General features: G+C 38.1%; 8 protein-coding genes and 3 non-coding genes across 17 annotated transcripts; 5 read left to right on the plus strand and 6 right to left on the minus strand.

The window, feature by feature from the left end:
• The first annotated feature begins 5,352 nt into the window (after positions 1 to 5,352).
• On the plus strand, positions 5,353 to 17,080 carry LOC131325269 (serine/threonine-protein kinase Nek3-like). 2 transcript variants are annotated; one of them, XM_058357425.1, is made up of 17 exons: positions 5,373 to 5,629; positions 5,731 to 5,834; positions 7,311 to 7,430; positions 7,577 to 7,643; positions 8,139 to 8,204; positions 9,503 to 9,549; positions 9,676 to 9,721; positions 9,850 to 9,930; positions 10,041 to 10,083; positions 10,163 to 10,212; positions 10,305 to 10,386; positions 10,972 to 11,021; positions 11,402 to 11,475; positions 11,711 to 11,762; positions 13,882 to 14,274; positions 15,660 to 15,965; positions 16,288 to 17,080. In XM_058357425.1, exons 3-17 carry the CDS (start codon positions 7,345 to 7,347, stop codon positions 16,648 to 16,650), a joined length of 1,806 nt encoding a protein of 601 aa, XP_058213408.1. In that variant the 5' UTR covers positions 5,373 to 5,629; positions 5,731 to 5,834; positions 7,311 to 7,344; the 3' UTR covers positions 16,651 to 17,080. The 2 variants fall into 2 exon arrangements, with proteins under 2 accessions (XP_058213407.1, XP_058213408.1); XM_058357424.1 differs by lacking the exon at positions 5,731 to 5,834 and having other exon boundaries at positions 5,353 to 5,629.
• A 24,334-nt stretch (positions 17,081 to 41,414) lies between these two features.
• Positions 41,415 to 42,833, plus strand: LOC131325270 (probable ribose-5-phosphate isomerase 3, chloroplastic). Its single transcript, XM_058357426.1, has one exon. It carries the CDS (start codon positions 41,617 to 41,619, stop codon positions 42,469 to 42,471), a length of 855 nt encoding a protein of 284 aa, XP_058213409.1. The 5' UTR covers positions 41,415 to 41,616; the 3' UTR covers positions 42,472 to 42,833.
• Positions 42,834 to 47,801: 4,968 nt separating this feature from the next.
• Positions 47,802 to 50,467, plus strand: LOC131325271 (hydroxycinnamoyltransferase-like). The gene is made up of 2 exons (XM_058357427.1): positions 47,802 to 48,319; positions 49,405 to 50,467. The coding sequence occupies exons 1-2, from the start codon at positions 47,861 to 47,863 to the stop codon at positions 50,371 to 50,373; spliced, it is 1,428 nt and encodes a 475-aa protein (XP_058213410.1). The 5' UTR covers positions 47,802 to 47,860; the 3' UTR covers positions 50,374 to 50,467.
• Positions 50,468 to 51,304: 837 nt separating this feature from the next.
• On the minus strand, positions 51,305 to 73,198 carry LOC131325273 (perakine reductase-like). 3 transcript variants are annotated; one of them, XM_058357434.1, is made up of 7 exons: positions 72,915 to 73,198; positions 72,539 to 72,709; positions 71,745 to 71,948; positions 53,066 to 53,238; positions 52,707 to 52,803; positions 52,398 to 52,548; positions 51,305 to 51,676 (listed from the first exon to the last, which is right to left on the minus strand). In XM_058357434.1, the coding sequence occupies exons 1-7, from the start codon at positions 72,969 to 72,971 to the stop codon at positions 51,489 to 51,491; spliced, it is 1,041 nt and encodes a 346-aa protein (XP_058213417.1). In that variant the 5' UTR covers positions 72,972 to 73,198; the 3' UTR covers positions 51,305 to 51,488. The 3 variants fall into 3 exon arrangements, with proteins under 3 accessions (XP_058213417.1, XP_058213416.1, XP_058213419.1); XM_058357433.1 differs by lacking the exons at positions 71,745 to 71,948; positions 72,539 to 72,709 and adding exons at positions 53,844 to 54,047; positions 54,724 to 54,894 and having other exon boundaries at positions 72,915 to 73,113; XM_058357436.1 differs by lacking the exons at positions 71,745 to 71,948; positions 72,539 to 72,709; positions 72,915 to 73,198 and adding exons at positions 53,844 to 54,047; positions 54,724 to 54,894; positions 55,786 to 56,005.
• Positions 55,205 to 55,419, minus strand: LOC131328191 (small nucleolar RNA U3). Its single transcript, XR_009200464.1, has one exon. It is a non-coding gene; the product is annotated as a small nucleolar RNA U3 (small nucleolar RNA).
• A 275-nt stretch (positions 73,199 to 73,473) lies between the features above and the next one.
• LOC131327822 (hydroxycinnamoyltransferase-like) lies at positions 73,474 to 77,677 on the plus strand. The gene is made up of 5 exons (XM_058360952.1): positions 73,474 to 73,545; positions 74,103 to 74,381; positions 75,730 to 76,067; positions 77,137 to 77,392; positions 77,477 to 77,677. The coding sequence occupies exons 1-5, from the start codon at positions 73,474 to 73,476 to the stop codon at positions 77,675 to 77,677; spliced, it is 1,146 nt and encodes a 381-aa protein (XP_058216935.1).
• Positions 77,678 to 78,647: 970 nt separating this feature from the next.
• Positions 78,648 to 95,418, minus strand: LOC131325272 (perakine reductase-like). Of its 4 annotated transcripts, XM_058357432.1 has the most exons (8): positions 83,837 to 83,875; positions 83,746 to 83,804; positions 82,099 to 82,269; positions 81,194 to 81,397; positions 80,364 to 80,536; positions 80,065 to 80,161; positions 79,756 to 79,906; positions 78,648 to 79,018 (listed from the first exon to the last, which is right to left on the minus strand). In XM_058357432.1, the coding sequence occupies exons 2-8, from the start codon at positions 83,797 to 83,799 to the stop codon at positions 78,831 to 78,833; spliced, it is 1,038 nt and encodes a 345-aa protein (XP_058213415.1). In that variant the 5' UTR covers positions 83,800 to 83,804; positions 83,837 to 83,875; the 3' UTR covers positions 78,648 to 78,830. The 4 variants fall into 4 exon arrangements, with proteins under 4 accessions (XP_058213415.1, XP_058213412.1, XP_058213414.1 ...); XM_058357429.1 differs by lacking the exons at positions 83,746 to 83,804; positions 83,837 to 83,875 and adding an exon at positions 95,143 to 95,301; XM_058357431.1 differs by having other exon boundaries at positions 83,746 to 83,915.
• LOC131328190 (small nucleolar RNA U3) lies at positions 83,176 to 83,390 on the minus strand. Its single transcript, XR_009200463.1, has one exon. It is a non-coding gene; the product is annotated as a small nucleolar RNA U3 (small nucleolar RNA).
• A 6,236-nt stretch (positions 95,419 to 101,654) lies between the features above and the next one.
• Positions 101,655 to 103,043, plus strand: LOC131325274 (uncharacterized). The gene is made up of 3 exons (XM_058357437.1): positions 101,655 to 102,193; positions 102,282 to 102,507; positions 102,596 to 103,043. Exons 1-3 carry the CDS (start codon positions 101,720 to 101,722, stop codon positions 102,799 to 102,801), a joined length of 906 nt encoding a protein of 301 aa, XP_058213420.1. The 5' UTR covers positions 101,655 to 101,719; the 3' UTR covers positions 102,802 to 103,043.
• Positions 103,044 to 103,977: 934 nt separating this feature from the next.
• Positions 103,978 to 108,557, minus strand: LOC131325275 (perakine reductase-like). The gene is made up of 7 exons (XM_058357438.1): positions 108,317 to 108,557; positions 107,256 to 107,426; positions 106,429 to 106,632; positions 105,644 to 105,816; positions 105,285 to 105,381; positions 104,976 to 105,126; positions 103,978 to 104,297 (listed from the first exon to the last, which is right to left on the minus strand). The coding sequence occupies exons 1-7, from the start codon at positions 108,368 to 108,370 to the stop codon at positions 104,110 to 104,112; spliced, it is 1,038 nt and encodes a 345-aa protein (XP_058213421.1). The 5' UTR covers positions 108,371 to 108,557; the 3' UTR covers positions 103,978 to 104,109.
• On the minus strand, positions 107,737 to 107,951 carry LOC131328192 (small nucleolar RNA U3). Its single transcript, XR_009200465.1, has one exon. It is a non-coding gene; the product is annotated as a small nucleolar RNA U3 (small nucleolar RNA).
• Positions 108,558 to 116,189: the final 7,632 nt, after the last annotated feature.

Here is a 116,189-nt window from a genome sequence, read left to right on the forward strand (position 1 = left end):
GAGATTATGATTAGAATGTATTTTATATTTAGTAGAGTATTTGGATGATATGTGCAGAATGCATTTTGCAGTAGGAGTAGTGTTTGGCAGATATGGAATGAAAATGAATTATGGATTAATTTTTTACTAAATTGCCCCCGGTTATTAATAATGGTGTATAATGTATATAAATAATGTTTGGGCTCAATTTATTTAAAATTTAATTCTGAAATTCTGCCCCCGGTCATGGTTCATGAACTAGTGTCCCCCGTTTTTATTTTTAATTATATTTTTATTATTTCAATTATTGTTTGTTGTTACTTTTCCAAAACCATGGCAAAAATAGGAATTATCCAAAAAGAGAGAGGGTAGCCTTGTCTTTTTGGCATGGCTGAATTCAAAAATGTGAAAATGGAAATCCAAAAAGCTCCTATTTCCAGATTTTCTGTTTTGTTGTAGAAACAAAAAATTGCAAAATCCATTTTACCCAAAATCCATTTTCCCTCTTCCTCCCAAACACCCAAAATCCAAAAATGGGAATTGAAAAATGTAAAACCATGCCTCCCAAACACCCCATAGTATTCAACTTATGCATACTTAAAATAAAGGCTATATAAAATATACCCGGAAAACCATTCGGTGATAAAATGAACACATCGCCATTGGGAAAGAAAAATATATATTGTATAAAAGGGAGCGTTTTAAAAAAAAAAAGAGGTTCATGCGTATAAACAAAGTAACATTCATGGCCATTTGAACATATTTTCATGTTGAGTTTGTAGCCGTTTAAACATTACAGTACTTTTTGAAAGATAGCAGTACGTATAATATTCTCCTAATGAATATACTAGCTCTCTTCTCACTTTCTAGGCAATGCATACCTATTTAAATGTTGTCTTTTAAGATCAAAACATATCAAAATTGTAATTGACTATTCCGCAAATTATATTTGTTGAGTAGTTCAGTTGGGCAGAGTATGCGGTTTGTTGAGACTATATTACGTTTTGATGTGCCTAAAAGAGAGGATGGGGGTGCTGCTCTTGCAAAGCGAGTGCAGAGTACCGATTAGGCCATTCATCTTGGTAATCGACGGCTCAGATCTTAATCGAGCAATGAACGTTGCAGATTTGTATGCGGTTAGATTGAGCCGTCTGTGCCGAGATAAACAGCCGAATCAGCCACTCGACACCCACTTTGCAAGAGGATTGCTCGGCAGCATCTCTTATCCGCCTAAAAGCACGAGCATCCGCTAGTATGCAACCAACCACCATGGGTATCAAACTCCTATATTTATGTTTTTAAGTTGACCGTCACATAGTATTGGAGTCGTGTGCGATTTCTCTTGATTAAAAATTTTCCTCTCCTATTTGCTGAATCAGTACTCCCCACAAACAAATTAGGAGTATAAAAATTCTCCAAACTCACCAAATACCTGCCAGACCCACGATCACCCGCCGATTGCAACGACGGCCACAAATTTCTGGGCATAAAAAAAACAGAACTACTGTCAGATAATTAGTAGTATTATATAGTTGCTGCTTAATTAATTACTCCACTATATATATCATTCATCACTTGTGGAGAATGGAGATTCCAAGAAACCACAAGCCTTATCCTACTGATGATGATCAAGCTTTATGTGTTTGGAGTATTTAGATAGACTAATTGGCAACACGTTTTTTTGGGGATATTGCGTTTACTCTTTGATTGATTGTTTGGCAACGATATTGCAGTGGGAGGAGCTGCAGGGACACCCAAACTAAGGTGTTGGTGGGGCATAAGATCGAAGATGTTACCAAAATCAAATCAAAACCGAGCCTTAAGTCTCAATGGATCAAATATGGGTCGGTTATATAATATGAATATATTTGTCTTCTGCATATTGAGCTTTTTAATCTGTCAAGAGTAGTGTGTTTCATAATATCTAGTAAATCTATAGCCCTTTGAACACGCACACACCCACCCCCCCTCCCCCGTGTCCGCATCTTTGATCTACCTTCCCTCTTAATTGTACCTTAACCATATCATAACTACCCTTAAGGGCCTTAACCATATCATAACTATCCTTAACCATATCATAACTACCGCATTAACTGATCAACGATATAGACAATGTCCAAACTAGTAATATATAAATCTATTACCCGTATCTTTTATCTTATCTTCTATCGGTGCTATCCCTGTCATTTTACGAAACCTACTGTTTGAACCTAGATGGCAAACTGGTTGTAATAAGAAGATTTTATTTTTCTTTTAAGAAAAAATAAGTGGTAGGAGAATTACAATAAAAAAAAAAAATACCATAATTGAACACTATAACAACAATGTGAGGTTCACAACTACTAAATCTAGAAGCGACAACAGGGCTTTCGTCTAGGGCGGGTTCATTTAATTTTTTGTGCACAAAAATTGAATCAAACACTTTTACTGAATATAGCATACATAAAATCATGTACTTTAAATTAATTAAATTTCTCTTGATTTCAATTATCCTAAATCCTACTTTCTCCCTATCTTGCAAAAAATTGCTAACCGTCCTACTACAGCTCTCAAGCAGCCTTGTATAAAATGAATAAAGTGTATGATGTTCTCTTTACCTTATTCATTACATAAGCGATGATTCGTAGGACCCTTCCCTGTTTACATTCTAAGAATGGTAAATTATCAAATTAGTATCGTATGAAATAAAATCCAATCCTAAATATCTAAATAAAAAACGATTGGTAGGAGTTTTAGAACACATAACACATTAGATGTAAAAAAAAACCAAATAATACATTCTTTGTTTACCAAAAAAAAAACAAAGAATATAGTCCAAGTTGAGGGGGTCAATCGAAACAAGCTCAATACGAAACGACCTAGAAATAACTCCGTACGAGAAAGGAAGACACAAATTTTTAAAGACTCTTATATCAAGACAGTAATAATCAATTATTGTAGGAATGGAGGGATATGTTTTTGGAGTTTTGCAGATTCACCCACGATAGGATGTTTCCTACATTTCATTTCATTGCCGACCCAAATAAAGGGATAGAATAAGAGAATATACTTTCCCCATCCCAAATTTCTAGCCTACTTTTACTATTCTAAACATCCTCAAACTATTATTCTTTTGAGTGTATAATATTTTTTTATAAGCAATACAGATGTTATTTGATACTAGTTCTTAATTATTTCTATTAAGCAACGTTTTTAAAATCACAGTATAAATGAAAAAATATAAGTAATGAAAAAATGATTTGCATGCTGAAAAATAGATAAGAAATTTGAGACGGAGCAGTCACGGAGGGAGTAATTTCTACTAGTAATACTCCCTCCGTCTCATTTTGGCTGTCCATTTTCGTTCTTCGTGCTGTTCTTTCAACGCTTATATCTCTCAATCTATAATGTTTTTCATAATTTTGAAAACTTTGTATTGTAAATCTAATCGAGAACTATCAAATAAAATTCACATTAAAAGATATAAGCGTTGAAAGAACGACACGAAAAACGAAAATAAACAACCAAAATGAGACAGAAGGAATATCAAAGCGGTCTTATGATTACTACTTATTTAGTACTCCCTCCGTCCCTTTTTTTGTGTCTAGTATTCCATTTTGGGCTGTCCCTTAATAAATGTCCATTTTGCAAAGTTAGGGGGGTAAAAGTTGGTGTATTGTCTATTTTGTCCCTAAAAGTAGATTTTATTTTGAAAAGTTAGTGAGTAAAAGTGTAATGATGATGGGTAAGTAGGAAAAGTGGAGGAAAAAGTTGATGTGAAAGATGTAATGATAATGTCTTTTTAATAAATTGGAGTTACGAAGCAGGACACTTAAAAAGGGATGGAGGGAGTACTACAATAATAAATACTCCACTTGCAGTATCACGAAAAGTTGCCAAGTAATTAATTACAGTATCACGAAAAGTTGGGAGTGCGGTTGAATATGCCACGTGATTTTTTTTTTGGTCAATACCGTACGAGTCCTGCTACATACACAGCAGATCTGTGCACAGATTGTGCACAGATTTCGTTGTGGGGCCCACCACGGGTCCCACACAAATCATCCGAGCCGTTCATTAAATGTAAAACATTTTTTCAAGGGTCCCCGTAAAAAATAAGCTCAATCCAATACCAATAGGTGCTTCATCCAACCATTTAACTTTTCATTCAGATTTTCGGATAATGAAAAGTTATATGGTTGGATCGAGCACCTATAGGTATTGGATTGAGCTTATTTTTTACGGAGACATTTGAAAAAACGTTTTACATTTAATGAACGACTCGGATGATTTGTCTGGAATCCGTGGTGGGCTCCACAATAAAATCTGTGCACAATCTGTGCACAAATCTGCTGTGTGTGTAGACTTTCTGATACCGTATATATCAGTGGAGGGTTAGCTGAAAAATTAATTCGTTGTTTAAAAATTGTTCATAGTTTTAAACCCCAAAAAGCTCTGACAAAACAACCTCGGCCTCCCTTGTAGAAGCACCAAAAGATAGCCGCGAGCTTAGGAGCGCTTTTGGATGTACGGGGTTCGTGATTGAGCAGTAAAGAAAGGGAGTTGGGGGGGTTGAGATAAGGCCCACCATGTTCCCCTTTTGGTCGGTCTTCCCCATTCAATGACTCTCTCAACCCATAAAATAGCACAAGGCTTTGTCTCGTGCACTGCAGTGGTACAGTCGGAGTGTTTGCAATTATTAGTACCGTAATTTTAACGGTCGAGATTAAAAAAAAAATTTTTGATTTTTTTTTAAATTTGAATTATTGAATGTAAAGAAAAACGATTGTGATACAACTACAAGAACTCTCTGCAATTAAAGTGCATACTGCAAAGAAAAATAATTGTAATACAACTGCATGAACTCTCTACAATTAAACTACAAATTGCAATTAGACTGGAGAGAAGCTGGATCCATAAAATAATACACTCTACAGTAATTATTTATTCGCTCTAGGCCCCTCCACGAAAACCGCCAAAATTTGCTCTGACACTCCCTCCACACACACTCTCTCTCTCCCTCTCTCTCTCTCTCTCACACACACACACAAAAACACACACATTGGTCTCCACAATGCACACTGCACAGTCTTTAACCTCACCGTTAAGGGATTTTTTTTAAAAATAGGATCTGTTTCTGCTAAACTAAAATTATTAAACGGTCTAAATCTTATGTTTTTACGGTCCATATAGTTCAGCGAAAACGCATTTTTAAGACCTATTACTACCTCTAAGACGGATAACCGCCCGAGTGTGTTTGTTTTGTTTGATTTCGAGTTTGGATTTGCTTCTTAAAAGTTGTTTGAGATCTATTTGTGAAGCTCGAACAGATTGTTGAAGCTCATTAACTTTTCAAATCAAAATCCAACACGCTACTACTTGACTCCTCAAAGCTGGTTTGAGATTCTTTCGAGCCAAACCTAAACATATTTTAAACCTCGTTACTGCCACTACTTTCTCTCTCTAGATTTGTCTGGTTCTGTTCAGTAGATAAACACTACACATTCTCTCTCTCTCTCTCTTCATAACAATGGCGGAAGTGCTGCTGCTTCGTCTTCTACACCTCGGACTGTACAGCCCCGTCGTATCCGCGCCAATGTCAAACCCCCTCGCGCTGCGCTTTCTCTCCCTCCGATGCGCCTCGTGATCTCGTCCTTCCACGTTCTACTAGGTGATTTTCCTTTTCTTTTTCCCTTTCTCAGCCTTTGCTTTCTCTCTCTTCCTGAATCTGTTGAATCTGTTTTGAACATTTCTTTTGACTTCTCTTTTCAGTCCTCTTTTACTCCTGTTTTTTACAAGCGGCCTAGTGTTTCGGCCGCATTTCTCGCCTAGTTTTGAACCTGCATTTGCCGTTTTCCTCAGAGATTCACACTCGCGTATGTGATTTAACGATGTTTTCAGTCCGCTATCTTGCTTAACTTGTTGATTTATCAAGTATTGCATAATTTCGGTCTTATATGTTTGTTGCATTTTGCGTTGAAATTTGTGGCCTGTAACCGCTTCTTTAGCAAGATATTTTGCTTCTCTCTCTCTCTCGCTCTCTCTTGCTTCATGAAATTTTTTCTGTAATTACTTGTTGATACTTGCACATACCATGGGTTTCGGACCTGCATTTGCCGTTTTCAGGTTTTACTCGGAGATTCATTCACTCGTATGTGGTTTTAAGAACCGACCCCGGGTTATGTAGTGCACTCGGTAAGTGCGGCATAAGACCGTTCTTTTCCGCAATCAAGGGTTCAAACGCTGGTTCAGATTCGTTGGAGCACTCTTACCGGTAAGAGTTAACAAACACGTCTGAACTATTGATTGCTGACAGCTCGTACCGGGTGCACTACAGGACCGCATTTTCCTTTACGATATTGTTCGTCCGTTGTCTCCCCTAACTAGTTGGTTTATCGAGTATTGCGTAATTTTGGTTAAATGCACTTATTCTACCAAAGAGACGCATCTTGCTATCTCTATTTCACTGTAATTTGTTCTGATTTAACAGTATGTTTTCACTTCTTTGAAATTTGTGGCCTGTAACTGCTTCTTTAGCTAGATATTTTGCCTCTCTCTCTTACTTTATGATATTTTGGCTGTATTTACCTCTCTTGAAAATTAGTTTGAATTCAACTCAAAATAATCTTCTGTTCTTGTACTCATGGTTGATTAATCTGATTTAATTATTGTGCTTGTTTTGGTGCTCATCCTTGAGCAATGTGGTAGAGATAAGTCTGTCTGTTTTTGTATCTCTCTCTCTCTCTCTCAATATATTGGCTGTAGGTGCTGTGCCCAGCCAATGCCTTGTGCTATGAAATTTCAGCACAAAAACTTGAAGCAGTAGAGAGGAGATGACAATAAGATGTAAAATGAATAAATAATCTGTTGTATAGCTGAAGGGTTTTCATATAAAACTCAAGTGCTTTGTAAGAGAATTTGGGCCAGAATGGCATGGCTTCAAATTTGGGTTTACGAGTAGGGTGTTGTTCCCTTCTGAGTACAGTATCTTTATCCGCTTACATTTGCATGTCGTTAATTGTATTTCTGTGGGTTTGAGTAGAAACTAGTGTGCTTAAACAGTTAAAAACTTCTGTCTGTTTCCTTACAATGTTTTGGTTGGGTTTTGAATCGTTCTTGGCTCAGAGGTTTGATCTAGTATTATCATGTTCAATTTGGTTGCCCACTTTCTTCTATCTCGGAATTCCTTGTACTTTGTGCAAGAAGCTGTTTCGTTAAAAGAGATATGTATTTGGCTGTGTGTTCTCACAAATAACATGGTTTTCGTTTGTTACATTGTTATGGATCGATCACTGTTTTGGGTTTTTAGTTTGCCTGTAACTTATGGTTTTTGGAAATATGTGACTGGGCAGAATAACCTGTCAAAGGAAACTTATCAGTCACTGAATGGAGCAGTACGAAATACTAGAGCAGATTGGGAAAGGGGCTTTTGGCTCGGCCCTTCTCGTGAGGCATAAGCATGAAAAAAAGAAGTGAGGACAACATTGACGCATTCTTCATTTCATATCTTTTGTTTGTCATAGCATGTATGCAGATATTAACGATGAGAAGAAAGATAGTTTCTTGTTTTTTTATCTAATTTTTTCGGTTTGGTCATGTCCCTTTTCCAAAACTCAAGGTATGTGTTGAAAAAGATCCGTCTAGCTCGCCAAACTGATAGGAGCCGGAGATCTGCACACCAGGAGGTTGGTATATTTGTGTATTATCTCTGCTTCTGTTTCTGTATTAACAGCATTATCTTTGGAAATGAAATCAATAAAAAACTACTGGTATTTGGAAATGAGCTCTTACTTTTCCATTTCAGCAGGTAAGGATACCTTTTTTTTAAAATATCTTTGGGAGAATTCTTTAGCCAATTCTATTATGGTCCGTTGATGATAATTAAGATGTGCATTCTGCTAAAAATGTCTGCTATACAACTGGGGAAAATTTGAACTTACTCTTAAATGGGAAGCTAAAATCACTGACTTATAGGCATTGGGACACTTCCAGTGTTCCTACCATAAAATAAAGAAAGCTGCAATATGTTTGGAGAGCTTTATAAATATCAAATGCAGAGTATTTTTATTGTAAACACAAAACCAATCACACTTCCATTAATTAGCATGGAGGATATTTTACTAAAGCTGAGTTCTGCTAGATACTAAGTGTTTAAACTGATTTTCCCCTGCATTGCACAGATGGAGCTTATTTCCAAAATGAAGAATCCGTTTATCGTGGAGTACAAAGATTCTTGGGTAGAAAAGGTTTGCAGATATCCTGTACTATTTTTGGTGCTAAATTGACTCATCATCTTCTCGCATGCTTTGTTTTCTGATGGTCTGACCTGAACGTTAGTTTTTTCTTTTTCTATCCTTCCTATCATGCTGGTAATACTTTACTATTCCGAATTCGACACCCTGACGCCCAAATTTCTAAAAAATAGAGCACACGACATGTTGGGACGCATTACAAGAGTATATTTTATCTGGACGTTTGTCATTATACTACGTAAAAAAAAGTTTTTCAGGAGAAAAGTGTTTTAATCTTTCACATGTATAACCATAGCCTACCAATTATCAGTCATGCAAAAACAAGATTTTCTGATGTTCGGAATCCTCCTAAAGTAGTTAGCACTTAGCAGAACTGAACAAGCGAGTCATCGGTCTGGGGAAAGAAAAGGACTGCCATGGTGTCCCGTAAGTATTCAGACTCTTCAGAGATCGGTCTAGCATGCTCTAGAATGTCCTCATGGTGTCCAAATGGACTCTGTAGTAAGAGAAAGGACACTTCTAATTAGAGTGTTTGACATTTGTCCTAAGAATGCCCAGGATTGTCAATGTCTGACAAGTGTCCGACGCTAGGACGTTACTCCAGTGTGGTGTCTGTGCTTCATTGCTTCACTCTTTACTCACTTCATCTTCCGCTATTATCATCATAAGCCATCACTCCTTAAATGCTCATCACTTGCAATTAGATAATTTCCTGTCTCACATCATGTTTGTTTGTTTACTCTATTGCTTCTAATGGTTCTTTGTATCCACCTAATGGTTTCACCTGTTGATAAGGGTTATACTAGCACATTAATAGATGGAGCTTTCCTTTACTAAGTTAAATAATAAGACTTCTGAAGTACAAACCTTTAGTGGTAATTGTGATGTTTGTGTGTAGACTGTAGACGGCACTTTGCTGCATAAGTTTTCACTCCATCAACGGAGAAATGTATTTAATATATTTACAGTAGCCCATCCCCATTCCCTGGCTTGTCTTAGATCCCATTCTGGCTGGAACCCATTGGAATTTCCTAGATCTCAGCTCTGGTTTGTTAAGAAAGTAGCTTCTTACCTGGTGATTCCTTGGGGTTGTTTTCAATAAAATCTGGCTATAATGTTTGTGTAACAACTAGACAAATTTGGAGATTATTTTTACCAGCTATGGCGGGCTTCGCCAAGAATTTATATAATATATATGATCTGGTAGCCACATGACCAAGAATAACTCTTTGTTTTTACTCACGAGTTTACACCCTTTGTTTGGATAACAATTTATCTGCCTTTTATCTCAGGGCTGTTATGTATGCATCATTATTGGTTATTGTGAAGGAGGAGACATGTAAGTAGTTTTCTCGTTAAAATTGCAACCTTGGCTCAATCCATTTGCTTAGACTGAAACTTTACATCTAGTCAATTTGGTGTCAGCCTTCAATTTTTTTTTCTTCATTTTACCTGACTTTTACAGGGCAGAGGCTATAAAGAAAGCAAATGGAATTCTATTCTCCGAAGAGGTTGTAGCAGTTCATCATCTTAAAAGCATCTATTATCACATGTATTTTGTTTGTTTTTCTAAAGCTGCGTAGTTTTGTATGCCCATGATTTTCTTGTTTACTGATGCAAATAATTTAACTGTTTATAGAAGCTGTGTAAATGGCTTGTTCAACTCCTAATGGCTCTAGACTACCTGCACAAGAACCATATTCTTCACCGCGATGTTAAGGTAAGCTGGCACTAGGCAATTGGTGTCCATCTCCACATGTAATGGATTTATGAGTTGGCTTTCAAAATTTCTGAAACTGTATTTTGTTGATGCCTTGTTCAATTTCTCAGTGTTCAAACATTTTCTTGACAAAAGATCAAGACATACGTCTTGGTAAGTGAAATTTTTGTTTCTTTCATTCTCTTAAGTGACGTAAGTGTTTGCTGAATGCTAATGACCAATCCTGTTGCAGGTGATTTCGGACTCGCAAAGATGTTGACTTCGGACGATCTAGCCTCCTCTGTAAGTCATGTGGATAATAACATTAGTGGTTAGGTTTCAGTTTCCTCCTGTATTTGCTTTTCATTGGTCAAGGTTGCTCTTTCATAACCCAGGTTGTAGGAACTCCAAGCTATATGTGCCCTGAGCTTCTTGCCGACATACCTTATGGTTCTAAGTCAGACATTTGGTCCTTGGGTAAGTATTATAGATTTATAGTATATACAGAAGTATGATATAAAGCATACAGGGTTATTTGTGAGGATTAGTGTAAACTGAAACTTTGCGGTTGCATTCAGTTGTGTTGGAAATGAGTTTTTGAGACAAACTATGTACAGTTTTGCATTTTTTGTGTTTAGTCAACCTATTTTTTTTTTTGGTCTTTAGTCAACTTTTTTTTTTTTTTCAATTGTACCAAACTTTTTTAACTTTCTCGGTACATCTGGTCTAGACACACTTGAAAAGTAAAAACAATAACAAATTCCTATAAAATGTTTACTAGAAATGCAAAAAGTATCCAAACTTTTTTCGTTCCTAGTGGATATGTTTAGAATGTGTTTTAAATTTATTTACTTTTTAGATAAAGCTACACTAGATATACCCAATAAGTGACAAAAAAATTGGTGAAATTCTTAAAAAGTTCAGTAAAAATAAAATACAAATCACGAAGCAGTCAAACATACTTCAAACTGGTTTTTTTGAGAAGACAATTGAACGCAGCCGCATGTTTTGTAGTTCACTAGGTGAATTTGTACTTATCACATCTTATAATCGTGTCATCAGGATGCTGTATATATGAAATGACTGCTCATAGACCTGCCTTTAAAGCATTTGTAAGTTGCATTAACTCTGTCTCCCTTCATTATTTGGTAACTGGATGCTTTATTTTTGGAGTTTCTTGTGAATGTGCCGATGTCTAATAAAGAGGCGGCTAGGGGTGGGGACATTGATTTGTTGGGTCTGAAAGTTTCGTAGGTTAGCTACCAAGAGCGAGAATAAATAAATAAAAAATTAGAAATTTGGTCCAGGAACAGTTGGCAGATCTGATAGGTTTTCCCCCCTCCACCCTTTTATAAAAAAGGCAGATCTTATAGTTACCCTAGTCAGATGGCTATAGAGTGTGCATTACTTTGGTTGCTGGTGCATTTTCTTTTTTTGCTTGACTTCAAGCAACTTGAATTTATTATGCTTACTGTTTTGGGTTTTGGAGCAGGACATGCAAGCACTGATCAACAAAATAAATAGGTCTATTGTGGCACCTCTCCCAACAAAATATTCTGGAGCATTGTGAGTCATTTTCCTAGTTGTATATCTTGTTTATCATTACTGAGGACTTGGTTACTTTCTAGCTGACATGATTATGACAACTTATATTGAAAGAAGCGTAAGATAACAGAACTTGAAAACTCCTAATTTTGATCTTATGAAATTCATAAATTTCCTTGTGGGAAAATTGTGTTTTTAACGTATTGTGCCTTCAATCAGGGTGTTAATCTAATCTTTGCATATTTCTGTTTGCCAGCCGGGGTCTCGTCAAAACTATGCTGCGGAAAAACCCAGAACTTCGGCCGAATGTACTTCCTCATCTTTATGTTCACTGTACATAGGAGAAACATCATTGCATCAATATAAGCATGTAGAATGAATTTCCTTGGCCTTGGATAGTTTAAGCTATTCAGGGAAATAGCTATAACAGCTTCTCTGCATTTTTCCTCCCAGCTGTGCTAGTTATAGCTGAGCTAATATAATGCCATTCATTCTCATTTGCATAATCTTGTCCTAGTAGGATCCTTGATCCATCTTGACTCTCTTGTAATGGTTTTGATAGTTTCCACAAAATTTGACAATTGTCAATGCATCAACATTCAGATTGCCCATTCTGCAGTTGGATGTTCTTCCAAAATGCCAAGGGAAGAGAAAATTATTGATTTGAAAAGGGCATGGTTTTGTTTTGCCCTTCAAAAGTTCCCTGGTAAAAAGCACGCTTGATCATTTTCTTCTTGTTGTTTAGCATAGAGGTAGAAAGCATATAAATACAATTGTTTCTCAATAGAAGCAAATAGCAATATTTTTGTAATGCAAAAATGGTTTGTTCTACAAATTGGAAAGCATGTCCGTGTTTGGTATCATCTTGCTGTAATGGTTGCATTCATTGGCCCTCATGAAGGGTACAGTGTGGTGGTATGGTCTGAGTAAGGGTGATTGACCAATCCTATCATCACCATGAGGTGAGGTAGACAAAAAATGCGAAGCCAGGCCCTCGGAACTCTTGGGACTAAGAGTCGTAAGAATGGGCCAAAGCTTTCTGAAATCGGTATGCATGTTGGAGGTGATACTGGTAAATTGGTAATGGCATATATTGGCGTTTATGGCTGCGAGGCAACTCTGTGGTAGTCTGGTAATCGACCCATAACTTAGGGCTGACATTCGTGTTGGTCCATTGACGATAGGGTTGTAAATGAGCTGAACCGAGCTTTGTTGAGCTCAAGCTTAGCTCGTTTACCAAAAGAGCCAAAAACTTGAGCTCAAGCTCGGCTCGAGTCTTAACGAGCCGAGCTTAGTCATTTACTAAACAAGCCTCTTTAATCGAGCCTAGCCTCCCTTAATGAGCCGAGCTTTTGTCATGAGTGGAGGTCCACTCAGCTCGGTTACTAAACAAGCTGAAAACAAACGAGCCAAGCCAAGCTCGTGAGCTGCTCGGTTCGTTTACAGCCCTAGGTGAAGATAAAGAAAATTACAAAAATTTGTAATTTTCTATCTCACTTTATTCACTAACTATTTGTTTCTTATTTTTCATTTGTTTTTGGTTTTAAATGTTAGATCTTAATTCCACTTCCAAATATGAGTTTCTCCATTCAAAATTTTTCTTTCCAGTCATTAGAAATCTATCCAAATAATGCCTTGTAAAGTTAGAAGGGGCTTTGTGGTTCCAAAAGTTTAACATCTATTTAATTTTGGAGTACTTGACAAACATGCACTATTTGTATAGCAATTGGTTAGTGCTCAAAAGTGCCAGCAAATGGTTGAGGCAGTCACCACCTTCAATTGTCTTTTTGGTAGAGTTTCTTTTTTGATAGGGTACCACCATAGCTGTTGCTCGACTAAGATCAGTCCACCATCTGCCACCAATTGACAAGGCTAGAGCTGCTGACACTGCCTCCTTTGCTATTGCTGTCGACCCCTCGGTCATATTGCCTACATTTCACCACCACCATTGTGGTACCCCACTATCAAGGCTAACTCTAGATGATTGTTTAGACTCTGCCACTAGCTATCATTGTCATTCTGGCTCAAGCGCTAGTGGTACTGTTGCCAAGCCCATAACCACACATTTTGGAAACCGAAATACTATCAATGGGAGGGGTAATTTGCTATCCAAACTTGCACCATTAGTAGAAATTTACATGTTTGTTTTTGAAGTTATGCTTTCTGGCAAAGAAGTAACAATAAAAGCGGTAAAATGCTGTTGTGGGTTCTCGAATGATTTTTTGGAGACGTAACCAAATGGTCCAAATGTTTATGAAGTAAATAAATAAGAGCTAGTGTATTGGTGATATGACATTTATTTTCCCTGTGCATAGGCAACTCCAACATTGTAGGGACCCAGCTTGGGCCTGTAGGGGTATTTTTTGGATCTATGCTGTAGATATTATCTATTTTGGAAAGAGAACTAATTCAAACTTCGGATTGCAGGCAGCAGAGCTTCTAAGGCACCCAATCCTCCAGCCTTACGTTCTTAAGGTTAACCTCAAACTTAATAGCGTGAGGCGCAGTAGCTTATCAACCCACTGGCCTGAAACTGAGTACATAAAGAAAACTAGATTTGCGAATCCAGAAGATGTTCCTGTTTCAACGTACAAAGAAAAACGGCATTCACTCAGCAATGACAGGACTTTAAATCCCAGTATTTCTGTTACTGAGGATTATATGGCAGAATTGTCTGTTGGAAGTACTCATGAAGACTTGACCTTTGGCAGAAAAGTTATATCAAAAGCTTCAAACGTTGCGAAGACTCTAAGATTGACTCCTTCAAAAGCTTCTGCCACAGTGAAGAAGCAATCAGAGCTTTCAAAGAATCGTGAATCTGTAAGTCGTTGGAACTAATATAGACATTACTTGTTTTTGCATGCACATGCACTTATTTGCATGTGTCCAAATATCAGTGTGTTTCCTTTCCTGTTTGGCTGTTTCTACGAAGATTCAAAGTGACACGTCTATTAACACTCTGCCATTCTTGCTCATTTTCCCATTGTGGTAGAAGTCGGTTAATTTCTAGCTAAACGAAAAAAGAGTAAGTAAATGATCGATTACAATTTTCCTGTTAGACGCTTGTTCTTTGAAATTGACTTTATAGGACATGAAAACAGGACAGAAAATTGGCTTTCTGTTTGGTTGTCATTAAAAGGGTTTAGTGGTAGACGTAACATTGACAAATTGAAGTTCATTACTCCTACAAGTTCAAATGTAAGTTGATTAGATTCTTCTTTTAAGTTAGATGTGATTATAATTTAAAGAGTCTGTGTCATATGATGAGAAGATGATATATTTATCTTCACATTTATGTTATTTTAGTACAAGTAAAACCTCCAAGTTTTTTCCAACCAAAAGATGCATCCTAATGAAGCTCGATATCTAGTTTTAGTGTAACAAGAAAATATAGGTAAAACTATGCAAAAATTTATATTAGTTTCTGTAGATGGAAACTTGAGAGCATAGAGGGGCTAGAAAGAACACAGTAAAATCCACTAAAGTTTTGGAAGAAAAATCTGGACTCCTTATTTCCAGATGTCTCAAGTGTTTCAACTAAACTGTATATAAAAATTCTTGTCTGTTTGACAAACTGTCATTTGGTTGCACTGAAGAAAATTTTGAAATGTACATCCTTCAAATGGTTTCAAAGGATAGTCATTAATTGTGCACGCTGATTGCTCTCTCTGAGCTAGCAGTCAAGTGGATCCAAATGAAACACAACAATCCCCAACACGTGCATGACCACATAACTAGAACTGCGGAAGATCCCGAATACAAAACTTCCAAATGAAACAATCTAGCTGGTTGTAGTGTTTCATTAGTGCATGACCACTAACACTTTACGGATCCATCTTTTCCCCCTCAAACTTACTAAAGTTCCAAACCTAAGATAAAACCAATAAACCATGCTGTCTTCTTGTAGACTTGACTACCTATTAGTAACATCCTTCTGTGTGGACATGGGCTTTGTCCACTTAGACTGAAGAACATTAAAAAGGTTTATAATCTAGTATCATAAATTTGCACGCACTCATGGGTATGCATCCACACGTGTATGTTTAGGTATCTGATAACTGTATGTCTTCCTTTAAACCAGCTTAAGCTTTGCACAGTCATCATTTAATCGTTTTAGATTTGCTGTCAAACTTCTGGAGCCTTGAAACTGCAATTCTCCACATTATACGGTTGTTTTCTCATTTGTAATATGCTTGCACTTACAGTTTCCAGCTTCACAAGCACCAACTAGAAAACCTGCTCATTCAAACCGTAGAGTATCTTTGCCATTGCCAACAAGAACTGCTTCACATGGATCTCCTTGGAAGCCCGATGTTGGTGTCCTTGACTGCGTTAAGTCTCCAGATGTTTCTGTCAATGCTCCTCGAATTGACAGGATGGCTGAGTTTCCACTAGCCTCCTATGAAGAACCCTTTACTCCCGTCCGTAGAACTTCATCAACCTCTGCCCAAGGTTCCTCTTCCTCGCCACAAGGTGATTGTACAATCATGAAGGACAAATGCACAGTGCAGGTATGGCCATGGCCCCCCCAAAACTTTTCCACAATTGCTTTTTATGAGTATGTATGGCGTGTCCCACAACAATTACATTTTATATACTACCGTCAGTTCTTATTGATTTGATGTATCGATGCCATTTGTTGTTTTCTCAGTGATATAAATCGTAGGGGTAGATTTTCCATTAATATGATACTGTCAATCACTAGAATGAGTGATGTAGGTTTATTGGTTTTCTTACTATTCTTTTGTTACACTTACATAAGGTACTCTTATCATCATTTTTCTCGCCACACTAACCTTGCCATCTACTTAATATTTCTGGTTGTGCCTGCAGGTATGTGATAGAAAGTTTGGCCGCCCAAGTTTTGGGAATGACTGGCAAGGCAGAATTGACTTGGATGGAGAGGGTGGAAGTGATCAATCCTCTGAGCAAAATGCGACGGCCGGGGCATCGAGTCGGACCTCATCAGATGCAAGGCGACGTCGTTTTGACCCATCCTCTTACCAGCAGCGAGCTGAAGCTTTAGAAGGGTTGCTTGAATTTAGTGCAAGACTTTTGCAAGATGAAAGGTACGACGAACTTGGGGTGTTATTGAAGCCGTTCGGACCTGGAAAGGTTTCTCCTAGAGAAACTGCTATCTGGTTGACAAAGAGCATCAAGGAAAACACAGTCAAGCCCGAAGAGCAATGCCAATGAATGGCGGATGCATGTGCTGTAACTCTTCCTGTGCTGACACGTCTGCTGTAATTCTTCCCGCGATCAACTTTAATCGTGTATTCAGCGTGTGAAGGCTGTAGGTAGAGGTTGACGTAGTAGATCATAGCTTTACAATGTCCCTCGTCGCAGTTTCATTTCTTGCATTCAGAACAGCAATTTTTGAGATTTCAACTAATCCCAATTCCGCGTAGTAGGATATGAACCGGAGATTATAATCGTTAAATGTAGGATTAGATAGCTGTATGGCCGGAAATGTTGCGAAACCTCTTCTTCTTTCATCCTAATTTCTTCTGTAGCTTTTGATCGTGTAGTTGTAAGAACTGTAAACGAGCTGCCTGACTCAGGAATCTGTCCTTTTGAGATGAACCATCTCGAGATTTTCTATCTATGCAGCTTCATGTTTGCGAAATCTTTCCTGAATTCGCTAGGGTCCTTTGCCACCAGGGATTAACTAACGTGCATGTAAGCTAGTCTAGACACCGAGCTATCAAAACAAATATGAATACAAAGAAAATAGTTGAGACAATGAGACTAATGTGCATGTAAGCTAGTCTGGATACTGAGCTATCAAAACAAATACTATAAGTACAAAGAAAATAGTTGAGACAAAGAGACGAATGTCACGAAACACGCAGGGGTGAGCAGATTTGGACCCTTAGATTTCATAGCGAGGCATCATGCGCAGGTGGTTAGGTTATGGAGAGGTGTTTCTTTTTGGGTTTATTTTTTTGGTTTCTTGGCTGCCTACTTGCCATCTGCGGATTGGTGGTTTTTCCCTTTTTGGGTCTTGGTGCCTATGAGGGCTCCTCATGCTCTGTTGTGATGTCTTGTACTTTGAAATTGTTTTAACATTTGTAATTTGTTTCCAAAAGATTACTAAAATTCTTGTCATTCAAAAAAATAAAAAAAAAATCTCTTAGCGAGGCACACATGACAGCCAATGATAAAATTGGTTCTTAGTGAAATTATGCCAACGAATTTTTTTTTATTTTAAAAACTACTCTAACTATTTTACGTATGTTCCCAGAATGAGGGACGAATAAAACATACCTGTTCAGCTGTTCTTGCTTGACCTTGCGTTAGCTTTATTTATTTTTCATACCTTACAAGAATTTACACTGGCTATATCCAAAGACAAAAGAAAGAATATTGCTTGGTGCAGTCCACAATTTAGTATGTAAATATATTATTATTACCGGCAAGATATTTTAGAAAATCTAATTCATTGATCGTCGAGATGAATGACCGAGATTTAATTGCAGAGGCTTCTCTTCAGTTTAATTGTAGAGAAATCGGATCCAACTTTGATCCTGGAAAATGCCAACTGGGACGGAATTATCTGCAACTTTGCAGTAGCTGTCAACCTCTCATATTCGCCAATATGTGAATTAGACGGGTTAGTACAAACTCTCAACCGAACTTCAATGGGTACAACTCGGATGTCCGGCTAAATTCCTCTCATACCTGGATCCCGCGTCCCTGCAGTGAGGGAATCTCACTGCCAATTGCAGTCCCTCAAAACGACGTCGTTTTGAGGACGTTTTGGGGCCAATTTGAGAATCGCAAGGTAAACAACACGTGAGCCCCTCTGGCTCTGACCCAGCCCCAGCCCCAGCCCCACCCAGCCTATTCTCTCTCTCTCTCTCGCTCTCTCCAATGAGAGGGAAAGTTAGCAAAAGCACAAAAAAAATTAAATATTTCAAATTTTAATTCGTTTGAATTGGTGGAAAGATTTTAATTTTCTAATCATTTTTTTTTCTAAATGGTCATAATTAAATTTTGACTCTATGATTCTGTTGATTAGCCCTAAGAAAGTTGTAGAACTAAATATCTCTTAGGGCTAACCAACGAGAATCCCAAAGCCAAAAATTAATTACAATCCTTTAGGATAAAATGATAAGAAAAATAGTATCTTTGCACTAATTCAAACCGTTTGAAAATTGGAACATTTAATTTTTTGACATACAGTTTATATATTAAAAAATATGATTAAAAAATTAAGTGCTCTAATTTTCAATCCGTTTGAACTGATACAAAGATCCTATTTCTCTGATCATTTTATTCTAAAGGGTCATAATTAATTTTTGGCTTTAGGGCTCTCGTTGGTTAGCCCTAAGAGATATTTGGTTGTACGATTTTCTTAGGGCTAATCAACGAAAGTTCTAGAGTCAAAATTTAATTATGAGCCTTTAGAATTAAATGATCAAAAAAATAAAATCTTCCCACCCATTCAAACGGATTGAAATTTGGAACACTTATGTTTTTTTTAAGGAGAATGGAGTGGGGCTAGGACAGAGCCAGAGGGGCTCACGTGTTGTTTACCTTGGGATTCTCAAATTGGCCCCAAAGCACCCTCAAAACGACGTCGTTTTGAGGGGCTGCAATTGGCTGTGAGATTCCCTCACTGCAGGGACGCGAGATCCGTAGATGAAGCACGATCTTCGAGTAATATGGTTTATGTTTTATTTTAGGATTTTTTCTATTCGAACCATGGTTGTATGAACTAATGATTTCATTTATTGATATTCTTTCCATTTAATCGATTGTGTTTGTCTTTCTAGATTTCAAGCACTTCTTACCACGGTTTTATTAGCTTCGTCACGGTTTTATTAGCTTTGTGATAATTGGGTGAGATGAGCCGTGCTCCATAAAACGCGCCGTGCTATTAGACGATCCGTGCCATAGAGACGGATCGTACTAATAAGACGGTCCGTGCTAGGCGGCAATATCTCATGCCATTCGATGATTCACAATTATCTTTAGGTGACACTATGTGGACCTGCGAACCCTACGGTGTCCAATTTGATTCGAATAGCTAGTGGATCGAGTGGATTCGAAACCCTAGGTCTTTCTCTTATAACTCTCTTCCCTTTTTAATTGCTTTAAATTAATTTAGTTTGCATAATTTTAGAAAAACAAACAATAAGTCTTTTTCTGATTTAATTTCCTGAGAACGATACTCGGAGTACTTACCGCTATCTTTTTTAGTAAATACTCTGAGTATCGTTATCAAAAATTACTAAGGCTAAGTTACAGTTATTTTAATTGATTTCTAAATTAATTCGGAAAAAGTTTTGATTATTTGATTTCCTGAAATTAAGCAAACTAAATTAATAGTATAAAACAATTAAAAGTAAATAGAGTTTATGAAAACAAAGACCTAGGATTTCAAATCCACCCAATCCCTCGTGATGAAATTTATGTTAATATCAAGGGCTAACTATTCGAATCAAACTGGACACCGTAGGGTTTGCGGGGTTATAGGGTGTCACATAAAGATAATCATGTTTCATTGAATGGAATGAGGTATCGCCGCCTAGCACGAACCATACAACCCGTCTCATACAACCCGTCTCTATGACACGAATCGTCTAATAACATGACGCGTTTTACGGAGCATAACCTATCTTACTCAATTATCACGAACTAGTAAAACCGTTGAATGATGTGCTTGAAATCTAGAAAGACAAACACAATAGATTGAATGGAAAAAATTATCAATAGATAAAATCCTCAATTCATACCACCATTATTCGAATAAAAAAAATTCTAAAATAAAACATAAACTACCTACATTATTTGGAGATCGTGCTTTACCTACAACCTAGGAGAGGGGTTTAGCCACCACCGTGGTTGACTGACGAAGAATGGGTTTTGCACCGCTCTCGGTCTCGGCTGGCTTTTGTTCTCTAATGCGTGCTTGAACTCCATATGCGTGTTATGCCGCCCTCCTTTTATAAGCTGATGTAGCCGACAATCCCTAGGTTGTAGCATATTAACGTCGTCCCAAGTTTGAGAAACACTTAGGTTCAGTTTGGATGACCGGAATATTCAGTGGGAATAGGAATGTGATTCCTAGGAATTTTGTTCAGTGGGAATAAGAATATGATTATTAGGAATGAAATTCCTAAGAATACAATATCCTGAAGTAATTCCATTCTAATGTTTGAATTAGAAATTTATCAAAGTCAATATTTCCTTTTTTTTTTATTTTATTGATTGAGCTAGGAATCTAAGATTCTCATGGGTAAGGGAGGAATCAGATTCCTACTCAATCTGGTAATGTGATTTTTGGTCGGATGTGTCGTCAGGACGTTACAAGAGATTATTACCACTAGGTACAGAAAACCACATCTTAATTCCCATTCAGGTAAGATGAAATACTTAATTACCACTAGGTCTACTTTTTACAAAATACATTTGCCATTAATGGAAGTGCCACCCTAGGACACCCGAGGGTTTTAGGGTGCCCGAGGATTTTTAGATTTAGGATACCTTAGCTAGGGTTTAAGTTTAGGCACTTTCATACATAGGGTTTAGGTTTAGGCACTTTCATAGGGGTTTTATGGTGCACTTTTCTATCATAGGGTTTATAGTGATTTAAGCACTTTCATAGGGTACTTTAGAGTTTAAGTATTTTCATAGGATACTCTATATATGGTTTAGGCACTTTTATAAGGTACCCTAGGGTTTGGGCACTTTCATAAAATACCCTAGGGTTTAGACACTTTCAGGGTTTATGGATTTAGGTACTTTCATGGGGTTTTGATGTTTCATTAATTGGGGGTGACCCGGTGGGAAATACTTTTTATTTTCTGTACCTAGTGATAAAAAGCCTGAATCACAATCATATCTCTCCCAAAGAATCCTGAGAGTGTGACATCGCATTCCTATTCTTGTTCCTTTCAAACGTCAAGATCATTGAAGTATGGTATCACATTTCCATTCCTCCTCGAGATTCCTGCCATCCAAACTGAGTCAGTACAACGCAGGTAGTGGAATATCAATTTGGAAGTGTTGTGAAGCATTCCTCCCACCTTCAATCACTTGCAAAAGCCCTTATAAAATAGGATTACTTTAACTTCCGTTAAAAGGGTGTAAGATATTCGAGAAAGGTGTATTGATATTTGTGAAAGTACATTAATATTCGTCAGAAAATATCATTAACATGGGCCCCATCCTTGGTCAAAATATTAGGCCCACTTTTAGAATACCAAGTGCACGTCTAAGAGCATTCGCATCAGCCTCTTTAAATTTTGGACCAAATTATACCTTAAAAATTCACTTTATTACTATAGCTACTCACTTTTAAAATGTCTACTGCATCAGACTCTTTACTCTCACTTTCTACTAAATTAAATATTCATACTTTTATATTTCCTTCATTTATTCCCACATTTCTCTATTCAATTAATAGTTAAAAGGGTGAATAGTGACTATTTAAAACAAAAGAGTCACTGTAGCAAAGTTATTTATTTGCAAAGTAAAAAGGAAGGAAGAGAGGTTGGTGCAGGGCAATTTTTTTTTTTTTTTTATCCATTTTCTCATTTTTGCCCTTTACTTTAATTTAGAGAATTGTTTAAAAAGTTAAGTGCGGATGCTCTAATTAGTAATTGCTTTGAGGCCCCCGATTCATACATTATACTGTATGAATTGTATTGTTCAGCGACCCGTTTCACTTCCAATACGTGCACACAGTAGGAACTAGGAACATTTCTATGGCCCAATCCTTGTAGCTCAAGCCATGATTAGGAATGTGTTCTAATATAGAGAAAGAGTTGTTTCCGGTTGATCTGGACAAGGGGCTGTCTGGACAGCCCCGTGTGGGCTCCCTTCGCGAGTTTTTTTGGAAAATTCGAACCGTGCATCTTGTAGGGCTCGCAAAATAATGTATTTACGCAAAAAAATCAGCTTGTCCGGATATCGATAGATATGTCAAAAAATGAGTTTTTACACGGAAAAATGGACGACTGTGATCTGTCAACTATTTTTAAAGTTAAATTGTTCACGGTCGTCCATTTTTGTGTGTAAAAACTCAACTTTTGACATACCTATCGATATCCGGATAAACTAATTTTTTGTGTAGATACATTATTTTGCAGGACCTACAAGATGCACGGTTCGGATTTTCAAAAAAATGCACAAAGGGGGCCCACACAGGGGCTGTCTGGACAGCCCCCTTGTCCGGATCAACCGGACAAAACTTATTCTCTCTAATATATTCTCCAAAATACCTATAACATAAAAATCAAGCATTAAGCTCCGAGTAATAATATAAACGGACTTAGCAAGGATAAATTAGGATGCGCTTAAATGAACATTTATGCACCTATTAGTACATAACTAATTAGGAGTCTAATTATTACTTAATACAAACAAAAATTTGAAATGCAATTCCGGACATAACTTCATCTACATATGGTTGTTCGATACATTTGGATCTACATATATATTCAATGGTTCCGGGCACAATTGTGTCGAGAATGTGTGTTCGTAGACTTATTTATTGAATGATCCTTTCTTATGCAAACCCCCCTCATAATTCCCGCTTTGAACTTTGTAGCTATAGAAAGCTTCAAACAGAGGATGCGGCTTGAGATGACGTTACTATTTTCTTTCTTCCTTTGAAATTGATTTTGCACTGCGCAGTTGACCGATTTCCGGCCCATGCTGCGTTCATTTTACGATAGGAACTGTCCATATTGTAGAACTCGTCAAAAAATTCAAGCCCATGGCTAATGTCATGTCAATCTGATATTGATTAATACTTAGTCGGAGTGCATTTATTTGTTCTGAAATTTGATTTGGTCACGCTGGATCAAACCTATTAAACCCATTTTGATTAAAAAAAGGAATTTATTTTTTCACTTTTTTTTTATTACAGTATATCAACACTCTCTTTTTTGTCTTTTAGCAAAAAAATAAATGCATTTTCAATACTAAAAAAAAAGAAAGAGGAGTGGATATAAAAAAAGAAAGTGTGAATATCAATTCCCTTAAAAAAATCAATAACTTTGATTAGATAATAATAAGTATTCCATTACTGTAATTTTTGAGACGATTGAAATTTTTGACAAGCTTTACGACGTGAACGGTTTTGTTTCGGAAAGCGGCATTAGCTGACAATCGGCCAACTGCACGTGCACTCGACAAGCCTGTCCCTTTTTTTTTTAAATTTATAGCCGCGAAGAGGAGGCAGAATCGGGTTCGACTACCGACTTAAAGACTAAGTTTTATTCACCAATTTTTTTTAGGGATAACTTAAACAACATTTGCCGCCAATTTGGAATCCCATCTCGATGACCAAAACTGTTGATTAGTATATATATAGTTAAATGAGTGAGAAGATTACGCAAAATTTCAACTCAATCTGATATTGGTAAATTCAATTATTCTCAATAAAGTCCTAGACTCAAGGATTGAATTTTTCTTGTCAAGCACTTACTGATACGAATTGAGCTGAATTTCTGAATGGCCTTCTATCGAAAATAATTTTCACAAAATCACCTGTTCGATCTGATCATCAGTGAAACGGAAACTAGGCATCACTGAAGTTTGTAAAGTTACTCACACAATAAGGATGGATGAACGAATTTACACTCTTGATTAAGCGCTGCTTAAATTTCAGTCCCTTTAGAAAATAATTTTTTTTTTACTTTTACCTAAATATTTTGGGAAATAACCACATTTTAGCAAAATAAGTCGTTCATATATTTTGCTAAAAAATGATTATTTTCCAAAATATTTGGATAAAACTAAAAAAAAATTACTTTTTTGATTCCTCTCATCGAGACGAATCAATAATCCACAAAAATTTGACGCAAAACTGACAAATGCAAAAAAAATTCAAACGGGATAAATACGGCAATCAAGGAAAATTTAGAAGAATGAGTAGGGTTAAATTTTGTCATGGTAAAAAATGCTGCAATCAAGGAAAAGTGATGCAATCTGTGATGTAACTTAATTGGTTTTTTTATTTGAACAGCGAAGAAAAAGCTTTTGTTAATAACTAGAGAACATTAATTACAAAAAATAAGCAAACGGGATAAATACGGCATCACAAGGTGAGAATAATTTCCCAGCTATATATGTTGGCACCTATCTACAAGACAATTAGATGTAACTTAATTGTGAATTAGTATGAAATACAAAGTCTAATCTATTGACATTTTCAAACCTACAAAAAGGAATGAAAGGTTCAAAAACGTACAGTTTTATTTTATTTTATTTTTGTCTAAGACACTAACTTAGTTTATAATCACATAAACTTCGACCTGTTCATTTTATATCAGAAAGGATAACGGAGCATGAATTCTAAATTAAAGTTGGATTTTTCGTAAACGTCCTAACCGATATCGGATTGAACTAATTTTTGGTAAGGACCATAAAAAAAGTATTTTAAACAAAATAAACGACTCTGATCATTTTTTTGAGCCCATAACAGGTCCAAAACAGATATGTGCGTGCTGGTACAGATTTGATATCTGTACAAATAGCACCGCTCTATATCTATATATTCCTTAACCGCAAACCAAATGATCAAAATTAAACTTCACCCTCTCAGTCTCTCCCACACACACGACTTCCTCCAATTTCATGGCTTCTTCAGCTGTCCTTGTGCTTCTGCTAATTACAAGTGCTAAAGGAGATTTCCTGTCACCTTTTTTCTCTCCTTTCATGGGTATATGAATATAAACTCTCTCTCTCTCTCTCTCATGAACATGAACATGATAAATGATACTCCAACCATCCCGATATTGCTTGTCCACTATATGGGGAACTCAAGTTTTTAAGAGAAAATACAATTAATGTATGTCTCTTTAGAAAGTTGGATTAGTTCTTCAACCTCGCCCCTCGGTATCCTAGCTAGGTTAGCTTGAGCGCACTAATCTATACAACTCCTCCTATAGCATTCTCACACGCTTACGCGTGAGGGTTAGTTGGCCCCAAGAATTGCTGGCAAGAAGAATTGAACTTGAATTCTTAGGAGGAAACAAATTCCTAAGTTACAGGCTAAGACACACTAGGCCGGCCAACCCCTTGTACTCTATACCTAAAACTACTTTAAATCATATATGATGATTAGTTTGTGAAAATTTACACACTTTTTTTCTTTTGGCTTTTTTCAAGAGTACATGCATTTTCGGACATTCAAAAATAATATATTGGACAAACAATACGGGACGGAGGGAGAACGTGTTCGTGTTCGTGTTTTTTTTTTTTTTTGAGGCTTTTAATTTATGCGATATATCGATTCACAGATATATGCAATGAAGTGTATTAGTGTACTGTGGAAAAGGAAACTGCACGACGGATTCAGGGTCCCTATTCGGCTTCAGTTGTGAGTGTGATAATGGTTGGAAGCGCACCACTTTTGACAATGAAACTGATTTTGAGTTTCTTCCTTGCATAATTCCTAATTGTAAGCGCCGGCCCGCCCCCCCCCCCCCCCCCCCTCTCTCTCTCTCTCTCTCTCTCTCTCTCTCAGGTAATTGGTTCTTCAAAATTTCCATTTCCTGTTTGGCATATATGCTTAAAAAGTTACTCCCCTCTGTCCCAAATAGTATTGTTATGCCTATTTTCTTTTTGGAACCTCTCAAATAATTATTTATATTTCACAATTTACAGTAATTCTTTAGGATTTCAAAATATTTATTTAAGAAAATTAATTGAGATCTATCAAACAAGACCTATATTTAATATGAAAATATTATAAATTAAAAGATATAAATAATTTTTGAAATGTCCCAAAACGAAAACAGACACAACAAGTTGGGACAGAGGGATTAGTTTTTCCATTTTTTTTTCAAAACAACCAAATAAGTAGCGTGTTTGTTGTCTTTTCTACTTTTTTTTTTTAACAGCAAAGAAAATTTCATTCACCATAAATGATAATAAAATGTGAAAGTTGATTTTAGACATCACATACATCGTAGTCTTTTTAAACGTTTGGTAAATAAGAGAAGTTTTGAAACCCACAAAAATCTAGTTCGTCACATGAATAAATATATTTTAGTTTTGTAATGTGTTGGAGTGGAATTCCTTGATTATTAATTTTTTTTTTCCTTCTCAAATCAGAGAATTTTGCAAGGGATTTAAATTTCTTATCTGATGAACTATGTAATACAAATCGTAAACAATTTTCTCACAAAAGATACCCAACATATTTCAATCAAAACAACAAATAATCCAACAATTCAGAGACCTATTCATCCGCGGTTATACTAAAATAGGTATCACTACACAAAATATTATTCAGTTCACAGAACGACAACTTGAAACTAATGTATTTTTGTCAAACTTCAAGCTTTTTTTCGCATATTACTAGATATCAATGAGTGTTTTATTCATGAAAAAATATTTGAATTTCTTGACAGATCGAAACGCATTATTTTTAAGTTTTCATTCTTTGGAGTGGGCAGTTTTAAGACAACTTATTTTTCGTTACTAAAAAATTTTAAAAAATATATTATGTATCAATTTTAAAAACCATCCAAAAAAGAGAAACTAATTGAAAAAAAAAGACAAAAATAATGTTCATTTTTTTATGTGAACATAATGTTCAGTTTATTTTTTTTGATTTCTCGCGATGAATCCAAAGTTTGGCGCAATTTAAGTCAACAAAAAGAAAAAGAAAAAGGACGAATAACAAATTAAAGAATTAATTAAGGCCAAAGTACTATCTCTAAAAATATGCTTCCATGTATTGTCTTGATTTGCAGGTTCTCTTAACTACTCTTGCATGCCGGCCGCTCCACCAGCTCCAGCCATGGCGCCCATGCCCTTAAATCCCTCATTAATCTTCGATCGTAATTAATTAATTTATTATCTTGACATTAGCCCTTAATTAATTAGTGGGTAGTGATTTCTACGATATTCTTTTTTACCATTCGCACTCCCTTTCTTATATCTTATTCATGTGAGCTTACATTATTACCTTTCATAAGTTCATTATTTTTCACACATGAAGGGCAATATGGTAAATTCACACCATTAAATATGAAAAAAGGCGTGTGAATGGTAAAAAAGCAAGTGCTAAAATCAAGGATCCGGCTTCTCTGTACAGTCCAATATGGACCATTCATATTGACAATTAATGGTTCAGATCTGTTGAATATTGTACCGGTAAAAATATATTATTACCGGTACAAAGATTCAAAACAAATATGAACTATTGAAAACGCTAACCGACGGTTGCGATCACTTGACTGGACTTCTGCAGATAAGCCAGATTCAAAATCAATTCCCTAAAGAATTTCTTCAATTAATGTCATTAGATCAAGATCATTGAGTTTTGTTCTTTCTCTATATCTATGTAGCTTGCTATTCGATCTATTGTGGAGAAGGTACTTGCACAAACAGCTCAAGATATTCTTATACATGCCAATGTGATAGCGGTTCCTACAATCTTCTCAGCATTCCAGTATTTCCCTGTTATAGTAACTGTAAGACTCGAAACTTTGAAATTTTAATCTTTTTTATTTTTTATTTTTATAACTCAGAGGTGTTCTGATCAGCATGCGCTTTCATTAATCCTTGGGTACTATGACAATTAGAGGCGAAGTGTTCAGTTCACTAATCCTCATTCGATGATTTTAGCTGTTTATTTCATAGATCTCGATGTACGGAGTATTAATTATCAATAAAAAAAATATGACAAATAGCTATCGCGGTTTTAGTTTGGATAAATTGACAGACAATGATTCCTTTGGTTAATGTTTGATCAATATGATGTACTACACGGATGATTAATTACACACCGAGACCTTTGAAATAAACTACTAAATCGGATATTCAGATGACACCATACCATTAACCAACTGGGGCTAGCTTAGTTAGTCAGGACTCTTGTATTTCACTAGGAGGTCATGAGTTCAAATCTCCCCACCTGCTACTTTAGACATCATTATTTGAATAAAATTTAACAGCAAGACCCGCATTTAATCATCATTAAAGATAGAAATTTTTATTTATTTCAGAATAGAATCATCAATGATTTAAAGTGGATAGACAAAAATAAAATAAAATATTCTTTTTTTCTTATGAGATTGATCCCTTAGAAGACTTTTTCTTTCTTTCTTTGGTGGAAAAATGACGGCCCATGACATGTTTGGATAATTAATACCCTTCAAGAACATTAAGTATTAACAAATGTTCTCTGCATATTATTGGCAGGTATTAATTATCAAAATACGTCTTTGGCCCTTCTTTGTTTCTACCCTATAATGGACTTATTGGTTGAGTTGTTGGGCTTGGTTATCTTGTGTACTCTCACAATTGATGTAGTGTCTTGAGTTTGTACTTTGTACTTCATATTGGTGTAAAAATGATCTCTTCTATCTATTTACAATAAAAAAATGACACCATATTACGTCACATGAGCTATCGTATGATTCGTATAACATGAGAAGATCGGTACTCAGATTTTTCATGCATAAAATTATAGCCGGCTCAATTATCTCTCTCTTTTTTCTTATGTTGGTAAATAGTTAACAACTAATTAAATTACATTTTCTGTTTAGTTCACTAATCCTCATATGACGGTTCCAGCAGTTTATTTCATAGGTCTCAATGTATTAATTATCAAGAAAAAAATATGACAATTAGCTATCACGGTGTTTTTTTTTTCTCGGCAAAAGAAACTTTTTATAAAAACTCGAAAGGGTACATCGAGGGTAGAACAAGGCAAACGAAAACAGTGAATAGCGCATCCAACAAAAAGTTAGACAGCCACTACACCTCAACAAAAACTACAATTTGAGCTTACGAATACTGTCAAGAAACAATTTAAACTCCTTCACCGAATAAATCTTGATTCCGAACTTGGTCTTCATCCACAATTAGCTATCGCGGTGTTAATTTGGATAAATTGGCGGTCAATGATTCCTTAATTAGTTAAATAACAATGTTTGATGAATATGATGCATTACATTGGCGATTAACACACCGAGACCTACGAAATAAACTACTTGATCGAATCTTCAAATGACACCATATATATTATGTCCTAGTTTGCGTCACATGAGCTATTGTATCACATGAGATGATCTGTACTCGGATTTTTCATGCATAATATTATAGCCAGCTCAATTATCTTTTTCTTTTTTCTTATGTTGGTATGTATTTAACTACTAATTCAATTAAATTTTCTGATGTTCAAAAAAACAATCCTAATTCAATTACTTTCCATTCTCCTTTTAAGGTTCACTTGGATCTGACTGCCAAAAGCTTGGGATTGGCGGTTCAACTTCCACGCCTTCAACGCCGGGCAGTCAAGGTATATGACTTATTTTTTAATTATTTATTTTTTGCTTTACGAGATAGATCGTTATCTCATAATACATCACTTTTAATTCAAAAAATATACTTATTTTAGTTAGTGGAACCCACTCTCAATATCGTATGAAAATATTTGAAAACCCTAGATCGCTTTGGTATAAAAATTTATTGTTTGTAATAATCAACCACCAATAAATAACTTAACCAAACAAGGAATGGAAAGCCAATAAACATGAGAACACAATGATATATGTGAAAAATTTCTAAATGAGTAAAAATCATGGAAAAAAAAATAATCAAACACTATGAAAATGATTGTGTAGTTACAAGCAATATTACACTATGATTTGAATCCTCACAATCGTCCTAAAATTTACTTTTTGAATTCGTTTACCACGCCAAATATTTGATTGCTGCTGTCTTGAATCTCAAGCCTTTGAATATCCTTCAAGAAACCCACAGCAAGATGACTCAAGCAGAGTTTGCGAGGAGTTTCATAATCACATCATGGGTTGTCTTTTAGATTTGGTCGTATATACCTATGCATCTGATTGTATACAAATAAATGCATATTTCACCCCTTAATTTTTATATTACAAGGTTCCACCCAAAAAAGTTCTAAAAATTATATTATTAATCTTGTGTTAAAAAAAAAAAAAACGAAAACAAGCAATTTCAACATTTCCAAAACTTAACAAAGGTAACATAGGAATATACCACATATATCTATTATGATCCCCCACTCTTATCCACCTCTATCCTATCAACTACCAAACAAATCAAGTATAAAATAGAATTGGAAGATGGTGCTGTGTAGTGGTGTGCGCAGCACTGTGCTGCGCATCTCCGAATCGTTGGATGCACCATCCGACGGCTCGGATCTTATCTCGGCAACAAACGGCTCTCGATCGTTGGTTGCCGAGATGAGATCCAAGCCGTTGGATGAACGATCCGAAAAACCAAACAAACATCTTCTAAGCTCATCACGCTTTTTAACTAATCCCCTTCATACCATATCCATCTCTTATCCCCCTTCTTTTTTATCCCAAAATCTTATCTATCCGACAAACGGATCCTTAAAGATTTGCTGAGAGTTCCATTGAGAATGAGCAAATATAATTTTAATTATGTGTTATCACTATATTTGCTCTTTCAATAAAGAAAGAGGTTGCTACTATTTTTTTTCCTCAATTTAGATTTCTATGTTTCTTCATATTTCATCTAGATTACATTTAGCTGTGGGCCACTTATATATTTGAGTCTACTTAATAAAAAAAGTTTAAGGACCATAAGACCATCCACAATGGAATAACCAAAACTATAGAGTTGCTAAAATTAGCAATGTTTTTTAAAAAAAAGTGCTCACAGTAACATAACTAAACTTAACAACCTCTTAGATAATCAAAACTAGCAACCTATTGCCAATTATAAAACCTTCTCTCTCTCTCTCTCTCTCTCTCTCTCTCTCTCTCTCTCTCTCTCTCTTTTAAAAGAAGTTTTTGTTTTTTTGCAAAAATAGTAAAATTGTTTTTTTATTAAAAAATATATTTTTTAAAATTGTCTTTTTTTTCAAAAACTGTTTTTTAATTTTTTTTCAAAAAGTGTTTTTTTAAAAATAAAAGTTTCTAAAAAATTATTTTCTATTTCTAATAACCTATTTTTATTAGTTTGAAAATTATTTTACAAGTGTACCAAAAAAACTATTTAAAAAAAAATGAAATATATGGTGACAATTTTTAGATTTTTATTAGTTGAAAATGTGATGTGGCAAATTTTGATTATGCCATTGTGGACATCTGCATTACTATTAGTTTTTTTTTTTTGTTTTTGTTTTTGTTTTTTTATAGGCAACTTATGTTTTATTAAGAATACTTGACAAATGGTACATCAATCAAATAAGGGGTGGAAAGAGGGAAAGAAGAATCCAACCAAGGGTTCAATGTAAAAAAGAAAAAGATGGCCCCCAACAACCCGAGGGCCAGGCCCCAAAATATATAGCCTAGAAATCACAAGGGCCTGATCCAAAAGAACCAAAACAAATCCTAAACCCAACTTATTCCAAACACCGGCCCATAAGTTAGTTATATTATCTCACAAAATATGAAATTTTCTATTGGTTGCGGAATTATAAGGTTCAGTAATAAAAATAAATATTTTTACTATAATAACAATAGCTTACAGTGATTGCTGCCAACCCTAGTAAACCCCCGGCTCCATCCTTGAATAATGGTACTATGTTACATTTGATTTGATTTCTTTGCAAGAGTACAACTTTACAAAATCTTTTTAAAATTGAGACAGTGATGGCTGCCACCCCTAGTCAACCTCCGGCTCCATCCTTGAATAATGGTACTATGTTACGCTTTTTGATTTTATGTATGTGCATAATGATTTTAGTAAAGTTACGAAGCTAAAATCTAACGTTTTGTCTTTTTACATTAATGTTGTTGCTATATAGTATTTCAGAATCTCTATAAAAACATGTAACACCCCCTCTTACAAGTTTGGTTTGGGCTTGTACTTATTTTAAGACTTCTGACTTGTGAAGACTGGAGAGGCCACATTCCGTGAATAAATAGATACAAATAGGGTGCAAATTCTAACATCACCACATCCCACTTGCTTATTTCGCTCCTTGCTGGCGGAGGTCCATTGTAATCCTTGCAAATGCTGTTCAAAAAAAAAAAAAAAAACCTTGTGAAATTGTGTCTTTCAAAATTGGTTCAACAACTTTATTATCCTTCTTCATTATTTCCTCTTTCCATTTCCTATTTCTAGGCAACGTAAAATAGCCTCTATTTCCTATCACTTCTTTGGCTGTCCCTATTGACCAGACATCACATGCCTTTCGCCCGCTCTTTGTTTGAGGTCAAATCTTTTGTACCAAATAGTACTTGCATCTTTCTTTGTTTCTGTGAAATTTCTGCTATGAGATTGCACAGAAGTTTTTTCCCGTCAAAATATTTTTGTGCAATCCTGTCCATGATTTTCAAAAGGCGAAACAAACACGACAAAGACAGTTTCGTTATAAGTTACTTCTGTCTTATGTTTGACTTATGTCCATGTTTTTATACTTTTTTACAAAGTCACGGAAGAAGGATATGGTGGTAGCGGTGGCGGATCAAACCATGGAGGCAGTTGGAACAAAGGTAGATGCAGTGGAGGATAGGGGTGATGGGTTCGATTTGGGTTTTATATTTAACATAAATGAAAGATTAGTAATTTAGTAGTGAGTGTGATCGGTTCAATTCTGCTTTTATAATTTCACAATAAATTTTGATTTGTTATTATTTTATCATATAGTATATCATAGTTTTATGTTTAATTTATGGGGAATTCAACACATTCATGATAAATTCTATCTATAAATTGACATAAAAAGATTTTGTTGATTTTTGATTGATTTGTCATAAATATATCATATTTGTGATAAATTTATCACATTTTTCATTATTGGGTAATTTATTATATTAAGTCATAGTTTTTGTTACATTTAGGATGAGTTCCACACATTTATGATAAATTGCATTCGTGTAATGATGCAACAATTAATAGTTTCGACTAATTTATGATATAGTTGGCATAAATTTATTATATTCGTGATATATTATCATACTTCTGATAAAGTTATTTTACTTATGATGATAAATTGGTAAATTTACCCTAATTAATTTTCAAATGTAATTTGATGATTTTGACTGATTCAATTTTTGAATTTAATATAATCATTATTATGACTTTCTGATAATGTTTGTTACTGTTTAGTATCAAAATTATTGTTTTGGCATGATTTTTGATAGATTTAGTACATATTTGTATTTGTTTAGGGGATAAAATATTAGGGAACTTAAATAGGGGTTCTGTATCCTACATTGATACTTAAGTCCTAATCCTTGTAGGTTTGAAAACTTATGTTTTCATCTTGAAATTTAAATAATACCCATTTAGCCCTTAATATTTTTTTACATTTTAATATAGCCGTTGCGCGGACCAAATTAAATAAGGGATATTGACTTTATCATGTACAAAGTGAATATTTCTTATTTAATTTGGTCTGCGCAGCGACACTCTTGAAATCTTCTGGAATCATGACAAAATTGTGACAAATATAGGAATCATGACAAAATCATCCAGAATCACGACAAAATCATCCGGGATGTATATAAAACTAACATAAAAAGTTAGTTTAAGGTTCTAAAATTGTAACGCCCCGATTTTTGAAAATAAAATCGGAGGTTTTAAATATTGATTTCTAAAAATTTATTGAATTAAAATTCAAAATCCAAACCGGATAATACCCTAAAGTTTCGTCTATTACAAATTATCGAAGAAATACTGAAAATAGTCTTTGTGGTAATAAACTAAACAAAATAACAGAGCCATTCTCTAAGTTTGATACGGATCCCAAGCATATTCTGGCTCAGCTCCCACCTCTAGGTTCTCTTCAGCATAAAACTGTTCACCTTCGGGATTTGGTGTTTCTTCTTGATTATCTGCAAAATCTGGCACGGAAGCCAGGCAATCCGTACCTGAGTGAACGAGTTCACCCCGAAGTATAATCCAACCCAACTACCCTTCTTACTTTACAGTTAGCAAGCAGCATGAATAATAATAGTGCGAAAAAGTAATACAGAGTTTGTTCCACATAAATCAGTTCATTACTATCCATTAACTTGACGTGAAATCTAAGATCTCCTCCGCGGGATCTTTCCTCCCTCAACCGCTAGCCATGCTCGGTCCCATGAGGTCACTTCCCTTTGCTGTCGCAGATGCATCTAAGTTATGTATCGAGTATGCATCCCAATAACTACAACAAGGGGAAAGCTTATCATGCCTGAATCACAACTAGGGTTCGCCTATCTTATATACCACTTCACCATCATCACTGGACGCACGCCAGTTTATCAAATCATCACTGGACACACGCCAGCACTGGACACACGCCAGCACTGGACACACGCCAGTTTATCAACTCATCACTGGACACACGCCAGTTTATCAAATCACCACTGGACACACGCCAGTTTCAATCTCATCACAAATCTCAACATCACACCTGCAGGCAATCTAGAAATAAAACTTTTCAATTCATCCATTACTTAGTACCGTCTAATGAATTCTATTCGCATACCACCTCATGTCTCTAGAGTCCAATCTAACACTTAAATCAAGTATCGATGCAATATACAGCAAATCAATAATAATTAAAACAATTAATAAACAACGTAACCAGGCAACTTATTATGAACGGGCCGTTGCCCTTAATCTTGTATAGTCACAATGTCAACAATAAAGTAAGAGTTTTAAAAGGAATTTAAAAGGAAAATTTTCTAGACTTTTATAAATTAATTCTAAGATAATAGATTAATTAAAAACTAATTAAATACATTAATTGGATAAAAATATTAAAACATTTATCATGACTTTAATATGAGTCCTAAAGGTCCTACGCAACTAGTCGAGTGTCAAAAGTTGGGTCCGGAAGGTCACGGGATTAATTTAAATAAAGACGTTTAAATAAAGTGACCGAAAGTGAAGTAAATAGATAATAAATAATTTGCAAATTAAAATATGCTACTGTTAACAAGATTTCATCTTCAGAATATAGAGAGTCTAAATAAAATTGTTCGGGCATTTATAATAAGGTTATAAGGTCGTAAAGGATTTTTTAATCGGAAACGCTATAAAAATAACAATAAATAGTAAATTAAATAAACAAAATATTAATTTAACAAGATATCATATCTGAGGTGTGAGGAATCCAGGAAAAATAGTTTGGGTGTTAAAAATATTATTTGAAAGGTCGCAATTATTTTTCGTTTGTAAACTTTGATAGATAATGAACAAATAATTTAATAAATAGATAATTAAATAAAAAAAATATGATCTTAACAAGTTATGATCTTTGGAGTGTGAAAAGTCTAGAAAAAATAGTTCGGGAGTCGAAAATAGTGTTCGGGATGTCGAAAGGTCGATTCGAACCAAAACTGTACCCACCGCAAGGTCTGACCGGGTTGACCTTGCGGCCCGCAAGGTCAGAGACCTGGTTCTTGTGGCTGGAACAACCCGAAGGTTGCGGCCGCAAACTCCATGTCAGATTTCATTTTTTTGATTGTTTCGCTACGGTTTTGATGCATGGGATCACGAGGGCTATTGGGTTAAGTATAAAAACACTTAATATACTTAGAGGAGTGTTTGGAAGGGATTATACTACCTTGGTTCGGGCCGAATTGATTTTAAAACGAATTTTGAAACTTTGGAGAAGACAACTTCGGTTTTGGCGATCGGGGGACCTTGGGCTCGAATTGAATGATGTTTGGGGGTGCTTAGGGTTGAGGAAAGTGTTTGGAGTGGTCAATTCGGGTCTCGGTATGTCGTGGCTATAAAATCTACTTTTCTGTCTCTTTCTTTCTCTCTCTAGAACTCCATGGATTGGAGTTCGGTTTTTCTCCGATTCCTCTCTCTTTCAGGACTGGTGGGGCGTGGGAAATTTCGTGGTATGCTCTAGGGTCGGAATAATGAGGTATATATAAAGGAAAATTTTTAAAGAAGGGTGATAAAATTGTATTTTAATGGGATTCAAACTCTTGGCCGAATATGGACGAAAAATAGGGTTAGGGAGGAAGTAGATGTTGAGTAGGAGAGGGAGAGATGGAAGGAATTTTGGAATAATGCATGCATGCAAATAAAAGAAATTAAAATAGGATAATTATAATAGGATAATTATAATAGGAAAAATTCTTATTTGCATTTATCTTAAAAAAATTAATTTCCTTATTAATAACACTAATTAAATGTTATTATTATTAATTAAAATTTCCGGGCTGTTACAAAAATTCGTTACTATATAGGAAAAGAAATTCAGGATGTTAAACTAACTTTTTAAGGTACAAAAATTCTTTACTATATAGGTGAAGAAATTCGGGGATGTATATAGTAAAGAATTTTAGGACCTTAAACTACCTTTTTATTTTAGTTTTATATCCCGGATGATTTTGTCATGATTCAGGTGACTTTGCCATAATTCCTGTATTTGTCATGATTTCTGTATTTGTTATGATTAATGGCGTTTTAGGTATTACGGAGCATTTAAATTTCAGGATGTCGACTTAAGTATTCAAACCTAGTAGAATGAGCACCTAAATAAGTCTATGAAACATAATGTCTATTTAATTTCTTCTAAAATATTGGAGACAGAAGATCAAGAAATACAAAAATTTGAAAGATAAAAGTGATTGGTTAGTTTGGGGTTCATTTGATTCTCAGGTCTAAAAGATTATGTTTATTTTCATCTAGGATGAATTCCTAAGGAAGTCTTAGAACAAAAAGTTACTCGAACTTAAAATTCATTCGGATCAAGAAAAAGCAAACTTAAAATTCAATTAAATCATAACCCTAAAATCAGCCTCTACTTAAGTCTTCACTACTGACATAGCACACACTCTCTCTCTCTTCTCCTAATTGTTTTAAAGCTACCGCACTGCTGCCAGGAAAGTTCCACTGGATAGCTATCATCTGCGTCCTCATGATATCGAGTGCCATGGTTCTGTGGAAATAGAATGTTCATCACATCCTGATGTCAATCACCTGGGGCTTACTTTTCTTATTCTCCACACGGGATATATTTTTCCATTTAAGTATCTGATTTTCTTTGGTTTGTATATAGTTATATGATCATCATTTGTCACGTATTGATCTATCGGTATTGTTTGAAAATTAATCGAACACCAGATTCTATTTACAAGTTGCTAGTAGATATACCTATATAGCAAGAGAATGTTTAGGGGTGCACACCGTTCAGATTGGTTCGGCTCTCTAGAACCATTCATAGAAAAATGAGAAGCAAAACCTAACCGGGGTGTTTGGGAGCCTCATTTTTAGGTTTTTATTTTTAATTTTTGGCCTTTTGAATTATGGTAATAATGTATTTTGAACCTTAAATGAGTGTTTGAAGAAATGTGCAGAATGCATTTCCAAACAAGAGTAGTACGTGTTTGGGAGATAATGATGAAAATGAATTACGGGTTGATTTTTTACCATGTTGCCCTTGGTTGTTATTATGATATAATATCTATCTTATAAAACAGGAGGGTCTTTAGGAATATTCCTAATAACATATTCTTTCTCAACGGTTCAGATTAATCCAAAACACAAATTTTATCTATTCATACAAACAAATTTAACGGTTCAGATTTCTCCACCCTTCACATACAAATCAATGGCATTTTCGTAAATAGTTTAAATTATTTGGACAAAAGTTAAATTTGTTTGTATGAATAGATAAAATTTGTGTTTTAGATTAATTTGAACCGTTGAGAAAGAATATGTTGTTAGGAATATTCCTAAAGACCCTCCTGTTTTATAAGATAGATGAATAGTCACCAAACATTTTCATGAATAGCCACCGATTATTTAGGCAATATTTTATTTAAATCTAATACCCATATTTTAGTTATGAACATAAATACTATAAAATATAAATAAGATTGATGTGGCATGTGAGCCACATAAATAAATTTCAACATTCTCCCACTTGGCTCACATAACAAATCAACCAAAAAACAGCTGGGTAAAGATACTAAGTATTGTTTATGGCCATACAACAACTGCCCAAATAACGGTCTATAGTAGAAAGATTGAGCACGAATCATGATGGTTATGCTATTTAAGCAAGCATTTCCTTCCATGTATTACAATGGACAAATCTCTCAACACTTTATGTGGTATCACCTGTAAATCATGACTAACTAATAGTCACTTAGGGTCTGCTTTATTTTATCCCAACGGATAACTGTATATGTACTTCATACCTTATGTGCACATGTACGTCTTTATTCTCTAAGAACACTTATAGTGTGACAAAACATTAATTGAGCATCAATATGAGAGAAAACAAATATGAAATGAGTTAAAAATCATGTATTCACTACATGACAAACTTTTTGCCGGCAACAACTAGCTCAATACTTTATACTCAATGATCAAGAATTGTGTTTATGAACTATATCTCTCCCATAATGAGGTACTTTACATCGATATTTTTTATTTGGCTCTCTTCTTTATCTTAGAGAACAAAATTGTAGCCAAAGTAAACTTAATTATGGTCTCAACATAACATCAACAACTTGAGACCCATATTGCATGCTAGGCTAGTTTCATAGCTCCCGCTAATTCTGCCATTCATAATAAACATCATTTTGAATTGGATGTTAATACCGTGGCAAGAGATTTATAGCTTAACCTCAGTCATTGTTAACAGGAGATTTATAGCTTAACCTCAGTCAATAACTCTTGATTAGCATGCATGTACATATAATTCTTGGTTCTTTATAGGTACCTCACAAACTTTATTTGTAGCTTTCTATACCATGTTTACTTGAATATTGATCCAATAAATCCTTAACCAATATCCATATAGTCTAGAAAAAAATATTTGCTCCCACTAATTTTAAAGAACACACATTTGTCTCTACTTATAAATAAAAGGCTGTCTTTTAGCAAATTTCTTTTGAATGCTATCCGAAACCATATTGGATCTTCGTATAAACGTGTTAACGGCATAAATGGAACTCCAAATATTCTTACTTTGAACATTAAACATAAGGGATTAATTCTCCCACTAGTAATGTTCAAACTTTTATCTAGCGCGTGAACTTAATCATGTGGTATGATGCTTTTATCCACATTGCGCAAAATCATGATCCATGCATCCTTGACTAGAGTACTTCTTAGGCAATCAATAAAATTCCACAACTGGTAGTGGGAATACAAGAAGCAACTTCAATAAACAACATGAATGGCTACAATAACCAAGACTCTCAAAATGTTGTAAATTCTAACCTTCCTATGGATAGAGGTGCATCACGCATGAATTTACGTAATACTTTAAAACTTAAATCACAGCGTTGATGTAGTATATGGCAACCTGAGCATTTCCCCTCTTTATGTATTCAAAAACACATTTGCTAAATACATTCATCACTCAAAGACTATAATGAAGAGATTTATTTGAAAAACTTTCCTTGATTTGGTAGAAATTATTCTGACTTTTCTTGATTTGGATATCAAAAACCCTCTCCATCTAGGATTCACAACAACATAATATAGCAATTTCTGAATGCAACATCTCTTTCCCTTGCAAAATTCGGAAAGCATAATCATGAATTTGTAGTAGTTTGACTCCTTTTGTTGAGAAAGGGATACTCATTTGTTGAGAAGGGGGATACTTATTGAGTTTAATTGACATTGAAAAGTTTTAATACACGTGCCTTTTTGTGATCACACTTGAAGTCTTATTGAATTTTGAAGTGTTCTTTGTAGCAAATTGATAGTTCTTTATAGCTAGCTTAAATATATAGTTGGGAGAGTGTCATAAGCACAGGTAATTCTCTTTCGTGCCACTAAGAAGAAAATCACACACTAATGAATTGATTTAGTGTTTGAGCCACTAGTTAGCAAGTGCCGTAGGCACGGACAAATCCAACCGGGATGCGTAGTGCCGTAGACACGGGCAAGCACTAGTGTGTATTAATAGTTTTGAACAATTTTTGTTAAACTTGTTCCAACGCCTGAGATTAGTAAATGTACAAATTACTATTACAAGAAAAAAAGAAGAAAAACATACAAATTACAATTACAATGTTGCGAACGTATTAAAAAATTACACAATCACAAGTACAAACGTACAAATTACAAATACGAATTACAAACTTATATTATTATTATAATAAAAAAGGCACTTAAACGGAGGATTTTCTGGGTATTATCAGGCTCCTTCGGGGATGTTTTGGGCTTAAGAAAAAATGGGTGCTAAATGTGAAAGTAGAAAAACGAAAAAGGAACCTTTCTCTTCTTTTTGACTTCTGTTTTAGAAAGTGAAAAGCAGAAAACACGTTTTGCAAAATACCATTTTCTCTCGAGCAACCAAACACTCAAAATGGGATAATTAGAATGGGAAAATGCCCCATCCAAACACCATCTGCAGAACCTGTTTGATCCAAACCACATTATCGAATCGATTTTGGTTTGGTTTCGATTCTATCCTACTGGCATCCTAACACACTCTCACAAACACCAACACCCTTTTTCTCTTCAAAATACAACCTACCGATACTCTTCCACACGCTTTGAGACCTGAGGCACGGTGATTAAGGACTAGATTTCACGTGCGGGGGCATTGCCTCTCTCAATTTCATGCATGCTAAATCTATGATGTGTGGACAAAATTAACGGTGTTGATCATAGTAGTGGGATTGTAAAAAAAAAAATTCAGGCGGGAATTGTTTTTATCCAATCCATTAGAAGGAATTGGAGAGGAGCTGGGCATTGTTTGTATCCCGTCTAGTTTCTTCCAATTAGTTCCATCCAATTTCGACTATTTGTAGGCTCTTCTCAGGTCCACAACAATAATCAGAATTGTCAACTTTTAAGAAATTGTCAAAACATTAACTATGTCAAAAAATACATTTGAAGATCAATGCATTTCGATATTATATTAAACGATATTCGATTAACGTAATTTTTGGCATGGTCAATATTTTTGACGAGTTTTAAAAAATGAACGGTTTCGATCATTGTTATGAGATCGGAAAAGACCCACAAATGGTCCAAAACTGGACCGGACTGATTGGACGGGATCCTATCTACTACAACTACCAAACCCTTTCCCGTTTCAACTTCAAGTATACTCACCCCCGCCAAACCCAACCATCTCACCAACAAAACATCGGACCAGAAATTGGAAGGGGGATTTTAAGATAGGAATTTGGATAGGACTATGAAGAGTTGCTGGGCTGTGCCTAAAAAAACAGGAGAGAGAAAGTGAGCCACCAACGCACGCCCACCTCCCATTCCTCTCTCTCTCTCCACCTCTGCATAGTGCATAGAATGGCCGTCTTATCCCTCCGCTCTCCTCCTTCTCTCTCCTCCTCCTCCCTCCACCCCACCAACAATGCCACATCCCCCACCCGCCTCACCCTGCGCGCCCCCACCCGTCCCCACAGATCAATCAAGGCCCTCTCCTCCCCAACCCCAGCAGCCCTAACCCAAGACGACCTCAAAAGACTGGCGGCCGATAAGGCCGTCGAGTACGTGCGCAGCGGAATGGTCCTCGGCCTCGGCACGGGCTCCACCGCCGCCTTCGTCGTCGCCAAGCTCGGCGCCCTCCTTAAATCCGGTGAATTGACCGACATCGTCGGCGTGCCCACCTCGAAGCGCACCCAGGAGCAGGCCGCCTCCCTCGGCATCCCCCTCTCCGTCCTTGACGACCACCCGAAGCTCGACCTCGCCATCGACGGCGCCGACGAGGTCGACCCCAACCTCGACCTCGTCAAGGGCCGCGGCGGCGCCCTCCTCAGAGAGAAGATGGTCGAGGCCGCCTCGGAGAAGTTCGTCGTCGTCGTCGATGACTCCAAATTGGTCACTGGTCTAGGGGGAAGTGGCTTGGCGATGCCGGTGGAGGTGGTGCAGTTCTGCTGGAAGTATAATTTGGTTAGGTTGCAGGGACTGTTTGATGAGTTAGGGTGTGAGGCTAAGCTGAGATTGGATGGGGGAAAACCCTACGTGACCGATAACATGAATTATATTGTGGATTTGTATTTCAAGACTCCGATTAGGGATTCGGAGGCGGCCGGGAGGGAGATTTCGGCCTTTGAAGGGGTGGTGGAGCATGGGTTGTTCCTCGGGATGACGACCGCGGTCATCATTGCCGGGAAGGATGGAGTGAGTGTCAAGGCCAAGTGATGGGTTTTTCTCGTGCGTTGGATTTGGTGAGAAACTGGACCTTTCACTCTGTCTCCTAATTTTTTGTTCTAATACCAATATAAACTGTATAAATTGTTTGGTGATAATTATGGCCTTCTCCGTTGTAACACTATGGGATTGGTCACCTTAATTCTTGCAATGTTGTATTTCAATGACGGTTTTCTTTGTGGGATGTAATTTAGTGTAACATGGAAAATTTCTCTGAGAGAAATCGGCGAAGAAAAGAACGACGGCCATTTTAAATTTGTGACTTGCATTATGGCATAATGTCATTGTACTATTGTAGTATCAATTTTTGGATAATGGAAACTGTATGGCTTCTGTGCTTTTTACCGGCCTTAGAACATTGTGCTGTGAAGATTTCTCCTCTCGCAAAAACTTTGACCGTGCGATGAAACTTTTTGATGTTGCATTTTGCTGTATGTATGAAGTTTTCCTTGCACAGTGGCTTGCAGTTGACTAGAAGTGAAACTTGATCGCCTGCAAGGAGTTAAGAGCAATGCAACAGTTTTAACTATTGATGTCTTCTGTTGATATCATCCTTTAGCACCTGCAACTTGTTTAAGGCATTTCACGTTCTTTTTTATCTGTACTTGTTGATTTTCCATTGATGCCGGGTATACAGTTAGTGTTGCATTTGGCAGCTTTGCAATGTTTGAGAAATATTCTCGGCTGAGTTTTTTATTATGTTGCTTTGTGGAGTACATTTCATATTGCCTTGTTTAGCCGAATAGATTTTTTTTGTTAGTTGATTTGGATGTAGAATAGCTAATTGTATAATTCGTAAGTTATAACGGAAGAAAACTTAATGTGGAGTGTAAGAGGTAGGAGAAACAAACAGTTTAGAAGGCTTTCCATCAAGACTCCAAGTCGCTAACTAGAGGCTTAAGTTGCATCTCTGCTCTCTCTTGCATTTGCTATGAGTCTATGACCAGTAATCTTGTGAGTTCTGTCTCCCCTGTGGAAGCAACTGCAGAACAGAAGTTTGGTTCTACTCTGTAATGCAAGTCTGATGGTAGATGTCAAAGTTTGGACCTAACCAGTTTCACGAGGATGGAAGGATTATGATAGGAAGCACAGAAATGAGGGGAAGATTTTAATCTCTCTGCTCTGAACTATCAATACGGTGTGTAGCATATGGAATTCTTGAACTTGTGAGGATTAATTTGATGGATTATGATTGTCTTTCTGTTCTAAATAGTGAAACTTGCAATGCTCGAAGGTGTTAAATATGTGTACAAACTTATAATTACTATCCTTACTGACTCTAGAGGTGTATGTAGTAGCTAGATTAGCTTGGAATTTCCAGTCACACCTTATTGCAAGCCCAGATGATTAATCAAACTGGGGTTCGGTCTCCTGTAGCTGCTGCTTTGAGTATATCATTGTAAGTCTAATTTCCTGGCGATTCAATCCGATGTTTCAACTTGTAAACTTGGATTCTGTTACCCGTGTTCAGTCTTTAGACGTGCTCTTGGATTAGATAACCCATACCTCAGCTACTATAGTACTAAATAACACTAAGGTTATCTCTGTTGAGAATTTGGTATGATGATAAGCAATTGTATTGTCAACAATACTTCTCCAGTGTTATGCCCTGCTCTAATCTTTCCTTTAATTATCTGGAAAACCAAAGCACGATACAACTTCCGGAAGTTCTGACTTCCTGGTGAAGCTGCAAAACGGTTACATGTTGATATGGAATTGTTTCTCAACGCTCTTGTGTGGGGTGCCTGAATACAATTTGTTGTCCAATTATCTTGCGACCAAGCAGATGGCTACTAACCATGGTGTTGGGGTTTCGGAATTCGAATTCCTTGTCATCCACAACCACTCTCTTAAGAGAGCTTGAAATTCAGCATGTCAAAAGGCCGAGTGCACATGTGCAGAGAGGCATGCTAGCCTCCGAAGAGTTTAGTGAAATAATGACTGTGCACTTGCTTGCTTGCGATTAAGACAATTCGGAATGCATTACACCAGATAGTACATCAAGCAAACGAATGTCGTCTGCTTTATAGTGTGGAAACAATACATGGTGAGAGGAATGGAAATGAAGTTTTTCTAATTCCAGAGCAAGGTAGTACTTCAAATGGAGAGGATGCATGATAGGTCTCTGGCTTTGATGTGTTAATTTCCACTGCAGTTGGTTATTAGGGCACAACGGTATATCGGTTTTTTTTTTTTAAGGTGAAAACAATGCTCCTTGTTTTTCCTCTTCTGAAACCCTAGTCCACCTTCCATCTCTCTCTAAGAAGAGAATGCTAATTCCACTGCAGTTGAATAGGTATAATTCAAGAAACATATAAGCCAAATATGCAACGTCTTACAGATCCACAACTCCACATGGTGTACTGTGCACTGCGTATTAATCCAGTAAAATACCAAACTCCAAAGAATCTTCCCTGCATTCTAGCTGCATGATGTCTAACCATGCACACTGTTCTCTGGACTGGGGTGTTGGAGTCACTTCGTTTGTATCGGTCGGTTCTTTATGGAAGCCTCGTCAATAGTGTGGACTACCGTAATAGCTGTTAAACGTCATTTTGCATGCAGTTCTCAGACATCTGACAAACGAATCAATATATCACTGAATGTACCTTTCATTTGATTTTGGCTTTGTTATTTGTGTTCAATTGTGTGCAATTTGTCTTGTTTGGACAAATTATCTCTGGATATATCTTTTGTGGGAGAGTTATGTTGGGGCTTTTGGTTTGTAAACCCTGTTGTGGGTTGGCTCCTGGCCATCCCTTCTTTTTTGTTTCCTTTTTTGGGTCGAAGATGACATATGATTGTCCTGTGCTTACGTGCCAACCTTGTTGGGTTGTCTGCTTTCAGGTTGTGATGTCGTTATATTCTTGTTTCCTTTAATCTTTGTAATCATTTTTTCAAAGATTAATAAAACTTCTTTGCCGTTCAAAAAACAATGTATGTGGTAACTAACTGATACTACAAAATTCTTTTGAGTAACTAACTGAGACTACAAAATTTGGATAAGCTGTTCATTCGCTCTCATATTATCAAAATTGCAGCAATCCATAGCCAACACATAAAATGGTACCCAAACATTGCACTCACAGTTAACTCAAATCTCATAACTGAAACCTTGAAACTAGTTAAAATGAGATTTTTTTGAAGAGACAAAAAAGGAATTTATTAATCGTCGAAAACAAATTATAAAGATTGTTTCCAATAATTAAAGGGACCGTAAGCGTGAGGCATCACAACAACGGAGCAAAAGAGCAAACCACAAAGGTAATAACAACAACCCACCACCCAAGATTAGCAATAAGCCAACCAAGAATGGAAAACACCCAACCACCCACAAAAAATAAAATACCAAATCGAAAAGCCCAAGAACAAAGGATCAATAATCAAGGCCGTTTCATCATCTTCGGCTTCCATAATCATATTTTTCTTATGATTTCCTCATCATCTCCCCAATAATCAACACCCATGATCTTAATGATCCTAGTAAAATTGACCAAGCGAATCCTGTTACGAGTTAAAATGAGAAGCCATTAATGAGGGAGAAACAAAATTCATTCTTAGTGTCAATTCAGTTTTGGGCCTTTGTGAGTCTTTTTTGAGCCCCCAACAATAATCGAAATCGTTCTTTTTGTATAGCTCGCCAATTATGATAGGTATATGAGCAAAGGAGATTTGTACAATGAAAATGGCAAAAAATAATTTGAATCATGAAATTATCCAATTTAAATCTGTTTTGTTCATTCGTCTTCCAATTTTTTGATCAAGTTAATTTGTTACGTGAATGAGTTAATGACCCATTCAACGAACTCAACAAAATTATTATTTTTGATCATTATTGTAGGTCCACGGGGAGCTCACAAAAGCCCAAAACTGGACCTGGACACTAAAAAAACTGAACATGAGCTCTTCTATTAATTGAGAAATTCTTAGTCGAAAATCGGGTACCACGTGATACACGACGCGCACATCCGGGCCGTCTAAAAATGCAACGGACGGTTGCATCATCTGGACCGTCGGTTGCATCGTTAGATGGTCTGAATGTGCGCATTGGGTACCACGTCAACCGTACCCTGTTTGCACCCAAGAATTTCTTCCATTAATGAGATCAAGCGGGTGGAGTTATCTTGACATGTGCCGTTGTTAATGAAGTCAACAAACAACTTCCCCGTGCTTCTATTTCTCCCTCAGTCCCCCATCTGCCATCCATAATTAATCTCTAGCTCTACATACTGGAATTTTTTTTGGGTAATAGTACCACACACGTGGTAACGGTCCGGATTTGGGCTATTGGATTGCTGCTTGGACGGTCCAGATCATCGACGGATACCGCCACACGCAAGGATGGGATCGGAGGGGTCTAGTGGCGGCGACCGCCACGACAAAAATTTTAGAAAATGCAATTATTATATGTAAAAAAAAAAAAATTATGCCCAACTTATATAGTCTCGCCACCACTTGATTTTTTTAGTATACATTTCGCCACTGTTAGGATAAAATTCTGGTTCTGTCCTTGGCCACACGGTATCCGTTCGGCACCCAAAAACTTCTCCTACATACATAATTTTTTACTTTTTCAATTTCTCTCGTCGAAAGGAACCAATAATATATATGTAAAAAAAAAAATTATGCCCAACTTATATAGTCTCGCCACCACTTGATTTTTTTAGTATACATTTCGCCACTGTTAGGGTAAAATCTTGGTTCCGTCCTTGGCCACACGGTATCCGTTCGGCACCAAAAAACTTCTCCTACATACATAATTTTTTACTTTTTCGATTTCTCTCGTCGAAAGAAACCGATAATATATTAAATTTTGGTGCAAAACTAACAAACGAGAATTTTTTTTACGAATAAGAATAAAATCAAAAAGTCGTGGTGGATCCAGAACGTTTTTCTTGGGATATGTTTGGTTCGGTGGAATGAAACTGATAATGGAATGGAATTGAGATTGGAATAAAATTGGGGGAAATGAGATTGGAATATCCATTCTCATTCCGAATCTTCATTTGCAAAGGAATGCTATGGCAATAGTAATTCTTGGAACGACAATAACAATTTTTCAAATAGCTATAGTAATTTTTGGTGGGGCAATAGTGAATCTTGGAGTAGCATTAGTAATTTTGGTGTTGTAAATAAATGGAATGACAATTCCTTTATTTTTGTAATGGAATGATAGTTTTTTTACTTAGGTGGATATTGATTCCATTTAAGAATGGTGAATCAAACATTGGAATAAGTACGGTATTAGAATAACCATTCCATTTCAACTTTGATTTCATCGAACCAAATACAGTAAAATCCCGCAGCATACATATACACGATGATAATCATCATTCATCACAGTCACCTCTCTCTCTCTCTCTCTCTCTCTAGAGTGTCAATGGCAGAGAAGAACAGCCTTGTGAATGTTCATTCAAAGCTAACGGTGGTGTCAAGCAGGCCAATAGGGCCGGGTAAGACCCACCAACTCTCTCCACTGGACCACGCCATGGGTCGCCACAGCATCCACATAGTGTTTTACTACCGCACCAACCCCTTCCTTGACTGCTCCGACCTGGCCAGTCTCCGGGTCTCGCTCTCGGAGCTCCTCTGCTCCTACCCGCCGGTCACGGGTCGGTTGGCAGCCCAACAACCGGCGGAGGATAGTCACGGTGGCGGTGGCGGTGACAACTACTGGGTGGTGAAGTGCAACGACGCTGGTGTTAGAATGTTGAGGGCAAAGGTGGGGGCCACGCTTGATGAGTGGCTCGGATTTGGTAGTGGGTCCGATGAGAGAGATCTGACGGTGTGGGAGGAAATGCCTGATGATCCAAGTATATGGTCGCCGTTTTGCATCCAGGTATGTACTCAAACAAATTTTTTACAACCACAATCACTTACGTAAAAAAGTTTTGCACGTGCATTAACATTTATATTGGTCTTCCTGACCTCCGCTCACTAGCCGGAAATAATATGCCAATAATTCTAAACAAGTTCCGATATCAATACCAAAGTGGATTCATGGAAGTAGTTTTTGAGTTTAGTGTTTTAGATACAGTCTCATATATAGACTTACAGAAATAACTTGTTCCTTTTGTACCCTCAAAGTTTCGAGAGAACCTCGGACTCTATCCCTTTAATTTTAGGGAATTTTCGATAGGGCGAATGGAAGCCAATCAGGTCCTTTATTAGGATGATTTGATTCGAAGATCTCACCAGCGGGTTGCTATCGATCTTCTTGCTTTGAAGGAATTAGAATTAGAATGCTCAAAGCAATTAAGCTTACGCTCTGAATACATTAGCATGAGATAAAATCATAGGATTTTGATCATGCTTTGTTGGCCTTCGAGATCGAAGTAATGATTAACAAGGACAATCAGCGGTTTCATAGCCAAACGGCCAAGCACATGCCGTGTGGGCATGTCAATGACGTGCCAAGGCAGCCGGCAAGGTTGGCCATGACACCCCGGGGAGCGAGAGCAGATCACCCTCTATAGTAGCATGATAAGCACCCCGGAGACTCGGCTTGTTGTCTCGAGAGTAGGGCTGTAAACGAGTCGAAATCGAGCTCGGCTTGTTTACTAAACGAGCCAAAAATTCAAGCTTGGCTCAAGCCTTAACGAGCCGAGCCGAGTCATTTACTAAACAAGCCTCTTTAATCGAGCCGGGCCACCTTTAACGAGCCGAGCTCGGCTTGGCCGAAAACTCGAGCTCGGGCTCGACTCGTTTACTAAATGAGCCGAGCCAAGCTCGCAAGCTACTCGGTTTGTTTACAACCCTACTCGAGTGACAAAATCCTGATTCTGCCTTTCATGTGTTTTTGTTGTGAACTCTTATCATATGTACGCGTAGCTATGACTACGCGATATTTTCAAAAAAAACTAGTTGCTGAAGGTAGGAGGACGGTACGTAGAATGACCCATACAGTATCTGTGAACTCTGCAGATAAGTGATTTTGAAGGAGGAGGGCTAGCAATAGGACTAAGCTGCAGCCACATGCATGCAGACCAAACTTCTGCAACACTGCTAGTCAAGTCATGGGCTGAGCTCCAACGAGGCGAACCCATTTCGCAACCTCCAGTCTTTCACCAGTTCCCAACACCAGATTCGAAACCATCTCCGAAAACCAATACTATGCTGTCGAAATTTTACGCAAGCAAGCCCAAAGACCATGTTCCTAAACGACAAATGGCGACTGCCACTTTCAGATTTCCCGACGCAAAGATGAAGCAATGCCTTTCTGAAATCCATATGGAATGCCCTGATGCCACCCCATTTGATGTGCTATTAGCGTTGTTTTGGACACGGGTGGTGAGATTGAATCCCCCTGTTGAACAAAACCATAGTCATTATCTCACTATTTGCAGAGACTCCAGGAAGCTCATCCATCCGCCTCTGCCTATCGGGTATTTTGGCAATGCATTACATTTCTCACGACTGTCGTTGGATACAGAAGCATTACAGAGTTGGGGGTTGGAATGCGTGGCGGGGAAAGTGCATAACCATGTGGCGAGTGTCGAAGAAGAAGAGCTGTGCTCGGTTATGGATTGTTTCGAACGGAAGAAAGGAGAGGAGCTGGAGCGATACGAGCTACCGTTTGTGATGTATGGCCCTGAACTAACATGCGTTAGCCTGGAACACATGATCATTCCAGGCGGTCCCAAGGGGAGTACTACTACGTGTGAGTCGTTGATGTATGAAGCAATGTTTAGGAAGGACGAGAAGCCAGTCCACGTGTCGTATCATGTTGGCAATGTGGAAGGGGAAGGGTTAATTACAGTCATGCCCTCACCGGAAGGAGGTCTAGGTCGGACCGTGACAGTGACACTGCCAGTGGATCAGATTGCTAAGCTGTGCGAGGACGAAGCTGTGTTGGACTTGGACCCAACTATGCTAATGAACGGAAAAAGATGATGATCCATTCGGTTGCTGAATTTCACTGATTTCATTTGTTTTCGGTCAAGTTTGTCGATTTGTTTCCATAGAATTTTATTTTCTGTTATTTGTCAACCGGATTTGAATGACCAGTTTATTTTTCGTTATGATGTTGTTGATGAAGATAATTGCATTTAGTCCGCGGTTAAGTTAAAACGGATATGTAACAACTAATAGTAACGTTTGGCATCACACCAGCTAAGGAAGACACAAGGTCCGGGCAGCTTTGTTTTGAGATTAGAGAAGCGGAACCTCCAAGCTTAGATATCTCGAACTCTGAAACTACCCTGACTCAGCTATGAAGAAAAATGAAGAAATGAAAGCCGGGCTCTTTCTTTCACTGCTAACCCCAAGGCAGCAGCAGTTCTTTGAGCGAAGAACCAGTACGACACAAATGCAGAGGCGCAGATTTAGGCTTGAAAAAAAAACCCAGGGTTGTAGAGTTCTTGAGTATAGATTCCAACTATAGAAACTAATTCTATTGGTAAATTGAAAACTTGAAATATCTGAAAATAAATCTGCTTATAGAATTTGCACCTACTATTAAGCAATGGGAGAGCATGTATGACTTTGCCTCCAGTGAAAGCTATAAACATTGAACACAAGTCTGATTCAGTTTCTCGGAAAAAAGTGGTACGTTGGAGTGCTTATTCAGTTATTATAGAGCACTGTCACGCGAAGCTCTAGGTCATTTTTCCATCACACATTAAGTTTGGGAGCCACATTTTGTTGTAGAGTTCGCATCAATGTGTCCAGAAGGGCCTTTTACAAAGCAAATAATCCCTGTATGAACTGAATACGGAATGGAAACAAACTAGTTTACAGTACTAAAAACTTCATGGTTCCTCTTACTCTCTCTTAACCAGAGCAGCTACAGGTAAGTAGCACCTTCTAAGAGTTGTTCATCGCATTTTTAACCACGGGAGTCGGAGTCGACGTTTTTCATTTCACTATGTCCAAATCTTTAGAGAAAATATGCATTCGCATGAATCGCATCAGAAATCTTATTTGGAGTTTACAGATATTTTATTTTAGTACTTCTGAGAAAAGGAAACACACTGAGTTGATCAGGCAGCTAACACACAAAGCAGAGATCACTTCACATCCTTTGGCAACGGAGTGTCTGCAAAATGATACGAGACATGGAGGAAACTTTCATATGTTCTCGGCCCTGCCACCTCAAGTATCGGCACTGCATCGGAAATCTGTTGTGCATCATCTTTAGTCAGCTTCACTCCCAGAGCACCAATATTCTCGTCAAGGTTTTTAATCTTTGTTGTTCCTACATATGTACAAGGAGAGGTCAAATACTAAACCAGTGAAGGAAAAAAAAAAGATGTGAAAAGGTGTAGAGAACACTTGAAGAGTACATTTTCAGGTCCCTACAAAAAAAAGCTATGCTACATTTTGTTTTCTTTGTTATTTTCATACTATATCTTGAACTAACACCATAAAAAATGATAGTACAGTATTCCTTGACTTCCGTAGTGCCTCCGAAAAGGTCAAGAGCTTGATAAAAGATAAAAGCTCAGATTCAGCTTCGTCACGCAGAGAAATAGGAATACTATGATATCCCACATTGATGGAAAGAGGTATTAGTCTTGATATTATTAACTACGTAGACTACTACTAGTAACTTGGGATTAAGTATTTTTTCATGTTTACAAGTACTTCATTCAAGTTCATATTGGGCTGGTAGCCGGTAGGCTATTTGATCAAAAAAAAAAAAAAAATCAAATTCGAAGCCAAAACTTCCAACGCCAGATATTAAGGGGCATGCTAGTTGGCTGTTGGAGCTTGGAAGAACAGAAGAAGAATGGTATCATGCATGATAGCACCGATTTATTGTCTACTGTAGGGACTCCAAAAAGGTCAAGAGCTCTGATGCAAGGTAAAGCTCTGACTTCTGAGGTATGTTCTAGGTTTCATTTTCGCTTCAAGCAGTTTTGACAGCTTTTCATATATTATACTTTAAAGCCAACAACTCGAAATTTGGCACTCACCAGGAATAGGAACCATATCATCCCCTTGAAGAACCCATGCAAGAGCGAGTTGAACAGGGCTGCAGCCATGCTTTTTAGCCAACTCTTCTATACGAATATAGAAGATCTTGTTGTTCTCTAAATTCTGCCCGGTAAACCTAGGATGTGATTGCTGATAGAAAGAAAACACGTTAGTTGTTCATTCATCTAATTCATTGGACTAACCAAACAGAGGTAATTTCCGAATGAATTTAGGTCCCGATGAAGCTTTTCATAGACCCCTAATGAAGCTGAACCAAAAAATAAGAGTTGATGGACGTAGTTCCATACCAAGGAGCTATTTGCAGGGAGACTCCCTACAACAGCCTTGCCACCAAAAAAACCACGACCAGTGGGGGAATACGGAACTATCCCAATTCCAAGTTCCCTGATAAGCAAGGAAGCATGTTTAGAAAGATTAAAAAAAACGAAGTCAATTGAAGTGAACAAAAAAATGGGATGCAGTATCCCAGTGTAACTGCATAAGTAAACGGATAAAACATTAAATGCAAGTTCCAAGGAAGAAGAAATTGCAAACTACGATGGAGTCATGGAGAACAAAATTAAAACTCATATCTCCAATTTGTTGAAGATAATGTCTTTAAATTCAGATGAATTTTCTCCAGAAATTTAGGCACAATTTGAAATACCTGCAAATTGGGATTATTTCCTCCTCGATGTCGCGTGTCAAAAGGGAGTACTCCATTTGTACAGAAGTGATAGGATGAACAGCGTGCGCCCTCCTTATTGTATTTGGGCTCGCTTCTGATAATCCAATGTATCTTATTTTACCCTCCTCCACTAATTTCTTAAGTTCCCCCATCTGTCCGTTAAGAAGGAAATCAGTAATAAATTCAAGGACCGCTTAGCTGAAGGAAAACGTCTTTATTTCTTAGAAGATAGAACGAAGAACTAAAAAGGTTGACACGGTCTGGCGTCTTGTTGAGAAGAGAAAGAGGCCTATGGCACTTATTGTTGGGATTTATCGCACAATTATCACAAAGTACTAAACTATTATAAGTGTCACAAATCATTAAAATATGAAAGCAGATAACTGAAGATATGAGATAGTTAAGAGTTACAAAAATTGCATGAGAGATCGATGAGAGGCATGTCATTCCCTGTCCTAAAATTAAGTTTTTCTCCCTTCGTGTTGGTTTTGATGGTTGAATACGACTCCAAGATACAACCCACAGATCTCAAGAGTGTCTCACGTTGCATGAGGGGTGGGTGCCAAGTCTGAATCTCGGATGGCCCATAATGTATAGAAACGTACTAGAGAGGCCTTGTATATATGGGACTATAAACACCTTATTACAAAGAGTCGTGTCTTTTAATTCAAAACTGAAGGTAGCACATTTTAAACTTACAAAGTTCCAAACCACTTGGGGGTGCAATAATACATGGAATAATAAACAAGATGCTTACAGTTTCCTCAATCGGTACTGATTTATCAATCCGGTGTACATAGTAGAGATCGATGTAGTCCACGTCAAGGCGCTTCAAGCTAGCCTCACAACAGGAACGCACATATTCAGCTGTGCCCTTCACAACCATCCCGGTCTGGTCAATTTTCACGACTCCAAATTTTGTCGCTAACTGGATCTTTTCTCGTGGTAACTGCTTCAATGCCTGCAAGATTAAGGATCTCGAAATGAGATGAATGTCATATACCCAACTGGCAAAAAGCAAATTAAAAATCGCTATAACAAAAAGATAGTTGTCCAGAAAATGCAGAAAGAAGTGTTATGGCAGTTAAGGGACAGTCGGCTACCCCGCCCTAACCGGTAGCTGCTGTTCTATGTCAAAAATTGTGAGTACAATTAGCTTCCCTAAACTGATAGCAAATAGAAAATTAAGTCTAATCACATTCTATAGACTTGATTGAATTTCTAATCCTTTTACTACATTGCATCAATCAATAATTTCTCTTTGATCAAAAAAATGAGGATGTGATGCTAAAAGTGTTATTGCTATGAATTTGTACTATCACTGTCCAGTTCTCAGTTTGGCTGAGTTCCAGAAATGAGCATAGTATAAACCCTTCAAAAAGATCAGAGATTAGTGTAACGGCAACGGTTCATCGTCTCAATGCACAGAACAACACATGCTTAGCATTTCAGCCTTTCGGGAGAATACTTCAAAAGCACGATTTCAACATAGTCTACCATATTCCCTTAACCATACTGAGTTCAATTCTTTATTTTGCTCACCAAATAGAGTGCATTAAGTGTCCAAAAAAGCTATAAGCAAGATTTCGCAACCAGGCCAAATGCATAGGTATCAACTATCATATAAATGCAACTACCTTCCCCACTAGTTTTTCGTTTGCGTGGTCAGCCCCGTAAATATCTGATGTATCAAAGAAAGTGATTCCTTTGCTAAAGGCATGCTTAAGGATGGCGATGCCATCTTCTTCAGGGACTGGAGAATTGTAGATTCCGGTGAGCCCCATACAGCCATAACCCAATTTTGAGACCTGAGAATACAAAAACACATTGCACAGTCTGTAAACCATTTTCTAAAAATCGCCCATAAACTGCACCCATCTTTAAATTCTGAATTTTGATGGCCGGAGGGAGGTAAGGGCAAGCGGGGTCAATTGACCTCACTCACTTTTGTTAAATTTGTAACTATCTTTTTAAGGTACAAATTATATGTCGAATTTAAGCCCATAAAAGTTACAAACTTGCCCAAACACCGCACCAGCAAATTTTTAAATTGCCCCGAAAAACTCCACTAAAATCATAAAATGCCTATCGCGCCGGAACAGCAGGGCAAAAAGATAGGGTCTGTCAGAAAGCCGCATGACCATCTCCAGCCACCTGAACGGTGGTGGAGAACGATCCTCTACTGCTCTGAGAGCCTTCCGGCACCAGAATTGTTAATCACGCTCTGATCATGAGGCTGTGTTTCATCCACCAGACTTGGGGTCCTATCTCCTTAGCAATCAAGGATACAGATGTACGAGCCTATAGAACAGATCCTGTTCAAGTAAGGTCGTACTCTTTTTCTCTGTTTTCGGTTATTAAATACATCATTTCTTTCGCGTACTTAGTCGATGTGGGACGTGCGTCCGCGTCAACTTTTGGGGCTTAAAATTTCTCCGTGCCAAACGGCGCAAAATTCTACTGGTTTTAAGATAAAACTTTTACCTACCCCAATTGGGTTGGCCAAATACTTTGGAATCTTATATTTGAAACCTTTCAATTTCTATCATTTCCTTTAGAGTCAATCCATACAAAACTTTGCTTTGAACTTAAATTGGTCACCGTTAGACTTTAAATGGGTTCAACTCGACGGTGGAATTGATTAGTCGAAATGCGCTGAACCAGGGTTTTATAAAGGAAAATAAAAACTGGTACGTTACCTGAAGTCCCTGGGCTCCCAGATTCACTTTCGGGATCTCGACTTCAGCAGCCATCTTCTTTCTCTCTCTCTCTCTCTCTATCTCTCTCTCCTACCTCCGATTGTCAAAATGCCTGCAACTTTACTCCGTATTTACGAGTAGCATATAAACGCAAGTTACGCAACAGGAGTTTTTTTGGCGAGTGGTTTATGCTGACGCCACGGATTACTACACGTTTTCAACTACCAGTCTACAATGCTCCGCAAGCACTGACGTCATGAAAGTGCATTGCCTCGTTCTTCTAAACTTAACAGCAATTATTTTCTTTAGGGAGGTGATTTTGGCACTTTTCAAATTGATAACACCGCTCTTAAAGAAAAGTGTCAAAATCAATGCACATTTCTGTGTTTTGTGTGTTTTATTTGTCTGAATGATATTTTTTGGATTAGTCATTTGTCTCGACGAGAGGAGTTTAAAAAGTACTTCATTCGTCCGGATTTAATTGTTTTTAGTTCTATTCTAACCGGTTAAAAATTGAGTTATATCTTTGAATTCGTAGTGAATTTCATATTGAATATGTATCTTATTTGATAGATCTCGATTAGTTCTATAATACAATGTTTTCAAAATCACATAAAACATTATAAATTACAAGATATAATTGATTGAAAAGTGGCACGAACTCTCAAAAAATACTATTAAATTCGGACGGATGGAGTACAAAATTATGACCGTAAGCAATAAAAAGTTCACTAAATATGAAAAAAAATCAAATAACTGTGTTATTTATTTAAAGTGTCGTCTTATTTAAATTTTTTTAACATTGAACCATATTTTTATACTTTTTCAATTTGTCTTGAGTTTTGGACTTATAAGTTTACAAGAACGCAGCCTAAGAGAAAATGATTTTCACACTTCTTTTTGAGTGCTGCTATCCGTACCGACGGATTTCCCACCGAAATCGTACCGACGGCCTCGCCGGGCCGTCTCCGGCCACCGGACAGCCGATCCGAACCGTCCAATAATTCTAAAAAAAAAACCGAGGGGCCCTACGCGAGAAACAACGGCATTCGATGTGTGTAGGGTGTTGGATCAAGCACTCTTTTTTTCCGCTTCCTTTTAACCATCCACACTCCTTTTTTGTTTTTGCACAGTTATATTAATTTGTGGGCCTTACAAGATGAACGGTTTAAATTACTACAATAAACACACGGTGAGACCAGAATGGGTGGTGGAAAATGTGGAATTTCCACCTACGATGTAAGGAATTTAATCGTGAGATTATATACATAATGGGGCCCATACAATGAAGATTGAAGTTTTTAAAATCTGTATGGGAAATGCATGTGCAAGTCGTTTTTTAGTAAGATATATGCACAAATAGCTTTTAGGTTATTTTAGATCTTTTGTAACGTCCTTGCTTTATTTGCAAATAAACAACAGCAAATAATTATCACACCAATCAAGCTTTTTTTTTTTTTCCCTTTAAAGCAAGTCAAGTAGATCTATTAACGTCGTCCCTAGTTTGAGAAACACTTAGGCTCAGTTTGGATGACCGAAATCTTAAGTATGAATAGGAATGTAATTCTTAGGAATTTTATTGAGTAGGAATAGGAATGTAATTATTAGGAATGAAATTCAGAAGAATACAATAACTGAAATAATTTCATTCCAGTGTTTGAATTAATTCAGTAATCTTATGCACGAATCAATTATTTTGGAAATTTATCAAAGTCAATATTTCCTTTTTTTTTATTGATTGAGCCAGGAATCTAAGATTCCTATGGGGTAAGGGAGAAATCAGATTCCCACTCAATCTGGTGATGTGATTCCCGGTCGGATGTGTTGTCAGGACGTCACAAGATATTATTACCACTACGTAAAGAAAATCACATCTTAATTTCCATTAAGGTAAGATGAAATACTTAATTACCACTAGGTCTACTTTTTACAAAATACATTTACCATTAATGGAAGTGTTACCCTAGGACACCCTAGGGTTTTAGGGTACCCTAAAACCTTAGGATTTTAGGATACCATAGAATTTTAGGGTATCCTAGGATTTTAGGGTTTAGGATACCCTAGGGTTTATGGTACCTTAGGGTTTAAGTTTAGGTGCTTTAATAAAGTCTTAGGGTTTAGGTTTAGGGACTTTCATAGGGTTTTTTAGTGCACTTTTCTATCATAGGGTTTGTTACGGCCTTGAAATTTTATTTATCTTATTAATTATTTTGGCCATTTATTAATTGGGAGTTTTATGGTGTGGGTCCTAATTAGCAATTTTCTTTTCTACGCAATATGATTACTATGTGTGTTATTATTAGTTCAAGGGTGCATGTATAATTATTAATTTCATTAGTTAGTATATATCAGTTGGATTTATACGTTAATTAACTAATTAGCTATAATTTAGGGGTATTGTGAGTTAGTGGGTAATTTTACAAAGTTAGGAGTTATTTTTACCGTGTAGGGTTTTTATTTGGAGAAAACGTTTGTGATAAGAGATTGAGATAACTTTTTGAGAGAGCTGCTGCAGTTGGAGGAGATTTCCGCTGGGTTCACTTTAGGTAATTTTGTTCTTTGTCTCTCTTTGTCTCCTCTTTTAAGAAAACATCGGGTTCATGAATTGAGCACTGGTATAGAATTTATATATTGGATTTTATTTGTGGTTGTGAGTGTGTTGGGAGAGAGAACGAGAGGGAGTATGATCGAGGCTCGGTGATCGTGCGTTGTGAGTTGGGTGGTGGCGTGCATGTGCTGTCATGGTTTGTGTAAAATGGGTGAGATTGTGTATCGATCGAGTGTTGTGCAAGGCGTTGTGTGGCGTGGGAAATAATGGCCAAGTGTGGGGCTATGAATTTGGTTATTCATAGTGGGGAATGGAACCAAATGGCCTTGGGTCTTGATTGTGTGTTATACGTACATGTGGTGTGTGGACAAATTGATTTTTGGAAGGGAAATAGGTGGCTGCATGGGAGGCATATTGTTGGAATTGAAAATTAAAGTTTGGGTTTTATAGTTTTGATTTGGTACTGAATTAGTTATCTAGATTGGGGATTGGGTAGTTCATTGATACATTATTTCCTAGTTAGTACATGGCCAAAGCAGTATCCATATTGGTTAATTATTTCGTAATATTCTTTTTTTCAGGTTAACTTCATTTTGTGTTGTTCGGTTAGATTACCTTTGGACCCAAGTGAGTAGTTAAGTATGTTACGTATTTTCAAAAGTTCTCTGTGTCCATTAAAAGTATTTCTTTCAGAAATTATATGAATGTTATTCAGAGACTCAAAACTGTTTATAAGTTGTTCTATAAATTGGCATGCGATGAATTTTCTGATATCAATTGTTAATATTCTTTTTTGGTGAGAACTTGATGGATATTAATGGGAACATTTATTTCGGAAGTCTAGGGAAATTATTCCTTCTCGTGTTGATGACCCTGGCCATTGGGGAAAAGACAGTGTTAGGCCGGTGACCCTAATGCTCAACGGCTTTCTTTCGCCGGATCATCTGAGGGGAAAGTACCACAGGTTGCGAACCCTGGTGACTCTAAGTTCAATATTGGATCCAATTTTGATGAAATTTATTTTGGCCATGGTACTGTTTGATTGTGGTTCCCAATTGTTGGTGGAGTTATTGTTGTGATCACCACTAAGAATGATCATTGTTTAAATCCTTTATTGATTAATTTATTATTCTACTCGACACCTCGTATGCCAAAATATGATTTAATGGTAAATTATTTTAATCCCTGCTTTTAACTTTATTTATTATACATACTTGCTATTTACTGAGCTTGTCAGCTGACGGATTTATTCCAACTTTTCTTTCAGGCAAGTTGGGGAGTCCGGAACCCTAATTCGTCGTCGGAACCCTAATCTGCAAAATAGACGGGGGGTGAGCGCACCTCTGCCTCTCGTTGGCAAAGGCCCTCCGATGCCAAAGTTAGTATCACGTACTAGCAATCAAACCCTAATTATCAGTAGGAAAGCAAGAATGCAAAGTATTGCATACCTTTTACCTCTAGGCTTACTCTGTTTATATAGACATTCGGATGCTTGGTGCCCAAGCATCCCTATTGCCATAGGATTCCCAACTCGTATAGGAAACCTAGGATATCAAGGATTCTCGCTTTCTTTATCAGTTTAATAGAAATGAGTCCTTTTAGGATTCTTTTTCCTTTACTGGCCGGACATCCCATTCTCATTGGGTATCTTTCCCAGATCCTATATTCCTGGGATCTTATTCCTTAACGGAATACCATTGTTTCTGGATTCTTCCAGAATGTTCCCCATGCTCCAACAATTGATTGGAGTTCTTTCCTTGTTTGGCGACCTCGTTGCCGAACAGACTACCTGGACCAAGGACTTCACATGTAACTTGGTCCAAACGTAATCAGAATATCTCCTATCTGCCGAACAGATAGTTTACACAAGTGACTTGTCATGTCATTGGCCTTTATTTAGCCGAACAGACTGCATGGACCAAGGATTTCCCATATCAATGGTCCATATCGCTATTCTCAATACTGCCCGGCGATAAGTCCAGTCGTATTTAACCACGTGCTCCCAAACATCACGTGTTCGGTGACTAAATGTACCTGCTCGGGAATACCTCCCTACAATTGCTCCCCAGCTTCATCTATTTACCACTGTTCGGGGGCAATATATGATGCTTCGAAACAAAATTTTAGTTAGACCAAATTCTTCTGATCCCGTGCAGTCATAATTTCAATATCTCATTGATGCCTTTTGGTACCTTCTGCCATTATTCCATCTCGAGGTTACAACTCCACGTGGCGCATTTCGTACATTCTACATTTAATATGAACTGACGTTTTGTCTAAACAACGTTAATTCGTCGTTAATTGAATCCCTTTATCCCGTTACTTTTCAAGTAACGGTGTGAGACGAGACGTTTCGTCTCCGTCCCTGTTACCTAAACCCCAGAAAGGGCTTATTTTAGATTTTCTCACCCAAAACTTCAAACTCTTTCTCTCTCTAAGCTCTCTGCCATTGCCGTCATCTGCAAACTTGATTGCATTCCAGGGAATCGTCACCGTATTCTTTGTAAGATCTTCATTCTTACTTCATTTCTTCTACTTAGGTTTCCATCTGAGATCTCATTTCTCAGATTTGTGGGTTATTTCTAGGGTTTTAGTTCGTACCCATTTCCAATTTTTCTTCTTTCCTGAGTATACCCATGGCGGATGATAGTGAGAATCCCTTGAGACCTAGTAAATTTAGGAAATTATGTGAAACCCCTACTGCCATGGCGGCATTTAGGATGGAATATAACGTTCCAGAGAACGTTGGTCTTGAACTCGCCCCCCTAGGCGCAGATAGAGACGGAGGTTCATGGGATCGAATGTGTATCCCCATTGTGGCCATCGTCGAAGGCGGAGTCTGATTTCCCCTTCACCCATTACTCCGCCAGATCCTAAACTGGTATCGTCTCACCCCCATGCAAGTATCTACAAACGTCTTTAGGCTGATAATGGGTGTAATAGCTTTGAATAGGATTCTGGGGACCCAGTTAGGAATCTGGGATATTCAGTGGTGGTACAATATTGTACTAAACCCTGAATATAACACTTATTATTTCAAAGTTAGAAGGGCCGACAAGCGTCTCGTGCTAAACCTGCCAGACTCCGCTGGGGATCATGAGATCGATTTCCTTTACGTCACTGGAGCCTTTGAGCCTCTAGGAGAGGATGGTCAGGTGGTGGGTTTCCACTGCCCCCATATATGGGGATACCCACGTATGGTCCTTATTTTATTTGATTTTTGCAATTTGTTCGTTTACTGCTTTCTCGTAGCTTTCTATGTGTCTAATTTTGGTTTCATAACTCCGATCTTGCAGCTGAAAACGTCAACAAATGTCCTAGACGAGAGCCTAGCTACGTCCGAACAGAGGACATCAACAAAATCCTTAAATATAAAGGCGAGCCTAGTACTTCTACAGCTGGTCGGGGCCGGAACGCCGACGTGCTCTTGGGGTACGATCCTTCGTACAGAGGGGTCATCGACAGAAGACTTGCCCACCCCAGCACTAGTGCTGCGTCTACATCCACTGCTCCCTAACCACCCAATTCAAGGCTACAAGCTGGTGTCACTCTTGCCGGTCAGTCAGGCGAAATTGCTATTCCTGACGGTGTACCTCAAACACGTGTGGTACTCAGAAGATCTGATCGTAGGCAAGTCATTGCCAAACAACAACCCGTTCCTCTCCAAATTACCAGTCAGTCGTCTTCATCCGGATACTCTTGATCACCTCCAACCCCAGGTACGATGACGCGCCAACCCATTAACCTCAGTTCTTTACTCACTGTCTCCTCACGGGGACGTGGTGCTACCAATAGGGTAGCATCAACTGGCGCCCCTCCCCCACGTTCATGTCGCAATAGGGGGGGATCTGCAAGATCGTCATATTCTCCTCGGGAACAAGATAGTCCCGTTGAGGCTACCGATGCTCATCGGGACAAACGTCCTAGGAGCGAAGAAACTGGAGACGCCCTTACCCAAACCACTACTTTAGTCCAACAACCCCCTTCTTCGAGTACTCCAGTGCTTCTTGAAAGCTGGACCCCCAATCTCATTAGGGGTGATCGGCCTGTTCACATTGGGGACAGTGCCAGCTCTTCGGAAACAGCACTCGCCCTTGCCCAAGGTCTACTGCTTCCTGTAGACATGCAGAAGGAGTCTGAGGCTGCACCTGATCGGCTTGTCTCCACTGGACTCGTCAGTGGTATCAAGGTAATGTGACTTAATCTTTTCATATAAGTCTTTATGTATATTTCGTATACCACATATCATATATTGCTACACCTGTGACTTACCACTCGGTGTTTTTGCCAGTTCATTCAAAAAATGGTCACACTGGGCCAGAAGTTCCAGGATGCAGATAACGAAAGGATCTCGCTATTGAACAACAACACAAGACTGCTCCGTACCATTACCAAATTAGAGAGAGAGATAAAGCTAAAGCTGACTTCGAAGAAGCAAAAGACAAGCTTGGCACTGCTGAAGACAGCCTCAACCATGCTTTGGTTGAGATAGAGCAAACCAAAAAGGCTGCCTTTGAAGATTGTTATCAAAAAGGCTTCGATGCTACAACGGCTAGCTATGTAGAGCAGATGCCGATCATCCAAGATGAAATCTGGGCTGCTTGCTGGGAGGCATGCCTTACAAAGGTAGGAGTTGCAGAGGAATCTCCCCTATGGGTTGAGAACGATCTACCAAGCCGCCAAGTTACAGCTCCAACTGATGATGTTGATCAACAGATTGACGACTTTGCAGACGTTAATGAAGAGATACAGGTAGAATCACAAAATGATGTTGAGCAATCATCTGTTCTGGAAGTAACCACTGAAATTGTCGTCCCAGAAGAGACTGCAACTACTGTTGGCAATTCGGCTGGAACTGACGTTCAACCAGAAATTCAGAATCTAGATTGATAGGTAAACAAGTAGTTTTATTTTTGAAACAATATGGCTGGTCCTGCGTGACCATGGTACTTTAACCCTGCGTGGTACCAGTACTTGCTCGTAGTATGGCAATATTTTACATTTATACAGGTATTCGGCCCTCCGTGGCACAACTATATGATCTGTTCGGCTTTTAGTTCAATTTTAAGTATCTCGTACTGTTTGTTTGCATAAGTATTTCGTACTTTTAACAGATCTTACAAACATGTTTTCTTTGTACTGAATCTAAGTTTCACGTACTTAAAAACATTTGTTTCTCAGTTTCTCGTACTGTGTTCAAGTTTATTTCATACTTGTATTTTTTACTTGTATGATTCATATAACTATATAGGTGTTCTTTAAGTTTCACATACTTAAGAACAGATATTTATAAGTTTCACGTACTTAACTATTTTTAAGTTTCACGTACTTGAATTAGTGTGGCTTAACATAATTTCGTTATGCTTTAAGCCACACAAATAAACTTTTACAAGTGTCTCGTACTATAAATTTCATACAAGTGTTCTCATACATGTATTCGTTTAAGTTTCACGTACTTAAAGGATCATACTTGCGTTTAAGTTTCACGTACTTAAACAAGGCATACGTACTTTAAACAAGGCATACGTACACGTTTAAGTTTCACGTACTTAAACACCACACAAATAAACTTTTACAAGTGTCTTGTACTGTAAATTTCATACAAGTGTTTTCATACATGTATACGTTTAAGTTTCACGTACTTAAAGGATCATACTTGCGTTTAAGTTTCACGTACTTAAACAAGGCATACATACTTAAACAAGGCATACAAGTTTAAGTTTCATGTTCGTAAATATATACCCTGCTCCCTAATATGAATGAGGGAAACTAATCTCGTAGTTCGTATTTTTTAAACAAATACCAAGAACACAGTATGTATACTAAAAAATGATTTGATTCATAATTTGCAAAACTCAAGAGGGCGTTATTCGTACCCCTTGCAACAAAAATAATCAAAATTAGAACAAGGGAATTATATTCGCAATTCCCACACAATCACATAGTGCAAATCTAAGACAGATTTTAATACTTCTAAACAAAGAACTTTCGTAGATTATGAACATTCCAAGGCCTTGGGATTGGATCACCATCCAAATCTGCCAATCTATAGGCTCCTATGCCTACAATCTCAGTTACTCTATACGGGCCTTCCCAGTTGGCCCCCAACTTGCCTTCGTTGGCCACTTTGGTATTGCCGAGCACTTTTCGTAGCACGAGGTCCCCAACACCAAATTCTCGAGGATGAACATGCTTGTTGTAGCTTTTCATCAGCTATTCTTGGTAAGAAGCAAGATGTACCAAGGCCTTTTCTCTCCTCTCCTCGGCGAGATCAAGCTCGATTTGAAGGGTCCTGTCATTGCCTCCACTTTCAACCAAAACGGTCCTGTTGGTCCGCAGACCCACTTCCAGAGGTATGACAGCCTCTGTTCCATAGGCCAATGAATAGGGGGTCTCTCCCGTAGACCTCCTAGGCGTTGTTCGGTGAGCCCACAGCACTAATGGTAACTCGTCAGGCCACTTTCCCTTAGCCTTGTCCAGTCTTTTCTTGATTCCATCGAGGATAGTTTTATTAGACGCCTCTACTTGCCCATTACTCTGAGGGTAGGCTGGGGTGGAATAATAATTTCTTATACCATACTGGGTACAAAAAGCCTTGAATTTCTTCTGAAATTGGGATCCATTGTCTGTGATCAATGAATAAGGGACCCCAAAGCGAGTGATGATGCTTTTCCACACGAACCTTTCTATCATAGGTTCAGTGATTTTGGTCAGTGGTTCTGCCTCAATCCACTTTGTAAAATAGTCAGTTGTCACAAGCAGGAATTTTCGATTCCCAGTTGCTTTGTGCAATGGACCCACGATATCCATCCCCCATTGAGCAAAAGGCCAGGGACTTGTCAAAGGCACCAGATCCTCGGCGGGTGTTCGAATCATAGGTGAGAATTTTTGACACTTCTCACAAATCTTCACATACACCTTTGCATCTTCTTGCATGTGTGGCCACCAGTAACCTTGAGTAATTGCTCAGTGGGTAATAGATCTGCCTCCAGCATGGCTCCCACATGTTCCTTCGTGGATTTCATGAAGGAACTTTTGTACCATCTCAGGATGTACACATAGTAAATATGGGCCTGTAAAGGATTTTCTGTACAACTTACCCTCTGGGGACAGCCAAAACCTAGCAGATTTGACCCTTATTTTGTGGGCCTCCTTTTTGTCAGATGGGAGTATCTCGTCTCGTAAGAACTCCATGATTGGGTCTATCCAACTTGGTCCTTGGTTCACGTCCAAGACCAAGTCTACACTCCTCCCAATGCTCGGCTCATTCAAATATTCGACCGCTACCTTCCTTTTGAACTCAGTAGGTACAGCCGCAGCCAACCAAGCTAACAAATCTGCATGAGCATTCTGTCCAGAACTTATCTGTTCAATATAAACCCTCTCGAAGGTATCAAGCAAGTCCTTGGCTGCATGTACATAGGCCACCATCTTTTCATTTCGAGTTTCATATTCGCCTGACAGCTAATTCACCACAAGCTGGGAATCACAATACACCCTAACCCGTTCTGCCTTAAGGGTTTTTGCACTCCTCAATCCAGCCAGGAGTGCCTCATATTTAGCTACATTATTCGTTGCACTAAATCCAAGCCGAACAGATAGTTCAATCAGAATTCCTCGAGGAGGAAACAGGACTACCCCAATTCCAGATCCAGTATTACATGCTGATCCGTCAACGAATAGCTTCCACTCCGTGGGATCCTGTTCGGCTAAAGGTTGATCCTTCATGGATGATGTCTCAGTCACCTGTTCCTTTCTCGTAGGAGGTAGGGGAGCCACAGTTGGTGAAAATTCTGCCATAAAATCTGCCAACACTTGGCTTTTGATTGCTGTGCGTGGCTGATATTCGAGATCGTACTGGCTTAACTCTACGGACCATGTCGAGATCCTTCCCGAAAAGTCTGCCTTTCGTAGCAACGATTTTAATGGAAACTCAGTATAAACCACAACCTTATGGCTTTGGAAGTAGTGTGGCAATTTCCTTGTGGCTGTTCTAAGTGCCAGGACAAGTTTTTCTAAAGACAGATATCTCGTTTCTGCATCCAACAATGTCTTGCTAACATAATAAATAGGGATTTGTTTAATCCCCAAATCCCTCAACAGGACTGCACTTACTGCATGCTCGGAAACAGCTAAGTACAGAATTAAAGACTCACCTAGCTGTGGAGTTGACAACAGTGGGGGTTCGGCCAGGTACTTCTTCAGGTCCTGGAAAGCTTGCTCACATTCTGCTCCCCATTCAAATCCCTCCCTCTTTTTTAATAGCTGAAAAAAGGGTCTGCACTTGTCACTTGACCTGCTGATGAATCTGTTAAGTGCCGCTGCCATTCCAGTCAGCCTCTGGACTTCCTTGGTAGTTTTGGGACTCTGTGGTCTCTGCAAGGCATCAATCTGATCGGGATTTGCCTCTATCCCTCTTATGGTTACCAAATGGCCCAAGAACTTTCTTGAACCAACTCCAAACGCACACTTCGAGGCGTTGAGTTTTAGTTTATACTTCCTTAGGATTTCGAACACTTCTTTTAAATCAGTAATATGCCCTCCTTTTTCTTGACTCTTTACCACCATATCATCTATGTAAACTTCCAAAGTTTTCCCAATGAGCTTCTTGAACATAATGGTTGCAAGTCTTTGGTATGTAGCCCCAGCATTCTTCAGCCCAAACGGCATGACACTGTAGCAGTATAACCCTCGTGGTGTGATGAACGAAGTTTTCTCTTGATCAGGTTCAAACATAGCAATCTAATGATATCCTCGATATGCATCGAGAAAACTCATTCGCTCGTAACCAGAGGTTGCATCAACCAATTGGTCAATCCTGGGCAAAGGAAAACTATCCTTAGGGCACGCTTTGTTTAGGTCTGTGAAGTCCACACAGACATGCCACTTGCCATTCTTCTTCTTTACCACAACAGTGTTGGATAACCACTCTGGGTAATAGACTTCACGTATTGCTTTGGCCTCCAGTAAACGATCGACCTCCTCAATCACTGCATCTACATGCTGCACGGCTGCTCTTCGTTTTTTCTGAATGATTGGCTTGTGCTGAGGGTCAATGTTTAAATGGTGACAGATCACATCTGCATCCACCCTGGGCATTTCCTCTGGCACCCATGCAAAAACATCAATATACTCCTTTAGAAATCTTATCGACTCAGCCTTTTCGTCTGCTGGTAGTGATTCCCCAATTAAAAAATATTTTTCAGGATCAGTCTCGTTGATCTGAATCTTCTCCAGGCCTTTAACCACTTTTTCAGCCGGGCTTCTTCCAACATCCTCGATGGTTGGTTGATCTGGTACTTCTAATGTATGAACATGGTGGACCTTTAGGGCTGTTTTGATGATGGAAATCAAACATTGCTGTGCCACTTTTTGGTTGCCTTTAAGGACTTCAATCCCATTTGATCCTGGAAATTTCACCATCTGGTGATAAATAAGGAGACTGCTCTCATCTTGTGCAACCATGTCCTCCCTATAATTGCGTTATAGGAAGAAGGGACATCGACCACTAAAAAGTCTGTTCTCAACACCACTGATCCAGCCCGAACAGGTAACGTTACCTTTCCAAGGGGCCAGACTGCTCCTGCACCGAACCCAATGAGAGGTGTTGTAGACTGTTCTAAGTCTGTTTGGGCCAGCCCCAGCTTCTTGAATGCATCATAGTACAATACCTCTGTACAACTCCCCGAGTCTACTAGAATTCTCTCGATGTCATATTCCCCAACTCGTAGGGTTACGATCAATGCATCGTTGTGGGGTATTTGGACTTCCCCCAAGTCATCATCGGTGAATGCTATGCTCTCGTGGCACACATCATTCTCTCGTCCTCTTTTATTTCCCAAACGCATCACATGCTGATCGTGCTTAACTTGCCTTTGCAACAGCCTCACCTCATTCCTTGTATAAGGTGTAGCCAACCCATGTATCATATGGATCACGCCTTTAGGGTTTTGTTCGTAACCCAGCTCCATAGCTTTCCCTTTTTCCTTTGGATCCTCCTGGATAAACTCCTTTAGATAGCCCCGAGAGACCAAATCATCAAGGTGCCTCTTATACATCTCACAATCCTCGGTCATATGGCCCCAATCTTTATGATAACTGCAGTGCTGATTCGTAGCACGTTTTGCATCTTTGTCTCCGCCTAGACTTGGTGGCCATTTAAAATACGGCTGATTCTTTATTCGATAAAGAATCCTGTAAATTGGCTCCTTCCAAACTGTAGTGATAGAAAAGAAGGATTTAGGGTTAGGAGCTTGCTTATCTTTGTACGGCTCTTTTTTAGCCTGCCCATAGTCCCTTCTCTCTTTGTAAGTCTTGGGCTCCGGCTTATCCACTTTTTTGGCAGGTGCCTTCGGCTGTTCGGCAATAGTCCTGCCATCCTCACGGAGTATGTCATCCTCCATCCTGGCGTGTTGCTCTATCCGTTCCATCAGTTTAGCCAGCGTGGCTACCGGATGTTTATTCAACGATCGTCGTAACTCTCCCCGAACAGGCAATCCAGTCTTGAAGGTGGCAATTGCATACTCCTCATTGCAGCTTTCAATCTCGTTGAAAGTTTCCCAATACTTCTTCGCATAGTCCCTAATCTGTTCGTTTTCCTCCTGTTTCATGGTGGAAAGGCTTTCAAAGGTTTTTGGGGCTTTTCTGCTCGTCAAGAACCGAGTAGTGAATTCCTCGGCCAACTGCATCCATCCTCGTATGGATAGTGGGGCCAGTTTGTGAAACCAAGATAAAGCTACCTTTCCAAGACTGGAGGGGAACATCTTGCATAAGATGGAATCATCCCCTTTATGCATAAACATGGCCTGTTGATAATGTTGTATGTGAGCCACGGGATCCGTATTTGTCTCGTAAAGTACGAACGCACCGTGCTTCACTCTGTTCGGCAACCTCGCTTCTTGTAGCCTCTTTGTAAAGGGGGAGGCTGCAATATTACTCAGGGCCTTGCGTGCTGCTTCTCGTGCAGTCACTGTCCCATCCTCTTGCTCTTTTGACTTGTGGGCCGAAGCCTTGACCCAATCAGCATCAGGTCTCTCGTACCTATCTCGATGATGTTTTCTTGTTTCCTCTTCCTCGGGAGTAGAACTTCGGTCTCTGCTCCTCCTTTTTCGTGAAGAATCCCTTCTCTCGGGTGTTCGGCTTCTACTTCTTCTTCCCCTTTTTCATGGAGAAGCCTCATGACGCCCTATAACAGGACTTCTGCTCCCTCTTTTGCGTGAATGAGTCTGCTTATGAACCACCAGAGCCCGTCCGTCTCTCTGGGAATTCCTTCGAGAGAGTCCAGAATCTTCTGGGTGCTCTCGTACCCTCTGCAGCTCCCGTATCTCGTACTCTTGTTTTCTAATTAAACGAGCATACTCCTCGATTTCTCTTCTCTTTTTATCAAGGACATCATCATCATTGTGTATACTCTTAGAACGAGTAATTGACTCCTCTCTTCGATGAGACCTACTCCTTCTCGTGGAGCCAGTAGCTGTTTTGTCTCCTTTTTCTTTGGAGTTATCTCTGTCATGTCTTCCAGTGGGCTTTCTCGGAGCGCCTGGTGGGGATTTATCCTTTCCCCCACCCAACTGGTTCTTTGGACTAAACGGAGTGACTGGATTTTCTTCCGTCATGATTACTTTTTCAGAAAAGTTGATTCGTTTCCCACAGACGGCGCCAATTGTAGGGGAATGAAAACAATTGATGCTTTCTGATCAACTGGATAGCAATGGCTTTCTCATGCCTCTTCACCGGAACCCTAATTCGTCGTCGGAACCCTAATCTGCAAAATAGACAGGGGGTGAGCGCACCTCTGCCTCTCGTTGGCAAAGGCCATCTGATGCCAAAGTTAGTATCACGTATTAGCAATCAAACCCTAATTATCAGTAGGAAAGCAAGAATGCAAAGTATTGCGTACCTTTTACCTCTAGGCTTACTCTGTTTATATAGACATTCGGATGCTTGGTGCCCAAGCATCCCTATTGTCATAGGATTCCCAACTCGTATAGGAAACCTAGGATATCAAGGATTCTCGTTTCCTTTATCAGTTTAATAGAAAGGAGTCCTTTTAGTATTCTTTTTCCTTTACTGGCCGGACATCCCATTCTCATTGGGTATCTTTCCCAGATCCTATATTCCTGGGATCTTATTCCTTAACGGAATGCCATTGTTTCTGGATTCTTCCAGAATGTTCCCCATGCTCCAACAATTGATTGGAGTTCTTTCCTTGTTCGGCGACCTCGTTGCCGAACAGACTACCTGGACCAAGGACTTCACATGTAACTTGGTCCAAACGTAATCAGAATATCTCCTATCTGCCGAACAGATAGTTTACACCAGTGACTTGTCATGTCATTGGCCTTTATTTAGCCGAACAGACTGCATGGACCAAGGACTTCCCATATCATTGGTTCATATCGCTGTTCTCAATACTGCCCGGCGATAAGTCCAATCGTATTTAACCACGTGCTCCCAAACATCACGTGTTCGGTGACTAAATGTACCTGCTCGGAAATACCTCCCTACAAGTATATAATGTTATATACAGTGTATCAGAAAAGGAGAATCTTCTGTCGCTCTATTGAGGCCTCTGCGTGGACTAATTCAATAAAGTATATAATTAACCTTATATAACGTTATATATGTACAATGACGTTATATTGACATTATATAAGGTTAAACCTAAACAACCAAAATCATTTTAAGTTTGCATCCTTAATATCGTTATATGTGGTCTTCTGTCATGAGTGAATGAGTATAAAACGTTAAATGCGAGCTGATGAATGAGTATATAACGTAAAATGTAAGTATTTCATGTTAAATGTGAACTGATGAACGAGTATATAACGTTATATACAGTGTATCAGAAAAGGAGAATCTTTTGTCGCTCTATTCCAACGTAACTGCTGAGATTTCAAACGTAGAACGGATAATGGGCTAAAAATATGGGATTTGAATGGAAAGGATAATCTTCTCTCTCTCTCTCTCTCTCTCTCTCTCTCTCTCTCTCTCTCTCTCTCTCTCTCTCTCGTTTGGACTCTGTTTCCCTGGATATGGGAACAACGTGAATATGGGAGATTTTATAGGAGTGGGATATGAGAGATTTTATAGGAGTGAGATATATCAGATTAACAGTTTTTAAAGGTAAGGGTATTTTGGTCCTGAACTAATTTCTTTTTTAATTGAATTGGACTTAAGGCCTCACCAAAACCTAATTAATGGACTAGAGGGGTTATGAAATTTATAAGTGGATTTAGTGGGTTATAAATATGCTATAGTGGACTTCCCAACAATTTTTTATAAAATCAACACTGTTCGCTTGAACAGTGGATATTTGAGATATAGATTTCGAAGTGTGGGTAAATTCTACAGTTCAAAATTTATGTCTACAGGGCGTACTAACGGATCGAATAATAAACAAGATACTTACAGTTTCCTCAATAGGTACTGATGTGTCAATCCGGTGTACATAGTAGAGATCGATGTAGTCCACACCAAGCCGCTTCAAGCTAGCCTCACAACAGGAACGCACATATTCAGCTGTACCCTTAACAACCAACCCAGCAGGGTCAAATCTCACGACTCCAAATTTTGTTGCTAATTGGATCTTTTCTCGTGGCAACTGCTTTAATGCCTGAAAGATTAAGGATCTTGAAATGAAATGGATGAACACCCAATTGGCAAAAGGCAGATTATAAACAGCTATAATAAAAAGATGGTTGTCCAGAAAATGCGGAAAAAGAGTTATGGTAGTTATGGGACAGTCGGCTACCCCGCCCCGACCAGGAGCTGCTGAACAACGTCAAAAATGGCGAGTATAGTTTGCTGCTCTATACTGATGGCAAATAGAAATTTTTGTCCAATCAAATTCTATACACTTTATTGTATTTTCTAATCCTTTTGGTACATTGCATCGATCCATATTTTCTTTCTGATCCAAGAATGATCTGATGCTAAAAGGGTATTGCTATGAATTTGTACTATCACTGTCTAGTTCTCAGTTTGATTTGAGTTCCGGAAACGAGCATAGTATATGGAGTATGTCTTCGACATATGCCAACCCTTCAAAAAGATCTGAGATGAGCATAACGGCAATGGCACATCGTCCCAATGCAGAGGAAACACAAGTTTAGCATTTTAGATCTTCAGGACTTGTTCAAACAAACAATTTCGGCATAGTCTACCATTATCGGTAACGATTTTGCTGCGTTATATACAATTTACCTTTCCCACTAGTATTTCGTTTGCGTGGTCAGCCCCATAAACATCTGATGTATCAAAGAAAGTGATTCCTTTGCTAAAGGGGTGCTTAAGTAATGCAATGCCATCTTCTTCAGAGACTGGAGAATTGTAGATTCCAGTGAGCCCCGTACAGCCATAACCCAATTTCGAGACCTGAGAAAAGAAACAGGTTGCACAGTCTGTAAAAATGAATGAGACCCAAAAGTGCCTTGACAAAACATTTCTTTAACATTTCTTCAAAGGTTTGATTTACCTTACCATAATGTCTCGTGTTTGGTTATTGTCTTAGTACGTTTAAACGGAATCACCAAAAGTCGAGCAGATTCAGATTGAGATCCTTGGTAGGAATTTATCATACCTGAAGTCCCTGGTTTCCTAGATTCACTTGCGGTATCCCCACTGCTTCAACAGCCATATTCAGTACCTAAGTTCCCTCTCATCGTCTACCTTCGATTATCAACTGGCAACTTTCTTTCTAGTATATACTAACACACAGATGCATGATGCATAGGTATATATAGTGTGAGTATTGGTTGAAAAACTGGGGTTTATGCTGGCGCCACGGTTTACGTCAAGATTCAACTGGTCTACGATGCTCCGCAAGCACCGACGTCATGAAAGTCGAAACATCTATTCTACTAGCACTTTCTAACAAGACAATAAAATCAAAACATAATTACATAAATTTGGAAGACAGAAGCCTAATGTTTTGGTGTTTCAAAAGCCTGATTGAAGTACTGAAATGAACAAAATCAAACTACGATAGGTATATGAGCAAAGGAGATTTGTACAATGACAATGAGATGGCAAAAAATAATTTGAAAAACTGGACATGAGCTCTTCCATTAATTGAGAAATTTTTGGTTGCAAATCGGGTACCACGTGATACCAAATGCGCACATTCGGACCGTCCAAAAATGCAACGGACGGTTGCATTCAATCCGTACCGTCGGTTGCATCGTGGTTCGAATGCATGCATCGGGTACCACGTCAGTTGTACCCTGTTTAGTTGTACCCTGTTTGCACCCAAAAATTTCTCCCATTAATGAGATCAAGCGGGTGGAGTTATCTTGACGTAGCCCCATGTGCCGTTATCAATGAAGTCAACAAACAACTGACCCGTGTTTCTATTTCTCCCTCAGTCCCCCATCTGCTATCCATAATTAATCTCTAGCTCTACATACTGGAATTTTTTTTTGGTGCCAGTAGGATACCAGTAACGGTTCGGATTTGAGACATTGGATCGCTACTTGGATGGTCCAGATCGCCGACGGGTACCGCCACGTGATATTCATTTGCAATGGAATGCTATGGCAATAGTAATTTTTAGAACGACAATAATAATTTTTCAAATAGCTATAGTAATTTTTGGTGTGGCAATAGTGAATCTTGGAGAAGCACTAGTAATTTTGGTGTGATAAATAAATGGAATGGCAATTCCTTTATTTTTGTAGTGGAATGATAGTTTTTTTACTTAGGTGAATATTGATTCCATTTGGAAATGGTGAACCAAACATTGAAATATTGACTCCTCCGACTTGGCCAGTCTCCGGCTCTCTCGCTCTCGGAGCTCCTGTGCTCCTACCCACCGGTCACGGGTCAGTTGGCTGCCCAACAACCGGCGGAGGAGAGTCACGGTGGTGGTGGCGGTGACAACTTATGGTTAGTGAAGTGCAACGACGCTGGTGTTAGAATGTTGAGGGCAAAGGTGGGGGCCACGCTTGATGAGTGGCTCGGATTTGGTAGTGGGTCCGATGAGAGAGATCTGACGGTGTGGGGGGACATGCCTGATGATCCAAGTATATTGTCGCCGTTTTGCATCCAGGTATGTAATCAAACAAATTTTTTACAACCACAATCACTTACGCAAATAAGTTTTGCATGCACATTGACATTTATATCAGTCTTCCTGACCTCCACTCACTAGCCTAAAATAATATGCCAATAATTCCAAACAAGTTCCGATATCAATACAAAACTGGATTCGTGGAAGTAGTTTTTGAGTTTAGTCTTTTAGATACAGTCTCATATATAGACTTACAGAAATAACATGTTCCTTTTGTACCCTCACAGCCCCTTTGGATGGAGTGATTTCAAGAGAAAAGAAAAGAACGGGTTTTGGTTTCTAGCCAAATCACTCGTTTGGATTGACTATTTTGGTGAGAAATGAAGAGAAAAGTACAGAAATGAAATGTTTTGATTGGCTTCTCCCCTTTCTCACCCAATCTCACCAAAAATGGTGAGATTTTGTGAGAAAGAGCTCCTCTTTCTTATCTCACCCATTCTCACCATCAAAAGGGGCTGTCAGAGTTTGAGAGAACTTGGGACTCTATCCCTTTAATTTTATAGAATTTTCGATAGGGCGTATGGAAGCCAATCGGGTGCTTTATTAGGATGATTTGTTTCGAAGATCTGATCACCAACTGTTACTATAGATCTTCTTGCTTTGAAGGAATTTGAATTAGAATGCTCAAAGCAAGTTTACACTCTGGATACATTAGCATGAGATGGAACTATAGGATATTGATCATATTTCGTTGGCCTTTGAGATCGAATAATGATTAACAAGGACAATCGGCGGTTTCATAGCCAAACAGCCAAGCACATGCCGTGTGGGCATGTCAATGTCGTGCCAAGGTAGCCGGCAAGGTTGGCCATGACACCCCGGGGAGCGAGAGCAGAACACCCTTTATAGTAGCATGATAATCACCCCGGAGACTCGGCTTGTTGCCTCGAGAGTAGGACTGTAAACAAGTCGAGCCGAGCTTTGTCGAGATCGAGTTCGGCTTGTTTACTAAACGAGCCAAAAATTCAAGCTCAGCTCAAGCCTTAACGAGCCGAGCTGAGTCATTTACTAAACAAGCCTTTTTAATCGAGTCGAGCCACCCTTAACGAGCCGAGCTCTGCTCGACCGAAAACTCAAGCTCTGGCTTGACTCCTTTAATAAATGAGCCGAGCCTTCACGAGCCGAGCCAAGTTTGCAAGCTGCTCGGTTTGTTTACAGCCCTACTCGAGAGATAAAGTCCTGATTCTGCCATTCCTGTGTTCTTGTTGTGAAGTCTTATCATATGTATGCGAAGCTATGACTATGCAATATTTTCGTAAAAAACTAGTTGCTGAAGGTAGGAGGAAGGTACGTAGAATGACCCATACAGTATCTGTGAACTCTGCAGATAAGTGATTTTGAAGGAGGAGGGCTAGCAATAGGACTAAGCTGCAGCCACATGCATGCAGACCAAACTTCTGCAACACTGCTAGTCAAGTCATGGGCTCAGCTCCAACGAGGCGAACCCATTTTGCAACCTCCAGTCTTTCACCAGTTCCCAACACCAGATTCCAAACCATCTCCGAAAACCAACACTATGCTGTCGAAATTTTACGCAAGCAAGCCCAAAGACCGTGTTCCTAAACGACAAATGGCGACTGCCACTTTCAGATTTCCCGATGCAAAGATGAAGCAATGCCTTTCTGATATCCATATGGAATGCCCTGATGCCACCTCATTTGATGCGTGATAGGTGCTAAAAAGTACCCATTTACTCACCTAATTTGGGCTTATGAATTTTGCTCCTGTTATCCACGAGGGCTTAGTAGTGAAATTATTATTGCTAGAATTGTTATGCCATGAAACAATACTATTTGGTGGCCCCAAGCAATATAGCATTAGAAATATTGACCAAGACTTAGGCCAGAGGAAAGGATTCTTCATTCCTTATGGGAAAGTCGGTCAGTGTAGGGTATAAAAGGAGGAGACCCAAGCTATCACGGGGGTCACGAATTATTCCGAAGAGGGCTGCGCATAAAACAGGGCCTCTGGAAGCCGGCTAACTTCATTATCTAGGGGAAGATGAAACTCTGCGCCAAGTAACCTTGTCTATGCATAGGTTTTGATTTGTTTTTCGGATCGATTGTAAAACTCAAAACCCTTTTCATTACAATTGAATGAATTGATTTTACTTCTTCCTACCGATTTAGTATTTGTATTCGCGATTTCAAATACCCAATTTGCAATGGTTTTCACTGATTGTAGTTGGAGTTCTGAGATAGATTATGCTCGAAAGACGGATCGTGCCGTTAGGTGGCCAGACCATGCTACTGAGAGACGTTCCGTGCTATGGGATAGTCTATGCCTTAGAACAACCAGATTATTTCCCTGACGGTTATCGAAAGTGTTTGCAAGCCCTAGCGATAATCTCTTTTGATTCGAATAAATAAATCTAGTCTATGCATATTGTTGTTACGCAGTCAGGGTGGATTCGAAACTCTGGATATTTTCCTTCATTGTTTCTAAACCTTTTAATTAAATTGCTCTTTAGTTCAATTACCTCTTCAAAATCAATCAATCAATCTTTACTTTTCCAAATTAATCTAGAAGTTGATCGAAATGATAGTAACTTAGCCAATTTGTCCCTGCGGATCGACATTCGGTCTTGACCACTATTCTAGGGTCCAAATTTTTATAAATATATTTTTGACACGGAACGACGCGGTCAATGCGCGATTAGCGTTGTTTTGGACGCGGGTGGTGAGATTGAATCCCCCTGTTGAACAAACCATAGTCATTATCTCACTATTTGCAGAGACTCCAGGAAGCTCATCCATCTGCCTCTGCCTATCGGGTATTTTGGCAATGCATTACATTTCTCACGACTGTCGTGGGATACAGAAGCATTACAGAGTTGGGGGTTGGAACGCGTGGCGGGGATAGTGCATAACCATGTGGCGAGTGTCGAAGAAGAGCTGGGCTCGGTTATGGATTGTTTCGAACGGGAGAAAGTAGAGGAGCTGGAGCGATACGAGCAACCGTTTGTGATGTATGGCCCTGAACTAACATGCGTTAGCCTGGAACACATGATCATTCCAGGCGGTCCCAAGGGGAGTACTACTACGTGCGAGTCGTTGATGTATGAAGCGATGTAGAAGGACGAGAAGCCGGTCCACGTGTCGTATCATGTTGGCAATGTGGAAGGGGAAAGGTTAATTACAGTCATGCCCTCACCGGAAGGAGGTCTAGGTCGGACCGTGACAGTGACACTGCTAGTGGATCAGATTGCTAAGCTGTGCGAGGACGAAGCTGTATTGGACTTGGACCCAACTATGCCAATGAACGGAAAAAGATGATCCATTCGGTTGCTGAATTTCAGTGATTTCATTTGTTTTCGGTCAAGTTTGTCTATTTGTTTCCATAGAATTTTATTTTCTGTTATTTGTCCAACGGATTTGAATGACCAGTTTATTTTTCGTTACGATGTTGTTGATGAAGATAATTGCATTTAGTCCGTGGATAAGTTAAAACGGATCTGTAACAACTACTAGTAATGTTTGGCATCACACCAGCTAAGGAAGACGCAAGGTCCGGGCTGCTTTGTTTTGAGATTAGAGAAGCGGAACCTCCAAGCTTAGACATCTCAAACTCTGAAACTACCCTGACTCAGCTATGAAGAAAAATGAAGAAATGAACGCCGGGCTCTTTCTTTTACTGCTAACCCCAAGGCAGCAGCAGTTCTTTGAGCGAAGAACCAGTACGACACAAATGCAAAGATGCAGATTTTGTGAAGGGAAGGGGGAGCAGAGCTCAATTCTGGGTTTTTAGGCTTGAAAAAAAACCCAAGGGTTCCCGAGTTCTTGAAAACAGATTCCAACTATAAAAACTAATTCTATTGGTAAATCGAAAACTTGAAATATCTGAAAACAAATCTGCTTATGGAATTTGCACCTACTATTAAGCAATGCGAGTGCATGTATGACTTTGCCTCCAGTGAAAGCTATTAACATTGAACACAAGTCTGATACAGTTTCTCGGATAAAAGTGGTAAGGTGGAGTGCTTATTCAGTTCTTATTGAGCACTGTCGCGCGGTGCTCTAGGTCATTTTTCCATCACACATTAAGTTTGGGAGCCACATTTTGTTGTAGAGTTCGCATCAATGCGTCCAGAAGGGCTTTTTACAAAGCAAATAATCCCTGTAGGAACTGAATACGGAATGGAAACAAACTAGTTTTACAGTACTAAAAACTTCATGTCTCCTCTTACTCTGCCTCTTAACCAGAGCAGCTACAGTAAGTAGCACCTTCTAAGAGTTGTTCATCGCATTTTTAACCATGGGAGTCTGAGTCGACGTTTTTCATTTCACTATGTCCAAATCTTTAGAGAAAAATATGCATCCGCATGAATCGCATCAGAAATCTTATTTGGAGTTTACAGATATTTTATTTTAGTACTTCTGAGAAAAGGAAACACACTGAGTTGATCAGGCAGCTAACACACAAAGTAGATCACTTCACATCCTTTGGCAATGGAGTGTCTGCAAAATGATATGAGACATGGAGGAAACTTTCATATATTCTCGGCCCTGCCACCTCAAGAATCGGCACTGCATCAGAAATCTGTTGTGCATCATCTTTAGTCAGCTTCACACCCAAAGCACCAATATTCTCATCAAGGTTTTTAATCTTTGTTGTTCCTACATACGTACAAGGAGGCGTCAAATACTAAACCAGTGAAGGTAAAAAAAAGATGCGAAAAGGTGTAGAGAACACTTGAAGAGTACATTTGCTAACCTAAAACTAAGTTATTAGTTCAGGCCCCTGCAAAATAAAAAAACTATGCTACATTTTGTTTTCTTTGTTATTTTCATACTATATCTTGAACTAACACCATAAAAAATGATAGTACAGTATTCATTGACTTCCGCTGTGCCTCTGAAAAGGTCAGGAGCTTGATATAGATAAAAGCTCAGATTCAGCTTTGTCACGCAGAGAAATCGGAATACTATGATATCCCACATTGATGAAAGAGGTATTAGTCTTGATATTATTAACTACGCAGACTACTACTAGTAACTTGGGATTAAGTATTTTTTCTTGTTTACAAGTACTTCATTCAAGTTCATATTGGGCTGGTAGCCAGTACACTATTTGATCAAAAAAAACATTCAAATTCGAAGCCGAAACTTCCAACGCCAGATATTAAGGGGCATGCTAGTTGACTGTTGGAGCTTGGAAGAACAGAAGAAGAATGGTATCATGCATGGTAGCACTGATTTATGTCTACTGTAGGGACTCCAAAAAGGTCAAGAGCTCTGATGCAAGGTAAAGCTCTGACTTCGGAGGTATGTTCTAGGTTTCATTTTCGCTTCAAGCAGTTTTGACAGTTTTTCATATATACTTTAAAGCCAACAACTCGAAATTTGGCACTCACCAGGAATAGGAACCATATCGTCCCCTTGAAGAACCCATGCAAGAGCGAGTTGAACAGGGCTGCAGCCATGCTTTTTAGCCAACTCTTCTATACGAATATAGAAGATCTTGTTGTTCTCTAAATTCTGCCCCGTAAACCTAGGAAATGAATGCTGATAGAAAGAAAACACATTAGTTGTTCATTCATCTAATTCATTGGACTAACCAAACAGAGGTAATTTCCGAATGAATTTAGGTCCCGATGATGCTTTTCATCGACCCCTAATGAAGCTGAACCAAAAAATAAGAGCTGATGGACGTAGTTCCATACCAAGGAGCTATTTGCAGGGAGACTCTCTACAACAGCCTTGCCACCAAAAAAACCACGACCAGTGGGGGAATACGGAACTATCCCAATTCCAAGTTCCCTGATAAGCAAGGAAGCATGTTTAGAAAGATTAAAAAAAAACGAAGTCGATTGAAGTAAACAAAAAAATGGGATGCAGTATCCCAGTGTAACTGCACAAGTAAACAGCTAAAACATTAAATGCAAGTTCCAAGGAAGAAGAAATCGCAAAATACGATGGAGTCATGGAGAACAATTTGAAATATAGGCACAATTTGAAATACCTGCAAACTGGGATTATTTCCTCCTCGATGTCGCGTGTCAAAAGGGAGTACTCCATTTGTACAGCAGTGATGGGATGAACAGCGTGAGCCCTCCTTATTGTATTTGGGCTCGCTTCTGATAATCCAATGTATCTTATTTTACCCTCCTCCACTAATTTCTTAAGTTCCCCCATCTGTCCATTAAGAAGGAAATTCAACCTCAGTAATAAATTCAAGGACCGCTTAGGTGAAGGGAAACGTCTTTTACTCTTAGGAGAAAGAACGAAGAACTAGAAAGGTTGACACGGTCTGGAGTCTTGTTGAGAAGAGAGAGAGTCCTATGGCACTTATTGTTGGGATTTATCGCACAATTATCACAAAGTACTAAACTATTAGAAGTGTCACAAATCGTTAAAATATGAACACAAATAACTGAAGATATGAGATAGTTAAGAGTTGGAAAATAGCATGAGAGATCGATGAAAGGCACGTCATTCGCTGTCCTAAAACCAAGTTTGTGTCCTTCGTGTTGGTTCTAATGGTTGAATACGACTCCAAGATACAACCCACAGATCTCAAGAGTGTCTCATGTTGCACGAAGGGTGGGTGCCAAGTCTGAATCTCGGATGGCCCATAATGTATAGAAACGTACTAGAGAGGCCTTGTATTTATGGGACTCTAAACACCTTATTACAAAGAGTCATGTCTTTTAATCAAAACTGAAAGTAGCACATTTTAGTTAAAGACATGGCTCTCAAATAGAATATTGTATCTTCTACAATGTTAGACTTACAAAGTTCCAAACCACTAGGGGGTGCAATAATACATGGAATAATAAACAAGATGCTTACAGTTTCCTCAATAGGTACTGATGTATCAATCCGGTGTACATAGTAGAGATCGATGTAGTCCACGTCAAGGCGCTTCAAGCTAGCCTCACAACAGGAACGCACATATTCAGCTGTACCCTTCACAACCACCCCGGTCTGGTCCATTTTCACGATTCCAAATTTTGTTGCTAACTGGATCTTTTCTCGCGGTAACTGCTTCAATGCCTGCAAGATTAAGGATCTCGAAATGAGATGAATGTCATATACCCAACTGGCAAAAAGCAAATTAAAAACCGATATAACAAAAAGATAGTTGTCCAGAAAATGCAGAAAGAAGTGTTATGGCAGTTAAGGGACAGTCGGCTACCCCGCCCTAACCGGTAGCCGCTGTTCTATGTCAAAAATTGTGAGTACAATTTGCTTCCCTAAACCGATAGCAAATAGAAAATTAAGTCTAATCACATTCTATAGACTTGATTGAATTTCTACTCCTTTTACTACATTGCATCAATCAATAATTTCTCTTTGATCCAAAAAATGAGGATGTGATGCTAAAAGTGTTATTGCAATGAATTTGTACTATTACTGTCCAGTTCTCAGTTTGGCTGAGTTCCAGAAACGAGCATAGTATACGCGGTAAGGACTCCAACATAGGCCAACCCTTCAAAAAGACCAGAGATTAGTGTAGCGGCAACGGTTCATTGTCTCAATGCACAGAACAACACATGCTTAGCATTTCAGCCTTTCGGGAGACTACTTCAAACGCACGATTTCAACATAGTCTACCATACTCCCTTAACCATACTGAGTTCAATTCTTTATTTTGCTCACCAAATAGAGTGCATTAAGTGTCCAAAAAAGCTATAAGCAAGATTTCGCAACCAGGCCCAATGCATAGGTATCAACTATCATATAAATGCAACTACCTTCCCCACTAGTTTTTCGTTTGCGTGGTCAGCCCCGTAAATATCTGATGTATCAAAGAAAGTGATTCCTTTGCTGAAGGCATGCTTAAGTATTGCAATGCCATCTTCTTCAGGGACTGGAGAATTGTAGCCTCCGGAGAGCCCCATACAGCCATAACCCAATTTTGAGACCTGAGAATACAAAAACACATTGCACAGTCTGTAAACCATTTTCTAGAAATCCCCCATAAACTGCCTAACCCCAGTTTGTATCGGGTTTTATAATTTCATTGAACGAGTTTTTTTTGTTTATTACCAAAAACTAATCCTCAAAAACAAGTTTCGAGATCCGTCAACCACGTTAGTACTTTTGGAAATAGTTCACAAATGGAGAGCCACCATTGAGCTTGAAATTCCATGTAAACAAAAGAAGCAACAGATTACAAGCACAATGAACGCCAGGGATTCTTGATGCTAAGCGATTGGAGACCATTGAAATAAAACCTGTTAAAAATTTGCACCCAACTTTAAATTCTGAATTTCATGGCCGGAGGGAGGTAAGGGCAACCGGGGTCAATTGACCTCACTCACTTTTCTTAAATTTGTAACTATTTTTATAAGGTACAAATTATATGTAGAATTTAAGCCCACCAAAGTTACAAACTTGCCCAAACACCCCAGCAAATATGTAAATTGCCCCAAAAAACTCCACCAAAGTCATAAAATGCCCTATCGCGCCGGAAATAGTTTTGCTCTGCGTGATGCATCACAATTTAGTTCATCATTTCATCATTTGTCGCCAAAACGACACCTATTGCTACAAAATTTCTAAAGAACGGACCCCGATATGAACGAAAACAGCAGGGCAAAAAGATTGGGTCTGTCAGAAAGCCTCATGACCATCTCCAGACACCTGATCGGTGGTGGAGAACGATCCTCTACTGCTACAAAATACAAAATTTTGGGTCTGTCAGAAAGCCTCATGACCATCTCCAGACACCTGATCGGTGGTGGAGAACGATCCTCTACTGCTACAAAATACAAAATTTCTAAAGAACGGACCCCGATATGAACGAAAACAGCAGGGCAAAAAGATTGGGTCTGTCAGAAAGCCTCATGACCATCTCCAGACACCTTATCGGTGGCGGAGAACGATCCTCTACTGCTCTGAAAGCCTTCAGGCTCCAGAATTGTTAATCACGCTCTGATCACGAGGCCGTGTTTCATCCACCAGACTTGGGGTCCTGTCTCCTTAGTAATCAAGGATACAGATGTACGAGCCTATAGAACAGATCCTGTTCAAGTAAGGTCGTGCTCTCTATCTCTGTTTTCCGTTATTAAATACATCATTTCTTTCGCGTACTTAGTCGATGTGGGACGTGCTTCCGCCGTCAACGCTTGGGGCTTAAAGTGCCAAACGGCGCAAAATTCTAGTTTCAAGATAGAAACTTTTACCTAGCCAATTGGGTTGGCCTCATATTTAGAATATCATGTTCAGAACTTCTCAATTTCTACCTATTCATTTGGAATCAATCCATACAAAACTTTACTTGGATGTTAAATTGGTCACCGTTAGATTTTAAATGGGTCCCCTTTCACGGTAGAGTTGATTAGTCGAGGTGCGCTGAACCAGAGTTTTATAAAGGAAAATAAAAACTTGTTTGTTACCTGAAGTCCCTGGGCTCCCAGATTCACTTTCGGGATCTCAACTTCAGCAGCCATCTTCACTCTTTCTCTCACTCACTCTCTCTCTCTCTCTCTCTCTCTCTTCTACCTCCGATTGTCAAACTGCCTGCAACTTTATTTACCAGTAGTATATAAACCCAATAGGAGTTTTTTTTGGTGAGTATATATATATAGAGTGTGATTTGTTGGAAAGGTTGGGGTTTATGCTGACGCCACGGATTACGACACGTTTTCAACTAGTCTACAATGCTCCGCAATCACTGACGTCATGAAACGGAGTATACTGGTACAGTACATTTTTTCAGTGAAAAAGAAGGGCATTGCCTCGTTCTTGTAAACTTAATAATTACTCACTCCATTCGGATTTAATTGTTCCTAATTTTATTCTAATCAGCTAAAAAATGGGTTATATCTTTAAATCTGTAATAAATTTCATATCGAATATGGATCTGTTTGATAGATCTCGATTAGTTCTATAATACTATGTTTTCGAAATCACGTACAACATTATAAATTAGAAGATATAATCGATTGAAAAATGACACGAACTCTAAAAAAAACTATTAAATTCGGACAGAGGGAGTAGTATTTTCTTTGGAAGAGTGATTTTGGCACTCCCCAAATTAATAACAATACTCTCAAAGGGGAGTGTCAAAATCAATCCCCATTTCTTTGTTTTGTGTTTTATTTGTCTAAATGATATTTTTTGGATTAGTTATCTGTCTCGATGAGACAAGTCTAAAAAGTATAAAATGATTACTGTAAGAAATAAAAAGTTCACTAAATATGAAAAAAAAGGTATCAAACAACTGTGTTATTTGTTTAAAGTGTCGTCTTATTTGAATTTTTTCAACATTGGACCATATTTTTATACTTATTCGATTTGTCTCGAGTTTTAGACTTGTAAGTTTACAAGAACGCAACCTAAGGGAAAATAATTTTCACACTTCCCTTTAACCATCCACACTCCTTTTTTGTTTTTATCCATATGAATTTACTATTGTCCTTGAATGTGTGGAAAATATATTAAATAAATGGCAAGATAGTAAATTCAAGTAGATAAAGATTTTGTAAAAAGGGAATGTGAAAATCAATTCCCTTATAAATTCTTTACACAAAATTACACGGTTTTCATCATCACCATTTGGGGCCCTATCGTGCATTTATTGCAGTAATTTGATTCGTTCATCTTACAAAAACACTACAACCACTGAACCCAAAAGCGGTGACTGGCCACAACACACGTGTGGGGTCCACTCCGGGCCCCACACAGATAATCCGAGCCATTCAATAATTTAAAAAAAAATCGAGTGGGACCCGTGAGAGATCACCCTCGTCCGATACGTGTAAGTGCTTGATCTAAACTTTCAAAAATCAGATGATCCGAGCAGTTCAAAAGTGAAAGATTGAATTAAGCACCTAAATGTATCGGATGGGGGTGATTTCTCACGTGTCCCACTTGGTTTTTTTTTTTTTAATTATTGAACGGCTTGAATTGGGCCCGGAGGGGGCCCCACACGCGTGCGGTGGCTGGTCGCTGCTTTTGGGTTCGGTGGCTGTAGTGTTGCTCTTCATCTTATAGGTCTTTCGAATAGTATATCCACACAAAAGATTAGTTTGATAAGACATTAAAAGCAATATCAAAAAATGAATTTTGGTTTGTAAAATGAATGGTCTAATTCTGTCAATTATTTTGAAGTTAAATTGTTAATAACTATTTATTTTGTAAACCAACTTTCAATTTTTAATATACTATCAATTTCCAATCAAGTTTTTTTTTTTTTGCAAAGTTATATTAATTTGCGGGCCCTACAAGATGAATGGTTCAAATTACTACAATAAACACACAGTGAGACCCATAATGGGTGGTGGAAAATGTATTAAATAAATGGCAAGATAGTAAATTCAAGTAGATAAAGATAAAAAAAGAGAAAGTGATTTGTAAAAAGGGAATGTGAAAATCAATTCCCTTATAAATTCTTTACACAAAATTACACGATTTTCACCATCGCCATTTGGGGCCTTATCGTGCATTTATTGCAGTAATTTGATTCGTTCATCTTACAAAAACACTATAGCCACTGAACCCAAAAGCGATGACTAGCCACAGTACACTTGTCGGGCCCACTCCAGGCCCCATACAGATAATCCGAGCCGTTCAATAATTAAAAAAAAATCGAGTGGGACCTGTGAGAGATCACCCCCGTCCGATACGTGTAAGTGCTTGATCTAAACTTTCAAAAATCAAATGATCCGAGCAGTTCAAAAGTGAAAGATTGAATTGTCACGCCCTCGATTTTCAACATAATTAAATAACATTTTAATAAAAAGTTTCGTTTATTGTAAGTATATTACCCCAAAGAAGTCCCCACCTGTTCAGATTACAAATTAGTCTCCAAGATCAAAGTTATAAAACTTAGGCACTCCAGCCCCAAATAGAACTTAAGTATTTGCACGGACTAACTTTTAAGTTACAAACAATTTAGTCAAAAGGAATTTCTAAAATAAATAGTTACAAACTCATCTTTACCAAAATAAAGTCCATTACAAAAGATGATCAAGTAACTACATGAGGTTGGCTTCCAAAAGTCGCACTTTAAGCATTCAACATATGCAATCTACCATCCAGCGTTTGAACCTGAAGAGAAAGATTAGGTTGAGCTACACTAGCCCAGTAGGAAAATCTTTACCAATTCTATATGTAAACATGATAAAATGTGCAGGTGAAATGAAGGCAAGAAGTACGGCTCAATCGATAGGTAACAATAGACTCAAGTGCATTCCAACGTTCAATGTGATCGTCCTAACACATGCCTATAGCTCAATGTACCACCGAGTTCACACGATGTTAAACAACTTAAGTAACCTCGACACAACTCATTATAGCCAATCACCTCTATTGGTATTTCCACCCCTTGCGTTACCGTATAACACCACGTGGATTACCGTGTTACCACCCCTTGCGTCACGGTGATCCCTAACAATTTGGGTCACCGTATTACCACCCCTTGCGTTACGAGACCGTCTAAGTCTTCGTATTACCACCCATTGCGTTACGAGACCGTCTAAGCCTTCATATTACCACCCCTTGCGTTACGAGACTTCCTAAATCAACTCCCGACACAAACAACCATTTTCTCACTCGATTTACAAGTTATGACCCTCCCAAGACCACAATACCACAATCTAACATAAAATATGTACGACATGCCAACCATTTCACAAATATGTCACAAACGTTCATAAACATTCGACCAATCAATGATATGCAAAATAACAAAATTTTAATCAATTAGACCCTTATCATTTCCTACTAACGGAAGGCCTAAGGATCACGAATAACATCAATTAATCATAAGACGTCAATCAGATAAGCAAAAGATAAACTAGAAGGTATTCGAAAGGGTTTAGAAGCGATTAGGGGTTGAAACGATCGAAGGAACACAAAACAGCATCGAAGCTGTCCAGAACAACAAGGGGTATTGATACCCCCGAGTCAGGTATCAATACCTGGCAGGCTGGAAGCCCAGAGATGGATGGGGTATTGATACCCCATTTTTGGGTATCAATACCGCGCTGTTTCAAGGCGATTTTCTGCAGTTTGACAGACATTCAAAGCACCAAAGGGGGATGATCCAAGCACGATTTCTACATCATTTCAACATATATACATATAAAAGAGGTAAAGAAATTCCTACCTCGCGACAATAACCAAGATCTACGTGTTTTGAACAAGCCCTCGCTTTCTTGAACTTCAAATCTTCGATTCAAGCTTAGAGACACGATCGGAAGGCCGGAGGGAGGTTGATTCTTGAAGGTTTTTGCAAGATTGAGTGAGGCTTTTTGAGTGAGAGGAGGAGAGAGAGAGAGATCGGCTGGAGAGAGGGAGGGACGCTAGAGAGAGAGATGAGGAATGGAAATAAAAAATGATCTCCTACTTCTCACACACCTCTATTTATACCCATATATCTTTTATTCACACTTACACTCCCTCCACTCTCTATTCTTTCACTTTAGTCCTCAATTCAAATAATCACCCAACAAACCACATTTTCCAATTTCCCTTTTGATAAATATTTCAAGAATAAAAAATAAAAAAAATACGGGTCTCTACAGAATTAAGCACCTAAATGTATCGGATGGGGGTGATTTCTCACGTGTCCCACTTGGTTTTTTTTTTTTAATTATTGAACGGCTTGAATTGGGCCCGGAGGGGGGCCCACACGCGTGCGGTGGCTGGTCGCTGCTTTTGGGTTCGGTGGCTGTAGTGTTGCTCTTCATCTTATAGGTCTTCCGAATAGTATATCCACACAAAAGATTAGTTTGATAAGACATTAAAAGTAATATCAAAAAATGAATTTTGATTTGTGAAATGAATAGTCTAATTCTGTCAATTATTTTGAAGTTAAATTGTTAATAACTATTTATTTTGTAAACCGACTTTCAATTTTTAATATACTATCAATTTCCAATCAAGTTTTTTTTTTTTTTGCCCAGTTATACTAATTTGCGGGCCCTACAAGATGAATGGTTCAAATTACTACAATAAACACACAGTGAGACCCATAATGGGTGGTGGAAAATGTGGAATTTCCACGTGAGATGTAAGGAATTTAATCGCGAGATTATATACAAATGGGGCCCATACATAATAGTGTTTGAAGATTGAAGTTTTTAAAATCTTTTATGGGAAATGCATGTGCAAGTCGTTTTTTAGCAAGATATGCACAAATAGCTTTTAGGTTATTCTTAGATCTTTTGTAACGTCCTTACTTTATTTGCAAATAAACAACAGCAAAATAATTATCACACCAATCAAGTTTTTTTTTTTTTCTTTTAAAGCAAGTCAAGTAGATCTATTAACGTCGTCCCCAGTTTGAGAAACACTTAGGCTCAGTTTGGATGACCAGAATCTTCAGTAGGAATAGGAATGTGATTCCTAAGAATTTTATTGAGTGGGAATAAGAATATGATTATTAGGAATGAAATTACTAAGAATACAATACCTGAAATAATTTCATTTTAGTGTTTGGATTAATTCAGTAATTTTATGCAAGAATCAATTATTTTGGAAATTTATCAAAGTCAATATTTCCTTTTTTTTATTGATTAAGTTAAGAATCTAAGATTCTCGTTGGGTAAGGGAGAAATCAGATTCTCATTCAATCTGGTAATGTGATTCCCGGTCGGATATGTCATCGGGATGTCACAAGAGATTATTATCACTAGGTACAGAAAACCACATCTTAATTCTCATTAAGGTAAGATAGAATACTTAATTACCATTAAGTCTACTTTTTACAAAATACATTTATTATTAATGGAAATGCCACCCTAGGACACCCTAGGGTTTTAGGATATCATAGAATTTTAGGATACGCTAGGGTTTTAGGGTTTAGGATACTCTAGGGTTTAAGTTTAGGCACTTTTATAAAGCATTTACGCACTTTCATAGGGGTTTTATGGTACACTTTTCTATCATAGTGTTTTAGTGATTTAGGAACTTTCATAGGGTACTCTAAGGTTTAGGCAATTTCATATGATACCCTATGATTTAGGCACTTTTATAAGGTATCCTAGGGTTTGAGCACTTTCATAGGATACCCTAGGGTTTAGGCACTTTCAGGGTTTAGGTACTTTCATAGGATTTTGATGTTTCATTAATTGGAGGTGACCTGGTGAGAAATACTTTTTATTTTCTGTACCTAGTGGTAAAAAGCCCGAATCACAATCATATTAATGTCTTTCCCAAACGTAGGAATCCGGAGAGTGTGACATTGCATTCCTATTCATGTTCCTTCTAAACTTCAGCATCATGGAAATATGGTATCACATTTCCATTTCTCCTCAAGATTTTTATCATCCAAATTGAGCTAGTACAATGCAGGTAGTGGAATATCAATTTGGAAGTGTTGTGGAGCATTCCTAAAATTAAACGTACTCAGCATGACATTTTTTATAATGATGATAAGCAAAAATAAGACCCACAATCATATGATTACAGAATACAAACACACATGGGGGGGGGGGGGGGGGGGCGGGAATTCAACACCATTGAATGATAAAGTAAGAACACAAATGTAGAGAAAGGGAACGTTGAAAGGAAACAGGGGTGTTGGTAGTTAGTTGGGTGTTGCAATTTTACCTCTTCAATCCTGACAGTTAATTAATGACACGTCTTCCCAAAATAGTTATACCAATTGGTTCTCTCCCTTTATATATTAGAATAGATGTTTATAGACATGTCTTGCATTCTTTAATCGATAAGACTTGTATCCCTTAGTTCACATGATTTGCACCATTTGGGGAAAGGGCTAAAATCTTAAGTTCAATGAATTTGCTGCTCAGGTATGGCCGACTTGGATCCCCGACAACAGGGGTGGCTCTACCATGGTTTCAGAGAGTTGTTCAACAAGTACACTAAAATTTTATATTTTTGATATAAAATTTGATTATTGTTTGATATGGACGTACTGGATTATTGGTACAAAGTAAAAGTAAAAGAAATTTATTTAATTGTGTGAGTAAGTAGATAATATAGCTCAAAAAAAGAAAACTAGGCCCGATAAATATAGCTTAACAAAGACCAATGCAATGAAGAGAATCACACATTTGTGCGAGAACCACCCTTTTTAACCACATATTGGTATAAGAACCACAAACTTTGTGGTCGAGCCTACATTATTGTGTATTGGATAAGAGTCTTACAAGCTACAGCACCACATGGTAATGCTCTAGGAGCACTGTTGTGTGTGTTTCATCTCAACACATCCATATATTTAGGGAAAAAATATGCACTCGCATGAGAAATCTTATTCAGAGCTTGCAGACTACATTTTATTTTACAATACAATAGACTTTCTTCTGAGAAAATGAAGCACACTGAGTTCAGGCAGTCAGGCAGTCAAATATTGGGAAATATGCAATCACTTGGAATCGTTTGGCAATGGAGTGTCTGCAAACTTATATGAAACACGGTGCAAAGTTTCATATGTTCTCAGCCCTGCCACCTCGTGAACAGGAACTGCATCGGAAATCTGTTGTGCATCGTGTTCAGTCAGCTTCACTGTCAGGGCACCAATATTCTCATCAAGGTTTTTAATCTTAGTTGTTCCTGCAGATGTACAAGAACAGGTTAAATGCTAAACCATTTGGAACAAAACAAGATGCAAAAAGGTGTAGGAAACATTTTGAAGAGCTAACTTAATACTAAATTATTAGTCCAGGCCCCTGCCAAAAAACTATGCTTCCTTTTCCTTTCTTTGTTTATTTTTTTATTTCCTGAGCTAATATTTAAGAAAAATGATAGTACAGGATTCAATAACTTCTGTAGAGCCTCCAAAAAGGTGAAGAGGTTGATACGAGGTAAAGCTCAGAGATTTGCCTCATGTTGCATTTCAGCTTTTAAGTGGCTTTTCGCACCTACTACATTGCGAAGAGCCAAAATTTAAAAAAGGACTAAAACCGGTGTTTCCTTTCCTTGTCTTTCTTTTCTTGTTTTTAGCTGAACTAATACAATAAAAATGATAAGAGTACAATATTTGACCAGCTAGCAGACAAATTTATATGAACCGATTCAACTTAATCAACAAGAGAAATAGGAATACTGTGATATCCCACATTGACGGAAAGAGTGGTCAGTCTTTATATAAACAATTAAGTGGAGTACTAGGAGTAGTAACTTGGGATCAAGCATTTTCGATCATGTTGATACGTGCTTCATTCCTATTCGGCCAGTAGGGGATATGGCAAAAACTCTGAAATTCAAAGCTGCGATTCCAACCCTAGATATTAAGGGGCATGCTAGTTGGTTGGTGGAGGCTGGAGCTTGGAAGAGGAGAAGAAGAATGGTATAATGGATGCCAACCTTTCACATTCAAAGGTGAAACTTCCAATCCCAAATGTCAAGTGGCATGATGGTTGGGGGAGGAGAAGAAGAATGGTAAAATGGTGGAACTGGAACTGATTAATTCAACGTCTTCTATATTGACTCCAAAAGGGTCAAGAGCTTTGATACGAGGTAAAGCTCTGACGTATGTCCAATGTTTCATTTTACCTTCAAGCAGTTTTGACAGCTTTTCATACATACTGCATTGCCAATGAATCGGAATTTTGATTAGGCACTCACCAGGAATAGGTACCATATCGTCCCCTTGAAGAACCCATGCAAGTGCGAGTTGAACAACGCTACAGCCATGCTTTTTAGCCAACTCTTCTATACGCATATAGAAGATCTTGTTGTGCTCTAAATTCTGTCCTGAAAACCTAGGTTGTGATTGCTGATAGAAAGAAAATATTAGTAAGTCATTCATCTAATTCATTGGACTATAACCAAGAAGAAGAAATTGTTGAATGAATTAGGTCTCGATGATGCTTTTCATCCACCACTAATAAAACTGAACCAAGAAAACAGATATGGATGTAGGTCAATACCAAGAAGCTATTTGCAGGGACCCTCTCCACAACTGCCTTGCCACCGAAAAACCCACGAGAAATGGGGGAGTATGGAACTATCCCGATTCCAAGTTCCCTGATAACCAAAAAAAATGAAAAGAAAATTGGATTGAAGTAAACAACACAATGAGATGAAGTGTAATTGAAAATAATAAATGGCAGAAATTTAAAATGTGAACTCCAATGAAGAAGAAATCACAAAACATGATAGAGAACAAAGTTGAAATAGACATCTCCAACTTTTTGAAGATAATGTCAGTAAATTAGGATCGAAGTTCCACAATAATTTAGGCACCATATTAAATACCTGCAAACCGGGATTATTTCTTCCTCAATGTCACGAGTCAAAATGGAATACTCCATTTGTACAGCAGTGATAGGATGAACAGCATGCGCCCTCCTTATCGTATTTGGGCTTGCTTCTGATAATCCAATGTACTTTATTTTACCCTCCTCCACCAACTTCTTAAGTTCCCCCATCTGTCCGTTAAGCAGAAAATTCAACCCAGTTATAAATTCCAACATCGCTTAGCTGAAGGAAAAGATCACCGTCTCTTAGAAGAAAGAACAAAGGCGGTTAAGACAGTTTGTGTCTTGTTCTGAACAAAATGAGACCAATGGCACTTATAACTGTCCAAACCACTTGGGGGCGTACTAACGAATCGAATAATAAACAAGATACTTACAGTTTCCTCAATAGGTACTGATGTGTCAATCCGGTGTACATAGTAGAGATCGATGTAGTCCACACCAAGGCGCTTCAAGCTAGCCTCACAACAGGAACGCACATATTCAGCTGTACCCTTCACAACCAACCCAGCAGGGTCAAATCTCAAGATTCCAAATTTTGTCGCTAATTGGATCTTTTCTCGCGGCAACTGCTTTAATGCCTGAAAGATTAAGGATCTTGAAATGAAATGGATGAACACCCAATTGGCAAAAGGCAGATTACAAACAGCTATAATAAAAAGATGGTTGTCCAGAAAATGCAGAAAAAGAGTTATGGTAGTTATGGGACAGTCGGTTACCCCGCCCCGACCGGTAGCTGCTGAACTACATAAAAAATGGTGAGTATAGTTTGCTGATCTATACTGATGGCAAATAGAAATTTTTGTCCAATCAAATTCTATACACTTAATTGTATTTTCTAATCCTTTTGGTACATTGCATCAATCCATATTTTCTTTCTGATCCAAGAATGATCTGATGCTAAAAGGGTTATTGCTATGAATTTGTACTATCACTGTCTAGTTCTCAGTTTGATTTGAGTTCCAGAAACGAGCATAGTATATGGAGTATGTCTTCGACAAATGCCAACCCTTCAAAAAGATCTGAGATGAGAATAACGGCAATGGCACATCGTCCCAATGCAGAGGAACACAAGTTTAGCATTTTAGATCTTCAGGACTTGTTCAAACAAACAATTTCGGCATAGTCTACCATTATCGGTAACGATTTTAAAAAATGATTACCGGTAACAATATTAAGTTCAATTCTTTATTTTGCTCTCCAGATAGAATAGTAAGAATACTAAGTTCCATTCTTTATTAAGTTCAAGTCTATGAGCAAGATTTCACAACCAGGCCAAATGCACTGCTATCAACTATCATATAAATGGAACCTGCTACATTATATACAATTTACCTTTCCCACTAGTATTTCATTTGCGTGGTCGGCCCCATAAACATCTGATGTATCAAAGAAAGTGATTCCTTTGCTAAAGGCGTACTTAAGTAATGCAATGCCATCTTCTTCAGAGACTGGAGAATTGTAGATTCCAGTGAGCCCCATACAGCCGTAACCCAATTTTGAGACCTGAGAATAGAAACAGGTTGCACAGTCTGTAAAAATGAATGAGACGCAAAAGTGCCTTGACAAAACATTTCTTTAACTTACCCACAAGCTGCCTAACCCCAAGCTTATTAGTCAAGGGTTTGATTTACCTTAACATAATGTCTCGTGTTTGGTTATTGTCTTAGTACGTTTAAACGGAATCACCAAAAGTCGTGAAATCATACCGTATTAAATACTAAGTGACAATGGTTTTCAAGAGTTTGAAACATGAAATCATACCCTATTTGTTTATCAATGTCTGTAATTTGTTAAAAGAGTTTTTCCCTAAAAATAAATCCTCAAAGACTAGTTTCAAAACTTGTCAACCACATTAGTTCTCTCGGAAATCGTTCACAAACGAAAAGTCGGTCTGGCCCTGACACTTTGACAGTCGTATTTAAGAAAATAAGAAAACAGGAGGCTTTTGTACATTTTTACAAGAAAAATGATAGAAAGACACTGCAACTTCAAAAAACAAAGTTATTAATATTCAACAAGTTAAGCATATCATTATAACAATGTAAAAGATCACTAAAAAAAAATAACGTTTTTAGCAGCAAAAGTACTGATTATGGTCGTATAACAAATTTCCACTCATTTGACATGCTCATTAAGATTGAACACAAGTATTTAGACCTATATTAAGAGCGTTTCCGCTAAACTAAACAGACTAACTTGACTAAAACCCATGTCTCCACGAATTTTTAGGTAGGTCATTCTCCTCAGTCCTCACATATATCAACTGAAATACCAATTTAGCAAAAACAACTTGACTATTGTCATTAGCCAGGATTCCAATAATATAGCGGAAACGCACCCCTAATGAACAATACGCAACTTTTTGGGCCGTTGTCTAACAAAATTTTGGGGGCCAAAACCAACGTGTTGCTCGCCCTTGCTCAGAGCCGGTACCGCCGGAAAGACACCATTGAGATTGAAAATGCCAATGTAAACAAAAGAAGCAACAGATTACAAGCACAATGCACAACAGATTCTTGATGCTCTAAGACTGCTGAAATTAAACATACGTAAAGAATTTGCTCCCCAACTTCGAATTCTCAGATTGAGATCCTTGGTGGGAATTTATCATACCTGAAGTCCCTGGTTTCCCAGATTCACTTGCGGTATCCCCACTGCTTCAACAGCCATATTCAGTACCTAAGTTCCCTCTCGTCGTCTACCTCCGATTATCAACTGCCAACTTTCCTTCTTTCTAGTATATACTAACACACAGATGCATGATGCATAGGTATATATAGTGTGAGTATTGGTTGAAAAACTGGGGTTTATGCTGGCGCCACGGTTTACGTCAAGATTCAACTGGTCTAAGATGCGCTCCGCAAGCACTGACGTCATGAAAGTCGAAACATCTATTCTACTAGTAATATTTATTCTGATAATATCTATCTATCTATTCTAATATTCTAATATATAAAGGGAGGGGAGCACCTTTTAATTTGGTGTGTACTCCCTTTTGGTGGCCACGGCATTAGCATGCTAATGTATAGGTATGACGTTTATTTAATTGTTATTTATTCATTACGATAGGTTAATACGCGATGCGTATGCAAGTTTGAATTTAGTCAAAATTTGCACAAATGCTTCTCACTTATTGTTCGATCGAATTTTCACAAATTTTGACAAAACCCCCCAATGTCGTTAACTTTTGGGGGTGACTATTCGCAGCCCCGTATTTTCTCCCTTAGCCCACTACATTTCGGTAAATAGTTGTTGAAAATCATACATAACATTTCGGTAAATAGCTTTTGAAAACAAGATTATATTTTGGTAACTAAATGTCGAAAATATGTTCAACATTCGGTAAACAACTGCCGAACATATATTTTCGGTAAATAGTTGTTGAAAAAAATATTATATTTCGGTAATTGTAGGTGGACAAATTCAAGTAGTGCTTTGAACAGCACTGGAATGCAACGGCTTCACGTGCCTCTTGACCGGAACCCTAGTTTGTCAACGAAATCCTTATCCTGCAAAACAGACAAGGAGTGAGTGCACCTTTGCCTCTCGTGGCAAAGGCCCTCCGATGCCTTTGTTAATATTTCGTACTAAAGAAAACTCTAATTATCAGTAGGTGAATATCGAATAATACAATGTATTGCGTACCTTTTTTCCTCTAGGTTTACCTCTTATTTATAGATTTATGGATGCTTACTGCCCAAGTATCCATATTGCCCTAGGTTTCCTATCTCGTATAGGAAAACTAGGATCTCTTGGATTCTCGTTCCCTTATCAGTTTATTTCCTTAATCCTTGTAGGACTCTTTCCATAACAAGCCGAACATCCCATACTCGTTGGGTATCTTTCTTAGATCCTATATTCTTGGGATCTCATCCCTTAATGGAATACCAGTGATTCTGGACCCTTTTAGAATGTTCCCTCTAATAGGACTTCTCTCTTTGTTCGGCCATCTCATGGCCGAACAGACGGCCTGGACCAGTTACTTCACATGTAACTGGTCCTAAGGAAGCAATTTGGACCATTTCCTTTCTAAGGAGCTCTCCTCCTGTTCGGTTCTCTTGCCGAACAAGTTTCTTGAACAGTGGCATCTCATGTCATTTTCCTTGTATTTGGTCCAATAACGTCTCGTGTTATTGCACCAAGAATCGTACAACCTCTCTGGACCATTAACTTCTCATATCACTGGTCCATAGCGCGTTGACCTTTTCTTTGACCGTGCTCGGGCTCGTTTTGGACCTGTTCAGGAATACCTCCCTACAGTAATTGTATGCTGAAAATGTATCTCAATTTCGGTAACTAACTGTAGAGTATAATTGAAAATTTTTAACGGGCTGAGGGAGAAAATACGGGATTGCCAATAGTTGCCCTCTAACTTTTTTTTGGGAGAATTACATCTCAGTGGAAAAGAACAGCAATTTAATTACAGATATCGAGTGGGAGAAGAAGAGTGTTCAATTAGTGGGAGAGAAGAAGGGTGTTCTGTTAGTGGGAGAAGGTAGTGTTCTGTTAGTGGGAGAAGGTAGGAGGAGAGAGCTTATCCTTGGATTTGGAGGGAGTCTTTAAACTAACGACCCAAGCATTAGGCTCTGTTTGGAACTCAAGAAAAAAGAAATGAAAAAAAAGGAAATTTTTAATTTTTTTTATTGTTTGGTTGAAAGAGAAATAGAGAAGAAAATAAAGATTTCAAGTTTAGGCTCCGTTTGTTTGGACGTAAAATATTTTTCGGTAAAATGTTTTACCTATGTTTCAGTGTTTGGTTGTGTAAAAAAAGAAGAAAATATTTTACATGCAAAATATTTTTCATTAATTGGATGAAAATGACTTACCCTTAAATCTTTCCTAAGTTATTTTCTGAAATGAAAACCCATAACCTTTTACTACAATTCTCACTGTTCACTATTCTCAATCGTCATTCATGACCCACGTTCAATTCCAATATTCTCAAATCTCTCAATCATTTAAGCCCTCCCTCTCTCTCTCTCTCTCTCTCTCTCTCTCTCTCTCTCTCTCCCCTCTATTTTGTTGATTTTTGAAAATATTTTCAAGTGCCAATCAAGCACCGGAAAATAAAAGTTTGAAGTTTGTTTTCTGAAAAAATATTTTACTTTGAAAAATATTTTATATTGTAAAACATTTTACATTGAAACAAACAGACCTTAGTAAATAGTAAATTTTCCCTTCCATCTTCCTTCTCTTTTCTTTTCCTTTACTTTTCATAGGTTCCAAACAGAATCGGATGGAGAAGTCAGAAGTAAATGAAAATGCACTTGAATTTTGTGATAAGTGGATAATATGGCTCAACAAAGCAAAATAAACAAAGCCCCGATAAATTTGTAACCAAAATAAGTATCTGTTGAAAAATATATGCATGATAATTTGTTGAAAATTATATGCATTACTATTTATTATTTTGATGATTATATTGATGAAATTTTTATTTGGCAAAAGAAAATCTTTTATCGCGAAGTCCTTTTTCGGACAAATTTTTTCTTTGTCTTGACATGTTGCATAAAGTCGCTTGGATTCAATGATTAATATTTATAAAGACTTAGTGAGCTCAATACATGCCTTAACGAATTTATTTAGATGAAATTTTGAGCCACAGGTTGACGAACCGGCTGACAGGCCGGCTGTCTGAACAGAGAGCTGTGACCACCAGAGACCATCGGATGACAGACCGGATGACCCACTGGATGACCGGCCGGTCGACCACCCGGACGACCACTCTGAGTAATTTCTGTTGATCAGTAAAGTTCCAACGGCTATATTTTCCTGATCAACTCTCCAACGGCTCCTATGTGGGGGCGTCGGCGATGGCCTCGGTTATCTAACCGGACTACCATTAACCGAAGTCTCATATCAGGCGTGACCGTGTAAACTCCTCTGTACTCGCTCGGTGTCAAGTCTCCTGTTGGCGCTTCGGGTATTACCGAAGAACAAGCATTCCGTTATCTCTTGAAAGAGTAGCGCACCAAGAGGGGACCAAGAGCGACACGTGGCGGAAAGAATCATCTAGGCCAGGTTTGGCCATGTGCTTCGTAACCGTCTTATCCGGTGGGTCATCTATGACGTCACCCGAGGCGGTTACCTAAGCGTGATCTCCACGCGTTAGCTTGGAGCCTAAGTTAACCTAGGTCTATAAATACAAAGGGATACTCATCTTTGAAAGGTATGCCATCTTTCCCTAACCCTAGACCTAAAAACAACTCTCCTTACATCTAACTTGATCGTCGGAGGGTCACTAGGCTATTCCAGCCTTAGTGACTTGTTGCAGGTTCAGCGGCGGAGGAACAGAGCAGCGTAAGAGAAGTACCAGTTCAGGCCAAGGTCCCTCCTCCTAAATCGAACCCCTACATTAATTACAGTCATGCCCTCATCGGAAGGAGGTCTAGGTCGGACCGTGACAGTGACACTGCCAGTGGATCAGATTGCTAAGCTGTACGAGGACGAAGCTGTGTTGGACTTGGACCCAACTATGCTAATGAACGGAAAAAGATGATGATCCATTCGGTTGCTGAATTTCACTGATTTAATTTGTTTTCGGTCAAGTTTGTCGATTTGTTTCCATAGAATTTTATTTTCTGTTATTTGTCAACCGGATTTGAATGACCAGTTTATTTTTCGTTATGATGTTGTTGATGAAGATAATTGCATTTAGTCCGCGGTTAAGTTAAAACGGATATGTAACAACTAATAGTAACGTTTGGCATCACACCAACTAAGGAAGACACAAAGTCCGGGCAGCTTTGTTTTGAGATTAGAGAAGCGGAACCTCCAAGCTTAGATATCTCGAACTCTGAAACTACCCTGACTCAGCTATGAAGAAAAATGAAGAAATGAAAGCCGGGCTCTTTCTTTCACTGCTAACCCCAAGGCAGCAGCAGTTCTTTGAGCGAAGAACCAGTACGACACAAATGCAGAGGCGCATATTTTGTGAAGGGAAGGGGGAGCAAAGCTCAATTCTGGGTTTTTAGGCTTGAAAAAAAAACCAGGGTTGTAGAGTTCTTGAGTATAGATTCCAACGATAGAAACTAGCGCCCTGTTTGGATGGAGGAGATGAAGGGGGATATGAGAACCCCCCTGATTTGTACTCCGGGTGTCGACCAAATCCGGTGTTTGGTTCAGATTTTTGGAAGGTGAAGATAAATACTGTAGCGGTTTCATCTCCGGGTGAAGCTGGATTTGTGAAGGAGAGCTCAGACCCCGTCATTGGCAAATCCGGGAGGTTTTAAGACGGTTTTACCCCTTCAAATCCCCCTTTGCTTTATCTGTTCTCATCTCATTTGTTTTCATCGTTCTTTGAAACCCAGACCAACGAAGAGAGAGAAGAGAGGAGGTCGCCGAACAACTCTGGTGACTCCACCACCTGACCGACGGTTACAACTCTCCCTCGTCTTCCTCCTTGCACGGGCTGAGGTATGGTTGTTCAGTACTCCATTTGCGATCGTTTTGGTTGTGACTGTCTTTGTTCGATTGGGTTGATTTGGGGGTTTTTGATGTTGGCTGTGATTTTCCACCCACGGTACTCCATAGCTTGCATCTGAGTTGCCCTATAAATCTTGAATCTTCATATATGGTGATTTTGCCCTAATTTTGTTGTAAGGTTTGTAGATCTGAGTTGCCCTATAAATCTTGAACAAGTAGTTATTTTTTTCCCCCACTTTTTTGATCGGCTAATATGGCCAAGTAGTTCCAGCGATGGAGTTATTTTGTTGAAACCATTTTGGATCCGTTTTAAGCAGTTGAGCATCACACCATATTCACGTGGTTTTGTTGAAACCATTTTTGCTCGCAACAGTTTTTTGGTAGCCACAGTTTTTCGGCTTTCGGGTAAAGGTTTTAAACGTCAATAGCGGGTGCCCAGTTAAAGATAACGGCTGTAGCAGGCCGAATAACAAAGACAGTGGCCGCATAAAGAAACAAGGGTCCATTACTTAACTGGGAATATATCATTGTTGTACTCTTTATGGGATTAGCTTAACTGGGAATATATCATTGATGTAGCGAGCCGAATATATCATCATACACTTAACTTTTTTTCAGGCATTAGCTAAAAAAGAAAGTTATACTCTGTGGGATCCAATACTTAACTAGGAATATATCATTGTTCTAGTATGAAATAGTGGAACGGGATACGTTTCTTATAACAAGATTTATCGTAGCAAAAGACAAATTATAATGGAACCAGAGGATGCACTTTAAAATAGACTGGATCATTTGGATCTGTCAGTTGATTGACAACGGTGTTATAGGTTTGCTGTGGAAAGAGAATGATGATAGAACCTCGATTGTCATAACATAAGTCATCTCCTCTACGTCCGTCAATGAATTTGAGTATTTGTTGACAGTATCCTTCCTAAAAAGGCAGTCTAGTTTAAGGCTTCGAAGGAAAATTTTCCTATATATGAAGTTGGAAGTGATTGGTTTGTAGTAAGATTGGTCTATAGAGTTGAGTTGCCCTAACTTGAAATAGTTATTTTTTTATCTCATTTTGTTCAACAACTAAACCGTTTCTAAGGTGTCTCTAAGGTTTAGATAGCCACAGAGCTTCAGGTTTTTTTTTCAGAAACCCTTTTGTATAAAACATGTTCTTTTCAGCTTTCCATGTTATTGGCATCCTCTATTGACTTCAATTTTCAATGGCGGTTACTGAGGCTCATGTGTCGTGTTAGGACATTTGCATAAGCTTGCTGACTAGAAATTTTTAGTTGAACATTATTGTGTTGAAAATTTAGCTTGTGCCAATTACCTATGAAGCACCGTCACGCCTAATTGGTCGTCGTATCCATGTTTGACACACGACAAACGTGACACGTTGAGGACACTCCAGGTGGCAACTATAGTTAAATTTACCAACTTGTAAGTGGCGGACACATTGGGGACACCCCGCAGAAATATGTGTCATAAGTTAGCATGGATTGGGACATGGCATGAGTCAATATATATTAGTTTGTAATACTTGGTTTGGGCTTTAAATTATACTTTTTTACTAATAGGATTGCCACCTATTGATTTTGCAATATTGTATGTACAATGATTAAAATGCATTGAGTTGCCCTAATAGAATTGGAATTGCCCAAAAGTATTAGCTGCACTAAATTAACTTTTGCCCTAAAAACAGATGGCAAGATTAACAAACCGTGAACGAAGGAAGAAGACAAACCGTAAGGCATTGTTAGCAGCGTTATGTATGATGAGAGTACTCAATAGCGTTATTCAACTTTACTTGTTAATTACGGAGTTGATTGCTGAGAGGCATCGACAAAGGTTTCGACAAAAGCCTCATCTTCGTGCCAATCCTAATGTTTACCAAAGTCAACTGGACGCACTTAATAGGTTGGTACGCGGGAATGACAAAACTTGTCATAACAATTTGAGGGTAAACAAGCATACATTCATGACGTTGTGCCAATTACTTATTGAAAATGGGCTAGAGCCATCTAGAAATGTTACCGTTGTAGAGAAGGTGGCGATCTTTTTGTGGATCCTCTCACACCATACGAAGAATAGGCGTACCATTTTACAATTTTGGAGATCGGGGGAAACAATTAGTAGGCATTTCAACGCAGTTTTGATCGCGGTGATTCGCCTTCACAATGTCTTGTGGTATCATCCTCAGCCTATTCCTGCCAATGAGCCGGATGCTAGGTGGAAGTGGTTTGAGGTACATAATTCTTATGTCTTAAGTTCTAGTAATGCACTTATTCATTATAAATTAACTATTGTAATAAAAATACCCTTCTGTCTCGTAGAATTGTCTAGGGGCTTTAGACGGTACCTTCATACCTGTTCTCCCCCCAACAGAACACAAGGCACGATATAGGTCAAGGAAGGGTGACTACGCGACAAATGTGTTAGGAGTTTGTAGTCGTAACCTACAATTTGTTTACGCGTTGTCTGGTTGGGAAGGCTCCGCCACCGACTCAAGAGTGCTCCGAAATGCCTTGCTAAGGCCTCATGGGTTGAGAATTCCACAGGGTATGTGACTTGAAAACCTTTCCATTAGTGAACATACGTCAGCATTATTGTAAACATACTCACGCAGGGGAGCTAATCTTATTTGTAGGTCGTTACTACCTCGCCGATGCTGGTTACACTAATGGGCCGGGATTATTAGCATCTTACAGAGGTCAACGATACCACATTAACATTTGGAGGCAAGGACACATGCCCCAGAGCCGGGAGGAGTACTTCAACATGAAGCACTCTAAGGCACAAAATGTTATCGAGAGATGCTTTGGGGTGCTAAAGATGAGATGGGGAATTTTGTGATCTTACTCTTTCTACCCCATTAGGACTCAATGTCGCATCATCACTACATGTATCCTTCTCCATAATCTCATTAAGCGTACAATGGCGGTGGATCCCGTTGAGGCTGAATACATGGCGTGGGAGCAGGCGAATCTACATAATGTACCACATGAAGTGTACATTGCAAATGTCGATGCTACAAACGAATGGACACAATTTCGGGATAACTTGGCAACCCAAATGTACAATGAATGGTTAGCTAATCCAGGGGGTGACCATTAAGATTTGTGTAACTGAAATTAAATGTAATAATTTGGACGTGTTATTTATTTCTATTAATTATATGTATCTATTGGACATGTTAAACTTGTTGAACAATGGTCATGTGAACTATTTGAATGTAATAATATGGTCTTTTACAATACCTATGTGAAATTGTAATCATCATTTAAATTAGGTTACCATACCTATGGAAAGTGAAGGAACTTCACAATCTGAACCAACGAGTCGTAAGAGAAAACAAGATCGTAGGCTATGGACCTTTGCGGAAGAGCAGGCCCTACTTGCTGCCATGATGGAGTGTATCTGTGATAAATATAGAGCTCATAATGGGTTCAAGCCGGGCTACTTTAATGAAGTTGAAAAGGAGTTGAAGAAGAGATTGCCTGGGACGACGCTTAAAGCGCAACCCAACATTGAGTCGAAGGTGAAAAATTGGAAGGACAAGTATGCTATAATATCTGAAAATAAATCTGCTTATAGAATTTGCACCTACTATTAAGCAATGCGAGAGCATGTATGACTTTGCCTCCAGTGAAAGCTATAAACATTGAACACAAGTCTGATTCAGTTTCTCGGAAAAAAGTGGTAAGTTGGAGTGCTTATTCAGTTATTATCAAGCACTGTCACGCAGTGCTCTAGGTCATTTTTCCATCACACATTAAGTTTGGGAGCCACATTTTGTTGTAGAGTTCGCATCAATGTGTCCAGAAGGGCCTTTTACAAAGCACATAATCCCTGTAGGAACTGAATACGGAATGGAAACAAACTAGTTTACAGTACTAAAAACTTCATGGTTCCTCTTACTCTCTCTTAACCAGAGCAGCTACAGGTAAGTAGCACCTTCTAAGAGTTGTTCATTGCATTTTTAACCACGGGAGTCTGAGTCGACGTTTTTCATTTCACTATGTCCAAATCTTTAGAGAAAAATATGCATTCGCATGAATCGCATCAGAAATCTTATTTGGAGTTTACAGATATTTTATTTTAGTACTTCTGAGAAAAGGAAACACACTGAGTTGATCAGGCAGCTAACACACAAAGCAGAGATCACTTCACATCCTTTGGCAACGGAGTGTCTGCAAAATGATACGAGACATGGAGGTAACTTTCATATGTTCTCGGCCCTGCCACCTCAAGTATCGGCACTGCATTGGAAATCTGTTGTGCATCATCTTTAGTCAGCTTCACTCCCAGAGCACCAATATTCTCGTCAAGGTTTTTAATCTTTGTTGTTCCTACATATGTACAAGGAGAGGTCAAATACTAAACCAGTGAAGGAAAAAAAAAAAAGATGTGAAAAGGTGTAGAGAACACTAGAAGAGTACATTTTCAGGCCCCTGCAAAAAAAAGCTATGCTACATTTTGTTTTCTTTGTTATTTTCATACTATATCTTGAACTAACACCATAAAAAATGATAGTACAGTATTCCTTGACTTCCGTAGTGCCTCCGAAAAGGTCAAGAGCTTGATAAAAGATAAAAGCTCAGATTCAGTTTTGTCACGCAGAGAAATAGGAATACTATGATATCCCACATTGATGGAAAGAGGTATTAGTCTTGATATTATTAACTACGTAGACTGCTACTAGTAACTTGGGATTAAGTATTTTTTCATGTTTACAAGTACTTCATTCAAGTTCATATTGGGCTGGTAGCCGGTAGGCTATTTGATCAAAAAAAAAAAAATTTCAAATTCGAAGCCAAAACTTCCAATAGTAGGGACTCCAAAAAGGTCAAGAGCTCTGATAGCACCGATTTATTGTCTACTGTAGGGACTCCAAAAAGGTCAAGAGCTCTGATGCAAGGTAAAGCTCTGACTTCTGAGGTATGTTCTAGGTTTCATTTTCGCTTCAAGCAGTTTTGACAGCTTTTCATATGTACTTTAAAGCCAACAACTCGAAATTTGGCACTCACCAGGAATAGGAACCATATCGTCCCCTTGAAGAACCCATGCAAGAGCGAGTTGAACAGGGCTGCAGCCATGCTTTTTAGCCAACTCTTCTATACGAATATAGAAGATCTTGTTGTTCTCTAAATTCTGCCCGGTAAACCTAGGATGTGATTGCTGATAGAAAGAAAACACGTTAGTTGTTCATTCATCTAATTCATTGGACTAACCAAACAGAGGTAATTTCCGAATGAATTTAGGTCCCGATGAAGCTTTTCATAGACCCCTAATGAAGCTGAACCAAAAAATAAGAGTTGATGGACGTAGTTCCATACCAAGGAGCTATTTGCAGGGAGACTCCCCACAACAGCCTTGCCACCAAAAAAACCACGACCAGTGGGGGAATACGGAACTATCCCAATTCCAAGTTCCCTGATAAGCAAGGAAGCATGTTTAGAAAGATTAAAAAAAACGAAGTCAATTGAAGTGAACAAAAAAATGGGATGCAGTATCCCAGTGTAACTGCATAAGTAAACGGATAAAACATTAAATGCAAGTTCCAAGGAAGAAGAAATTGCAAAATACGATGGAGTCATGGAGAACAAAATTAAAACTCATATCTCCAATTTGTTGAAGATAATGTCTTCAAATTCAGATGAACTTTCTCCAGAAATTTAGGCACAATTTGAAATACCTGCAAACTGGGATTATTTCCTCCTCAATGTCGCGTGTCAAAAGGGAGTACTCCATTTGTACAGCAGTGATAGAATGAACAGCGTGTGCCCTCCTTATTGTATTTGGGCTCGCTTCTGATAATCCAATGTATCTTATTTTACCCTCCTCCACTAATTTCTTAAGTTCCCCCATCTGTCCGTTAAGAAGGAAATTCAACCTCAGTAATAAATTCAAGGACCGCTTAGCTGAAGGAAAACGTCTTTATTTCTTAGAAGAAAGAACGAAGAACTAAAAAGGTTGACACGGTCTGGCGTCTTGTTGAGAAGAGAAAGAGGCCTATGGCACTTATTGTTGGGATTTATCGCACAATTATCACAAAGTACTAAACTATTACAAGTGTCACAAATCGTTAAAATATGAACGCAGATAACTGAAGATATGAGATAGTTAAGAGTTACAAAAATTGCATGAGAGATCGATGAGAGGCATGTCATTCCCTGTCCTAAAATCAAGTTTTTCTCCCTTCGTGTTGGTTCTAATGGTTGAATACGACTCCAAGATACAACCCACAGATCTCAAGAGTGTCTCACGTTGCACGAGGGGTGGGTGCCAAGTCTGAATCTCGGATGGCCCATAATGTATAGAAACGTACTAGAGAGGTCTTGTATATATGGGAATCTAAACACCTTATTACAAAGAGTCGTGTCTTTTAATTCAAAACTGAAGGTAGCACATTTTAAACTTACAAAGTTCCAAACCACTTGGGGGTGCAATAATACATGGAATAATAAACAAGATGCTTACAGTTTCCTCAATCGGTACTGATTTATCAATCCGGTGTACATAGTAGAGATCGATGTAGTCCACGTCAAGGCGCTTCAAGCTAGCCTCACAACAGGAACGCACATATTCAGCTGTACCCTTCACAACCATCCCGGTCTGGTCAATTTTCACGACTCCAAATTTTGTCGCTAACTGGATCTTTTCTCGTGGTAACTGCTTCAATGCCTGCAAGATTAAGGATCTCGAAATGAGATGAATGTCATATACCCAACTGGGAAAAAGCAAATTAAGGGACAGCCGGCTACCCCGCCATAACCGGTTGCTGCTGTTCTATGTCAAAAATTGTGAGTACAATTTGCTTCCCTAAACTGATAGCAAATAGAAAATTAAGTCTAATCACATTCTATAGACTTGATTGAATTTCGAATCCTTTTACTACATTGCATCAATCAATAATTTCTCTTTGATCAAAAAAATGAGGATGTGATGCTAAAAGTGTTATTGCTATGAATTTGTACTATCACTGTCCAGTTCTCAGTTTGGCTGAGTTCCAGAAATGAGCATAGTATAAAACCCTTCAAAAAGACCAGAGATTAGTGTAATGGCAACGGTTCATTGTCTCAATGCACAAATGCACAGAACAACACATGCTTAGCATTTCAGCCTTTCGAGAGACTACTTCAAAAGCACGATTTCAACATAGTCTACCATATTCCCTTAACCATACTGAGTTCAATTCTTTATTTTGCTCACCAAATAGAGTGCATTAAGTGTCCAAAAAAGCTATAAGCAAGATTTCGCAACCAGGCCAAATGCATAGGTATCAACTATCATATAAATGCAACTACCTTCCCCACTAGTTTTTCGTTTGCGTGGTCAGCCCCGTAAATATCTGATGTATCAAAGAAAGTGATTCCTTTGCTAAAGGCATGCGTAAGGATGGCGATGCCATCTTCTTCAGGGACTGGAGAATTGTAGATTCCGGTGAGCCCCATACAGCCATAACCCAATTTTGAGACCTGAGAATACAAAAACACATTGCACAGTCGGTAAACCATTTTCTAAAAATCGCCCATAAACTGCACCCAACTTTAAATTCTGAATTTCATGGCCGGAGGGAGGCAAGGGCAAGCGGGGTCAATTGACCTCACTCACTTTTGTTAAATTTGTAACTATCGTTTTAAGGTACAAATTATATGTCAAATTTAAGCCCACAAAAGTTACAAACTTGCCCAAACACCCCACCAGCAAATTTGTAAATTCCCCCGAAAAACTCCACTAAAATCATAAAATGCCCTATCGCGCCGGAACAGCAGGGCAAAAAGATAGGGTCTGTCAGAAAGCCGCATGACCATCTCCAACCACCTGAACGGTGGTGGAGAACGATCCTCTACTGCTCTGAGAGCCTTCCGGCACCAGAATTGTTGATCAGGCTCTGATCATGAGGCCGTGTTTCATCCACCAGACTTGGGGTCCTGTCTCCTTAGTAATCAAGGATGCAGATGTACGAGCCTATAGAACAGATCCTGTTCAAGTAAGGTCGTTCTCTCTTGCTCTGTTTTCCGTTATTAAATTTCATTTCTTTCGCGTACTTAGTCGATGTGGGACGTGCGTCCGCCGTCAACTTTTGGGGCTTAAAATTTCTCCGTGCCAAACGGCGCAAAATTCTACTGGTTTTAAGATAAAACCTTCACCTACCCCAATTGGGTTGGCCAAATACTTTGGAATCTTATATTCGAAACCTTTCAATTTCTATCATTTCCTTTAGAGTCAATCCATACAAAACTTTGCTTGAACGTTAAATTGGTCACCGTTAAACTTTAAATGGGTTCAACTCAACGGTGGAATTGATTAGTCGAAATGCGCTGAACCAGGATTTTATAAAGGAAAATAAAAACTTGTACGTTACCTGAAGTCCCTGGGCTCCCAGATTCACTTTCGGGATCTCTACTTCAGCAGCCATCTTCTTTCTCTCTCTCTCTATCTCTCTCTTCTACCTCCGATTGTCAAAATGCCTGCAACTTTACTTCCGTATTTACGAGTAGCATATAAACGCAAGTTACGCAACAGGAGTTTTTTTGGTGAGTGGTTTATGCTGACGCCACGGATTACTACACGTTTTCAACTACTAGTCTACAATGCTCCGCAAGCACTGACGTCATGAAAGGGCATTGCCTCGTTCTTCTAAACTTAACAGCAATTATTTTCTTTGCGGAAGTGATTTTGGCACTTTTCAAATTGATAACACCATTTTTAAAGGAGAGTGTCAAAATCAATCCACATTTCTGTGTTTTGTGTGTTTTATTTGTCTGAATGGTATTTTTTGGATTAGTCATCTGTCTCGACGAGAGGAGTTTAAAAAGTACTTCCTCCGTCCGGATTTAATTGTTTTTAGTTCTATTTTAACCGGTTAAAAATTGAGTTATATCTTTGAATTCGTAGTGAATTTCATATTGAATATGTATCTTATTTGATAGATCTCGATTAGTTCTTTAATACAATATTTTCGAAATCACATAAAACATTATAAATTACAAGATATAATTGATTGAAAAGTGGCACGAACTCCCAAAAAACTATTAAATTCGGACGGAGGAAGTACAAAATTATAACTGTAAGCAATAAAAAGTTCACTAAATATGAAAAAAAAATCAAATAGCTGTGTTATTTATTTAAAGTGTCGTCTTATTTGAATTTTTTCAATATTGAACCATATTTTTATACTTTTTCGATTTGTCTCGAGTTTTAGACTTATAAGTTTACAAGAGCGCAACCTAAGAAAAAATGATTTTCACACTTCCCTTTAACCATCCACACTCCTTTTTTGTTTTTGCACAGTTATATTAATTTGCGGGCCTTACAAGATGAGCGGTTCAAATTACTATGATAAACACACGATGAAATCCAGAATGGGTGGTGGAAAATGTGGAATTTCCACCTATGATGTAAGGAATTTAATCGTGAAATTATATACATAATGGGGCCCATACAACGAGGATTGAAGTTTTTAAAATCTTTATGGAAAATGCATGTGCAAGTCGTTTTTTAGTAAGAGATATGCACAAATAGCTTTTAGGTTATTTTAGATCTTTTGTAACGTCCTTACTTTATTTGCAAATAAACAACAGCAAATAATTATCACACCAATCAAGTTTTTTTTTTTCCTTTAAAGCAATTCAAGTAGATCTATTAACGTCATCCCCAGTTTGAAAAACACTTAGGCTCAGTTTGGATGATCGGAATCTTAAGTAAGAATAGGAATGTAATTCTTAGGAATTTTATTGAGTAGGAATAGGAATGTAATTATTAGGAATGAAATTCAGAAGAATACAATAACTGAAATAATTTCATTCCAGTGTTTAGATTAATTCAGTAATCTTATGCACGAATCAATTATTTTGAAAATTTATCGAAGTCAATATTTCCTTTTTTTTATTGATTGAGCCAGGAATCTAAGATTCCCATGGGGTAAGGGAGGAATCAAATTTTCACTCAATCTGGTGATGTGATTCTTGGTCGGATGTGTTGTCAGGACGTCACAAGATATTATTACCACTACGTAAAGAAAATCACATCTTAATTCCCATTAATTATTTATCTTATTAATTATAGCCTAGAAATTTTGGCCATCTTATTAATTATTTTGGCCATTTATTAATTGGGAGTTTTATGGTGTGGGTCCTAATTAACAATTTTCTTTTCTGCGCAATATAATTACTATGTGTGTTATTAATTATTAGTTCAAGGGTGCATGTATAATTATTAATTTCATTAGTTAGTATATATCAGTTGAATTTATATGATAATTAACTAATTAGCTACAATTTAGGGGTACTGTGAGTTAGTGGGTAATTTTACAAAGTTAGGAGTTATTTTTACTGTGTAGGGTTTTTATTTGGAGAGAACGTTTGTGATAAGAGATTGAGATAACTTTTTGAGAGAGCTACTGTAGTTGGAGGAGATTTCCACTGGGTTCACTTTAGGTAATTTTGTTCTTTGTCTCTCTTTGTCTCCTCTTTTAAGAAAACATCGGGTTCATGAATTGAGCATTGGTATAGAATTTATATATTGGATTTTATTTGTGGTTGTGAGTGTGTTGGGAGAGAGAACGAGGGGGAGTATGATCGAGGCTCGGTGATCGTGCTTTGTGAGTTGGGTGGTGGCGTGCATGTGCTGTCATAGTTTGTGTAAAATGGGTGAGATCGTGTATCGATCGAGTGTTGTGCAAGGCGTTGTGTGGCGTGGGAAATAATGGCAAAGTGTGGGGCTATGAATTTGGTTATTCACAGTGGGGAATGGAACCAAATGGCCTTGGGCCTTGATTGTGTGTTATACGTACATGTGGTGTGTGGACAAATTGATTTTTGGAAGGGAAATAGGAGGCTGCATGGGAGGCATATTATTGGAATTGAAAATTAAAGTTTGGGTTTTATAGTTTCGGTTTGGTACTGAATTAGTTATCTAGATTGGGGATTGGGTAGTTCATTGATACATTATTTCCTAGTTAGTACATGGCCAAAGCAGTATCCATATTGGTTAATTATTTCGGTAATATTCTTTTGTTCAGGTTAACTTCATTTCGCGTTGTTCGGTTAGATTACCTTTGGACCCAGGTGAGTAGTTAAGTATGTTACGTATTTTCAAAAGTTCTTTGTGTCCCTTAAAAGTATTTCTTTCAGAAATTATATGAATGTTATTCAGAAACTCAAAACTGTTTAGAAGTTGTTCTATAAATTGGCATGCGATGAATTTTCTGATATCAATTGTTAATATTCTTTTTTGGTGAGAACTTGGTAGATATTAATGGGAACATTTATTTCGGAAGTCCAGGGAAATTATTCATTCTCGTGTTGGTGACCCTGGCCATTGGGGAAAAGACCGTATTAGGCCGGTGACCCTAATGCTCAACGGCTTTTTTTCGCCAGATCATCTTAGGGGAAAGTACCATAGGCTGCCAACCCTGGTGACTCTAAGTTCGATATTGGATCCAATTTTGATGAGATTTATTTTGGCCATGGTATTATTTGATTGTAGTTCGCAATTGTTGATGGAGTTATTGTTGTAATCACCACTAAGAATGTTCATTGTTTAAATCCTTTATTGATTAATTTATTATTCTGCTGAACACCTCGTATGCCTAAATATGATTTAATGGTAAATTATTTTAATCCTTACTTTCAACTTTATTTATTATACATACTTGCTATTCACTGAGCTTGTCAGCTAACAGATTTATTCCAACTTCTCTTTCACGCAAGTTGGGGAGTCAGGTAAGGACTCTGGCGGCACCTTGGGGATTCTTTTGTTTGACTTCCTTAGGGTGTTATCTTAGTTTTATTTTTAATAAATTGCTTCCGCATTCGAAACAATTGTCAGATAATGACTCCTCTTTATTATTGTTGGATCACTGAATATTGGTTGGTTCATAGGATGGTTGTACCCCATACTTTTTGTTGAACTTAATTGGTTGGAGTTCTTAAATAAAAAAAATGGTTGACTGTTTATTAGTTCGTTGCCTTGGTTTTTAATCAAATTTCTTTTTAGGCTGTATGTTCTACGAGTTTCAGTCTTGTGGTTTATAGCCGGTCACTTCCCATTTTGGGGTGTGACAGGGTTTTAGTGATTTAGGCACTTTCATAGGGTACCCTAGGGTTTAGGCATTTTCATAGGATACCCTATGGTTTGGGCACTTTTATAAGGTACTCTAAGGTTTGGGCAATTTCATAGGATACCCTACGGTTTAGGCAATTTCAGGGTGTAGGGTTTTAAGTACTTTCATAGGGTTTTGATGTTTCATTGATTGGAGGTGACCTGGTGGGAAATACTTTTTATTTTCTGTACCTAGTGGTAAAAAGCCTGAATCACAATCACATTCATGTCTCTCCCAACACATGGAAATCCTGAGAGTGTGACATCGCATTCCTATTCATATTCCTTCCAAACATCAAGATTCCTGTCATCCAAACTGAGTCAGTACAACGCAGGTAGTGGAATATCAATTTGGAAGTGTTGTGGAGCATTCCTAAAATTAAACGTACTCAGCATGATTTTTTTTTTTATAATGATAATAAGCAAAAGTAAAACCCACAATCATATGATTACAGAACACAAACACACACGGGGGACCCTGGGTGAGTAATTCAACACCATTGAATGATAAAGTAAGAACACAAACACACACGGGGGGTGGGGGGGAGAACCCAAAAATGCTACAGGTACCGAAATTGGGGGACCGAAATCGGACCGACGGCCGCCGGCGGGCCGTCTCCGGCCACCGGACGGCCGATCCAATTTTACATATACACACGAAAAGGGGTGCTCCGATCAAGCACCCTACACACCTCGGATGACGTTGATTCCCGCGTAGGGCCCCTCGGTTTTTTTTTTTAGAATTTTTGGACGGCTCGGATCGGCCGTCCGGTGGCCGGAGACGGCCCGCCGGCGGCTGTCGGTCCGATTTCGGTCCCCCAATTTCGGTACCTGTAGCAACACTCGGGAGAACCTGGGTGAGCAATTCAACACCATTGAATGATAAAGTAAGAACACAAATGTAGAGAAAGGGAATGAAGAAAGGAAACTGGGGTGTTGGTAGTTAGTTGGGTGTTGTAATTTTACCTCTTTAATCCTGACAGTTAATTAATGACACGTCTTTCCAAAATAGTTATACCAACTGGTTCTTTTCCTTTATATATTAAAATAGATATTCATAGGCATGTCTTGCAACCTTTAATCGATAAGACTTGTATCCTTTAGAGCATTCGCAATGGATGTGTTATATTTGTGTATTAAAATGTTTGTTAAAGTATGTGTTAGAATAAAAAATGGATCCTACAAGTGTGTGTTAACTTAAAAGTGTGTTAGTATATATATGAGTACTTCAATGGGTTAGTTAGGAGTGTGTTAACTCTTTAAACTAATGTATCAAAACAATGGCTATAATAAAACTTTTACAATGACTATATATCACCAACGTCATTTTTCTGTAATGAAGGAAAGGCCAACGGCCATGTTCCTACCACTCCACTTCCCATTTAAAAGAATTATGTATATAGCATGAAATCTCATTGCCTATTTTGCTTTTATTCTGACCTTTGGTGTTCAACGCATATATAGAAAAACAATGAAAAGGGCAACGGTAAATCAATCTAACGGTAAGTTTTCAAAAAAGAAAGTAGTGTGGGCATTTATGTTTTATGGTTGAAGTTTGAATTTATAGGGATATGACCCACTTATTGTTTGTTAACTTCTTTGCTAAACTTGATAACCATACTAACACACTACTACATTTAGCACACTCTAGTACACTCTAACACACAAGCATTGTGGCACAAAAAATACAATTTTATTTGTTAAATCTTAACACACACAATTAACATACTAATTAACAAACCCATTGCGGATGCTCTTAGTTCACATGATTTGCACCATTTGGTGGGAATTTGTCATAACTGAAGTCCCTGGTTTCCCAGATTCACTTGCGGTATCCCAACTGCTTCAACAGCCATATTCAGTACCTAAGTTCCCTCTCGTCGTCTACCTCCGATTATCAACTGCCAACTTTCCTTCTTTCCAGTATATACTCACACACAGATGCATGATGCATAGGTATATATAGTGTGAGTATTGGTTGACAAACTGGGGTTTATGCTGGCGCCACGGATTACGTCAAGATTCAACTGGTCTACGATGCCCTCCGCAAGCACCGACGTCATGAAAGTCGAAACATCTATTCTACTAGTAATATTTATTCTAATAAATATCTAACTATTCTAATATTATTCTAATAAATATCTATCTATTATAATATTCTAATATATAAAAGGAGGGGAGCACTTTTTGGTATGTACTCCCTTTTGAAGCTATTCTAAATGTAGGTAGGTGACCACAGCGTTAGTATGGTAATGTATAGATATGATGTAGATTTAATTGTTATTTATTTATTACGATAGGTTAATATGCTATGCGTATGCCAGTTTGAATTTAGTCAAAATTTGCACAAATGCTTCTCACTTATTGTTCGATCGAATTTTCACAAATTTTGACAAAACCCCCCAATGTCGTTTACTTTTGAGGGCGACTATTTGTAGTCCCGTATTTTATCTCTTAGCCTACTACATTTCGATAAATAGCTGTTAAAAACAAGATTATATTTCAGTAACTACATGTCGAAAATATGTTCAACCTTCGATAAACAACTGCCGAACATACATTTTTCGATAAATAGCTGTTGAAAAAAATATTATATTTTGATAATTGTATGCTGAAAATGTATCTCAATTTCGGTAACTAACTGTAGAGTATAAATTTTTAATGGGCTAAGGGAAAAAATACGGGATTGCAAATAGTTGCCCTCTAACTTTTTTTGGGAGAATTACATCTTAGTAGAAAAGAACAGCAATTTAATTACAGATATCTAACGAGCCGTTTGTTAGGGTTTAAGAAGGGAGGGAGTGGGAGAAGAAGGGTGTTCTGTTAGTGGGAGAAGGTAGGAGGAGAGAGCTTATCCTTGGATTTGGAGGGGGTCTTTAAACTAACGACCCAAGCATTAGGCTCTGTTTGGAACTCAAGAAAAAGAAATGAAAAAAAAGGAAATTTTTAAATTTTTTTAATTGTTTGGTTGAAAGAGAAATAGAGAAGAAAATAAAGATTTCAAGTTTAGGCTTCGTTTGTTTGGACGTAAAATATTTTTCGGTAAAATGTTTTACCTATTTTTCAGTGTTTGGTTGTGTAAAAAAAGAGGAAAATATTTTACATGCAAAACATTTTTCATTAATTGGATGAAAATGACTTACCCTTAAATCTTTCGTAAGTTATTTTCTGAAATGAAAACCCGTTGCTTTTTACTGCAATTCTCACCGTTCAAGTCTCTCGATCGTTATTCATGACCCATGTTCAATTGAAAATATTCTCAAATCTCTCAATCATTTAAGCCCTCCCTCTCTCTCTCCCCACTATTTTGTTGATTTTTGAAAATATTTTCAATTGCCAATCAAACACCGGAAAATAAAAGTTTGAAAATTATTTTTTGAAAAAATATTTTACTTGAAAAATATTTTACATTGTAAAACATTTTACATTGAAACAAACAGAGCCTTAGTAAATAGTAAATTTTCCCTTCCATCTTCCTTCTCTTTTCTTTTCCATTACTTTCCATAGGTTCCAAACGGATTCGGATGGAAAAGTCAGAAGTAAATGAAAATGCACTTGAATTTTGTGATAAGTAGATAATATGGCTCAACAAAGTAAAATAAACAAAGCCCCGATAAATTTGTAACCAAAATAAGTATCTTTATTTTACATAGCATTTTGTATGAGAAAATTCATCGGCAGGCTACTCCAAAACATTGATTTGAGTGTGATTTGAACTAGGGCTGCTCAAAAATCCGGTGAACTGTGAAACCGGTCCGGACCGAACTAATCCATACCTTTTGGATTTTGTCTGTGGATTAATGGTCCGGACACGGATTGAAAAATTAGAAAACCGTGACTCGTGGTTCGGTCCACGGATTTTCATTACGAAACCGTGGATTAACCGAACCGGACCATGAGATATTTATTTTATATAAATAATATATATATATATATATATATATATGTGTGTGTGTGTGTGTGTGTGTGTGTGTGTATATTTATATAATTAATTGTTAGTAATATTAAAACTTTTTTCTACCATTTGTAATATTTTATAATAATAATAATGGGATATAGTGTAGATGTATATAAAATAAAGGGGGTAAATCTAGTTTTTTTTTTTTTATTATAAATTATGGGTAACTCTAGTT

The sequence above is a fragment of the Rhododendron vialii genome, chromosome 5a (genome assembly GCF_030253575.1).
Source record: "Rhododendron vialii isolate Sample 1 chromosome 5a, ASM3025357v1".
Lineage (NCBI taxonomy): Eukaryota > Viridiplantae > Streptophyta > Magnoliopsida > Ericales > Ericaceae > Rhododendron > Rhododendron vialii.

Coding starts and splice junctions, on each gene's coding strand:
- LOC131325271 (XM_058357427.1), top strand. CDS start 47,861: ATGGCAGAGAAGAACAGCCTTGTGAATGTTCATTCAAAGCTAACGGTG. Junction 48,320..49,404: donor GGTCGCCGTTTTGCATCCAG/GTATGTACTCAA, acceptor TGAACTCTGCAG/ATAAGTGATTTTGAAGGAGG.
- LOC131325275 (XM_058357438.1), bottom strand. CDS start 108,370: ATGGCTGCTGAAGTAGAGATCCCGAAAGTGAATCTGGGAGCCCAGGGA. Junction 107,427..108,316: donor TGGGAGCCCAGGGACTTCAG/GTAACGTACAAG, acceptor TTGTATTCTCAG/GTCTCAAAATTGGGTTATGG. Junction 105,127..105,284: donor TCCCTGCAAATAGCTCCTTG/GTATGGAACTAC, acceptor TCTTTCTATCAG/CAATCACATCCTAGGTTTAC.
- LOC131325272 (XM_058357429.1), bottom strand. CDS start 95,199: ATGGCTGTTGAAGCAGTGGGGATACCGCAAGTGAATCTGGGAAACCAG. Junction 82,270..95,142: donor TGGGAAACCAGGGACTTCAG/GTATGATAAATT, acceptor TTGTATTCTCAG/GTCTCAAAATTGGGTTATGG. Junction 79,907..80,064: donor TCCCTGCAAATAGCTCCTTG/GTATGGAACTAC, acceptor TCTTTCTATCAG/CATTCATTTCCTAGGTTTAC.
- LOC131325269 (XM_058357424.1), top strand. CDS start 7,345: ATGGAGCAGTACGAAATACTAGAGCAGATTGGGAAAGGGGCTTTTGGC. Junction 9,931..10,040: donor TTCTTCACCGCGATGTTAAG/GTAAGCTGGCAC, acceptor TCAATTTCTCAG/TGTTCAAACATTTTCTTGAC. Junction 11,763..13,881: donor ACCCAGAACTTCGGCCGAAT/GTACTTCCTCAT, acceptor TTCGGATTGCAG/GCAGCAGAGCTTCTAAGGCA.
- LOC131325273 (XM_058357434.1), bottom strand. CDS start 72,971: ATGGCTGTTGAAGCAGTGGGGATACCGCAAGTGAATCTAGGAAACCAG. Junction 72,710..72,914: donor TAGGAAACCAGGGACTTCAG/GTATGATAAATT, acceptor TTCTTTTCTCAG/GTCTCGAAATTGGGTTATGG. Junction 52,804..53,065: donor GAAATAATCCCAATTTGCAG/GTATTTCAAATT, acceptor CTTGCTTATCAG/GGAACTTGGAATTGGGATAG.
- LOC131325270 (XM_058357426.1), top strand. CDS start 41,617: ATGGCCGTCTTATCCCTCCGCTCTCCTCCTTCTCTCTCCTCCTCCTCC.
- LOC131327822 (XM_058360952.1), top strand. CDS start 73,474: ATGCAACGGACGGTTGCATTCAATCCGTACCGTCGGTTGCATCGTGGT. Junction 73,546..74,102: donor ATGCATGCATCGGGTACCAC/GTCAGTTGTACC, acceptor CGACTTGGCCAG/TCTCCGGCTCTCTCGCTCTC. Junction 76,068..77,136: donor GATGCCACCTCATTTGATGC/GTGATAGGTGCT, acceptor CACTATTTGCAG/AGACTCCAGGAAGCTCATCC.
- LOC131325274 (XM_058357437.1), top strand. CDS start 101,720: ATGATGAGAGTACTCAATAGCGTTATTCAACTTTACTTGTTAATTACG. Junction 102,194..102,281: donor CTAGGTGGAAGTGGTTTGAG/GTACATAATTCT, acceptor TCTGTCTCGTAG/AATTGTCTAGGGGCTTTAGA. Junction 102,508..102,595: donor TGGGTTGAGAATTCCACAGG/GTATGTGACTTG, acceptor TCTTATTTGTAG/GTCGTTACTACCTCGCCGAT.